Genomic DNA, 144179 nt, shown 5'->3' on the forward strand with positions numbered 1-144179 from the left:
AGGGCTGGGGATTAACATACAGGACTCAAAAGACAACAGATGATATTGAAACATAGGAAACTGTGTTCTCCAAGGGAATGAATGATAAGATGCAAAAAAAAAAAAAAAAAAAAGACGGTGATCAAAGAGTCAGTTTTATTAATAAAATAATTTCAATAGCAAATGTAGATCTTTTGTACAGCCAAATAATGTCTTCCCTTCTAAGGCACCTCTGGATTTAATTTATCCTTCTCTCAGTGACTGAACCTACCTTGCATAGCATTTGCTTTAGTGTACCAAGTCCCTAACATTGCTTATTAATGGTTCTATGGGTGATTAGAACAGTATTTCCCAAACATATTCATAAAATGGTACACTTAGAAATAATTACAATTTATGTATTTATCTTAAATAAACACAAAGTTGGGTGCCTGGGTGGCTCAGTCAGTTAAGAGTCTGCCTTTGGCTCAGGTCATGATCCCAGGGTCTCTCTTTCTCTCAAATGAATAAATAAAATCTTAAAAAAATTAACAAATAAACACAAAGTTGATCTCAGGTTTAATCAACCAGTTATGCAGTCCATGCTACAGCTTTGGCTACTCTAAAAGGTAAAAGTATACGCAAATATGAATCATGGAACATTGCATCAAAAACTGGGGATGTACTCTATGGTGACTAATATAACAAAATAAAAATTATTAAAAAAATAAAAGATAAAAGTATCAATATATTATACATGCTTTACTTCTAATTAAAGCTAATCGGCATGCCTGGATGCCTCAAAGTATCATTTAAGAAATGTCCGTATATATGGCTTTTAGACATTACCCTGGGCAAAACATCCCACCCTACTAAAAATATTAGTTTTACAGTCATTATATTTTAAATTTACCATATAAAAATTGCCATTGGCACTTACTCATCTATGATATTTATTTAAAAACGTCCATTGTCAAAAGCAGATTATTTAACCATTAGCAAAAACCACACACATCATTTGGCCATTCAAATAACATTCATTACATAACTAATGGGAATCAATACACCTGCTTTAATAAAGGCTATTGATCCCAGGCTGACTGACCTTAAATGGAACATATTGATACTGTAATCTAAAGCATGTTGCAGATATGGTCATCAGGTTTGGTCTTCTGCTAACAAATTAGGACATCCCTACTCTTCTGCTGGCTTATTTTGCTAACACTGATCTTTCAGACAATTATGAAAGTCTAACTGTAATGTGTGCATATCATTGACCTCCCAATTGGACTCTGAATCCCTTGACGATGAGTATTTTACTTCCCCGTTCTTCACTTCACCCTTATCCACTCTGTGCCCTGAATCCAATGTGCATGTTAATCATATATAACAAATATGTTTTAAATAAAACATTATATCTTTGTGGTGGGTATGTAAATGGATGTTAGAGTTTGAAAGCAGGCATGATTTGTTACAATATTCACTAAATTACGATATTTACTCTTAAACTAAAATCTTTAGAATTTTCTGAATCTGCTTTTTATGTGACAAACTATCCTGAAGATGATGGAGATACTGTAATACATTTTGAATGTTAAACTGTGAGATGAGCTACAATCAGCAATATAAAATGGTGACTCTCCAACTACTTATGTCTTTCACAATTTTTGTCTATAAGGATCCTGGCAGTCTATGTGGATATATGTAACTTAGTCCATGAAATATTTGGGGGATATCCCAGTTTAAACAGTTGCCCTTATCTATCTGATTGTTATTGATATAAACATGATTGTGATTACGGATATTTTTATTTTTGGGAATTTGAAAAAGTGTTACAGAGGTAATAAATGTCTCCCTATGTCCAAGGGCTTTTATGTCATTGGAAGTAAGCCAGATATTTACAGTAGAGCACAGTGCTTTCAAAAAGCTTTATTTTTACTGGTTTGCCCCAACATGCTTTTTTCTTCCCTGAAGTTATAAAGGCAGTGTGGTTCCTGTGGTATTCACCAACAGTGGCCTGTTCTTTGCATTCAAGAAATCCACAGTAGCAAAATATTTACATCTTATAGAAAGATCATTAAACTATTGACCACAAAACAGGAACATGGCTCCTAAGGGGAAAATGGCTGCAGATTTTGGAACAGGATCAAAAAATTGTTTACGGGAACATTTGATTCTGATCACTTAGCTTGGCAAAAAAGTCTTTGGAAGATAGGCTGGAGTACAATGATCTAACATTTTAATGGGAAGAAGAGAAAAGATCTATTGTAGAACTGCCTATTCCAACAGAATAAAAAACTATTGCAAATGAAAGCACACAGAAGTTCATACAGTGAAATCTGAATTTTCCTTTCAGCCTACTGGAGGGAAGAAAAACAAGCTTCAGAATGTAGGCCTTGGGGGCGCCTGGGTGGCTCAGTCCTTAAGCGTCTGCCTTCGCGGCTCAGGGCGTGATGCCGGCGTTATGGGATCGAGCCCCACATCAGGCTCCTCTGCTGGGAGCCTGCTTCTTTCTCTCCCACCCCCCCGCTTGTGTTCCCTCTCTCGCTGGCTGTCTCTCTGTCAAATAAATAAATAAAACCTTTAAAAAAAAAAACAAAAAACAAAGAATGTAGGCCTTATGCTACAGAGTAGATAACTGATGCCAGTACTCTTGGTCTCTCTTATTACCAAAGCGGACTTGAGCATGGTGGTCTAATATTTGAAACAGCATGGAAAAATTCTAATAGAAGTTCATGATAAAATCTCCAAACTAAGGCTGTGTACCAGCTCGGCTTATAAAAAGAGTTTTTGGCATTAAAATATTGAAAATGTAGGTATCCCTAAAGAATGCTGTATTATTGCTCGTTGGGAATAGGCCCCTCAGAATATTATGCATATGGAGTAGGTTTGATTGACAAGGTATCCCTATAGGTTAGACAATTGCATTATCTAGTGGATGGAAATATCACCATACATCACATAAAAATCCTATTTGGGTTCAGAGCTGATTACTGATGTTATTCTGTCTGTGGCTTAATTGGCTGTTAGATACTAGGGGAAATTCTCTATTACTTTCTTCCTTTCTCTTTTTTACTCTGGAGCTTACATTTTTCGTTTTCCGTTTTTTTTTTTTTTTAATTATTATTATTAAGACTTAAGATTCAACAAAACAGATTTGTGGACCTTAAATAAAAGCCTGTTCAAGCTACTAATATATTGAATAGACCCATCAAGTTAAGGGATATAAGCACATGACATTTACAATGAAGGTAAAGAGATTAACTTTGGAGTCAAGCAATGATTGGCTCATTCTCTGCTTTTTTTTTTTTTTTTGCAATAAGGAATAGTATATTAATATATTGGAATATGTAAAAAATGATTGCATTTTGTGAGTATTTCACATGCTCTTGAAAAGATCAATTCTGCTGTTTTGGGTGGGGTAGAATGTTCTAAAAATGTTGATAAAATCCAGTTGATTGATGGGAGTTCATTTCTTCTATATCCTTATTAATATTCTGATTAATAGTTCAATGTGTTATTGACAGACAAATACTGAAGTTTCTATCTATAACTGTAGATTTGTCTAAATCTCCTTTCAGTTTTGTTGGTACTTGAAACTCTGTTTTTAGGCATATAAATATTTAGAATTGTGTCTTCTTGATGAATATGCAAGGTCCTCCTTATCCCTGGTAATGTCCTTTGCTCTTATTCTACTTTGATAGTAATATAGCCACTTCTGTTTTGGTAGCGTTTGCATGGAATATCTTAATTCTTTTATTTTTAAAGACCAATATCATTATTTTAAATAAGTTTCTTATATACAACATAGAGTTTGGTCATTGTTCATCTATTTTGACAATATCTTTTTAGGGATGTGCTTAGATCATTTACATTTATATCCATTGTATATAATGCATTATTGAAATGTTTGGAATTATTTTTATAATTTTCTTACTTACTTTTTGTTTCTTTCCTCAGTTAATACCGTTCCCCCTTTATCCACTTACTTTTGTGTCATTTGAATTTTTTTTAGCAAAACACTTTAATGTAACGTGATTTTGACTTTATCCCTATAGCTCCTTCCTCAGTAGCTCTTTAGAGATTACAACATACATACTCAAAATCACAGCTTACTTATGAGCAACATTTTACCATTTCAAGAGAAATACAGAAAACTTAGCATGACCCCATACATTAGAGTTTTCTATTTTTTAAATTATGTTAATTTAGTCAGTGTATAGTACATCATTAGTTGTGGATGTAGTGTTCAACAATTCATTAGTTGCATGCGGTTTTCTTATATATTACAACTACATGCATTGAAAACCAAATCAATCAGTGCTCTAATTTTTATTTTTTATATCAAATAAATTATTTAAAAACTCAGAAGTAAATAATTATATGTATCTGAATATTTACCATTTCCATTGTTCTTCCTTCATCACCAGGGTTGTAAGTTTCTATCTGGCACTATTTCCCTTCAGTCTGAAAAAATTTTAGTAGCAATCTTTTTAAAGCAGATTTGTTAGTAATTAATTCTCTTAAATTTTCTCAGAAAATGTCTATTTTACCTTCATTCTTAAAAAAAAAAAAAGATTTTATTTATTTATTTGACAGAGAGAGCAAGAGAGCACAGGCAGGGGGAAGAGGGAGAGGGAGAAGCAGGCTGCCCGCTGAGCAGGGAGCCCGCGGGGCTGAAACCCAGGGTGCTGGGATCATGACCCGAGCCAAAGGTAGTTGCTTATAACCAACTGAGACACCCAGGCCCCCCCCCGTTTTGCCTTCACTCTTGAAGCGTATTTCTATTAGAGGTTTAATTTTTTCTCAACACTTTAAAAACATTGTTTCATTTTCTTCTGCCTTCCATGGTTTCTAATTAGAAACATACAATGATTCAAATTGTTGTTTCCTTTCAGGCTGTGTTATTTTACTCTGGGAACGGTCAGGAATTTTTTTTTTTTTTTTTTTTTTTTTTTTTTTGGTCTTAGTCTTCAGCAGATTTGTTATTCTGTATCGGATCATGGCATTCTTTGGTTCTATCTTGTTTGAGAAACTCTGAGCTTCTTGAATCTGTTACTATGTCTTTTGGTAGGTAAACTTAGGACATTTTTAGCCATTAATTTTGTAAATATTTTGTACGCACCACCTTCTTTCCTCTTTCATACTGAAATTCATATTACATGAATATTTAGTCTTTTGCTAATTACTATAGATCACTGAGAATATTTTCTTTCCTCTGTCATTTCCCTGCTGCCACGGAGTCTATGTGTCTTTCATTTCATTTGTTGTATATTTTATATGTAATTTTCCACTTGATTCTCCTCTGTATGTTTCATTTATTTGCTGAGATAGTTTTGTTTTGTTTTTTCCATTCAATTCAAGAGCAGGCCCAGGAATTCATAGACAACTTTAAGGGACACTTTTCCAAACACTTCCCTCTCTGCGTTAATAATTTCAGGTTCTGGGGCGCCTGGGTGGCACAGCAGTTAAGCGTCTGCCTTCGGCTCAGGGCGTGATCCCGGCGTTGTGGGATCGAGCCCCACATCAGGCTCCTCCTCTATGAGCCTGCTTCTTCCTCTCCCACTCCCCCTGCTTGTGTTCCCTCTCTCGCTGGCTGTCTCTATCTCTATCGAATAAAAAAATAATAATAATTTCAGGTTCTGTGGGGTTCCTTCCCTCCCCTTCTTTTTGTCTAAAAGTCTGGACTTTAGTTATTTGATTCTCTGGCACACTTTAGTGACTATACCCAAATTCATGGCTGAGTGCTAGAATTAGAAAGAAAGCAAAAAGCAACAATGGTTTGTCCCAACCTTGTAGACCATGGCTTCACCAAATCAGAAAGGAAACTTATCCTTCCTCAGAGTTATGGCCCATGTGGTCTCTTGTGGCCTCTGTGATTTTGCTCACCCTCTGGTTTTAATTATTTATTTAGTTAGTTTTTATTTAAACTGGAAAAACAGTGGACACAGAAATGGTAACTAACCATTGGTTCAGTGTTGTCTGGAATTCTTCTCCAATCAGTCTACTACAATTTATGTTTCTATGTTCTCAAATAGCTAGCAAATCCATTCATGGTGGGTTTTAGACATTTTTTCCATGAGAGAGATGAAGTCAAATATGCTTACTCCATCCATCTGGAGCCAGAACACAAAACTGCTTGTGGTTTGAGCAGAATATGTATATTCTTGCATGTTCCTTTGAGGGAAAACAGATGATAAAATATTTTTGTTACGACATCATTGAATATCACCATTTCTCCAACTCCAAATGTTAAAATAGATAATTTTATTTGCTAATTTGTGTATTTTATCATGTGGCTTGTGCAATTTCATGGAGCTAATACATGACTGTATCGGTAAGTCATAAAAGAATACGCTAGTCAAACCCAATAATATAATAGCTAACCTTTTAACTTGGGTTAACTCCCACATTCCACTATTCCTCTATTTTAAATATCCCACCTTGGGGTGCCTAGGTGGGGCAGTCAGTTAAGGAGCCAACTCTTGGTTTTGGCTCAGGTTATGGTCTCGGGTGGTGATATCAAGCTGCATGTGGGGCTCCTCGCTCAGTGTGGACTCTGCTTGGGATTCTTTCCCTCTTCCTCTCCCTTCCCCTCTGCACCTCCTCCAGCTTGCGCCAGCACTTGCTCTCGCTCTCTAAAAATAAATAAATAAATAAATAATACATTTACAAAGAATATCATGCCTTTATCATTATTGTTTTATAAGAGTATACCTATTCCTAAAATCTGGAGTCATTTATGCAAACCTTCCAAGCCTCTTTGAATAATTAAGAAAATTTCTCATCAGTTTAATGCTTGATTTAAAATAGAATGTTTAATGAAAACATACAATAATGCACCTCTGCCTTTTACAGATTTAAAATTTATTCCTATAGGAGGGGAAAATATGGGCTTTCTCTTCAATCAACTTCAAAACTTTTAGTAATATATTCCCCATGCGTACAAATATAGAAGAAATAATTGACATTGTCTCTTTCTATAATAAACACCCTACCCCAGGCCCAAGGCCATGCAAACACCACCAATAGAACCACAACTAAATGTTTACTAAATAAATTTCTAGTAAAATACATGAAAGCTGGTATTCGAAAATTTCTAGTAATTGTGGGGCTCTAAAAACATACATTCATAGTAAAATGTCCTATTATACATGTAGATTTTAAGCAGAAATAGCCAAGACTACTTATGTTTTGTATTTTTTTAAAAAATAAGTATATTTTGGCTATGAAAGTTTTCCTATAATTTACAAAGTAATGTATGTGTTTTAGGTGAAAATAAGTTCTTCCATGTATCTACTAACAAAATTGTGTTTGAAAGAACATTCCAGTTTTATATTGACAATATTAATATAATTTTAACAAATTACTTCTATTTTGTCATATTCTTTGTGATATATTTCATTTAAGAGATTTTCATATCATTACAGTTATTTACAATCAATCTCAGTCTTTCTTCATTTGATCAAATCTAACAATTTTGAGTATAAACCAACTCCCCTGGGGTACACAGTATGATGAGCAGCTCAATTTTAGAATCATGATGAGCAAATTCCCACTGAACTATTTTTGTATAATTCTATAAATTTGCTCTTAATTAACATCTCCCTGATATTAAAACTCTATTACTTTGGAATTTATAAAATGAGTTTGCTATAAAACACTGAAGGCTGTATTTAGGAGTGTTATTTTTCTGACATCAGAATGAGCCTGATGATCTATTAGGACTTTTCTATGCTTCTTTTTTAAAATGTTGCTTGGGGCCAGTGAGATGACTTTAAATTCATCCCGCTGAGAAGCTAAGCAGAAAGGATTAATATAGGATATGTTCTTGCATTTATAAAGGCTAAACTAGGTTGTTTAGAATCAGAACACAGAAAGTGTGAAGGTAGATATAGCAATGACTTTAACAGGTTATTACCCAATTTTAAGAAGGCGGAGAAAAAATATGTCCTCCAGCAATCTTATCCATTCAAATGTAATTGGAATGCAATGAAATATATCCATAAGCAGACTTCACATCAGTAATTATTTAGTTTCTCTATTTTCAGAATAATTGATGGGAGGGAGCTGTTGTTGTTATATTGTCTGTATCACCTAAACATAATAAAATTTTCTTCCATTAAAATTTGATCCTTTGTGGGAGCTGCTGTGATAAAAAAATAAAACAAACGGGGCTCTCCCTCAGGTTCATTGGCCTTATTCCACGTTTGTAAATGAGAACTACTTAAAGGTACAAAAGAATCACAATTTCCTGTAGGATGATTCTAGTTTTAGCTATAGCAGCAGAATTGTCTTTTTAAAGTTTATCCTTTGTTTCCCTGAGTGAGCTTTATTATTCCCCCTTATAAATGCCTTGATCTTAAAAATATGGAGATATAAATTAGAGGCTGACCAAAAAGTGACCAAAGCATTTAAAATGCCTTCACTTACTGAGTTTTAAATTCTACTTAAATTGTAATTATCAAAAACATTTTATAACTCTTGTTAATTTTTATTTAGCTGTAAGTTTGATTAATTTGAATAAAAAGATGAAATTAAATCTAATCTGTGTTCCAGAGATTCCCATTTCTTTATCTTTAGAACAATGACAAAACTGAATTTCTTATAATAGAATATTCACAGTTTGGTGGCATTCAAAATAAGACATTGTCATAAATATTTATTTATTTCAAATTGCTGAAATGCTTTTGGAATACTTTTTGTAGAGATTTAAATAATACACAATTGAATATCAAGTAATATTTTTGCTTAAGGTGTCCAATATATGTGGATAAGCCTTGTAGTTCTCTTCTGGGTTTCTCTTAGTTGTTGAAGCTTTGAAGCGATGCCCAAATATTGAACTTACTAATACTACTTGATCCATTGACGATATGGAAAAGAAATCTTTACATGATTGATTTTTTAAAAGGAATCAAAATATTTGATGAAATGAAATTAAGTAAAAGTTTCCCCTCTTAAGTTCAAAGAGATGTTGAGATAGTGAGCTTACCTAGTGCAAATAGTCAGAAAGAGTGGAAATCAAATAGCACTAAAACACCTGAAGTAAAGTTGGTTGATCAAAAGTCGTGACTTCCTTTGTTTTTGAAATGTGTTTGAATATTTTAAAAATAATGTATTGAATATGCCTCAGGACATCTTAGGTCAGAATTGGGGGTAAGCAGGTAAATGTGACAAAAAAGGGAAATTTTGTCTCAATATTAGAAAGTACTTTCTAACAACTAATCATTTCCCTTCATATGTGGAGTGCATCACTATTCATGACATTACATAAGGGTTTCAGCATTGGGAGAAAATCACATTAAAATGATCTCTGAGGACATCTAAAATCCTATTATCATCTATGAGTTGAATATGTCCATTCCATATTTAATTAGCTTCAGCACATTTTTTAAATTGATTTCATTCTGTTCTTAGTTCAAAGAAGATAAAGGAGAAAAAAAGAGTACAACTATATGTCATTGTTTCATTTGGGAAGAATAAGATTCTAATTAGTAATGAAAAAGTTAAGTCAAAAGTTTAAAAGGTATGAACATCATTTTTCTATGAAAATTATTCATGCAAATTATTGTGCTTATAAATCAGAGAGCAGTCCCTCATAAATATTACTTTATGTGGACAGTCATTAGCAAACCCAAGCAATTGTGTTTAATTAGTATTCCAAATGTTTTTCTAGATTTGAATTCTGTTGGAATGCTACTTTTTAAATATGTTCATTGATTACATTATATTATTAATGATTGTGATTTATCATATTTTATTATCTGAAAGAAAGAGAAAATGAAATATTTCTTTGTAGTTGTGAAATATACAAGGTTTCAGCAAGGTTTCTAGTATTGACAATAAATTATATTTATACAAACAATAGTACTATGTGATCTCTAAAGATACACTAGCTAATTTAAAACTCATAATAGCCATGTAACGTTAGCTACATATAACATTCCTATCTTTCAGATGCAGAAATAGACACATAAAGATGTAATATAACTTGTCCAGAATTATAAATTTAATAAGTAGATAGATGAAGATTTACAGCAAAGAAAAAGTTTATATTAATTCCCAATTCTTGGCTCTTGATATCCACATAAAACTGTCTCTGAGTGATTGAAGCATATTCATTCAACAATGAGATACTGTGCACCAGTTAATAGAGGTTTTGAGTAGAATGCTTAAAACTGATCAAAGCAATTTGTTAACAATATGTTATATCCCAGGGGCACCTGGATAACAGTTGGTTGAGCGGCCAACCTTGATTTCAGCTCAGGTCATGATCTCAGGGTCCTGGGACAGAGCCCTGCATAGGACTCTGTGCTCAGCAGGGAGTTTGCTTGAGGATTCTCTCTCTCCCTCTTCCTCTGCACCTCCCCCAACTCCTGTGCTTGCTCTCTTTCTCTAAAATAAATAAGTTAATATTTAAAAATATATTTTATATCCTAGGTATAAATTTAAGCATCTCCAATGTATTAAGTTAAATAATCCTCTAAACATTGTCCCTTATAATTAGGCAATATTTGTCTTTATATTCACAGGTAAGGAAACTGAGACACAGAAAGGTGAATAAACTTGCAAAAGTTCACTCAGGTAGTTAGAGGAGATAGGCTTAAATCTAAGCACTTCTGGTAGTTCAAAACTGTCGGTGACAAATTATTTCAACTTTTATTTTTGCCTGAAATTACCGTATTTCACATTAATTTTGCAGGTAAATATAGATTAAGTATAGATTTTTAATATCTGTAGTAGCAGGCTTTTGAAATCATTTTACTCTTCAAATTTTCTGACTCACTGAGTCTGTCAAAGTTTTTCCTGTTAAGTCTGCTGTTCTTTGAAGGTAACATGTCTTTCCCCCCCTCAAGGTGTTTTGAAAAATTGCTTTTCCTTTTTCATTTCAGAGGTTTGATTGTGATATATTCCATTTGCCTTTCCTTGTATTTCTCCCACTTTGAGTCCACTTAGCTTCTTAAATCTGTATGTTGCCCCTTTAAAAATTCTAATTTATTTTCTTTCCTGCTACATTTCCTCTTTCTCCTTTCTGGAACTCTATTTACACCTATTTTAGACTTTAACTATGTTCTCTATGTGGAATAGACTGCTCTCTTTTTTTCCCCTATATTTTTTCTCTCTGCTTGCAGTTTGAGCATTTTACATTGACCTGATTGCTAGTTAACTAGCTATATTTTACAGTGCCCACTTTGTTATTAAACCTATCCAAATGTTTTTTTTTTTTTTTAAAGACTTTATTTATTTATTTGAGAGGGAGAGAGAGAGAGTAAGCAAGAGTGCAAGAGCAGGGATTGGGAGAAGCAGACTCCGCATTGAGCAGGGAGCCGGATGCAGGACTCTATTCCAGGACCCCAGGATCATGACCTGAGCTGAAGGCAGACAACCCACTAAGCCACCCAGGTGCCCCTCAAAGGGTTTTTAATTACGGCTATTTGGTTTTGTATTTGTACCATGTATAGGTGATTCATTTAATTGATGATAATTCTCTCCATCGTTTCATCTATTTGTCCAATATTTTTGCTATTTTGTATTCATTTGTATTGTTTCAGTTATTTAAAAATCTTTAATTCCAATGTCTAGACTCCCTGTGGGTCTCATTCTAATGTTTGTTTTCTTTCTGTTTATTGAGAGTCATATTATTTTCTCTTTTAAAATGTGTAATCCTTTTTATATTATTCTAGATGAGATACAGAAAGAAATAGAAAAAGCTCCAATGATCTTTCGACAAGATCATTCCCACTTTCTACTGTTAGGCAGACAGGGTAAATTATGGATCACCTCAATTCATCAGAGATCAATTTGGTCAGGACAAGTTTGCAATTTTAGTAAGAACTGTCTCTTTGCTTGTTTTTTTGTTTTTTCCTGTTGCGCGTTTGACTTAGTCCGTTCAGGCTGCTATAACACAGTCCCATATACTGGGTGGCTTATAAACAGCAGAAACTTATTTCCATATTCTGGAGTCTGAGAAGTCCAAGATCAAGGCACTGGCAGATTCAGCACTTGGTGAAGGGCTGCCTCCTGGTTCACAGATGATTAGCTTTCCTCTGTGTCCTCATGTGGTGGAAGAGCAAGGGACCATTACAACCCCATTCCTGAGGGCTCTACTCACAGGACTTAGCAGTCTCTCAAAGGCCTCACTCCAAATACCATCACACTGGGAGTTAGGGTTCAACATGTGAATTTTGGGGAGATGCACAATTCAGTCTTAGCAATCTTCCTAACAGATTTTTATTTGAGACTCTGGTTGTGTCTGTCTCCCTTGATGCTCAACTGAAGGACTATGTGGGTCTGTTATTTGGAGGTTTTAGGCTTTGTCATTTTTTTCCTTTTGCACCCTACTTCAATCAGAGCAAATGTCTTGAGTAGAAAAAAAGTGTGTGTTTGACATGGATGGCACTGGAGGAGATAATGCTAAGTGAAATAAGTCAAGCAGAGAAAGACAACTATCATATGATTTCTCTCATCTATGGAACATAAGAACTAGGATGATCAGTAGGGGAAGAAAGGGATAAAGAAAGGGGGGGTAATCAGAAGGGGGAATGAAACATGAGAGACTATGGACTATGAGAAACAAACTGAGGGCCTCAGAGGGGAGGGGGGTGGGGGAATGGGATAGGCTGGTGACGGGTAGTAAGGAGGGCACATATTGCATGGTGCACTGGGTGTTATACACAACTAATGAATCATCGAGCCTTACATCGGAAACCGGGGATGTACTGTATGGTGACCAACATAATATAATAAAAAATCATTAAAAAAAAAAAAAAAGAAAAAGAAAAAAAGTGTGTGTTTGAGAGAGATCCCATTCCTTAGGAGTAAATATTTCTTCTAAATATTGTAAGACAATAGAATATTCATTTTCCCTTACAGAAACTGTTAACATGCCGCTTAGCAAAAGAGTTCAGTGAATGGGACATGGGGTAAATCCAATCATGCATTTAGGTTCCTGGATGTTCAATACTGTTATCCTAGAACTGTACAAATATCCAAACCTTTGCTTCATTCTCTTTCCCCAGGAAAGTACCTCTGTATGGGTCATACCCAATCATCATCCATGTTCAGAGTTAACAAATACTTCCTTTGAAGAAAATATTCAATGATCAACTGTCACCATATAAAGGCTGTCCCTCTGGAATTTCAGATTATTCAATTTTATTTTCTTCCAGAGCTATTATATTTCTTTTAAAAAATGTATTTTTCCATTTATCCAGTTTTTTCCCCTCTTTTTTTTCCCTTTTTAATTATGGAAAGGGAAACACAGCCAACTGTGGTTGACTATATCCTTCTTAGAAGTAAGTGTTGTTATTATTTATTTTCTATGATTATGTTCTTAATTTCTAGAAATATTACCTTCTCTTTTTAATAATCTGCTTGCTTATTATTCAAATTTTACAAACATCTCTAGATATTTTTATACATTATATTTTTCAACAAAAACTTTGTAAGAATAATTATTTTTATATTATATCCAACATCATATTACAAGCAAACCAGTTTTCCCCTGGATTTTCTGCTGATCATCACAAATCATGCCTTGTTCCCTTTTGTGCCTATTGATTTTTTTGTCTTTCCTCCTGCACCCTACTTTCTTTCTTTGAGCTGTTCATGTTTCTCTGAAACTATTTATGAGTTTCCTCTGAGGACTAGGGTAAAACTGTATTCCTCTAAAAAAATATTTTTTACTATTCTAGGGTCACTTTAAATATTTTTATTGGCCAGTGTTTTTGAATATCCATGGTAATGTCAATTACCTATGAATGCCAGCTTTGGTTTGAAACTTCTCTGGGTCATCTCCATACATCATGACGCCAAAGCAACTTTTGTTGCAGTCCTTTGAGATGGGGATGGAGCCGTTGGGATTCCAACTTTATGGGCAAGAGTTTTAATTAGACTTCTCCTATGCACTGGCCTAAAGCTTTGTCTACCCGTCCATGAAAACTAAGTCTACAAAAAACAATGTTTGTCTTTTTTGCTCAACGCCACAGTGGAAAATGAGTTTTTACTTTATGGATTTAGCAAAATAAATGTTTATATGTTTCGGAAACTTAGAAATGGATCTGGTTTGGGTAACACTTTAAAGCTTTATCCATATTCTCCTCCTCAGTCAGGTTATACAAAATTGTAGCATTAAGTAGCATCCATCTCGATAAGTTTTGGCATTTTATCTTGAGCCCTAACCTCTTTATTGTACTTAAGACTTTGCTGGATGTTAGAATACCTACATAAAGCCCATTCATTTAAAACACATATCAAAAAACTTTGTGTTCCATGTACTCAGGATGTGGGATTAAACAGAATAGGCAAATTCACTGGCCACATGAAGTTTTCATTCTAATAGGGGAGATATAACATAGTAAGATAATTACATAAAATGACAGTTGATGATAAGTGACAAGGAGAGAAATAAAGCTCAAAGGTCATAGAAAGTGTGATGTTTACATTTACAATTGGATTTCTAAAGAGGTACTCTGAATGGATATGCCCAAGTTATCAATAGATTTTTATTATACTAAACTAGTTCCTTCCCAAGTAAATTTCAGTAACATAAGCAGCACCCCCAAAACTACTTGAGCCAAGAAGTGAAAATCATTTTCTCATTTTCTTCTCCCCACATATCTAATCTACCAATAAGTTATTAAAGGTCTAAATTCAAAAATATTCTTTTTATCATTTTTTTTGCCCACATTAACAAAGTCTTTCTCAAAGTCAAATTCAGTAGTCACCTAATTTATAACCTCCTCTTAACATTTGTCTGAGAATAATTAATATTCTATGATACAGTCAGAAGGATCTTTTCTCAATTTGAATTGGGTATTGCCACACTCAGCTTAACAAATTTCAGTGACTTTATATTTTACTTAAAATAAAGAGAAAACCTTTTACCACAGGCAATTAGATTTCATATCATGGCTCCTATCTATCTCTCTAGAATTATTTCCTCCTAATGACCACTCTCTCACTTCCCTGTATTATTCTCTCCTTCTGAAGTACTCAGAGTTCTTGCCTGAAAATGCTGTTTCTGTCCATCGAAAACCTTTCTTTTGGATACATGCACTGATTGGCTCCTTCCCATCCTTCCAGTCTCAGCTGAAATGTCACATCCTCAGTGAGACCTTCGTTGATTATACCATCTAAATTAAATTACCCTAGTTCCCACAGCTATGCGCTACCACACCATTTTATTTCCTTCAAATTTCTTACCATTTTGTACAATCATTTTGTTTCATATTTTATTTACTTGTTTTTTTTTTTAAGTTTTTTTTTTTTTTGAAGATTTTATTTATTTATGTGACAGAGAGACAGCCAGCGAGAGAGGGAACACAAGCAGGGGGAGTGGGAGAGGAAGAGCAGGCTCCCAGCTGAGGAGCCTGATGTGGGGCTCGATCCCGGAAAGCCGGGATCACGCCCTGAGCCGAAGGCAGACACTCAACGACTGCGCTACCCAGGCGCCCCTATTTACTTGTTTGTATTAGTTTTCCTTCACCAAACTTTAAGTTCCTTGAAAGCCATGATACTTTTTACCTTCTTTAAAATTATATGCTTAGCACTAGAACAGTGTTTGGTAAACTGCTGTTGAATGATTAAGTGTTGTTGGATGAAAGGGAGAAACAAGTTTCCCATATAGCTTCTCATTTAACCCTCAAAACACCTCCGTAAAACAGGCAAAATTTGTTGGCCCGACTACTTAAAATTCAAGATGAAAATAGACTTATCATTCTCTTCCATTCCTCACATACCAAAATGAACATCACAATGTAGTTGCTCTAATAAAACTAGTAGTTTCTATACCTTAATCAGGACATAGAAATATAAAATAGGAGTACCTTTGTTCTTAAGAATGGGGATATCAGATTTGGAAAGAACCTAAGTGGTCTTTAGGTGGTATCCTCAGCTAATGTTCTTGTGTATTTGCATATAAACTATGTTCATATTTGATACATGTACCTTCTAGGTTTGGAATTGACCCAGGTTAGGCTTTTTGTACTCTTACTATTTCATGCAATGTCTGCCCATCTACTGTACTTAGGTAAAGAGGACAAGCAGAAACTGCAGCTCATTAATCTATCTGGTCATGAAAGTGGATAAAATTGGCTAAAGAACATTGATAGTTTTTGCATTGCTTCTGAATTTGGGATGCATGTTACTGAATGTATATTTTTAATATTTTGAATCATATTTCTAAAGGAAGTATAGCATACAAATGATAAGTGTACACCTCGTTTATTTAGCAAAAAGTAAACGTACTCACTTAACCACATTTCTAATCCAGAATGATGGCATTACCACTATGCCAAATACCCAGCTTATTTCCTTTCACAGAACTACCCCAGCTTCTTGCAATCAACTCCAAGCCTCCAGCATTGACCTTTAACTCATCTATGACAGGCTACCTCTGTTGTCTGACTATAGTGTTTTAAAGTGCCTTTCTGATTGAATGGGTACTGCTCTAAACAGCTGACCTAAATTTCTACTTCTTCATTTCCTCTCCACTTCCCATGGATGATATGGTGTGAAAGAATGTGGCACATACAGCCACACACACCCCCCCCCACGCACCCCTACTTTCCCCATTTTTCTTCCCCCTTCTCTTTCTCCTGCTAATGCAGATCCTTAGGGTTCCCAAAACATGTGAATACAAACTTTTCCCTTCATCTCTTCTGTATTCTCACCCTTTGCTTTTTTCTCCCCTTCTGCTCTCAGTGCAAATCAGTACAAGTTCACTTCACTTTACATAATTTATCTAATTGGAACAAAATAAAATGGAAATAATAATATAAAATATAAATAAAACATCTATAAAATAAATATTATGTAGATAGATAGATTACTAAAATATATATTACTAAAAATGACAGAGCACACATCCTTGAATTTGCTGTCTAAGCTTCCATATACCAAAAATGTCTGCTAATAATAATTTTATAAAGGAGATCGCTTTAAGGACTATCAGACTAGAACCCTGACCTTTTTTTTTTTTTAAGGATTTATTTATTTGAGAGAGAGAGAGAGAGCACTCAAGAGAGAGAGCATAGTGGGGGGAGGGGCATGGGGAGAGGGAGAAGCCGACTTCCCACTGAGCAGGTATCCCAAAGCAGGACTCAATCCCAGGACCCCAGGATCATGACCTGAACTGAAGGCAGACTCTTAACTGACTGACACACGCAGGCGGCCCTAGAATTTTGATTTTCAATGGGAACGATAAAAATTCGAAACACTGTGTAATATTTCGGTTTTGAAGCACATAACTACAGCAAGCCTAAATAGTTAAATCAATATGCAGATAAGGACCATTTATATGTAGAAAAGGTTTTACATAGAACCTGTGAGTCTTAGCTTTTCTCTATAACATGTTTAATCTTATGGGGAAATATGTTTCACATTTGTCTCTCCAACTTTTGCGTTTTTCATTTCTTGTTGTCTTAAAAAATATATTAATTGTTTAACCCAGTAGGAGTAGACAAATATGTGGACATTTCAGCTGTGCAAACTTCATTTACATAAATATAAAAATGAAATACTCAAATATAAGGAATGGCTTATAAAATTTGTTGTATTCAGATTAGAAAGGTTAATAAAGACATAATAGTCATAATAAAAATTTTCCCTAATTTTTTTCTGCATATCATTTTTATTTAGTTTTGAAAAATTCTGGTAAGTAAACTAAAAATGACAAAATAACATAATTAGTGAAGATCTTCGCAGGTAAAATCCCTTTTTAAGTTTGCATCACCCATTACTATCAATCTAACCTTCTCTTTTAAAGATCTAACAATTTTTTAAATCTATATTTAAAGATCCAATAGTTTATGTACAAAATCAAATATGTACCTATTAATATCATTCTTAAAACTTTTTTTTTTATTCTTCATCTGCTGATACCTTGAGTTTAGATGCTAAGAGGGAGATGATAGCACCACATTGTTGTACAAATATAAGTCCCTCAAATCCTGCAGTAGAAAAATTTATAGTTCATGGTCACTTATATCAATATAAATTAGTAAATATAAACTATTTGCTGTACTTAAAAACAGAAGTAATATAGTGATCAGACTTTTTTTTACTTCTTTCTAAACATGGCTGAGATAATTTAGTTTTCTTTATTAGCTCATTACATATTTTCTTAGTGAAAATATATAGCAAAAGAAACTCTGTGATGCTCCCTAGACAAAAAAAATTCTATGTAGACACATTCTGTCTATTTAGTTATCATACTCACAAATATACCTTGAATACATTAATATAAAATGCCACACTTCAAAAAATTTTAATTAACCTAATTCTAATGCACTATACTTTCCATAAATATCTTGGCTGTGATACCTAGGTAATTACGTGGATATTAGTGGGTCATATTCCTTTCAACATTTAGCAAGAATTTTCAGTGAAAGTTGAACAGATTTCATATGTTGGTAGTAAAATTCAATCAGCTGAAAAGAAAAATCATTGGATAAAAGCTTTGAAAAAATTAACTGACCAAAACCAGAAATAACTTCCCTATGAATACTGCATCACTGGACATTTTTAAGTGCCATGGATTCCTATCTGAGGAATTCAAGATGGAATCCCTGCATTACTAAAAAATTTACAACTGAAATTTATTCTCATCTTCAATGTTCTTTGAATTACTGCCTAGTGTGTCTTTTCCAAAACCTTGCAGAAGCCAAAAATAAAGAAGTGTTTTATTTACACTTTTTTTTCAAAATTTTTTTCAAATAAGATTTCTAATATTATTTTATAATGTACACACATATATTTAGTAAATATTTCAAGGTCTATTAATGTATCTGTACATATACATATATATATATATGTATAGAGATACAAATAATATTTAACTGAATTTTACAGTTTATTTTTACCATGACTAGTAAATCACTATATCTCAGATTTACAATTGGTATTAGTTATTAGCATTAGGTATTAACTATTTAAATGTTCTATTAATTTATATACTTACCAGGCTACTAACTGATACATTAGTTTAGCATGAAATTGGCATTTCATTCCTTTCATATTTTATATCAAATTTTTCATTATCAATTTGTAAGTATAATTTTATATTATTTTCATATTTTTCATATTTTATATTATCTTTCATATTTCAGGATGTTTGTTCAAATGAGATGGGATTCATCATACAGCTGATTCACTGTCCATTGTAACAGATCAATAATCTTTTCCAGCAGGTATATTTATATCCTTGGCATTCACACATTTTCTAGATTTTCTTCTCCATTAGAATGAATGAGTAGAAAAGTAGAGCAGATAGTCAAAGTGATGGCTCTTCTAAATTTTCTGAAGTTATAACAATAAGGATTAACACTCATGTCTAGTATAAATTCTTCAGAATATGTGTATTTATGTAACTGTGTTTTGTTATTATAGTTATGTGTATGTGTAAAATTACTATGCTACACATTAAAATCCACTGTGAGAATCTCAACCAAACTAGGAATGTTATTTACCGTATGTGTATGGTCACTTGTAAACTACTGTCTTTTTCACTTTCTTCTCTCAATTATGAAAACTTAAAAATATTCTGATAATTAATGTCAACATATAATATAAAAACGATCAGAAATGAATCATCAGAGGGAGTTAAGATGCCAATCATTGAAAGTCTTTTGATTCATATGAAGATATTTGAACTCTATCTAAAAACCAATGGGTAGAAACTGAAGTGTCTTAGTTATGATACATTAAATTTACATTTCAAAAATTCACCCTACCTGCACTTTAGAAAAGCTATCAGAAGAATACAAAATGTTTTAGAGAAAAATCATGAGGATAAGACGAGAAGACTGGTGGGAGATGATGCTACCTTAGGCCAGAATAGTGTCAACAAATTTGGAGAAAGACACACATATTTAAAATTACCAGGACATGAAACTTGAAGTGAAGAGTTGAAATAGAGGAATGATTTATTATTGCCTGTAAGGTTTCTAAAAGAAGCACTGCTTGGTCATTTACTGTGAGAGAGAACACTAGAGAGTGGCTAAATTTGGTGCGAAAATTATGAGTTCAGGTAAAGACATATTAATTTTGATGTCTCTCTTAGATATTCCAGATTTCAAGGTGACATAAGGAGATTCCACCTATTGGCATGGGTTGAAGATTAAATTTAGAAAATGCCAATGTATTTGAAATTATGTGGGTGAATAACACCTCTATAAAAGATTGTAGGATAAGAGGAAAAGACCTAGAGAGGAAGCCTTCATGACCATCAAAACATAAAGCTTAGTAGGAAAGATATAAGGAGAGAAAGTAGGTATGTATTATGTTATGGAATCATCCACGTATAAAGAAAAAGAAAAATGGCACAAAAAAGCAAATATGATAAGCATTCTTAGAAATTAAAACAATAAATTCAGCAAAATTGCAAAACCACAGACTAGCACAATCGAGAAATGAAGTAGTGTTCTGAAAGATATACTTGAGGTATCTTCTGAAGTATATAACAAAAATATGAAGAGCATGAAAATAACAGAGAAAAATATTGAGGTAGGCACAAAAGATGCATATATGTTTGTATTTATTATATATTATATATATATGTATAATTTCACTAACGTTAAAATAAGTATCAAGCTCCAGTAGAAAAAGTTTCATTCAATGCCTTATAAGAATATTAAAATAGGGGCACCTGGGTGGCTCAGTCTGTTGAGCTTCCGACTCTCGGTTTTGGCTCAGGTCATGATCTCGGGGTCCTTAGGTCGAGCTCCGTGTTGGGCTCTGTGCTCAGTGTGGAGTCTGTTTCAGATTCTCTCTCTCCCTTTCCCTCTTTCTAAAATCAATAAATAAAATCTTTAAAAAAAAGAATATTAAAATAAAGTGGGAGAGAATCAAAATGCTGGTAAAGTCAAGATTCTTCTAATTGTCAAGAATTTAAAAAAATCATGCTAAATAAATCCTTCCAAAGGTAGAAAAAAAAATTTACATGAACTGTGATTTTATTGGCATCAAACATATTATGAACAACACAGAGTATATATGAAATATATATACACATATATAATATAAATATATAGTAATATATATAGTAATATTTGTACATATAATGTGTATATATTTCTTTTTTTTTTTTTTAAAGATTTTACTTATTTATTCGACAGAGATAGAGACAGCCAGCGAGAGAGGGAACACAAGCAGGGGGAGTGGGAGAGGAAGAAGCAGGCTCACAGCAGAGGAGCCCGATGTGGGGCTCGATCCCATAATGCCGGGATCATGCCCTGAGCCGAAGGCAGACACTTAACCGCTTTGCCACCCAGGCGCCCCTGTATATATATTTCTAATAATTATAGATAAATCACACAAAAATTAAACAATTCACAGTCAACTTTAGCGGAAGTTTGTAAAGATTACTATACTAAAAAGAATCAATATATCCCCTCTGGTGAAAGGCAGATTACTTCACCTTGTACCACTTAATGTTAACAAAGATGCCTAATTATTAGTAGGACTTTTTGAATATAGTAGGACTGCTTTATACATTTGAGTAGAACATTTACTGTGCAAAGCATAACGAAGCTAGTTTTGACTGGGGAGGAGAGCAGGAGGAACGTCTGCAGTCCATCCACACTTCACCGCACTCTTGGTTGTTTTAACGCAGCAGATCTCCTTGTGCTTAAAGAATCTATCACAAAAAGGATACTGTATGAAGCATCATGCAAGTATCAATAGTGTAACCACTGCACTGACCTCTAAAGTTCTGATGTATATCCCTGCCCTCGTTTGCCAATAATTACTATCTTTTTGGGAAAAAGACCGTGGTGCTACTATAATCAGGTGAAGATGAGATGCCTAACAGTGGGATGTAAAACGTCATCCATTTAGAACTATGCATTATGAACTTGGTGTTATCTGACACAAAAAGTCACAGGGATGGGAACGTTCAGCAATAATCTAAAATCAAGTGGAAACAGTATGAAAAAGTTCACACAAAATAACTGTGTGGTTAGTGGCTGAAATTCCTCAACACACACTCCTGCAGTTTTGTCTCCTCTCCCTAAATCTACACCTATGATGCCAAGGGAAGTTTTTTAGAATCAGTTTACTGAGAAGGAAAATATCAGACCTTGTTTATAGACAATTTCACAACATAGGATGGCAGCAAACAGAAGTGGATAGCTGCATTAGAAATCTACATAGCATTGTATTATTACCAAAGGTCATTGGTGAATCTGATTGTCCACTTTGTCTGAACCTATATGTGGTCAGCAACACAGATCAACACCAGTTCATATGCAGTTGCTAATATTTTGGCTGCTTGGAAAGAACAGGATTGAAAGATTGCTAACAAGGAGATCTGGGAAAGAGATATATATCTGGGCCTCTCCAGCTGGGCGGAATATGAAGATATTTGTATCTCAAATGAATGTTCTTCAAAGGGCATCTAACGCAGAGGATGATCTCATAATGAGGTGGTTCATTAGTCAGGGTTTTTCAGAGAAATGGAACCTACAGCAATATATATATATATATATATATATATATATATATATATATATATATATATAAAGAGATTTATTATAAGGCACATGTTCATATGACTACAGAAGCCGAGAAGTCCCATGATTTGTCCTCTGCGAGCTGGAGACCTAGAAAGGCCAGTGGTGCAGTTTCAAGCCCTGTAAATCGGAACGTTAATTGCAGAAGATTGATGTTACAGCTCAATCAGTCAGGCAGAGAAAGAGCAGTCTTCCCTTCCTCCACATTTTTGTTCTATATCAGTCCTCAGTGGATTAGATGAAGCTACTCACACTGGGGAGGGCAATCTCCTTTACACAGCTGACTGATTCAAATGATAATCTCTTCCAAAACACCTTCACGGCCATACCCAGAAATATTGTTTAGTCTAATATCTGGGCGTTCTATAATCCAGTCAAATTGACACATAAAATTAACACAAAGCAGACAAGATACAATGTTATTTGATAGAAGGCTATCAGGCAGCTCCTTTTCCCAGTCAATATAATACTTGTTCAGCGTACAGAATGTTGTGATGACAGGGAAGAAGATTATCCATAGGCTCAACAACAGGGTCTTCCTCTAATGAAGGTTAATAACGTAACTGCTATGTGCCTTACCTGTCAACAGCTGATCCAATGTGTCAATATTCCTCAGAGAATTCAGGCAGCCACCTTGGGTCAGCTGGATTACATTGAGCCAATTTTATCATGCTGTAGACATTATTCGGTCCTCACTGGAGTGCACATGTATTATGGATATAAATACGCATTCCCCGATTCTAATGCTTTTTGGCACCATGATCCATAAATATACAAAATCCCTAATTTATCATCATCATATTCCACACAATAATGCTTCTGATCAAGGAACTTATCTCATAATTAAAAAAAAACAAACTGAGGCAACAGTTTCATGGTCTTGGAATTCACTTGTTTTACCACATACCCCATCAGCCAGAATTACCTGGTTAAAATACAGTGGTATGGCCTATTGAAGATTCAGGTGTAGTACCAGTTGGGAAATTATTCATTGAAACAATGGGGTTCTATCTTACAGGATGCATTTTACATGCTTTGAAACAACAAACAAATATGGTGTCACTACAACAATATCAAAAATACACGGATTTCAATCAAAGGTGGAAGTAGATATGGCTTCCTTTACTATTAAACCATTAACAACTTGCAGAATTGTTGGTTCCTATGCCACAACTTTAAGCTCTATTCTAGGTATCTTGGTTCCCCAAACAGGAACATACATGGGATATAGTTATAGTAAAAACAACAACAACAACAACAACAACAACAAACTGTTTGTTGTTGACCTGAAAATATGATCTGATTACAACAGATTTCAAACACACTGTATGACAAATATATTTAAGATCTAAGCATACATTGATTATAAGAGCTATTGGAAATATAGAGACAAAACACTGACATTGGTATTACATTAAAAATATAAATCAATAAGTAAAAGGCAACCCATTAAAAAACGCTGAGCCTAAAAGGCATTTCACAAAGAAAAAAATGCCAATAGCACATAAATACTTAAAATGTATGTCCAGCTCACTGTAATTAGGTAAATGCAAATGTAAAAATGAGAGAACAAGGAGAAAATAGGCTCTGATAGTCACATTCATGGGAATATAATGCATTGCCCACTTTTGGAAGGTCAGTTTGAAAATGAAACCACGATTTAAGGTATATCATTTGACTTCTTCATAAAGTATATAAAGGATAGCTAGGTTCCATAATATATATTTCCATTTTTAACAATAATAACAAAAAAAGGTGTGAAATACAATTTTAAGTGAGGAAATCTTAAAAACTTCTAAGAATATTCCAACTAAAATTTGGGAATAAAATGTATTCTTGCTTTAAGAAAATTATTATACCTTTTTCTTTCTTTTTTCTTTTTTTTACTTTACACCTTCAAATATTACTCTGAGAGAGTATTTGTTAAAAATACACTTGTTGGAAGTTTAAAATCCTATAAAAACATACTCATTTGATAGTTTTTATTTGTAATTTAAATCTTAGTTATGTCTAATTACAATTCCACATTTATGTATTAGATACTAAATGAACTATAGTAATTATTAATCATTAAATTTTCTAAGCAAATATTTGTCAGTGTTTAATCTAATAAGATTAGCATAATATAAAAATGGCACAATATTCTACATGTTACCCTAAATACTAAACTATATGAATTTTCAGAAAAAATTTTCTAAGCCTTTGCTAAAGCTCTTTTCTTTATTTGTTATTCAATTGTTGCCTTTCGGTAAATACAATTTTATCACAAGGTACAGTAAAAAAGAAATCACAGATTGTTTGGTTATTGTCACAGTGATAATTTTTTAAAAAGTACATTCCCTTCAATGAAATATCAAGTTATATTAAAGATTAAGTACACTTACCAGTAAATTGGTATAATCTTGTTATTCACTGAACAGTTGCTTTCTGGTAAGTTTGCATAAAACACATTATCTTTGGTAATAACATCTTTTTGAAAAATGAATCACTCAAGCAAACATAAAAAGTTTTATTTTACTTGCTTATTTCCACAGACTATAAGGTGTCTTTCAAACTATATAAATTGCAACAAAATAAAATAATTGAGAGTGAATAAAAATTTCAAAAATTCATGAAGTAAATAAAACCAAATGTAGTTAACACCAATTTATAAGGAAGACAAATATACATATTAAATACTCTTTCTGGAAGAATGGTATTTATAAACTTTCTAACATTGGTTGATTTTTTTCATGCGATAGACAGTGCTTAAGATGTTAGTTTAATCAGCTGTAAATAGCAACATTTGATTGACTGATAGATGTATATGAAAACATGCGTACATGTGAAATGCTTGGGAATATGTAGTTTTGTTGACTTATCAAATTTTACACAGTGTTCTTTCTTTCTCATATACATAGAAAGGAAAAAACAGACTCTTACCTATACAGAACAAATTGAGGGTTGCTTGAGGGAAACTGGGCAGGAGGATGGGATAAATGGGTGAGGATATTAAGGAGGGCACTTGTGTTGAGCACTGGGTGTTATATGTAAGTGATGAATCACTAAATTCTACTCCTGAGACCAATATTACACTATATGCTAACTAGAATTTAAATAAAAACTTGAAACAACAACAAAAGAGTAATGGAAAATATAATGATATTTTGGAAATAAATCTTTATTTCCAAATAATAAGCTATTATTTGCTCTATTTAGTCTTATAATTTACTGATCTTTAGTGATAGAAATCATGCTGTGTTGCACAAAACATTCCTCCCAACCCACAAGTACTACCCAGTGTCACACCTGATCATTTTCAGTGCTGCCCTTTATCAGCTCAAAGATTCTTACCCTCACTCTCCTGAAACCACACAGATTTCTGTTTCTTTTGTACTCCAATCCCAACACATCTCTTAGAACTTTTCATATTTACAGTACACTGTTCCTTGGCTTTTCATAACCTTACTCCTTTCTTATTCACCTTATATTTCATGGCTTGTTATAATTATTCCTTGCATTCACTTTTAGTAATGTTGGCATTATTTTTTCTTTCTCATTAGTTTAAATTCTAAGTCTGGTTAAATTTCTCTCACTCCATCTCTCTCTCTTTCTGCTTTTACTGCATTGAGAACTAGCACTTGAGAACACACACACAGACACACACACACCATGCTGACATGTCTCATTTTAAAGTAACGACCACAAACTCAAGAGTTGTCTTTAAGGAGTGGGTGGAAATCCTACAACAGTTCAAAATGATTCCATCCCTCATGTTACAGGAAAATTGTTCCATAGCTTCTGCTCTCTCTTGAAGTCTCTGACAGCGCCCCTCCTTCCTCTCAGCTGATGAATGACTCTACATTTTATTTTGCTGAGATTGAAAGGGCAATTATAAGAGAATGTTCTCATTATCCAATCACCAAATGTCTCCATGTATCAGCTTTCATGCATGGCACTGTACCTGGATTACCCTCCATTTGCCTATCTTGTCAGGGCATCCCAGTTTTACACTAGTCAGACTCCACACCTGCAATTGTACCTTAATTCTCTGCATCACAAGTTTCTTGTTCTAACAAGATCAGTATAAAAATGCTATAATATTTCTTCATTTAAAAACTTATAAGAAAAACAAAACAAAATCTATTTTGTCCCTACTCTTTCCATCACCTATTGCCCCTTCTCCTTTTTCCTTTGCAACAAATTAAGTAAAGGAGTCTGAACTTAACGGACACCAACTCTACACTTTCCTCTCTCCAGAACTCACTCTTAAATCCAACTCAACAATGCTTTACTTCCCAACTTGAATGAATCCCCTTCTGTTATAGTTCTCCATTACCTCACCGTAAGTAAACTGTAAGAATCATTCTTCTTACTTATTGGAGTTATTAGTTGTCTACAACCAAATTTGACCACTACCCCCTTTTAGAAACACCTTTGTTTCAATTATACCATTATTTATTATAACACACACACATGTATACACATGTGCATACACACACACACCCCCCGCATCTGCGTACTTTCACCCAGTTAAAAAATAAAATTAAATATTACTATTACTGTTAGCCCCTACTGAGTAACTCCTCAATCACATTCTCCTCCCAAGGACAGACATTATTCCAAATGTCATCTTTGTCATACTCTTGTTTATCTTTATGGTATATGAATTTATCATATATTACTTATCAAAAATATCATACGTTTTTAATACTGTGTGTTAATCTGAAAATTTCTGGCATCAGTGTTATTTTATGACATCCTTCCAGGTTATATCTTGAGAAAAACTGCTCAATTTCATGGCTATATATTGAGTCATTGCATGAATGTGCTACAACCTATTTATTCATTCACCTGTCTAATGAGAATTCGCTTTCTTCTATTTTTTTTTCTTAAATCATAGCACACGTTGGTATGAATACTCTTTCTGACGTAGCTATAAGGGAGCTTTCTTAGAATTTTTAACTAGAAGAGGAATCACTGGGTCATGATTTATAATCCATATATTTAAATTTATTATAAGAAAATTTTTGTAAAAATTACATTCTAATTTTAATCCACATATTTTATTATAATTCCAACACTTGAACTTTCCAGACTTCAAAATATCTGCCAAGTTGGTAGGTATGGAATTATTTCTTTCATGGTTTTAACTTTTTTTCCTATTTAATAATGATGCTGTTTCCAGCTGCTTATTGGCCAAGTACTTTCCTCTTTAAGTAAAATTATTTTTTCATGTCTTTGTCTATTTGTTGTTGTATTGATTGTTTTTCTCCCATTCAATTGTGTGAAAAGATTTATTTTAATCTCATTTGTGCAAAATTGGGTTTGTTATGATCCTTGTATCAGCATGCATTCTTATCATCGGTTCATTCATGTCTTTTTACACACCATGTATTAGTTAATTAGTTTATTTTAACAATATATTAAACATCATAAAACCAGTACACTAATTGAGAACTAGAATATTGATAATAACTTGAATTGCCTAAGTGTTTCTTTTCTACCCTGTTCATCCCAAGGGAATGACTATACTGATTTTGCTTTATTATTTCCTTTCTTTTATATAGATTCACACATTTGCACACACATATTTCTAAAAATTATATGGCTCAATTTTGGTACTTTAAGTTTTATTAAAAAGCATATCATTCCAAATGTTATCATGTTCTAAGATTTATTTTGACTTATCACATTGATAACATTGATCAATATTTTCTGTATAACAGAAGTTTATACACCTTTACTATTGGATAATATTCTATTGTATAAATATATTGTAAAGTATCTATTTTTTCATTGTTAGTTTGGGTTATTTCAGATTTACATTATTTTAAACAGTCCCAACTTTTGCATTTATATATAAATTTTCTGGAATACACATGCAAGAGTATCTCTCTCGAATATATCTGGGAAGGATAATGTTGGGTCATAGGATTTGTGGATGCTCACATTTTTAAGATAATTGATTTTTCAGCATCTGATACCATTTAAAATGTTTTTGACACAAATTTTCTTGGATTTCCTCTTATCTAACTGACAGCAAGCCTTACTCTGCTTTGTAAGTTCCTACCCTTCTTCTCAGCGTTTTATTTTTCTTTTCAGTATCCCCATGTCTCAGTTCATTGCTACTGCTCGCTTCTCTAATTACACGTAATCTTTGGTGATTTTACTAGTCTTACATATTTAAAAAGCATCTATACCTGATGACACTCAATTTCATCAAGGTGATTTTTTCCTTCCAGTTACTTTTGGAAAATATATTTTCTCAAAACCCTTGTTCTAATTTATTCTATTCTAACTACCTTCACAGTTTCAAAAGTCATTCAAACCACATCTATTCTGTCTTGGATTACTGGAAGCAACCTCCTAACTGATCTTCTGGCTTCTACTCTTGCTACCCGACAGTTTATTCTCAGTATGACAATCAGAAAGGTCTCTTTTAAAACAGGTCAAGTTCTGCTAAAATTCTGCAATGCTAAGCAACTTGAAATAACTCTTTTTTTTTCTGTTTTAAAAGAAAGAAGTGTGGAAGTTGCTACTCTGTCCTAAAAACAAGGAAAACAGATAAGCAGAGTGAAAAATCAATAACTTTCCATGGATCCACAAGAGAGGGAAGGACACAGAGCAATCCCTACCACCAAGACTGGCGAGATGGACAAGCAGATAAAGAGAGTCACAGTTTACCAAAGCAGACTCATGAGTGAAAACCATACCAGGGACTGGTGCAAGGGTAGGAAAATCTTAACTGTAATTGATGACTTGCTAGAGGTTCCTGCCCACTCTAGCCATCCTCTCCTACTTAAGGGGGAACAAAAATAACTGATAAACTCATGAAATTCATAGTCCAGAGGCATAACCTCACTAAAATACTGATGGCTAATTATAGGAATATCGAACACTTCCCCTCTTTACACATCACCATACATTCCTAAGTCTATTTATTAGCAGTTATTTTTACCCAGCACATCATATATGGTTATCAAGAAAAAAAAAAGTTGCAAGGTAAACCAAAGGGCAAAACCCCCACAATTTGAAGAGATAGAAGAAGCATCAGAAATAGGTATGACAATCAAACTAGGAATTTAAAACAACCATGATTAACATGCTAAGAGCTCTAACGGATGAAATAGATAATATGCAAGAACAGATGGGTAGTGTAAGCAGAGAGATAGAAATCCTAAAAAAGAACATTAAAAAAAAATGCTAGAAATAAAAAAGCCCTGTCACAGAAGTAAAGAATGCTTTTTATGGGCTTACTAATAGACTCTACATACCTGAGGAAAGACTCTCTGCATTAGAAGATGTATCAGTAGAATCTCTAAAACTGAAAAATAAAGAAAACCGAGACTGTAAAAATCAGAACAGAATATCCAAGGACGGTGGGAGAACTACAAAACACATACTGTATGCATAAGGGAAATATCAAGGGAGAGGAAAGAAAGGAAAGAGGAAATATTTGAAATAATGACTCAAATTTTTCTCAAATTATCAGACACCAAGACATATATTTAGAAAGCTCAGAAACACTAGGTGGACTAAATGCAAAAACAAACAAACAAAAAATAAAAACTCCAAAAAACAAACAAAAAAACACCCAAGCATTTCATTTTGAAACTAAAGAAAATCAAAGATAAAAAAATATCCTGAAAGAAGTCAGATTTTAAAAACATCTTACATATAGAGGAACAAAGATTAAGAATTACTCCTAACTTTTCCTCAGAAATCACGCAAGCAAGAAGACAGTGGAGTGAAATATTTAAAGTATTGAGAGAAAAGAAAATAAACCTATGAGTCCTGCATGTTCCAAAATCATCCATCAAATGTGAAGAAAAAAAAAAAAACTTTCTCAGACAAACAAAAATTGAAGGAATTTGTTGCCAGTAGACCAGCCTTGCAAGAAATGTTAAAAGAAGTTCTCTAGAGGGCAGCTGGGTGGCTCAGTTGGTTAAGAAACTGCCTTTGGGGGCGCCTGGGTGGCACAGTGGTTAAGCGTCTGCCTTCGGCTCAGGGCGTGATCCCAGCATTACAGGATCGAGTCCCACATCAGGCTCTTCCGCTATGAGCCTGCTTCTTCCTCTCCCACTCCCCCTGCTTGTGTTCCCTCTCTCACTGGCTGTCTCTCTCTGTCGAATAAATAAATAAAATCTTAAAAAAAAAAAAAAAAAGAAAGAAAAGAAAAAGAAACTGCTTTTGGCTCAGTTCATGATCCTGGGGTCCCAGGATCGAGTCCTGCATCAGGCTCCCTGGTCAGCAGGGAGTCTGCTTCTCCTCTGACCCTCCCCACTCTCTGCTCTCTCTCTCATTTTCTCTCTCTCAAATAAATAAATAAAATCTTAAGAAAAAAAAAGTTCTTTAGAGAGAAGGACAATAATATAGGTAGTTTGGACCTTCATAAACTGGACAAGAACACCAAGGAAGCAATAAATAAAGATTAAAAAAAAAAAGAACTTTATTTTTCTTTATTTTTTTATTCAAGAATAATTAATATTTAGTGTTATATTAGTTTCAGTGAACAACTAATGATTCTATACATTACTCAGTGCTTATCAAAATAAGTGTACTCAGTCCCCTTCACCTATTTCACCCATATCCCCACCCACCTCCCCTTTTATTTTCATTTGTAATTTATTTAACCAATAACAGTTTATTCAAAATAATTATACCAATAGTGTAATAAAATGTATGCATCTATATGTTTACTTAATATTTATGTATAAGTGAAATGAATGACAGAAATAACACATGGAACAGAAGGTAGGAATTAGGATTATTTTATTTGTAGGTACTCACATTAACCATAAAGTGGAATAGTGTTATTTGGAAGTAGACTTGAAACAGCTGTAATGTATATCGCAAACTGAAATCTGGAATTGTATCTATTGATGAAATTGAAAACTAAGACCTTCCTGATGGTAAGCAAAATCATGGAGCACTTATAAGAGTTTGTAAGCCCCCAATACATGGTGGATACAAATTGCGTAGGAGAATGAGAACTGGCTTATATAAAAGCTCTTTATTATATTATGTATATATTTATTATATTATTATCTATATTAAAAATATTGGTGCAATGGTCATTTTAGCAATTTTGAAGTTGCATTCATTTGTTAACTGCCTAGATAGGAAAACCTGATGAAACAGAATGTCCCAAGGCAGCAGGTAAATAGACCTTCAACCCTTCACCAGGTCGGGGAAGGCTGTGCTGAAAATCTTTTCAAGGTAGCAGAGCTACAAAACAGACTGATTTTAATACACTTTGGGCATGTCTTTATTCTCAGTTCTGCTCACTGATTCAAATGATAAATGACCATATGTTCTGTTATGAATATTTGAGTGAATCTTCTGTGAACACTGGACCACCAAATTAACCAGATGACCCTTGCAAAAGGTAAGAATCCTCCATTGCCTAGAAATCAAAGACCTCACCTAAACGGATGCTTTACATGATAATTTCCGTATCTCAAAGTCCACTGCTACTCCACCTCATCACCTCTGTATTAAGGTAAGTTCTCAGCAGACTCCAATTTAGAATCACAGTCTCTGCTACTAGAGTAAACACTTTATACATGAAAAATTCTACAGTACCTTGCTAATTGTTTTGTGCTAGTCTCAGCCTAACAAAAACCAGTGTTGTGGCTAGAATGGTTCTTATGATTCTTATTTTGATTGCAAGAGGCCCTCAGGAATAGACATCAGGAAACTTTGAAAAAGAAATGGAAATCTTACAAGCCCTTTAATTTATATAGCACACTTCGGGCCCCACAGTGAAGTTGCGGGTAGAGAGAAAGAGACAGGAGTGAGGACCTGGAGTTCTGCTTTTTTTGTGGTTGAGGGTGGGGGCCTAGAACTTCATGGACTCATGGTTCATATGTGAATTAAAAAAGGATAAGATCATGACATTTGAAACAACATGGATGGTCCCAGAGAGTATTATGCTAAGTGAAACAAGTCAGACTGAGAAAGACAAATACCATATGATTCCATCCTAAGTTAAATCTAAAACAAGCAAACAAAACAGATAAACAAAAACCAGAAGCAGAATTATAAATATGAGAACAAACTGATGGTTGTCAGAGGGGAAAGGGATGCAGGAGGGGTTGGGCAGAATGGGTGAAGCGTAGAGGGAGATACAGTCCTTCAGTTACAGAATGAATCAAGGAATAAAAAGCAGAGCAATAAGGGATACAGTCAATGATATTGTAATAGTGATGTAATGAGATGGATGGTAGCTATATTTGTGGTGAGCCTACCATAATGTATAAACTTGTCAAATAACTAAGTTGTACACCTGAAACTAATGTAACACTGTGTGTCAACTATACTAAAAAAAATGAATGAAAAAAATAACAAAAACATATGAGCAGAAATTTAAAGCACAGGACCAGTGTGGGGGCGGGGTGGGCAGGGAACAAGAGGCTCAAATGGTCATTTATTGAAATCAACCAAGATCTCTAAAACAAAGGAGTCTAGGCTGGTGGGCTGGGGGGAAGGTATACATGAGTCCTGTAGCTGGCAAGGTGTTTATTCAAGACAGCCATCTTGAAAGTGAACGCCTCAGCAATCAAAACTTCAGTCAGGCACTTGCATTACAAAGAGAAAAGCCAACTGTCAGGGTTTATACAACCTATATACTGACCCAGACCAGGAAAACCTGTGGATGTATTTGAGGAGGCCAGACTAAGGAGGACATAAAATTAGACTTAAAAGGGAAGCATTTGATGATATGGGGAGGAGACTTTCCTGTGACTCAAGATTCAATATTCTGACACTGGGAGCTGGTTTGATATACTCCTATAATGAATTCTTTAAAAATAGACACGACATAGCTACAGTCAATTAGGTCAACATTATTGAACTGCCTTGAATGAGTATTTAGGAGGGTTCAAAAGGTTTAGAGAGATGGGCATTTTAAAGCAGGTATAGTGCCAGAGACCAAAGAAACAACCAGGTGATTATGTTCCCTGGAAGGTGCAGATGGCCTCATAAAGGACATAAAAGTGAGTAGTGGTTCAACAGGATTACATGTGGCAATAAAATATGAAGCAATAGGTAATGGGACATTGGTGTTCCTGGTGGAGAAGATAGATGTATAGCCAATAATGACATACGGCCAAGAAAGATCAAACTTAAAACCTGAAGGCTGATGCCAGAAGCTCTAATGGAAAAATAATTTTTCACCCAGATTCCAAATCTGAAGCAGTTTCCAGACCTAGAGTTTGTCACTTGTAAGGGAAGCTGGGTTCTTTTGAGAACAGACTCTGTTAATACTATAAAAACTATATGCAATAAACATTCTTCTAAACAATGAGGTGATGGTGCCAGTTTATATATGCTTTCAAAAGATTATGAGCATCTTCCCCACCTCCATGTTCAATATTGTCATGTTGGTATCTTAAAATCAGCCATGGTGGGTGTATCTACACCATGGAATTGAACAAAAAATGCTACAGAATAAGGTTGTTGGGTTTTATCTCCCCATGGAAGCTATCAGCACTTCACTGCTTCCCCCATTTTGTCAGCATAACTGAATACAATTGAAAGGGAAAAAACACCTCTTTGAAGACCTGTTGAGATAGGCTTTGAATTGGCTTCCATATACCAATTTTGTTCCACAGAAAACTGATCCTGTGTTCATTTCTTCAGTCCCTGGGTATGTAATTGAAATGCATTATTGACGGCCGACAGGATCCTCACATCCTTTGCAAGAAAAATACTAGGAACCATTATGATGAAATTAACCAGAAGAAGCCCATGCAACTTCCTTGTTTATCATAAGTAATAAATTATAAGTAATGATATTTATTTATATATTATATATTTACTAAACCAGAATAAACACCACATCTGAGGTGAAATTAAGTGACATTATCAAAGTGTTAAATAATTGAGTGGTGGTCATCTCTATTATATTCCTAGTCAATTAATGAGTTTAGGTTCTAAAACATTTAAATAAATAAAACCAAAAAAGAAACAGATGGTAAATGGTGAATGATAGCGTTTGACTGTCAACTTACTCAATTTATAGCTTGAATATCAGCTTTTGTGCAAGATGTTTTATCTTTACTTTCAAAGATTAATAGATTAATAGCCTCTGGCACCTAGTATGCAGATCTGTTGAAGAAATTTCTTAAATCTTGAGGCTGACAATTGTTCAAATTAACATGGAAAGGAGAGTATGACACACACACTGAGTTGTCCCACGGATATTTTATTCTCCTACTTTCAGCAAGGAGAAATCTGCAGGACATCACAGTGATCCATTGTATTGGTAGCAGAAAGGGGATATCTTCCCACTTGTTCTAGTCATCTATAGCTGCATAACAAATCAACCCAAGATTTAGTGTCATAAAACAATAACTCATGATCTTGTGCACCTCAACTATGACATCTATCTGTGAAAGACGCGATATGACCAGGAACCCATGAAACTAAGTGATTTTCAAAACCAAGGTCACAGACATGTGGCCCCAGTCAAAACATCCTCACCAGTCTTCAGCTGCTCAAGCCTACTGGTAGGGAGTAAAGAAGTAAATAAGGGGGGGAGGGGAAAGGATGTTTCCTTTTGAGCTGATTCCAATGTGAGCAACTGAATGGTAATTCTTACGGGGCACTTTCAGGAGCAAAATTGCTAATGCCTCAAATTCATCACATTAACCAAGGGATTAATTCCATCAGGCATTGGTTAAAACTTTTCCAAAGGATTGCTTACCTCCTTGGTACATTTCTTGGCATATGCACTTGGGTTGGGAGTCCTGTGGCCAGAGAAAGTGCTTGAAGTTGGAAACCAAACATTTGACTTAAAGAAGCATGGCACTATCTCCGATTCTTCCTCAGCTAAAATTTACACAAGTGAAAGTGGAAAGATATTTCAGAAGGTCTTGAAATCAGGTTTTAGACTGACATCAATATACCAGGAGAGTTGAAATATCATCACGAATGCCTCCTTAGACCCACTGCATTTGGAAGCCAGAAAAATAAGGTGGGGGGGGGGTTGATGTCCTTCAAACTATGGAGTCCTAGGTGACAGGAGCAGACAAGCGAAGGTCTCTGCTAAGCCTGCTTCATCTTAGTGACGATCTTACTGTACAATAGCTACTGCAAATACTGTACGATAGTACTGCAGGGTAATCAGTACATTTTTAGTACCCATAAAAATATATCCATCCACTTCCCTCCAAACAAAATCAACAAGGAATGTTTACTTTTTTGAAATCATGGATCTATTCCTTTTTTAAATTTGTGATTCTGGTTTTCACAAATGTTGAGACTAGTTAAGTCTTCTTACTAGATATGAACATTTCTGGCCCCACACAATTTAGAACATAGCATGAAACCATAATCATGGTAGCTGAGCAATAGAAACGGGCTCTGAAAAAATTAAGCATAAATATTAACATCCAAGTGTCAAGGGATACTTTAGTTGGATACGTAAGGTTAAATGATATTGTTGTCAGTAATAACACTCTGACACCTGTTTATGAGAAAATATTAAAAAATCGACTCAGAGCTTCAGACTCACTTCCTGCCTCCACTCAACCACGGTGCTTTGGGCATCACACAGCCCCAGGAAATCCAATGCCAAAGCACCAAGTTTCCTCTGAGAACACACTGATCTCTCTTGTCTTCCTCACATCTCTGCCATTCCCTTAACCTATGTCTCCCAGCCTCCATCACACTGATAAATATGAGAAAAAAATTCAGCTTTAAAGTCCTGCTGCTTTGACTCAAGTAAATTTATTTCTCCCAGGGATGAATTTTAAATAGGTGTGTGCTATAGCTGATATGACAATATTTTCTGGTCCCAATATCCTGTAACATAATTCGCATTTTTATTAAGGTGTCATTTATATACCCCAAAATATACCCATTTTAAATGTACACTTTGATGAGTTTGATAAGTGACTATGCCCACGTTACCATCCCACCAATCAAAACATAGAACATTTCTCTCATCCCAGAAGGTTCCTTTGTGACTTTTTCTAGTCAATCCATGCTCTGCTTCACCACCCTCAAAACTCCAAAGGAATCCTTTTCTTTATATCTATCACCATGATTACTTTTATTAACTTCATAAAAATGTGGTAATACATGGTTTCTTTTCTGTTTGCCTTCTTCTGTACAACATAATGGTTTTGAGATGCATACGTGACATTTTGTGTACCACAAGTGTGTTTTTATTGTTGAGTAATATTTCATTGAATTAATGTACCACACTGTGTGTTTATCATTCTTCTGTCGTTGAACATTGGGGTTGTGTGTAGGTTTTGGCTACTACAGATAGTTGTTATGAACTGTTGTATATGAGTGTTTTCATGTCATGTTTTCTTACGCCCACAAAATAACAATGAGTAGAATGGCTGGATCATCAAGCAGATATATTTCACCCTTAAAAAAAATTAAACCCTTTTTCAGAGCAGTTCTGCTGTTACATGATAGCACCAGCAATGTGTTGGCATTCCAATTTTTTCAATTCCTTGCCAACACTTGGTATTATCATATTTTTTAATTGTTTTTCATTCTTATGGCTAAGTGATATCTCATGGTAGTTTAAGTCAAAGTTATCTGAAGAATAATTAAGTTGTTCATCTTTTTAAACTTGCTGGCAAATCGTATATCGTGTGTGTGCATGTGTGTGTGCATGTGTATATGTGTGAAGTATCTTTAAATCATTACTCATTTTTAATTGAATTGTTTAGTATTTATTTTTAGGATTAATTATGTATTCTAATACAAGTACTTTGTTGGATAAATCTATTAGAAATATTTTCTCTCAGTCTGGTTCTTGCCATTTTTCTAAATGGAGTCTTTGATGAAATATGTTTTTATTCTGATGAAATTTGATTTATCATTGTTTTCTTTTCTGGTTATTAGTTTGGCCCTAAGAAATATTTACCTACTTGAAACTTGTAAAACTGTGGCTACTATATAATGGATACATTGTGTACTTGCATCCTTTATTGAAAAAAGCTTTCTGCTTCCTTCTGAAGGGTTTATTCTCTCTAATTCAGCTCCTCAAGTTTTCCTTATCTCCACTGCTCTTTGATAGCATCATAGAAGTATATGGTTTTTATTTTACCTATTTTGAAAATTTTTTCACTGGATAAAGTGTTATTTTTATGTTCCACATCTTAATCATAAGTTGAGGCTCCTATTTTTCAAATTTTAATGACCATCCTTTGCATACATCACTGTCCAGTACAAAATAATGGATGTTTATAATTGTGTATTAGGCTACTTAGAGAACAGGAGAGCTGTGTTTTAAGAGGCACAAGATATTCAGAGCATTTGGTAAGAAACCTAACATCATGATTAATCATAGCAGGCATTTACACTTAGTAAACAAGATTTCAACTGCATATAAATTACAGCATTTGTGAAAGCTCACTGTTTGATACTATAGGACAAAGTGATTTTATTCTATTGAGAATATATAACTTTTGATAAAAAGTTAAGCAATACATTCTAGTTAAATTTTGAAATTTAGAAAACAAAATCTATGCCTAACATGGTGTTCACCATATAGTGTGACTAAATAAATACTTTTTAGTCAAGGACTGGTTCTACAAGGTAGGATTAGGATTTTTAAATAGTGACAGTTTTAATTTTTAGAGAGGGATTTCATCCACATTTCATGCTTAATGAAATGAACCTAATTAGCCCCTTGCATTTTGTATTTGTGGTTAGATCATCTGAGACCAATTTTACCATTTGCATTCGTTTCTAGTATTAACCATGCTCCAAAAAGTAAGAATATGGTAATTAGTTTCTGTCATTTGAAAACAACATTCCTGAATTTCTTTAAGTTTACTGAAATCCAGTTGTCTTTTTAGTAAGTTTTATTAGAATATAGACATTTGTAAAATCTTGCTTCTATACATTTTCCAGTGTCATTATTTCTATTACATGATTAGTACCAAAGGATTTAATCCAAAACCACAATCCCTTCTTGTTATTATGGTTTGTAATTTTGTAAATTGTTATTAAACATTAAATATTCATGAGTTTGTTTTATTTTTTAGTTGTCAGCAATGATGCAGTATGGTGCTGGGGGCTAGTCTTTCTTGTGGACATTGTTATTAATCAAGAAAAATGCATTAAAATGCTCTTTGAAGAATAAACTATATGAAATAATAGGAATGTATATTTTATATTCCATTAGTCATTCTAGGGAAAACCCATCAAATATTCCAGCAATATTTTTCATTAAAAATGAAGTCAAATTCATTAATCAATTCAGAACTAAGATAATTAATCTAGCCCTGGTGAGGCTCAACCTGGACTAAATATTTTCTAAGACTTCTGAACACTTATTCATTTAACATGTTTTAAATTCTATTCCTAAGATATATATTTTAAAATCATATTTTCATCAGAGTGCACATAGCTTAAAGATACATTTTGAGAAGACCCAGGCGGAAAAATAAAAACCCCTATGTGAATCTCTGCCCCTAAAAATATGCATTATCATAGCACATAGACAGCATTGAGAAATTACTTCAAAAATATTGTGTATGGAGGTCTATATTTGAGAAAGTAGTAAGTTATAAAGTACTTGTATACTGTACAATTATAATGATGATAATAAAAACATCAATAAATCAAAATGTAAATCAATTTAAGTATCTATGGGCCCATCATTGTGTTATATTTTTTGTAATTTCAAAATTAAATTATATACACAACTCTCCATGGTATCCTGTATTTAATTTTTAGTTTTAATGCTTGGGTGGTATCAAATTCTACTAGTAAGAAAGTAATTGTTTCCTAAGGGTAACACATCTTGATAATCCTGACATCCTTGTTCAGTGGAATGATGTCAAGTGTGAATATGTTATTAATAATCTTTCATAGATCAAACCATTCCTTTGGCCAGTTTTGATCTCAAAGTATCATCTGATGAAGCAAGTTGTAATAGGTTTCCCACAAGTAGTTATTTCTCAAAACTCTTAGAATAACTTTTGTCCCATTTAGCCATTTCTCCAGTCCCTCGGAACCTTCACATTCGATCAGAGACAAGTGTCCAATGAGCACACTCTAAGCCTACTGTGTTGAGTTGATGCAGAGAAGCAGAACTTGATTTAAATTTGTCTAACTTAGAGAAACAAATACTTTCAAGAACAGAAATCAAGATGTGTTTGGCTAGATTCAATTGATTAATTAAGAAGTGTCTCTAATTGTTTATACTGAACATATTTTAAAATAAATATATCAATCCCTGTAGTCTAAATATGAGTAAGATTTGGATCTTTCTTTTTTAAGGCAGTCTCATTGAGAAATCTTAAGAAATGTCTACAGAAAGTATTCCTCAGCATTAATGGTGACCTTTTTTGCCCCATCCTCATGTTAATAAAAATTTAGAGTTACAAATAGAGCCTTTATAACTCTCTAAGAGTTAAAATAAATAGATTATCCCAGGACATAATAAATAATCTTAAATTAATTTCCTATTCACATCTATGGAAAATGTGAAAGATAACTGAAAACAATGTGTCCTAAAATGGTGAGAGAAAGATGAAGGAAGTATTTTAATTAGACATGATGAGCCAGAAATCCATTCAACTTCTAATTTTCTCTTGTTGAAAGTGAATAGGGAGATACCAATTTTCTTTCTGAATCTTTAATTATGTTATATAAGTAATTGCACTTAACACATTCAATATAAGAAAACTGAGGGTTAGACAGGTTTCATTACTTTTTCAAGAGTACATAAATAATGAAAAGGAAAGGTTTATCTAATGTAAGACATCACTAACTCAGAGTATCAGTCAGACTAGGTTAGGCAATGCTATGGTGCAAACATGCCTAGCATCTCAAGGGTTTAATTTCAAGTAGAAGAAAAAAAAAAGTTCTTTCTAACTCATGCTACAGGTCGGTTGCAATTAGGATGGGGGCTCTGCTTTTCTTCCAAGACTGAGGCTGAAGGATTTGTTATCTGGGAATGAGACTAGTAACTTTCACATGTGAAAGACAATTCCATGAATTACATACCAGATCTTAAATGCTTCTACCTTTTTTTTTTTTTTTTAAGATTTTATTTATTTGAGAGAGAAAGGAAAGCATGAGCAGGGGAAGGATAAGGGAAAGGGGCAGAGGGAGATGCAGACTCCCCTGCCAAGCAGGGAGCCCAATGTGGGGTTGGATCCCAGGACCCTGGGATCATGACCTGAGCTGAAGGAAGACTCAACTGACTGAGTCACCGAGGCACCCCTTAAATATTTCTACTTTAAGGAACTCTTGAAGTAATACTAAGTAAATGTAAATCTATGCAACCTCTTTAGAAATCAATTTGAAAACTATCTAAGTTCAAAGTATGTGTATCGATTAATGCTAAAATTGTTTGAGAAATCTGTTTTAGGAATATTCTCATGACCACTCACAATTTATTGCCCAAAGAAGTCACATGGCTATCCCACCTACAGGGAGTATGAACTATATTTGCCTCAAAGAAGGACTGAAATCTATTTCTATCTCATTCACTATGTTTGAGAGCATATGTATATATGTGTGTTTATGTGTGAGAATATATAGATGTGAAATATTTCTTATACCCATTTCAATAAATATTTCCTATAAGTTTAATAGGGAAAAGTTGTCCTATTACTGTTAACTTACTATTACAATAAATTTATAATTTAAATACATATATGTGTGTACGAATATGTGTCTGTTCTTATATTTTATATACATGTGTTATGCATGTATTTATATGTGTGTATATATATGTGTGTATGTATATCTGTGCACGTATGTATATATGTATGTATATGTGTGTCTATGTATACATATACATACTGTGTGTGTGTATATAACAGTGTCTGTTCTTATATTTTATATATGTGTGTTGTGTGTGTGTATATATATGTATATACACATATGTGTGTGTGTATATATATATACATATATATAAAACTTTTATATATATATAAAAGCTTCTTTTTCCCTTTTAACTCCACATTTTTTTGAATTTTATGTTTCCAATTTCATTGTCCTTCCATTGTTAGTTTCTGAGATTCATTTCATTATTTGAAAGAACTTCTTCCTTTACAATGTTATCAATATAGTTGATATTGTATTTTTCCATATTGTAATGTGTCATTCAGTTTAGAACATTGATTCATCCCAATAATGGATTTAAGTAGATATCTGGCTTTATTTATTTTTCAAAATTACATCCAAAATGATTTAGTGATTATGTATTCTCTGTTATTTTGAAATACAACCTTTAGCATAAAGTTCCCATGGTTATTCAATACTTCTAACTCTGCTCTATTGCTATGATAGTTTATTCCTCAGCACCACAAATTTAAGCATCCTAATATTCAAAGGTATTTTAATTCCTATGAAGATTATATCTTCATATTACCATTCTTTTTCAAAATCTCTCTACATGTTCTCCCACATTTATTTTTCCACAAAAACTCTGGTATTATAATACTTATCTCAAAAACTTAAAAGTATCTTATATTACTTTTATTGTTTAGGTTAAAGTAGACCTATTTATTATGCATTAATATATTTACATATTGACTTTAGTACTATATGGATTAATATACCTACAGAAATCTTTATGGTCTATGTTGGGGAGCATATTAATAGCAACTAAATAATACATTTATTCAATTTCTTACAGAGTTCATCCCTGAAGCATTGTGAGTCTAGAGCAATTTGGGGGAGTATGAGCAGGGAAAGGCATTCTTTAAAACATCTCAAGTTTTCAGAATGATTTTTGTCTCCAGGTTTTCATCACCGCTATTGTCATCTTCATAAATTACATTTTTTCAGAAACACATTATTTTTCATGGTTTCCAAATATTTAATACATAATTTGGAGTAAAATACTAACATGAAATATTTAGTTTACTCCTTTCTCTGTGTGTGTTTTCACATTTTTCAATGGTATTCATGACATCTTTTTCCTTTATCAGATATATTAATGCCTTATCACATTGGTTTTTATTATGCATTTGAATTTTGACTTTTTTGACTTCATTTTTAATTTATTATTTTGTATTTTAGATATAAGCATTCTAATGTGCCTGCGCTTTCTTTGCTATGTGTTCTATTTAATATTTAAGTGTTAAAATCATTTATTTTCACTTCATCTTTGCAATATGAATATAAATAAAATAATTCAAGGCCAGAAGTTTTTTCTCTGTACATAGCTAAAAAGAATGTAACTATGGTTCTAAATATGATGCTTGTGTTAATGTTAACATTTTCCAGTGTCCATATTAGTTTTTAATATTTTTTTTATTTAAATATGTTGAGTTTTTATATTAAATTAGTTTTATTATTTTAGTGATAATTTCCTGAATGTCTAAATTCCTTTTGTATGTGGGTGAGGGGATTATACACAGCCAAGTTTTGAAAAAAGCTGCATTTTATTTTATATTGTTATTAATTTTTAATATCTTCCTTTTTATGTGTTTGCTGTAAACACTGAACAGCATATGTCCATATCTCAATCTAATCTAATCCAAAAAAAATGTTGAATAGCAAAATTTAAGAAAGAGGGATTCTATATTTTATGTGTTAAGTAGGATAAATAATAATGCATGTTGAACCCACAGAAATACCTCAAATGATTTTGCCAATAATCACCACATCAGTTTTAAATCATATAAAACAATTTCAGTATTAAGTAATCAATACACCTATTACATGACTATTAATATTTAGCATATTTATGAGTTGTTATAGTTATTTACAATATGGAACAGTATTATATGACATGGTATATGAATTACATTTTCCTTATATATTGCATGGGTCATAAAATATCATACAAATAAGCAATAAAAACCTCATAAAATAATAAATTTAATATTTAAATAGATGACCAGATTCCATCTCAAGAAGTAACTGAAAAGAACATAAAACAAAGCAAATATATAAATTGCAACAGTACACTTTGTTTTTTTTTTCAAATGTATATTTGAATTTCTTAAATGTTTAATGCTATTTCTGTTCTGTTCTTTTCTTGGGAGAAAATGATTTTTTCAAAAATCTGGATAGTCTTTGACTTTCCATGTTATAGTATCTTTTTTTCATTTCTGATATATATTTTTTTATTTTTGGATGGTATTATCCTAGTTTTGATTCAGTTGCCAGCAGTGAACTACAATTTTTAATATTTTGAATGTTGATATTATTTTCTATAATTTCTTGTTTCTTCATCTTCTATCATGATAATGTATGTTCTGAAAAACACTTGAGATTTTGCTTCAATGAGGCTTTATTTTTCTTATTTTCTTGAGTATCATGGAAACATATTTGAAATTTCTCTTTTCTTGAATGGATTTTTTTTCCAATTAAATTATTTTTATCTATCTTTGATTTTATAAAATTGAGTAACCAAATTGGGAGCTAACGTGTAGAATACATTTTTCTGCAGCCACTTCTGGAAAATAAAATCTGCCAATTTTCCATCTGACCACAAATCATATGCCTTCCACATGCAAAATATACTCATTTCTTCCCTATGACTCACAGAAGGGAGAAAGTCCAGCTTTAAGGAAAATGAACAGATAGAGACATTGGATTCAAAATATTAGACAAGAAATTGGCTGAAGACACTTCTCAGCTGCAGATATCTACTAGTTTGTACTGGGGAAAAAGAAGCCTACAAAGGCTGGACCAAAGGCCAAGAAGTAGAGCCAAGGGCCACAGTGACTCATTGCTAAGCAATAAAGCTAGAACTTAATCCAGGGATTGGCAAGATGTGCCAGTCAGATTTTATAATTGTTGTGGACCAGCAGGTCTTACTTTTTTCTGTTTTCTGCCTTTAGAATGGAAGTGTCTATTCACTGTTGGGTAGATAACTTACCTCTTATGTCTTCAGATAAAAAGAAACTGTACTCACAAAGCTATACTCAAGGAACTGCACAGCCTTTCTGAGAGCTGATGGCTGATCCAATACGGGGCTTTGAGAAATCATGGAGATCAGAGATTGGTGGACTCTCAGAGCTGTAAAAGGGTTGATGTCATCTGTAGAAGCATGATTATTTTGCTGGTTGATTGATATATAGCCAGAGGCTTGTTAATTGGAATGAGGTTGTCCAAGATTTAGTGATTTTCAAACCAAGAGTCTACCACTAATTGGTTGGTTGGTTAAAACATTTTTACTCATCCAAGTTGTGGTGATAGATTGGGTTTAGGTGGCTATCTGTTGCATGTTGCTGTGATTTTGGAACGATCTGGGTTTCCTAGGAGTGTGGAAACTCTTTTGTATTCCAATCACATATAATTCTCTCCCACAGCCCTCAGAAATTCTTTTTTCTTGTCCTTGACACATCCACATAAATACCTTTTATATAAGACTGGAATTTGTAGGAGTGTAGGGAAAAGAGATTTATATCCCATTAGAGGCCAACCTAAAAAAGTTATGAATAGTATCCATCTCATAAGCTGTTGTAAAGATTAAATGAGGGTATATATTATGGAACCTATAACCTGAATAGTATCATGCATATCTAAATGAAAATCTAAATGCAGTTTTATGGTGACTAAATTTAATTAAGGAAGCAGATCAAAGACCTGTCATTGCTTGCTTGATTCTCAGTTTTTTGAAAAAGAATAAAATCAAGAATTAATCATAAATTTTCAGCATTTCTTAAATATATACAAAAGCACACCTATCCAAAGAGTGCAATATTTCTATTTTATTTTTAAAAACAAAAGTAATTTGTATGTGTTAAACATTCCAGCATACCTATAATCTAGGCGTTCGGATTTTTAGGCAGGCAAATCTCAGGAAATATCACGAAAATATTTAAAAACAAATAAAATCTTTGGTAAGCTAGAAATTAAAGGCCATTTAATTTTCCTCTGAAGTAATATCAGTAAAAAAATCTATGATCATCCCTAAGGATAAAATATTAGCAGCATATTGAAGTACATATGCTGGGAATCCTGATTCTATGTATAGCTTAATTTTATAGACGGTGAAACTGAGGATTAGGTTGGCTAAGCTAATATGTCCAAGGATATAGACCTAGAGAGCAGCCCCAACAGGATGCAATCCAAGGCTTGATCCATAGACAGGCTCTTAACTATCTATGTACACAGTCTCCCTTAGTAACAGTGAATATGTGAAATTCATCAACTCTCTCCATCACCACAATTAAAAAGTATAAATGACATATGCTAAATATCCCATTCATGTTAACAACGATTATAAAATGTGTTGGAATATATGTAACAGTAATGTCCATCGCATATAAGTGAAACTATAAAATCCATTTGAGATATATATGAAGACCTAAATAGACAGGTAGATAATTCCCTAAATGCACAGATATAATATTGAAAGGACATTGATTCTCCCTCCAATAAACCTATACATTCAGTAAACTAACAATTAAAGTCTCAGTGGGATTTATTTTGGAGCTATCGTGAATGTAATAATTATGTTAGGAGACAAAGAGAAAGAATTTTTAAGTATGCACAACTGATTGGGGATTAATTTTCATCATTTATAAAGAATGGACAAATGAGTAAATACAATAAAAAGAATTCTGTAGAAAAATTATAAGTATAAATTATTCTACAAAATTATTTAAATGACTATTTTTTTTAAGTTTATTTATTATTTATTTGAGAAAGAGACAGACAGATATAGTGAGAGAGAGCGTGAGCAGGGAAGAGGGAGAAACAAGCTCCTTGCCAACCAGGGAGCCCTATGCGGACCTGATTCCAGGACCCTGGGATCATGACCTGAGCCAAAGGCAGACAATTAACTGACTAAGCCACTCAGGTGCCCCTATTTTAAATGACTTTAAACATATGAAGTACTGCTCAATTTCACCAAAAATCAAGAAAATGAATATTGATGCAACAATGAGATTGGCAAAAACTAAAATGATTATAATAACTAGTGCAGGGAAATTTGGGGAAACGAGAACACTCATACAATATTGATATGAATATATATTTTTAAAGGCCAATTTGGCAGTAACTATTAAATATAAAATGTGCATAACCTTTGCCTCAGCAGTTTTACTTCTAGAAGTCCTACTTGAAAATAATTCGATATAGATGCATGAACAGGATAAGATTGCTTTATTGTTTATAATAGTAAAAAGAAAAAAAAAAGAGTTTTGTTTTTGAGGGCTGCATCAGAAGCCATAAACAAAAAACTGTTTAATCATGCTATATCCAAACTAAGGATATCGCAGTAAGCAACCATTTATAATAAAACACATATACTAAAATAATTTGTTGGTATGAAAATGTATCTACAAAATATGAAGTAAGATACGTTAGTGAAATATATATAATATACTACTTATGCCCCAAATAAACATATTCACATAAATATGGAAAAAGAGTGACCTGATACACAAAAATATGCTGTTATTACTAGCAAAAACAGGAAGGATGGGAATGAAAGACAGTGGGTACTCGTTTTTTTAAAAACAATGCATTCCATGAATTATACTAGTGATGTAGTTAATAATGTAATGTTTTTTGTATTATAAGATTTTGAATTTTCATACTTTTTTCCCCAAAATACTAAAACTCAGTTGAGAGCAGTTACATTTATGGAGGTTTGTTTGGGAGAGATATAATACAACACTTCCTATGGGATATTTTTATTTTAAGTGACATTCAGGGACCACTTGCATTAGCACTACCTGGGAAGATTACTAAAAATTAGTTTCCCCTTCCCATCACACACTTGTGAAAAAAATAATTGGTGGAACTGAGTTTTGCATTGAAGAAGAAAACTCTTAATTGTTATGTACACCAAAATTTGAGAACAACTGATTTAGATCTAACGTTTGAAGGAATCCACCAGAGAAGAACGCTGCATATCTAGAAGATATTATCTTTCTATATTATTGTTCTTGGGATTATGTACTCAGAATCATCAAAGTCTCCCTACAAAAACTGCCTTAGGAAATCTGATCCTTTACTTATTCAAGGAAGCAGGTAAAGATATTTTCCTGTGAATGTATCATTGTAAATATGCATACAAAGTTTTATTTTAGACTAGTATGTTGCCTTCAAAGTTACTAAAAACTACTTAAGTAATTTATTTTTTGCATTGATTTTTATTTATCTTCCAGGAAATACAGAATTAAATGTGTGACAACACTACTAACTGTGCCCTCCCTATTCTATGTTTCATTTATTTCTATTATTTCTCTTTTATATTCTAGTTTTATTTTAATTTGGGGTATTTTTATGTACATATATGAGTATTCATATTTTCACTTTTTAAATTTAACACAGGTTAATAATCTCTAACATTACTCCACTCACATAGTAAATAATAGGTAGATGGATAGACAGGTAGATAGAGGTAGATAGACAGATGATAGATAAAAATGTAGAATAAATATATAGGTCATTTCAAGGTAGACATATTTTTTTGAAAAACAAATTCTGGATGTATATATAAATGATATATTACATTTTAAAATGTACTTCAATTGGTGCATATTTTATCAATGACTATGACATCAAATATATGAGTCATATTGCCAAGGCAATGAAACTGCATTAGAATTCACACCTAAATTATAGAAAAATCAAACAATAAATGAGTTTCAAATTTGCAAATATGACTTAAAATAATACTATATTTTAGAATGCTCATTGTAAATTACATGATGTTTTATTTTTTATATAACTTTATTGCAGCAGGTGAGAAAATGTTTTAAATACATCCCTCATTTTTGGTGTTGTTCTCTAAAAGAATACAGACTTTTGTCTCATAAGGTATGTGTTTCAGAAGCTAGTAGACATACAGATATTTCCTGAAATAAATCATTAAGAAGATTATTTTTTTAAGATGTATTTATTTATTTGAGAGAGAGAACACATGAGTGAGAGGAGGGACAGAAGGGGAGAAAGAGGGACAAGCAGACTCCTAGCTGAGTGGGGAGACTAACATTGGGCTCCATCCCAGGACCCTGAGATCATGACCTGAGCTGAAATCAAGAGTCAATGGTCAATGAACTGAGCCACCCAGGTACCCCAAGAAGATAATTTTTAAGAATTAAAAATATTTTAAAGTAAAAATATAAAGAAAGTAAAATAAAGCTAATGTAAATTAGAATTATTGAGGTATAGGAACAGGATTTGAGAAACATATTTTTAGAAGACAGAAATGCTAAAAGCCTCAGGAATTTCTTCTCTAAAATTTTGATGCTTGTAAATCGTAAAACACCAGAAATATGTTAATTATGCATGTGTAAATTTTCTTGTTAATGCCCTGTAGGAGCTGAATTTATTATGGAATATAATTATAAGTTTATTACAGAATTCAGGGGATCTGTGAACTTGGAGGGGGAAAACTACACTTTTATTTTGTAAATCTCTAGACACTTACTTAATTATGAATGTTGCAGCAAACTATAATAGCACTAGAGAGACACAGTTTTATCAACAGTAGAAATCAAAGCAATTGAAGGTTTTGTTATTAGACATATTTGATATATTAATAGACATTATTTGATGTATTAATACAGGATTTTATGTTTTTTATATTTTGATAATGATGTGTTAGATAATGTTTTTTGAAATCACATATATTTTAGTTTGTACACTTAAAAAAAAAATGCATCAACCTTACCAGACTGCCCAATGAGTCTCTAACAGACCAAAAAGTTAAGAACCATACCAAAGTACTACTTGATAAAATAGTGGAAAATATTACTATAGTATGGTTGAAATTTATTCATAAATCTTCAAGAATGTATATTTTTCTCTGAGTAATTTTTAAAGCAGGTCTAGTCCTCTCCCAAAATAAATCCATGATTATGATAATTGACTATATGATTATTGACTATATTACTTAAACACATTTTTTTGTTAATGTATCTTCTATTTACTTCATATTGTTTTAATGCCTGTTTTTTAATTTGTTTTAATCTGAACAGGATCTGGAATAACTTTGGTTTACATTCCATGATATATTATATAGGTAAATCATGCCATTTCAAATTATTCCTATATAGAGTGCATCAATCATCCTAACACTATATAAAATTTTATTGAAAAATTGCTGATTCTTGTCTCCATGCTATGTGATTTACTTTAACATATTCTACTGTCTGAATGTAAAACATTTATTAACATGTTTTTATTTACACTGTTATAAATATATTGTATATTAGCCTTTAGGTTTCAAAACATACACACAAAGGTAGATGATAAATAAATAGGTAAATAAATAAAAATAATAAATATGTAAGTTAATTTGTTTTAAGTCATATTTTCCAATTAATCATGTTCTGATTTTTCCAACATTTGTCAAATGCTAAGAAAATATTTTATGAAATATTCTATTTCATCTATTTTGATATAAAGTTAACATAAAAATATTAGACTAAACCTTTGAATGACCTTGTTTATACACTTTATTAGAACTAGATTTTTTTTTAATTCTACAAAGAAAAATGTTCCACTTCACTTCCTGATGTTTCTTAAACACATAAACACACATGAATGCATATAAAAGTTTATAATAGTTGCATTTGTACTGACACAATAACAAAATACTTCTGCAGGCACACATGCACATATTCAAGTTTATACAATTATTGAGATACCTAAATTCATGGCTTCACACATAATTCAGATACATTCATTCTCATGTATGCAAAGTTGTTCAAAACAAGGCCATCGATGGCCCATCACTATTTGTAATGACATGATGGTACGTACTTATTTATCCACCGTGAAGAGAAATCTGAGTCTATTTTATCAGTTCAGAGGATAGTCTCAGAGCACAAGTGTAAATGACTACCCATGTTGTAAATACAGTATATAAATAAAGTATATACGTAAACCAAGCCTCCAAGTGCAAATGGAATAGATGGTTGTCATGACAGAAGTGTTCTGGGAGCTTGTTACCCCACAGTTTTCTGACTGGGCAGCAAGCACCATCTGAAGTCAAAATGAAGAAGGGAGGGAGGGCAAAGGATGATCTCATTAACTGAGTTTAAAGAAGGAAGTTAAACTAAATTTATATGTTAGTTTCCTAAGAGAAGTAAAATTAACACTCAGTTTATTTTAAAACAGTCGCTTGGAGCAACAGGAAAAAAAAATCTACAAAATGGCAATTGGGGAAACACAGAACTTTTCAAAGAAATTCAGAGATATTTTTTCCTGGGGTATTTAGTGCTGGCTGAGGAGAAAGGATGGTAATTTTAAGATTTTTTTCATTCTGATATATTTTTTTCTTTTTTTGAGCAGTTTTTAAAATTACTGGTAAGTAGGCCCGAAGGGAAAGATCAGCTACTTCTTTCCTTTCTTAAAATGCACTCTGCTGTGTTGTTTTATGATCTAAACTATGGATTATTAAAAAGCATATTGTGCCTCACACATGGAAACTGTGTCTCCATGCAGCTTTCACCAATAATAAAGCTCATAGTTTTATCTTCAGCTTCTGACTCTATTGTCCCCACCACTGGTTCAGAATTCAGGAAAGAGACTTGTATTTAACCCAGCCACTAAAATTCTTCCTTAGAACATTCTTAAAGGCTTAGCCACTCTTTCTTGTGGTTATCTTCCTAGGGACAAACTCACTTCTGTACAAAAAGAATTATTCCCTAATACAAATGAACAACTAAATACGGCTGAAAAAAATCATGCAAAGGGACTAACCAGTCTTAATTTAGATTTATTATTATAAATCTCAGACAGACACTACTACCAATAGTACAGCATTTAGTTACAGTTTTGCCACTTCCTGAAATGACAATTTATAACCTTCATTTCTTTCGTGGAAATTTCCATTTTCTCTCTCTCTTCCTTGCTACCGGCAAATAATTTTGGCTTTGGCTTTGGCTTAAACTTCATTGAAAATAAGAGAGGCAAGGCAAATTTCATTTACCCCCAACCAAAATTATGAAGTAATTAATGTCTGTAGACACATGGTGCAACTCTCTTCTTCCTATATTACTAGATAAACTGAAATGGCCCCTGCCAAAGCCAACCCCTGCCCCCACACTGAATTTCATATTGTTTCTCTTCAAGGAAGTTTTTTCCAACAGTCATCCCCTTTATCTCTTGCAAGATGAATTGTTTTTCACCCTATATATACATCATTCATTTCAGCACAAATATGCTCCATTTTCTCTCATTATTTATCTACCTGCCCACTTATGAAATATCTTCCTTTAACTCATAACTTAGTCTAGCAACTGATCTGTATCTTTTCCTCTCCTTTCCCACAAGCTTCTTACAAGACTTGTATTTGCTCTTTATGCTTCTGTGTATAATCCTTTCCATTCCACTTAAATCAGGGAAACACCAAAAAATGGATCTTACTAAAGCCACTAATTATGACTTTGACAAATCCACTCATCTAGCCTCATCTTATTCACCCTCTAAGCAATGCTGAATGCACATATTAAGGATTTGCCTTTTCAAGGTATTTTATTTTATTGCCTTTCTTTACACAGTATTTTCTGATCTTTCACGTACCCTAGAAGCCATTCATATACATTTTTTTTTTTCAAGGCTGTTCCTCCAGTTAGAGACTTTATTTGGGAATTGTGAAGGGCTGTGTACTAGGCTGTCTTCTCTTGTCCATCTGAAATGTCTCCACTGATTATTTATTCTAGCCTTTGTCTTTAAATTCAACAATTCAATGCTGAACCCTTCTACCTTATATCTCCAGATCTGGTTTCAGTACTATATCCTGAATAATTTCCAGAATTAATATGTTAAAATGTAAAATCTTAATTAATTCCCTTTGAGCATTTAGCATTGGGGTGTGAGTCTTCTCTGTTCTCATATCAACGGGAGATATTACCATCTTGTCTATTCAATTCTAGCCTAATTTTCTTTATTTTCTGTAAACCTAATATCCAAGTCTAAATCTAAAAATCCTAATTCTACATTGAAAATATTAAATCAATAGTTTTTTTTTTTTAATTCACTAGTACAAACATAGTCAAAATCACCACACAGTCATTTCATCCAGCATGGGACTGACAATCAGCAACATTATCCACATTCTTCTTTTATGATTGCCTCCCAATATATAAGCTGAAATTATTGTTTTTTGTTCTACCCAGCTACATAAAGACAATCTGCTAAGAGGGTTATATTAAGCCATAAAAAAATAGTAATAAATAATGAAATGTAGAATAAGTATAAACCATCTAATAATAATACCAGAAATAAAATAAGTAAACAAAAATGCCTTGCTGGTTAGATAAGAAAAATAACAAAACAAAAACTCAACTCTTGGGTCCCAGAGAAAAATACTAAATGACACAAATAATGTGTTTTAAAACAGAAGAAAGTAAACTGAAAAACAATATATAAGAACTAATAAGATACTTTAAAACATTAATCAACATAAATCCATACCCTTAAATACATATTTAAAAATACGAAGATAATGAAAAAATTGATCAAGCATATCTTGCGGCAATGTTTTTTAACTCTGTAGGAACTAGGTGAATTTAATATCCTATGAAGAGATAATTTACCAAAGTACTTTCCAAAACAAAGAAACTGATTGTCATTACTGAATTAGAGATTTTGTAATAAGCTAATATACCTAATGAATACCTGTGGATAAGAAATATTTCATAAATACATTATATAAAATGTTTAGAGAAGAAAGTCAATATGTAATATTTAAGTGATTTCAGAGCATAGTGAAAGAATATTACCATAATTCCTGTAAGCTACCCAATATTGATAGTAAACATGAAAAAAAAGCAGTAAAATAAAAATTAGGGGTTAATAATACTTAGAAAAATATCAGTTATGAATATCTTAAAAATAGTGCATTTGGAACTAAGAAAAGTAGTTTAAAATTCATACGCAAATATAAATAAGCTGACGCAGAAATATTCTGAAAAGAAGAATAATGAGAGAGGTGAATAGAACTTCGGGGTATTTGTAAGCTATGACAAGAAACTCAGTGTCATAACAAGGGTAAGACAAACAAATTAAGACTAAAAAACAAAAAGACAAGGACTAGGCTCAATATAAAAGATGATTACAGCATAAAAATAATAGTAGATGTCAGTAGAAAGAGAGATAAAGTCGGATTCATCAACTCTTAGCAAACTAGAAGGAAAACAGTATTAATTCAATAATTAATAGCTTTCAAAAAGTCAAAGTTTATACCTAATGATCAAATACTGGTAGATTTACCTCTGAAACAGAGATTGAACCAAGGAGACCTCTACAGTCATTTCTATGCAACAATGTAGTAAGACATGAAAAAACAATTAAATGTATAAAGAACAAGGAAAAACAAAGAAACTAAGAAATAAACATTATTCTCATATTACAGAATTGTGCACTTTGAAAATCTAGAAGAATGGGTTGAAAATCAATACTTTGAATAAGTAAATTTAGCAATAATGAGTGAAATTTAGAGTTAAACCTTATCTTTTGTTCATATAAGTTCAATGTATAGAAATCTATTTTAATTCTCCATATTAGCAACAAATAGTTAGAAAATAAAATTTAAAAATTGATGAATTATATATTACATATAAGAATAATTCTAAATAAAGATATGCAAACCTACCCAATACTATATTAGTGAGAAAATTTTTCATAAAAATTAAATAAAAATAGTAGGCTACATAAAATTCATGAATAGAATGCTAGGTTAATTTAAAAATCACATTACCAACTATCAATACTTATTAACATGTATCAAGAATCAAGATATATTGGTGCAAAGATAGCCAAATCAACCCATGAGAATGCTGAGTACAGGAAAAGGTTAAACTGTATTGGACACAGTGTACAACAAAGTTGATATTCTAATGCTGTGGAAGGGAAGACGGTATTTTAAATAAATGGTGCTAGGTCAATATATACATATATGTATGGGAAGGGAGCAAAGAGAAGAGAGGAGAGAATGAGAGTTGAAGGAAGGGAGGGAAGAAAAAAGAAGGAAAAGGAAGGGTAGGAAAGAGAAAGGAAAGGCAGGGCAGGGAAGGAAAGGGAGAACCTTTACTGTATACCATATGGAAATATCATTCCATTTAGATTGTAGATCTAAATGTAAAAGCAAAACAATAAATTTCTAGAATACAGGAGATAAAAATTCATTCATGATATATACTTTATGAGAACAAGTAAATATTTCCTAATCAAAAAAACCAATGTCACTAAACTTATGGGACAGTAATGATAATAAATTCAAGTTCTAACATTATTCACAAAATATTAAAACATTCTTAAGACAGTGATAAGCCATGTCAGAGTAGGAGATATCTGCATACTTTCAGCAACAACAAAAAACTCATATTAAGTCTATGTAAAGACATGTCATTAAAAAAAATTAGAAAAATGGGTGTTTGAACAGGTACTTCATAAGTGAGGATACCCAAATGATTAATGAACATGTAAAAGATATTCAATCTCATTATTCTTTGAGAGATTTGCCAAATAAAATCACTGACATTATCCTATTACATAAACCTAAATGGCTTAAATTAAAGACTGATAATCTTAATGCTTCTGAGAACATGGGGAAAGTATTTGGTAGTATCTACTATCAGTAAATGTATACCAAAGTTATGCTCCCAGCATTCTACCCTGATGAATGCTGAAGAGAAATTTATACACATCAGAATGTGCAAACATGTACAAATGAACAAAAAGGCTACCACAAGACACATTAATAGATTATTCATATTAATTAACAACTTGAAAATAATCCAAGTGCCTGTCAGAAGTAGAATGGCTAAATATACAGTAATGTACAAACAAAGGAATAGTACACATCATAGATAATTCTTATAACACTGAGTGAAACAGTCAGTGTAAAATAAGTATATTATATATTTTTATTTATAGCAAGTACTAATCAAGGAAATTTGGTTTACAGTGTTAGAAGTCACAATAATGTTTACCTCTGTGGAAAAGGAGGGTCAATGAGTAGAACGTCATAAGGAAACATTCAGGAATGCTGGTTTATAGTTTGCATGGCAGATGGAAACATGAGTGAGTAAACTATGTAAAAAATTTACAGAATTGTGCTCTTAAAATTTGTGGGGTTTTTTGTATTCATTTTTTAATGGAATACTTTTATTTTTAAAATGTTTATTGAAATGTAATTGACATAAAGCATTATATTGGTTTTAGGTGTACAAAATAATGATTTGATATTTGTATATATTACTAAATGATCACCACAGTAAGTCCAGTCAATATCCAACAACATACGTAGTAACATATTTTGTTTCTTGTAATGAGGACTTAAAATCTACTCTCTTAGCAACTTTCAAATATGCAATACAATATTAATAACTACAGTCACCATTCTGTGTATTACAAACCCATGAATTATTTATAACTGAAAGTTTGTTTCTTTTGTCCTCCCTCAACCATTTCACCAAACCTCTACTGCCCCACCTCAGGCAACAGCCACTCTGTTCTCTTTTTCTGTTGTTGTTTTTTAATTCCACAAATAAGTGAGATCATATGGTATATGTCTTTATCTTACTTATTTTACTAACCATAATACCGTCAAGTTCTATCCTTGTTATTTCAAATGGCAAGACTGAATTCTTTTTCAAGATTGAATAGTATTTCTGTGTGTGTGTGTGTGTGTGTGTGTGTGTGTGTGTGTGTGTGTGCTTGTTTGTATGTATATCTCACATCTTCTTTATCCATTAGTCCATTGTTGGGCACTTAAGTTGTTTTGATACCTTTATATATTTCTTTTTTATTTATGTTTTTAAAGATTTATTTATTTATTTGAGAGAAAGAGAGAGGGAGCATGGACGGGAGGAGCAGAGAGTGAGGGAGAGAGAATCTCACGCAGACTGCACCAAGCATGGAGTCTGACAAGGGGCTCTATCTCACTACCAGAGATCACAACCTGAGCCAAAACCAGAAGTCAGATCCTTAATCAATTGAGCCACCTAGGAGCCCCATAACTTTATATTTTTAAAATAAAGTTTATTTTTAAAAAATTGAACCTATCTTTCAAATTATATAGTAAACTAGTTTTGGAAAGGGTATATATATATATATGGAAAGGATATATACAAAATATCATTATGGATGGACCTTATAAATATGATACAATACTCAGGAGTCATAACTGAAAGAAACTGCAAATGGTTAACTACAGAGTGAATAACTGGGTAAATGTGATGGAGGTGTGGAAGGGACACGTACTCTCCACTCTATCCACTTTGATAGAAATATGTGGATATCCACAAATTTCTTTTGAAATAAGTATCATGACTTTGAGCTGAAGACTATTACTACTAGAATTACTACTAACAATAATTTAAAATATTGATTATTCTATAATTCCCAATAAAACTGTGTAAGTTCTACAAAATAAGACAACAAAGTAAAAAACCTTGAATATCACTAGAATAATAATACCATCATGTCTTTGTTTCAAATAATTTTTTGCAAAATGTGTTTGAGCATGTAAGGTGTATCTATTAACATTTCATAAAAATATCACCCGGCAGAATACACATTTTGGTAATACTAATTAAACTTAACAATCTTAGTTGAAATAATCTAGCAATATCAAGGAATATGGAAACATAATTTTTCACAGGAAGAACAATAAGATGAATAAAGTGTCAGAGACAGAGGCAAATAAAAACATAGTTTTACTCACTCAGAAGACATTTTGTTAGTTTTATGTTTTGCTCTTTGCACGTGGAGTGAATGCTCTTTTTTGTCATACTAATCATTTACGGTTGTCAACGTTATTTATATTTGTGATGGGTAAAGCATAACATTACTATATGACAATACAAGAGCATATCGATCTCACAATAGCCGTGATCGTGTGACCACCCAGTGGTGTGGTAGAGGGATAAAAATGTAAATAAAGGGAAGAAAAACTATAGTCTTTTTATTATTGTCATTTAAGAGTTTTTTCATTTCTTTTAAATTTAATTTTAATTTTTTAATAGGCCATGCCATAAATTAAAACTTTTTATTGACTTAGAGTTCATGAATATTATTAACACTTGCATAGAATCAGGTAACTATCACCACAATCATGTTTCAGAACAGTTCTATTACCTTAAAAACATCTCCCTTGTTTTATCCCTTTGTAATCACATCCTTCCCCACGACACACACAAATGCGCAGTTAACCCATGTCATGCACTCGTAAGTTCTCTGACACTGTAATTGTGTCTTTTAGAAAATGTACTATAAATGGATCACACAGTGGTGATTATCATTATGCTGATGAAAGAATCTTTTCAGATGGCAGGTAATTGTTAGAAACTGTATTTTTCATCAGTATAATGCATCTAAGATACATCCAAACTGTCGGATGTATCAAACCTTGACAATTTTATTATTATTGAATTGTATTACATTGTATGAATACAACTGCTCTAAACACTCATGCACAAGTTTTTGTGTGAACATGGTTTTTATTTCTAAATATTGCTTTTTCATATGGTGAGTTTATGTGCAATTATATAGGAAACTTCCAAACTGTTTTCTGGAGCGGCTATATCATTTTGCACAGTCATCAAGAATGTATAGAAGTGCAAGTTGTTCCACAAACTTGTTAGCACTTGATACTGTCAGTATTTTGTTTTTAACCACTTTAAAAAGGGTATTCTACCGCATAGGGATTTTAATTTACACTTCCCTAGTAGCTAACTATGTTGAACATCTTTCCATATGCTTATTTGCCATCTTTATAACCTCCATGGTAAAATATCAATTGAGATATTTTGCCCATTTTTAGATCACTTGTTTTCTCATTATTTTATTTAGTTATTTATATAAGTACATATATGTGTATATTATATGTGTACTTTATAAATTGTTACAGTAACTTTGCTGATACATGATTTACATTAACTTTCAAAGAAGCAAAAAAAATATCAACAGCAATGAATTCAGTTTATCTTTTTTTCCCTTCTTTTATGAATCATGTGTTTTATAAGAACACTTTGATTGAGTCCAGGTCACTAAGATTTTCTTCTAGGTGTTTTATATGTTTATGTATTGCATTGATATCTACATTCTAATCATAGTTACTATTTTTGCATAAAGTATGAGGCTTAGGTTGAGTTAATCTGTCTGTACAGTTTTGTCTGTTTTTTGGTACATGAATGCCCAATTATTTCAGTGACAGTTGTTAAAAAGACTATATTTCCCACTGAAAATACTTTGCAGTATTGTTGACAATCAATTGACCATGCTTGCATTCGTCTATTTCTGGTTTCCTGATCCTGCTTCATTTATCTACTCACTTATCCCTTTATCAATATTGCATTGTCTTAATTACTATGGCACCATAACAAGTTTTAATATTGAATACAGTGAATCTTCCTATTTTATACTTCTTTATCAAAATTGTTTTAGCTATTCTAGTTTCTTTGTTCTCCTTATGCAATTTAGAACTGTGCATAACTTTAGAAAGTTAGGATCAAATCTGGAATAAATAAATCTGCACATGATTTATTAGATTGATACCTAAGCATTTCTGAGCGAGTGTAATTTTTAAAAATTTTACTTCCCAATCATCAATTACCACTATGAAGAAATATGATTGAATTTTTCATGTTGACCTTATATCCTACTAGCTTGCAAAACTCATTTTTTTGGTTTTAAATGGTGTTTGTTTGTTTTGTAGATACCTTGGAATTTTCTAAGTAGGCAAATATACCATCTGTGAATAAGGTAAGGTGTTTTTTTTGCCCCTACATTGTTTTTCTATTTTTACAGAATTGATTTTTTTTTACTCTTATACATATTTTTTCCTTCCATCTGCTTGCTTCGGGTTTATTTTTCTCTGCTTTTTCTTCTTTCCAAAGGTAGAAGCTTCAATTGCTGATTTGAACCCTTTATTCTTTTTCTAATGTAAACATTTACTGCCATAAATTTACCTCTAACGGTGTTCTAGGTAAATTCCTCAAATTTTGATATATTGTATTTTCATTTAGATTAAAATGTCTTTCTTATTTCCATTGGAACATTCCCTTTGACTCATGAATTACACAGAACTGTCTGTCATCTAATATTGAAATGTTTGGAGATTTTTCTATGAGTTTTCTGTTACTTATCATTTAATTCTTTTATTATTTGAGAACATACTTTGCATAATTTCAAAATATTTAGATTTTTTGACCCATGACATGATATCTCCTGTTGAACATTTCATGTATACTTGAAAACAATGTATATTCTTTGGTTGTTGGTGGGTACGTTATAAACAGCAATTAGTTCCAGTTGGTTGATGACGTTGTTCAGTTGTATATCTTTGCTCATTTTCTGTGTACTAGTTACCTTGGTTACTGAAAGAGGAGTGTTGAAATCTCTTGTATATTTGTGTATTTGTCTATTCCCATTTTCAGTTATTAGAGAATTCCTTCTTCAATTCTAATCTTTTCAAATTTCTCACATAGTCCCCTAAAATTATTTATCTTTGTTTTCTAGCATGTAGTCCCTGACACATATTCATCATTTATTTGAAATTTGTTGTATTTTCATAGTTTTTGACAGAAGGGTGTCCACAACCTTACACTGAGCATAATCTAGAATATTTGTTTTGTAAATCCATTTAAATAATTTGAATAAATACTAATATGAATTGAAAGGAAAACATTTAATAAATTGTGATCAACATTTTATGAGTTTGTAAAATGTCATAGTTTATTTTCAAGATATTGCTTTGTGCTATTTTCATGTACCCACATGGACTTGATATGACAGCATTGAGAAGCTTATAGCCCTAAATGAAGCAACATGAAGACAAAATATAGCATATCTTATGGGAATAAACCAGTCTGTTTGCCATAGGACATATGGAAAATAATTCTTTCCATTTGGAGTGTACATAAAAAATAATAAAATAAAAAGTTTGTGTTTCTACAGAGCTATATAGAACTATGTTTAAAAAATACAAAAGTATTCGAAGTCAAATCCCCAGGGATACATTTTTGCTGAACAATAATGATTTTCCAGACAAATATTACTAGAATTTATTTTAGCTGTAATTATAACAAATAAATTAACGTTTTCATATATCAATGAGGTTTATTCCATTATTTTCTTAATCATGAAGAACTATCAAACATTTCAAGTTCAAGAGATTTTATGGGTAAATGTGTAGATATGTCTTAACTGATGGGAATTTATTATGAGATATTAGATACACAAGTATGTATGCTCCCTTTGAAATTCTGTATGACTATTTATCAAAATAAATATAAGAAATTTGCTTTACTTCTTAGGATAAAACATTTTAATCTGGAAAAATAATATTTTATTTATTTTTATGAAATAATAAAATTGCTATCAGGTATAGAGTAGTGATAAAAATCTCATCTGTATTTAAGAAAATAACAAAAATAAATTATAAATATGGATATATTATAATTAAAGTTAGATGATAGTAAATTGAAAACATTTAAATGGTTTTTATTGCCCAAAATCTACAGTATTAGATTGCTATTAAAATGCAGATATCAAATATTTGTTCGAATAGGTTATATTACCTGTGATCCATTCTCAGTTGTTAGTTGCAACATAAAAGGTTTGCAAGAAAAGTAATATGCCTCTGTATGCCTCAAGATCAGTAACAATATTTACTGAAACAAAATGATGAAAGATAATACCCAAAACTAACACAGATTTTTTTTTACATGGTATATAAAGAATATTTTGTATTGAAATAGGGATTATTATTCTAACAGCTATACTGTGACATTTTGAGTGAACATTTAAATTCTGAAATCATAGTACACAAATTATTATTAGGAACCTTGTTTCTCTTCCAAGAAAAAGAGTATGATTATATCCATTGATGTGCAATTTTGTTACATGTAATAAATGGCATTGGAGGAATGCAAAGAGCTATCAATCCATTTGCCCTCATTAATATAGTAAGAAATATAAGGAGCTTTTACATTTTTTCAAGTCCTATATTTAATATTTATGGGACTCTTGTCTTAAGGAAGATACTTCTTAAGTTAAAATACATGTACTATATACATGTACTCATATACATGTACTATATAATAACATGCCATTTTTTTTTTAAGATCTTATTTATTTATTTGACAGAGAGAGAGACAGCCAGCAAGAGAGGGAACACAAGCAGGGGGAGTGGGAGAGAAAGAAGCAGGCTCCCAGCAGAGCAGGGAGCCCGATGTGGGGCTCGATCCCAGTACCCTGGGATCACACCCTGAGACGAAGGCAGACACTTAACGACTGAGCCACCCAGTCACCCCAACATGCCATTTTGTAAAGGTAAGCTTATGCAAATTCTTAGTTTCTCACACTGCTTTTTAAACCTAACTTTGATGTTATTTTTAGGACATTTCAGGATCTCCATCTGTTAAAGCCTTATTTTTTTAATAATTTGTAGATTCTCCTATCAGAGTGGCATGTAGGGACTTCTACTTAGATGAAGACAATGGGAATAAAGTTCAAATCTTCCAATACTTCTTCCCCCCAAAATATAGGATAATAACAAAAAATATCTAGATGGAAATCACGGTTTCAGTATAAATCAAAGACAGAGAATGCCTAAAATTCCGAATGAACTCTTATTAAGAAGCAAACCTCTAATCCCAGGAAACACCCACTCAGGTACCCATCCTGTCACAAAGTTTCATGGAAGCAGACACAAGATGATAAAAATTGTGGGATATCACAACAAACTCAAGACTGATCTCAAACCACTGTCAGTAAGAACAAGTCGACCCTAAAGCTGAAACATACTTAAAAAAAATGCCTTGTAGATCAGAAGATAGGATACAGTTTTTCTGATAACTCTGATCTCAAGTTCATAGACAAATGTACTGAGGCATTGATGAACTGCATTTCTTTTTCTGAAATTTTTATTAAGTAATCACTATGCGCCAGATAAAAGTAGGGAGTAGAAGAAAGTAAGAGATGAAATAAAATATGAAAAAGAAATGTTTCCTTCTATGGGAGAAAATTAAATATAATGACAAGCAGATAATACACAGTTAATGAAGAAATTCATAGAGTATGGCATGGGTACTCCAGATATAAACTTGATAAGCAATAAGTGATTCATCTTATTCTCTACTCTGAAGCAGAAGACGGATGTAATTTATATTATTTAGCTCTCATTTTAAAATGGGTATAAATGAATTTTTATCCTACAGTTAATCTTCCTTAAACACAATTATTCAAATTTTCTAATTAATATTTCTGTGATTAGAAATATTTTGTCAGTGTACACTTTTTATGTACTGTTGACAATTTTAATTTGTTTTTAGTCATGGATAATTTAATTGCTATCTCCTGCTGACATCATTAATGAAATAGATCATGCTGGTTAAATCCTCCCTTAATTCAAGAAATTGAAACAGTCACCTAAAAAATAGAAGTTTTCAATAGAAAAATGCATTAGTAATTCCCAGTGGATTCACATGAATGAATATAACAGGCATGTGGGACATAAAATTAAAATATCTATTTAGCTATGTGGAAGTAATAAATTAACAAGAACAAATTGCTCAAATTTGCACATTTTTACATAAATTGATATTGCACGTATTGCAGAAGTAACTTCTAAAGCACAGACATTCCAAGAACCAGCATAAGTGAAACAATTTGTGAAGGCAAATGGAGTTATGTCCTATTTTATGTTGGATAAAAAACTGCCTACATGATTTTCTTTGAGTTTTAAAGTAGACGACACAACACCCTTCTGTTCCCTTGGTACCTTGAACTTTCCTAACAGTGATAATATAAATGGAACAAAAACACATTAAAGTTTTCTCTAGTCCTTAGTACCTCGATTAACTTGAATTTCACAAATTGATTTAAAAAGTTGAAGAAAAATACACAAAAACCTTAAGTGCCAGCTTTGTGATGGTAGCAGGTGTTGGAGAAATACTGCTGTACTGGGAGGGGAAGTTTAAAATCTTTTGTCTCATTTCTATTCCCCGATGGGAGGGCTAGGTATTATCTTCACCAGTGTCTCAATTATTCCTCCATGTTAAAAGCTATCCTAAACATAGAGTTGGTAGGAACATAGAATGAAATAAGTAGCAGGAGAATATGTTAGAACATAGACTCTTACAAGTCAGTCTTTCTTGGGATGCCTGAGTGGCTCAGTTGGTTAAGAGTCTGCATTTCACTCAGGTCATGATCCCAGGATCCTGGGATCAACCTACGTTGGGCTCTCTGCTCAACGGGAGCCTGCTTCTCCCTCTCCCTGCTGCTCACTCTGCTTGTACTCTCTCTCTCTCTCTGTCAAATAAATTAATAAAATCTTAAAAAAAAAAAAAGTTCTTTCTTTCCCTTAGAACATTTCTATAATTAAGTTAAATTAAAGAACGTTTCATGGAGATTCTCACTGTTATTATATAAACTTGGAAATTCCTTTCACAATAAAATGTGTTTATTACCTCATTGCTATATTAATTTCAGCTTCATATTTCCTTTCTGCTGTATTTTACAAACATAATCTAAATGTTCATATTGATTCAATTATATTTACCAGGAATTTATTTAGAGGAGAAAATCTTTGAGTCACAGAAATTTCATAGAATTTTAGGAATAGAGAAGAAAGTCAAAGGAGAAATAATGTTTTTATTGCTAAATCTCACACAAGTAACTGTTTACTTCTTTTTTTCAAAACCTTGAAGGGATGCTAAATAAGTTACAATGTGGAAAGTCAATTTGTCTGACTCATTGTACACTATCAATGGAAAGAAATGCTTTTCTGAGTATGAAAAAGAGTGTCAAAAATGGAAAAGATTAGTGTTCATTTACCTAAGGTAGATGTATAATAAATTAGGCCCCCATGTCTTAGCAAATATAAAGTAAATTTATCTCCTCACTTGCAATGTTCAATTTATCTCTGGATTTATTTATTGTACTTTGGAAGTATTATATATTCTTCTGTCTTTATACATTTATGATTTATGATTTAACATTTTTAACAATTCCATGATTCAGAAAATATTATTCCATTTTACTGTTGAGAAAACCAAGCAAAGAAAAACAAGTTGTTTGGTCAATTTTTCATATACAGCCAACATTCTACCAACAAAATCTGACTTCAGAGCCAGTACTCTTTACCACTCACCTAGATCATTGATCATTTTTACTGATTTTTTTTTATATAAAGAAATAATAGGGGCACCTGGGTGGCTCAGTTGGTTCAGAGTCTGACTCTTCATCTCAGCTCAGGTCTTGATCTCAGGGTGGTGAGTTCAAGCCCCACTTTAATAAGGTAAAAAAAAAATATATATATGGCATACTATGTAAAAGGAATCAATAAATAATATGGCATATATAAAGTTAAAATACAGTATGTGTTTAATAATATACAATGAATTCTGATAGTAATTTAGATTCTATTTACAGACTATTGTAAGAATAATGTATAAAATGTGTATTGGAATCTTTGCTAGCTTAGTTGGGTTATTTTTCAGTGAACTTTCCTCTGGGCCAACAACAGTTTTACATATTATAAAAGTAAGAGGTAAACATATTAATAACAAAAATATTATTGATTGTATAGATATAATGAACTAAAGTTTTTAAGTGGCACTCTTTTTCAGAAAGGCCTTCCATTAATTTTCAACATCTATTAGATCAATATAGAATCTGAATAAGTTATAAACTATCATTACACATTTTTTTAAAGATTTTTATTTATTTATTTGACATAGACAGTGAGAGAGGGAACACAAGCAAGGGGAGTGTGAGAGGAAGAAGCAGGCCTCCTGCCGAGCAGGAAGCCCGATGCGGGGCTTGATCCCAGGACCCTGGGATCATGACCTGAGTAAAGCAGACGCTTAATGGCCGAGCCACCCAGGCGCCCCTATCATTACACATTTTAAATTGCTTTTTGCTTCTATCTTTATGTCTATATGCTTCTATCTCTATGTCTATAAAAAAAAAAGTGTGATAACATCTATACAAAGTGCTAAACATTAATTTTGAACAAATAAAAAATTCACAAAATCTTGACTATTGCTTTTAATACTACATGACGGCCACCTTATACATGCTGGGGTCATTATTCTATACCACAGTTCTCAATACTGGCAGTATTTTGCTACATTGTCTTTGCCAATAAACAAGATATCATTTTATTTCCTATGGGCCAGCAGGAAACTATCACACCCAACAAAGCCTGAGCCACAAAGGACTCTCTAGAACCATTCAGCTAATGGAAAATGTTTTGTTAGCTGCCTCGTTAATCAACACTCACCTCATCTTTAACTGAACTATTTCCTGAGAGGTATGTGAGATGACGTCACTGAGAAAAGGTGCAGCGTAATCAGGTGAGGATCACAGGACACTGAGCGGGAAAATAGAAATAACTGTATTTTATAATTTAAAGAAAATGTTAGAATTTTATATAAACTTCTTTTTTTTTCCAAGTAAGATTATTTTTAGTTTCTTGCAAATCGGTACAAGCTTTTTGGAGAGCATTTTGATAGTATCAGTCACTTTCATATAGTACAGACTATTTGACTCAGTAATTCCATTCCTAGGGATTTTTCATGCAAGTATACTTCCACAAGTGCACACAAATTATATTTATAATGAAGCTTATTGCAACATAATTTGTTATAGCAAAAACTGAAAATAGCCCATCAATATGTGACTGATTAAATACACCATTATAGTTTATCTACACAATGGAATGTAAAGCAGCTATTATTTTTTTAAATTTTTTATTATGTTATTCACCATACAGTACATCATTAGTTTTTGATGTAGCGTTCCATGATTCACTGTTTGCGTATAACACCCAGTGCTCCATGCAATACGTGCCCTCCTTAATACCCATCACCAGCCTATCCCAATTCCCCACCCCTTCCCCTCTGAAACCCTCAGTTTGTTTCCAAGAGTCCATTGTCTCTCGTGGTTCATTCCCCCTTCTGTTTACCCCCCCTTCATTCTTCCCTTCCTTCTCCTCCCGATCTCCCTGCTATTTCTTATGTTCCACAAATGAGTGAAACCATATGATAATTGTCTTTCTCTGCTTGACTTATTTCACTTAGCATAATCTCCTACTTCTTTTACTGATTAAAATATAACATTATAACTTTTCAGTGCCATTAACAACTCGATATTTAATATTACTATAATTTAGTTAACCAGTCTCCCCCTTCCAAGTGAGGGATAGAAATATATTTAAGGGTTTTGATACATATATTGCCAAAGGAACAATTACACTGTGTAAAAAAAAAAATAAGTGGGTGTTATACGCTACTAATGAATCATGGAACTTTACATCTAAAACCAGGGATGTACTGTATGGTGACTAACATAATATAATAAAAAATATTATTATAAAAAAATAAAAATAAAAAATAAGTAATTAAAAATATTTTCATGACTGAATTCTCACTTAAAAATTAGTATTTTAACTATCATTAAAATAATAATAATAATAATACTCTCTCATGATGTTGGGCAGTGGGCAACCGGTTGCAGCTCCAAGTCAGCCACAGGGTAATAATGATGATAAACAACCTGTACAGTTAAGCCAGACTGTCCCCATATGGCCATTCTATTTTTCACTTCAGTACAATAGTCAATAAATTTATGAGATACTCAGAACTTTATTATGAAATAGGCTTTGTGCTAGATGATTCTGCCCAACTGTAGGCTAAGGTAAGTGTTCTGAGCCCCGTAAGGTAGGCTTAGCTGAACTATGGTGTACAGTAGGTTAGGTGTATTAAATGCATTTCAACTTATGACAGGTTTATCAGGATGTAACCCCATTGTAAGTCAAGGAAGATTTGTATACATAGAGTAAACTCATAAAGGAATATACACTAAGCTTTTGATGTTGTCTGGCTTACGGGATAGGTGTACATAAAATTATTTTTCAAAGATCATTTTAGCTTAAATTATGTGAATTTTATTGTTTTAACTTGGAAGCAGAATAGGTATTAAAATTTTAAATTTTAGAATGTTTACATATTGCCCCTGCAGATTCCATCACTTGTGTTTACCTCAACAATGTATGATGTATTTAACTATGATTTCTAGTAATACATGTTTTAAATTTTTTCACTTAATTTTTAATTTTAAAGTCAACAACTTTAGAACTTAAGGGCATATGAACAAAATATATAATTTTATGTTGATCTTTAAAAAATAAAACCAGATACATTTCTGGAATAAAAAATAACAAACCAATGATTTTTAAAAGATATTTTATGTATGTTTAATTAAAACTAAAATCATTGAAAAGTTTATGAATAAATTATATCACACCATTGCCTGGTAATGAATACTGTGAAACTACTTTCTTTAAAAATATAAATCGAATGAACTTTTGTTACAATTACATATCTGAATATCTTTATTTCAACCAATAAATTTTGGATAAATCCTGTTTCTTTGGAAAGGGGATTTTTTTCAAAGCACAGTTATAACATGTATAATGTTTATGAATAAAGTATTCATTCAGGTTTTCTCAAGCAGGCAAAAAAAATAATTAAAAAATAAAAGACATGAAAAAATGGACATTATGACAGAAAATTGTAAAAAAATCGGGTTCAATTTTATGTAGTTTCAAGTTTTTATTTAAATTCCAGTTAGTTAACAGACAGTGTAATATAAGTTTCAGGAGTAGAATTTAGTGATTCATCACTTACATACAACACCCATGCTCATCACAAGTGCCCTCCTTAACGCCCATCACCCATTTAACCCATCCCTCACCCCCCACCCCCAGCATCTCTTAGTCATTCTCTGTAGTTAAGAGTCTGTTTCCTGTTTTAACTATAAAGAACAAACTGATGATTACTGAAGGGGAGGTAGGCGGGGGGGGGGGGGGGGGGGGAGGGGGTTAAATGGGTGATGGGCATTAAGGAGGGCAGTGGTTGTCATGAGCACTGGGTGTGGTATGTAAGTGATGAACCATTAAATTCTACACATGAAACTAATATTACACTGTCTATTAACTAATGGGAATTTAAATAAAAACTTGCAAAGAAAAAAAAGGAGTCTGTTTCTTGGTTTTCCTCTTTTTTAAAATAAAGTCTCTTTTCTAAAACACCTTAATATCTTTCATCTTTCACCTGTATTATTTTAACAGTTTATAATGGGGACTTTTATTTAATGAAAGGGAAACCTGATCAGGTAACACAAAATACAATATAATAACTCTGTACTATGGTGTATAAGATTTTATAATTAACTCATTCCTTGTAATGGGGGCCCCAGCCATAATCACTAACATACAGTACCTCAAACATGTCAGGGTATTATATTCCTCCATGATTTAACTTCCTCTACCTGGAAAATCCTCCTCATCTTTCAAAAATTCTCCTTTTATGAGGTTTTACTGCTTATCCACCCACCAAGGGAAGTGAAAACTTATTACCTTAGCGTCCCATACACCCTATGAATAACTCAGGCACAGCCTTCCAAACACTGTGTTGCATTATTGTTTATGTATGTTTCACAAACTGAATGAAAATGGACGTTGAAGCCTCAGTACCTCCCTCCCCAAGTTTGGTTCTTCTTCCTCATCATCAGACTCACATTGATAATCACCATAATAACTAACATTATTTGAGTTCTACAGGTTTGAGATAATATATCTTGGTGTGTTAAATAATACTGGGTATGGGTATGATGGATTGAAGTCTTCAAATTTATTGGACTTCTATATTTACAGGGCATTGTTTGATTCTTGTGAAATACAAAGCTCATAAAAAGTAAGAGCCAGAGTATTTTTCCTGCTTTCAAAAGAAAGGCAGTAATATACACAAACATGAGCGACAAAAATAAGTAATACTATATAGATGCAAATAAATTACTACAAGAGTACAATAATGGTGACTAATTTCACTTCAGAGGATTTGTGAGTGTTAATGAATGAAATATATTTGATCTGAATCTTGACGTGCACACAAAATTTTACAAGATGATAGGAATACGTCCTTTGCATCCCAACTTGGAGGAACAAATAAATAAGCCTTGGGAGATGTAAAAGCAAGTCAAAATTTTAAAATGACAAGAAATCCAATGTGCAAGAGGTGTGGGTGTTTATGGAAAATTAAAAATCAATATAAAGTTAGAAAAGTTAATAGTAGAAAAGCGATTTTTATTGGAATCCACAGGAAGGAATTGAGAACCCAGAAATGCATACTCCTGTTGGTAAATAAAGACTGTTTATATATATGAATATGTATATATACCCAATACATATATTCTATACATATATAATCAAATATTCAAATATACAGGTAGTTACACCAAATGAAAGTAAAAAAAAAAAAGCATCGTATTCAAAAAGCAAATGTTGTCATACTGGATAGTGCATGTGAAGCAGCATTTATACTGTGTTTTGATTTGCATTTCACTGAAGACCAATGATAATAAATACCATTTCATGTGTTTTCTGGCCATTTGTATTTCTTTTTTGGAGGAATGTTGATTCAAATCATTTGCCCATTTTTTATTGGTTTATTTGTCTTTCTATTATTGAATTGTAAGAGTTCTTTATAAGTTCTGGATCCAAGTCCCTTATTAGATACATGGTTTGGGAAAAAAAATTCCTGTTTTCACTTTTTTGATAGTAGCATTTATTTCTTTTTGATACCTTTTTTGTAACCTTTAGAGCACAAAATATTTTAAATTCAATGTAATCTAATTTATCCATTTTTTCTTTCATTGCTTGGCTATTTGATATCATATCCGTACTGTTGCAATAGCATCAAGTATTTGTGGGTTGCAGTATGCGGTCTGCAGCAGGATTCTGGTAAAATCTGCAAGGTACAGAGTTCAACATCAGGTGCAATGTGTCTTCACCAGACTAATTCTTTGGTGTTAGTTTGGATGGAATTCTGTCAATTAGCACCTGAGATTTTGTATTGACTGGTTTACTGGTATTTTGGTTAATTCACCAATAACATATGAAGTTATGTTCTGCTGAATTTTATCTGAGTCTTTTTATGCTGACTGCACAGTAAAAAACATAACAATAAAATAAAATAAAATTTTAAAAAACCCTGCTACAGGCACCAAGAGAATAAATGTCATTCATTAGATACCAGAGATGATAATTTGAAAGGATGTATGAAAGTGAGAAGTTATTATAGTAGTGAATTATTTCTACTAGCCCTGATATCTTTTGATAAAAATATTTAAATTTCCTCCTGGGTAGAGGATTGCTTTTCACTCTATTGTGCATACCCCAAAGGAAATTAATCAAGGTATAATTCTTTTCTTAAACAGTGGGAAGAGCTATAATAATAATAAATAAAAAAGACGATGAAAAAGGTTCTCAGAAAAGTGAGTTTGAAAATGGTTGGTGCTTATCCATTATGATGAGTTTTTCCTATAAGCTCTGATAGCTAGCTCCTGTCAAAATTACAGCTTTGCCACAGATTTAGTGAATTGCCCACTATTTTTAACAAAAGATCTTTTTCTTACAAAGTACAGCATTGTTTAAATCACTTGGAATGATCCTTTGTTTCCATTTTAATTTAAATGATATTTAAATGTATAAAATAATTCTACATTTAATTTAAATGATATTTAAATGTATAAAATAATTCTACAGAGATTAAAAGGGGAAATAGTCCTACCCTAAACTCTATGATCAGGTCTGTATCAGATTAACAAAGTAAGATTCCATAAAGGAAAATTTTCCATCCCACTGCACCAGTTCCATAAATGTTGATATATATTTTTTTAAAGTAAATACTATAGAGAACAAACTGAGGGCTACCAGCGGGGAGGTGGGCAGGGAGATGGGTGAAATAGGTGATGGGGATTAAGAGTACATTTATCTGGATGAGCACCGAGCAATGCATGGAAGTGCTGAATCACTATATTGCACACCTCAAACTAATATAATGCTGTGTGTTTAAGTAAAAACTTTTTTAAAAAAGTAAATACTAGACTGACTTTTTAAGTTATCAACTGCTTCTCTCCTAGTTTCCTCAAAGGCATTTTGTACTTGAAAGTATTTGTTGTACTGACATAATTAGGTCTGATACAAACCTGAAGGAAGATACAAACAAGGAAAGGTTACAATAAATCCACCCCTCTCCTTTTTTACCGTGCAGATGGCATCTACACAGTCAGCTCACATTTAGAAGAAAATCATAATACGTGACCTATGAACCCGCCTTGTAATGGCATGTTGCCCATAGCTATAACTCCTAATTGAGAAAATGGAGCATAAAATTACTAAAGCGGCATAGAGAACTAATATTTAAAATCACAAGAAAACTTAATTAATTGAGAGAGCAATCAACAGAAGTAAAGAGTGTTATTTAGGAAATGATTATATGAACTATGATAGAGGTGAAGATGGGGAAAAGATAAAACACAGAATGCCATTAATTTCATTACTTTTTTATGAAGTTAGGAAAATTAAATGCCATGACTTTAATAATGTTCACATGAAAGAATGACAGCTTGAATACATTGTAAAACATTAAGTTTCAGAAAAGATTGTTCGGAGCCAATTGTCTAATTATGTGCTTAGAGTTTTTTGGTATAAAAAGTGCATTTAAGGCATTTCCACAAATCTTCCTTCCATTCCCCCAGCCCCAGTACTGACATTTTTTTCCTGTCATGAGTCCCCTGTTTTGCTTTACATCATTTCAACCTAGGACTGTTTCTTCATTTTGAATTTCTCTTCCATTTAGAATCACTATTTTGTGACTGTTTAAGGCAATTATAAAGTACAGTAATGGAAATTATGCCCTTCTTTATAAAAAGCTCTTTTAAAAAGTAATGGAATTTTTCTGTTCTTCAAATTTACCATTTTAATTGCATCTTGTTTTTTCTTTTCACTTCTTGTGAGAGAGCAGAAGTGTAATATCTGTAACTGCTCTCATTTGCCTTCTCCTCTGTAATCCCAAGATCATAAGATCACCACAGGTTCATATATTATTCTTTTTTTTTTAAAGATTTTATTTATTTATGTGACAGAGATAGAGACAGCCAGCGAGAGAGGGAACACAAGCAGGGGGAGTGGGAGAGGAAGAAGCAGGCTCATAGCGGAGGAGCCCGATGTGGGACTCGATCCCAGAACGCTGGGATCATGCCCTGAGCCGAAGGCAGATGCTTAACCGCTGTGCCACCCAGGCGCCCCTCATGTATTATTCTAACACCAGTTTTTCAAGAAAGCAGTAATGATACAGGCTCATTTGATTCCCAGAGATATCTCATTCTGTAATTGCTCATCATTCTACTCATTTAATTTTCACAGAAATTCTGATAATAAAAAGAAGCCATCCCAAAATTGAAAATTTGGTAAAAGACAAATTTCCATTATGTCTATAAATAATATCATTGGTATCCATTATATATGAAATACGAAAGGTTTGCATTTCTAGAAACTGAGTATATTTTATCGCTTCTCGGCCTTTTGGCTAAGATCAAGTGTAGAAACTGAGTATATTTTAAACATAATATGTATTCCCCTCTGTAGCCAGACACTTGTAACATGTAGAAGTTGATCAGTACAAAATTTTAAGTGTGAAAAAGTATGTAACATTTTTTTAACAGCCACTATAGACTAGCACTCTTTTAAATATTTGGATGCATTTTCTTATTCAATTCACAAAATCACCCCCATGAAATCAAATTATAATTTATCCCATTTTACAGATGAGGGAACTGGGGCTGCTAGGTACTGCCCTGGGAATCGAGGATAGCATGGCAAACGACGCAAATAAGTTCTTTGGCTCCACAGTGCATCTACTCTAGTGGGGAAGATAGCCAACACCAACACGTAGGGAAACAAATAAATAAAGAATTCAAGATAAACAAAAGGTTACAAAAGTACAATATAACAGGCAGGGATGGTGCTTCAAATAACAAGGTGGAGAAAGCTTTTTTGCGGAGTTGACACTCAAAATGAAACCTGGAGGAAATTAAAGAACCACTTATGGAAAGAATTGTAATGAAATTATTTTAGTATAAAGGAATAACAAATGCAAAAGCTCCAAGTGAGAGAAACAATCCTAGCCAATAGAATAGGCAATTGACAGAAAGACAGTGTGGCTGGGAATTTGTGAGTACATATAATTTAATACAGCTAAAAGGATAACCAAGGATCATATCACTTGGGGGCCAAATCAGGCGGAACCTTGACAGCCATGTTGATGATTTGTGACTTATCTTAAACTCATTAGAGGTCACTGTGGATGGAATTCATGCATTTCCTCCCGTGCTAAGCTCTTTTCTTGTTCATGTATCCTTGTTTACACAGCATTTTTATTTTCTGTTTGTTTTTCTCTTCCACAATATTTTGAGTTGTTTAAGAACAGGGCCTCTTCTTCCTTCATTTATCCATAGACCTAGGATCATACTGATGAAGGTTTAGGGCATAATTAACTCTAAATGAATGATTTAAACTTTAGAGGATTTAATAATGGCTGTTTCCACTGACTAATGTACATGAATTATAAACAGAGATGCAGAAAATTTTAACCCAGTTTCACAATCTTGTACCAATTACCACTCTCCAAAAATAGTTTTTAGAGTAAATTGAATCTCTAATTGTATATTTTATATAGTGTATTCCGGGTTTTCTCATTAATAGGGAGGCATAACATAACAGATACCCAATCTACTTAACATGTTACAAAACATCAAACATGTATTTAAAAAGACTAACAAAGAGCTGAGATTTTATTTAACTGCACTGCTTGCATTGTTTACCATTATTTTCCTCAGATATTAAAAATGTATGTCTAAAAATTGTTACATTAATATGGACCCTTTTGTCTTATAACTCATACTAATGAAAATTCTTCAGAGAGCCTTAGCCTTAATATGACTTACTTGGTGTCTTGCTCAAAATCTATCATTTTGATCTTTTTCAATCCAGTTATTCATATTTATTCCAACTTTTTTCTTTCTCACAAAAGAAGAAACATCCAGCAAAATATCTGCTTGTTATTGTCATTTGTGCTGAGTCTGATAGATATAAAATAAGGCACAGAAATAGGGCAAATGTGACAAGATTTTTTTTTCCTTGTGATTTTTATCATCACGTATTTCATAATCTCTGTTTATCACTGTGCTCGAACTAGAAAGTCACTGTGACCCTCAGTGAAAAAGCTCCGACAAACTTTTCTAACTTTGAATGTCTTCATTGTTCATTTTGTAGTTTCTCTTTTTTTCACTAATTTCAAAACAAATTGGCCTTATTAAATTCTTCACTCAGTACCTATTTTACTGGATTTTGCACTTTAAAATTGTCATTGTCACTTTAGATCAGATTCTCATCTAGTTTTATAAATGTTCCTCCACCAGGGAAGAGAAAGACAAGACTGATTCAGCTTTGACTTGACTTTGAAGTGAGCAGATAGAGCCATGTTGAAAATCAGTCTTAGAGCAGTGAGGACATAACAGAAATCTCTCTTCCTTTTTTGAATAGACTGTGTCACACTTTACATTATACAATTTTAATAGGCCTTTCAGCTTTAAGGGAATGGGCCCCACTAGCTAAATTACATTTTTTCTATATTTGCAGTATTGTCTCAACAAATTTAAATGCAACTTGTTCAAGATAGTTTAGAAACCCAGAACTATTCTAATTCCTTGGCAAACTCATATTTCATTTACACTGATAGAGAAAGCAACTTTGTTCTACCTCCTTTAGTCCCTGTGTGTTGTCTCAGTACTTATTGAATAAAGGGTATGTTCTCAAGCATATACTTAAAACAACACTGAGATGTAAATTTTAATGTTTTTCATAACCATCTTTATTACATGGGCTTTAAAATATTTTTCTGCATAAATTATAGAATAGCTTTCACATCCTTTCCCTTACATAAGTTTGCAATATAGTAAATAGCACTCATAACATCTTCATTACGTGTGTTTTCTTCTGAATTGAGATATAACATGCATTAGCCACAAGATAGTTGTTAAATGTTGACCTGAGATTGATAGATTGTTTTTTCAAAGAGAAACAGTACAAATCAATGTGTCTGTCACAGACACGAAACGACTATGAGAAAGGCTAAGTATTATATGAAGAAACAAACTGTAGGCTACAATGAACTGTTGACTATCCAATATAACTTTTTAAGTTTGGCATAGAAAATTTAAGTTAATAAATCTAAAGAATTCATTCTCAACAACACATTCTACCTTTGTTAAGTGGCATATGTTATATTTTAACATGTTTGTCTTTATAAAAATAACATTATAATTAAGTTCAAAGTGGTATGTTATTGTCTTACTGTAACAGATACTTTTATTTAGCGCATACAGTATGCCAGACACTTGTTATTTACTTGAAGTTATCTCACTTAATCTTCAAAATTATCCTACCATGCAGCATTATGTTCATTTTACCAATTGTCATGAAAATAAATCATATGGTTTGTTTCTGTGGCTCATAAATGCTTTTATCCATAATTTTCTCATTTTAAACTCATACTGACCTATGAAACAGCTCCAACATTTTCATTTTGCAGATTAAGAAACACCGCAGCAAAGTTACTTTGCTGGGACCCAAGAAAAATTTAAGATTCTTTATTAACATTTGTTTTAAGACTCCTAACAATTGCCACTTCTCATACTTTATACTTCCTCTATATATGTCCAAAGATACTGGAGCCAATTGTATTATACAGGTCATTTTCTTTTCTATATTGGATAATAAATTGGGGTGTGCCAAAATAATTAAAAGTCTTTATTTTGAAGATTGGCAGTAAATTGAAAGACTCTTTAAATGTTGAGCTTATCCATTCTTCCATTGAACATTGATTACCATGAGAGCTGGTGATTTTAATGGCATTTTACATAATAATTTCAACTTAAATGAGATTTTGAATATTTTAATAAGCTATGTAGAATTTTCAATAGAATCTATAATTGACATCTCAAAGTAAAACTTTTCCTTTCATTTCTTTATGCTTGATCAAGTTTCTAAAGAACACATATATGAAATACATTTTAATATTTTAATTATTGATATTAATGTTTGACACCAAAAGTTGGTAAATTCAGTTTCCTAGAGTATTGCCTTCTTCAAAAGGATACTTAAAAGAATATATTGACCCAAATAAGTAGGTCAGCTTTTCAACAGAGCTTTTTAAACTCCTGTCTAATTGCTCCTATAAATGTATTATTTTGAATATTTTTAGTGTAAAGAACATTTTTCCATCAAAGCTGAAATTTATTCCCTGAAAGAGCCTAAAGCCATCATGAATTGTTAACACTATAATGAATAGCAGTTATGCTACCCAATCAGGTTTAATATCAATTGATCATTATTAATCACATCAACTGTGTTTAAAAGTCTTTACTTTCTCCAGTGCTTCCCAAAATTTGGTCTAATTTATATATTTTACCCCTGAATTGTGATTATTATAAAACATATGTCTGATTATAATGGAATAAATGATTTATAAAGCAATCATTCTCTCTACTGCTTCACTGCTTGAATTATTCATATTTGATAAAATATACTTAATTAAAATTATCAATATTTTACTTGCAAAATTAGAAAAGACAGTGTAAGGAAAATATTGACAGACTAAATTGTACGCATGCCTTGTAACACCTTAGGTGAAGTGAAATTTTAAGAAAGTGCAATATATCAAACAAATGTGGTCGGCTTCAAATCATCTTTTTTTCCATAAATAAATGTGAAAAGGGGACTTCAGAGAATGAGAATATTTATAAATTGAAGAATCTTAGAATGTCCCCATTGTGATAATGAAGAAACAGTAACGGATTCTCCAGACTACACAAGGCACATGAGACCATGTTCATGTTCCAGAGATGGTTCCAGAGATTCCTGCTGAGACTACATTCCTTGGTGTGCCCAATAGACAAGTATGCCTGGAACACAGATGTGGTCTGGGCCATTTAGCATTAACGAGTAAGACCAATACCATCACAACCATTTCTGCATCAAGAACATTCATAAACAGCAGAGACATGTCTATGAGAAGTCCTGCTTCTCTAGGACAAAAGGTTTGAAGGAAGGAAGAAAGAGAATGGGAGTAATGCTCTATGTTGACAGAACTTAATTTTTTCAACCTCATATGGCTTGGAAAGAATGCTAGAAATCAAGAACAGATGTTGTCACTGTTTTTCAGCATTAAATGCCTTTGCTGGGGAAATTTCTATAATGGTCTCGATCCTGCCAACAAATCCTGTCTCATCAGTACCATTTCTTATTTTTAAACACAAAGCTCATACCAAACCTTCCTAGTAATTCCCAAATACCTCATTCGTCTTACTTCCAGGCCTTTGCATTTGTTTTCCTCATCTGGTAGTGCCCTTCTTTCTTCACCTGGATAATGATTATGCCTCCTTCATGTCTGAGTTTCTATATCACTACTTATGGAAACAAATTTTTAGTGATTCATAAAGCCTGGGCCATCTCACCTAGTCTACCCTTTCCCTGTGTTTATTCCTACCTTAGCATTGATAGCTCTTGGCTATAAAATCTCATGTGTCAGACTTCACAAACACTGCGGAACTGTAATGAAAGATGGGACTGTGTCTGTCTTGCTGATGTTTTTCTAATGCTAAAATAATACCTAGTACATGGGAGGCAACCTAACCTGACCACTACTGTATATGAAAATTTCTGTGAAAGACATTGAGTCCCAACACAGGACACTCAAGGAAACCTCCTTTTAACTTTCTTCAGTGCCTGGTGATTTGTAGAGAAGACATGTGATTGTGAACACATGAGTGCATCTTTTAGTATTTGATCCCAAAATAATCTTAAGCTTTTCAAATACATTAGAAATTATGCAGTTTCACACTCTAAGGGGATGGAATTAAATAACACAAAAATTATATCAAAAAATCAAATCACCAGTAACTGAAAGATCTAACATCAAAAAAAAAAAAATCAGTCTCCTGAGTCCAAGTTTGGTGAATTTAACTTTCTCAGAACTACTGACCTATTTATTCCATAACAAGAACATCTGTAATGCCAAACCCTCAATTCTTGCCCAGCTGGTTGGACTGCTAGCACTCTAACCTACTTACAAGCCAATCTAGGCAGACTGGATTCAAATGTTGAATAGGAATGACACCATATTCATTTTAAAAACCTGCATAAACCAGCGCACCTGGGTAGCTCAGCCGGTTGAGCATCTGGTTCTTGGTTTCATCTCAGGCCATGATTTCATGGGTCATGTCTTTGGGCTCCATGCTCAGTGGGGAATCTGCTTGAAGAACGCCCCCCCCCCCCCCGCCGTGTATGCAAGGCACTCTTTCTCTCTCAAATAAATAAATCTTTAAACAAAACAAAACCCTACATAATTCTTTCAATTGCGTTCACCTAACACCCTTCTAATTTAGACTAGAATTACTGCCTCCCTCACCTATGAACATTATTCCCTTTGTATATGTTTTAGTTTGAGGAGGACAAAGAGCAAGTCACTATAATCTCCACAAATTACCTTGACTACAAGTATAGTTGCATGCAGATAGCTACTGCAATCACCTGTCTTACTGGCTGCTTTTCTTACTCTTAAAACTGAATCTCTTGCCTCCTACTCAATCCCCACTCTAAGTTTCCAGGGATGTCCTTTTTCAGGATCACAAATACGCCCACTCATATTCAGAGTCATACTCAGGGTTCCAACCTCTCTCACTATGTATTTTAGCTCTCAGTGGTATCTGCTACTGCTCTGTTGTCATGGGCATTTCTTATCATTTCAGCCCATGCTCTATTTGAAGCTACTTTCTCCTGTGGAATGAATCACCGTTGTGCAGATGCAGTGCTCTCCCACTAGGGATGCAAGTGTGGATAGATAGACGCAATTCTAGTCTCTACAGTCTGTAAAATGAAATGAGATAAAATGAAATAAACAAAAATAAAATGGAAATGCTATCCAGTGAACTATATCAAGCCTGGACTCCAGAACCACATCCTCTGGGTCCAGATCCTAAACCTAGAATTTTGTTATTTGTGTGATCAAGGGCAATTTAATTTAACTGTCTGTGTATCAATTTTCTCACTGGCAGAGTAGAGATTAAATTCTATTTCCCTCATAGCTTTGTTACCAGGCTTAACCCAGATAATATTTCTAAAGTTCTTAGAACAATACTTGGAATACAGTACTTCATAATATATGCTGATTTTTTTTAAATCAGCTTTAAATAACCATCTTGAAATTGCCATCGCAAAGGATGGCAAAATAATGTTCTACAAAATAACCATAGCCATATTATGACAAAATAATTCTGTACTAAAACTGATTTGGGGGACACTATATTAATAATATTAAGTATTTTTGTCTAATGATGTATTATAGATTTTACTTGAAGTTTTTATTTAAATTCCAGTTAGTTAACATACAGTGTGATATTAGTTTCAGGTGTACAATATAGTAATTCAACACGTCCATACAACACTCAGTGCTCATCACAACAAGTGCCCTCCTTACTCCCCATCACTATTTAACCTATCCCCCCACCGCCCCACCTCCTTCCCCTGGTAACCATTAGTTTGTTCTCTACAGTTAAGAGTTTGTTTCTTGGTTTGCCTCTTTCCCTCTTTTTCCCCCCCTTTGCTCATTTGTTTTGCTTCCTAAATTCCATATGAGTGAAATCATATGGTTTTTTTAATAGTAGCAAGTGAATTTTGTAAGTCATCAAGAGGGAATGATAGAATATATATTGTTTATTAGTCTGTCTGTGAAATCCTCTTTTCCACAATCATTTCATTACTATCTCTCATGATTTGTTCCCCATATACAACAGATTGGGAGATTTTGCTTTAAAAATACTGTGCTAATAAAGAATGTTTCTATATTTTATACTATCATATTCAAGATTTATAAATTATCATTAAGCAATTTTTGCTACTTAATTACACTGTCTTTTACAGTGTAGAAATTATAAAGTACTTGCAACACATAAAAAGATAGTGAAGTTTAGCAATGACATTTATTATTCTCAACATAAAAAAAATTGAACTATATTCTATTTTCTCAAAGCCAGAAATATTCAGTTGCCCAGATATACAGAATATGCCAGTGGGAATTAATTATAGTCTACAGCAATTGAGAAAGAAGGCAATACCAAATCAATTCTGCTCTTTTACACCATATTAAAAAAAACTGACTATAGCTTTTGAAATACTTTAAAAGTGAATGATTAATAAGTAATAGTTTAATAATCATTACAGGTCTGAATGATAAATAGGTAATAGCAAATTTGGGTATGAAGATTGCAAGTTATAATTTTTTCCTGACTTTGCTTAGGCAGATTGGAAACATGGATTTATATTGGCATTATTCATCAATAAGAGCTAGATCGTTGAAATTTCTACTTCTGTTCATTTACCATCAACTAATATCTTACATTATAATTATAAAGATATAATGAAATAAAATTATTTCAGTATTAAAGTAAGCACTTTATGAATTTTCAGTGAGCTATAATTTTATACTTTTATGTTTGTCATTACTGCATTTGAGAAAACAAGTTTATCTAACAAATTAACATATGTGACATAGTACCTTATATTTCCTTATTATAGTTAAATCAAATAATGCATAGAAATAATACATAAATATGTATATTTGTATATATTTTTCTGTGTGGCTGACATTACAGCTTATAGAACACTGTAAGATCTAAAATTATAGATTTGACTTTGAGGTAACATGTGTATTTCATATTTTTATTTGCAGATTTCATATTTTTAGTTGGAGCTGAACTCATCTTGTTCAAACACTCTATGAATAAATTTTTCCATCCTTTTTTTTTTGTCCTTTGGAGTTGTTTATTTGCTTGTTTGTTTGTTTGTTTTTAATGAACATGGTCCACTTCATGCTCTGCCCTTCTGGTTGAAAGGCAGTATCCACGGGGTTGATTTTTCCACCATATTGGTAAATTTGATATCTCTCTTGAGCCTTGTGCTATTTGGACATACAGCCCGGTATCTATCTTCATTATTCTATCAACTTTTATTTCTTTGATTACATTTTCCTGATTTTTCTCTCTTAACTCTATAGCAAATTTATATTCATTCTACTTTGCTGACATTTAAGCCTTTATCCATTCTGAAAATATTAGTATAATGAGTAGCTCATTTCCAGGACTTCTCTCTCTCTCTTTTTTTTTTCTTTTACTTTACATAGACTTCCTAAGAAAAAATACCCTCTTGTATGGATTTACTGCCACATAGTGGCTTATAATGCACATGTCCAGCACAAATGTCTTTCTAACCATATACCCCACAATTCACACTCATTACACATTAAATTAATTAATATTGTGTTCATTACTTGTTCATTCCAGGGTTTCTTCTCCCATCAAATGATGTACAAATTAATCTTTAAACTAAGAACCCATTTTTGATGCCATCTTATTCTTCATCTTTCCCTTTCTAATCAATCACCAAGTTGTGTCAATTAGCTCTCAGATATCTCTCTAACCCCTCTACTTTGGTTCTTTCCCTATTGTCTTCAGCAGCCTTGCTCCTCTTCAATTAACTCTTCTCTAAGTACATAAACTTGTATTTTTTTATAAAAGTTTGGATTGAATTGTGGTTCTCCTTAAAGTTATCTAATGATTTCCTTTTACATGTGGAAGAAGTGTTGAATTATTTACCATGACATGCACAAAAACTCATCAATAATTCCACCATATTTCATGTTTCAGATTCTCTGGATATCTTCCAACACATTATTCTGTCTTACCTCTAGGTTTTCACGTATATACAGAACTCTAAACCTTTTACTTTACACCTCTCTTGCCCTGCATCACTCCTACATTTATTGTGCTGTCAGGTTAAGCATGCTTCTTCTGAAAGTACATTAGGAAGAGTAAAGATAGAAGAACTGGCTTAACTGAGTTTGAAAACCATAAATTAATAAGGTTATGCTTTATACATATGTTTGAAATGTCCTTCATGAAGTATATAGCCTATAAGGGAAACAACTGCAAACAAATAGTGCTTGCATTGGCTTAGTATATGCAAAATTTTCAGGATAAATATCCAATAAAAGCTACACCAAACAGTAAAGCAATAGCTTCAGATACCATTTTCTTTAGAAAGGAATGTTATGGCATGTTACCTTTTTTAAATCAATATATCTTAATAGCTTAACAAATCCATTTTCTTGTCATTTACTGTTATCTGAAGAATGGCCTAAATAGAAGCTGATTTCTTCTGTCAAGTAAGTGGTTTTCAGTGGAACTAATTAACTAGCAAACACATATAAAATAAAAGATAAGAGTGACTACCAGATCGCTTTTTTGTTGTTGTTACTGTCACTATACAGTACCTTTTAAAAGGTGTAGTAATGAGATTTTGAATAGTAATTAGATGAAAAAACAATGCTTTTCTAAATTTTGTATTGTAATCTCAGTTGTTATACTTGCTTCTTACTTTTTTTAACATTTCAACAGGTGGTTCCAACTGAGTATTCATTTAGAATATAAAAGTAAAGTTATCTTTACCTTCCAAGAGTATTTTGTTCAACCCTCAAGCAAGTGGGTGGATAAGAGAAGTGATTCACATCATTCTGATCCTGTTGCATTGTGGTCAGAGTTTATGTTTTAATTTCAACATTAAAAAATCTCTCCTCCCCATTTTTAGTGAAATAAAATGATAGAACTGTAGGTCACCAATTCAGTTGTTCATTATCTCTGCCTAGATTTCCATATCATTGTTTAATGACATTTCAAATTGTGGATACATAGGCTTTTGGTTTATCAGAGATTCAACATCTCTTTTAGACTGATGACTCTGAAATGTTTGTCTTTAGATTCAAATCTATATCCTGGTTTTCATCTCAATTTGGATGCCTAAAAAAAACAATGTTTTTCTCAAATCAACTTCTTGCTTATGGCTTTCTTTTGAATAAATTGCCTCAGTAACCTTTTGGATCGTCAGGTTTAGAAGCACAAAGACTTTTTGAATTACTTTGCTTCTATTCCACTCATACCCTATAGATAGTCAAGTCTGTATTAGATGCTTACATTCGAAATCTTTAAGAAGCAGAAGAGGAAATACAGGTACGTCACTAAAAACAAACGTAAGCAACAATGGGAACAATATCTCCTCTCTAACTGTCCTATAGATTCTACCTTAAAAATTCTTCTCATCCTCTGCTTGATTTTTCTTGCACATTCAATTTTACTTTTTCCCACAAGAAACTAGACTTAGTCATGTTACTTTCTTTATTCAATAAACCATGAACTGAAGTGAATTTCGACACTTCTGGGCAGATCCTTGGGTGTTGTCCATTTCATTCCTAGCCCCTGCCTCTGTAATCATGGTAACATGTTTTGAGATGCAACCTGTCAGCCTGAATTTCTGATTGACCATGATAAACAGAGAGTTGTCACTGATCTGTGATAGAAATGTATGAAGAAATAATTGCGGTTGTTTTCATCCATTGAGATTAGAGTGTTCTTTGTTTCTGTCACTTATCAAATCTTCCCTGATTTACAGTTTCCATGCCAACCTCCATTCTCTACTTACTCAACATTTTCTATACACTTAATAATTTAACCATTTTTCTAAAGCTCAGCTCCTAACATGACTTCAAAATATTATATATTTCCTTACTACCTGGTAAGTTAACTACAAACTCTTTGGATCTAAATTTGAGATTATTTTTATATTCTCATCATTGCCACTTTGGCAGAAGTTGTGAAATATTTGGATACATCAAGATAAAACCAGAAAAGGAACAAATCACAACGTGGCAAGTTTTAATTCCATGACATTTGTTGAAAATAGGGAGAACACTTACCAGCATGGCAGACAAGACTAACTGAGTCAACAGAAGCATTCTCACAAAAAAAAAATCACTACTATGGGAAAAATGTCATGGTCTTAGTCTGTTTGGGTTGTTATAAAAAATACTATAAATAGACTGGCATGTAAACAAAATAAATTATTTCTCAAAGTTCCTGACGTGGGAAGTCCAAGATCAAGGCACGGGCAGCTTCAGTATCTGATGACAGCCCACTTTCCAGGTCATAGATAGCCCTCTTATTGCTGTGTCCCCACATGCTGGAAGGGATGAGAGTGCTCTCTGGAGTCTCTTTATAAAGGCATTGATCCCATTTATGAGGGTTTGGCTCTCATAACTTAATCACCTCCCAAAAATACCACCTCCAAGTACCATCAAATTGGGGGCTAGGGTTTTAACACATGCATTTGGAGGACCACAAACTTTCATTCTATGGACACATTATTCAACTCAAAGTTATTCAATGAGATATACAGAGACAAATAAATAGGAAGCTAGCTGAGACAGTGAAGTCAAGGGGACTAGTATTAATTAATTTCTAATTATGTAGTGAATGCCCAGCTGTAGAATGGATAGTTGAGGAAAGCGGAACTCAGGATAATACTAGCATTTCAGAAGATTGAAAGGCAGGTAAGTTAAGCAAAATAGGAACAATTTTGTAGAAACCTAGTTTTGGAGTGAATAAGCAAAAGAAAGTATGTCATTACATTGCAGACCTACCTCTGTTCTTTTGCTTCTGCTATTACCTCCTTCTCAAATTCCTAATGTTTTTAAAAATTGTTAAGAAATTTTCATTTCAATTTGCCTTCTCCCTATTGTAAATGTTTTGCTACTTATACATGGGGATTTATTTACTCTGTCATCAGTTCTTCCACATTCTGTTTATAGTTCTCACAGTATTTTTACATCTCCAGTCCTGTTATAACACTTACATTCGTTACATTTCTTTTATGTATTTTCTATTTTTTAAAAGTAAGGTTACCATATGCTAATCTTTTCTTTATTCAAACCCAATAACTTGCTTATTGCTAATGTTTAATAAATATCTATAAATTGATATTATTGATTGAACTGATAATTTAAATTTTAATTTAAAATGATGCTCCATGACTTTTTCCTTTTGTATCTGGGATGTATCTTTCATTCTTTTTCATTATTTCCTATGTATTAAGAGTCTGACATATATAGGTCATACTAATTACCACCCTTACTCTCTGGGCCCGAGTTTATTTGGCCAACAGGGAGCTCTGTGCTATAGACTCTATCTCCCCTAAAATGCACATGTTGAAACCTAATCCCCAGTGTAATGATATTTGGAGGTGGGGACTCTGGGAGATGATTAGGCCATGAAGGGAAAGCCTTCAAGAATGAGATTAGTGCCCTTAGAAAAATGCCCAGAGAGCTAGCTTCCTCCTCCCTCTGCCAAGCAAGAACACAGGATAAAAAGGGGTATCTGCGAAGGAGGCAGCAGCTCACCAGACAGGGAATCTGTACGTCCTTCAGTCTCAGACCTCCTAGGCTTCAGAATTGTGGGAAATGTTTCTGTTGTTTATAAGCCACAAAATCTATAGCATTTTTTTTTTTTACAGAAACCTGAACAGATTAGGACGGAAATTAGTACTAAGAAGTGGTTATACTGCTGTAACAAATACTTAAATATGCGGAAGCAGCTTTCAAACTCTTGATTGAGGCTGGAAAATTATGGAGGGGCTTCTAGAGCTGACATTGCCATGAACAGATCTTCAAACACCTTTCTGATAAATTATGCCCAGTTAGAAAAGAGGGCAGCTATAGAGAAATCCTCAGTCTCTTAGAGAATAGCTAAGTAATCCTAAACAGAATGTTGGAAGAAATACGGACAATAAAGGCCATTCTGATGTGGTCTCAGGCAGAAATGAGGAAGAGGTTATTGGATGCTGGATGAGAGGCGATCCTTGTTATAAATTGAAAAAGAACTTGGCTGAATTGTGTTCATGTTCTGACGCTTTGTGGAAAATAGAAATTGTAAGAAATGAAATTGGATATTTGGCTGAGGAAATCTTTAAGCAAAGTGTTGAACAAGTGACCTGGTTCTTCCTGACTGCTTGTAGTGAAATGTGGTAAGAGAGAAATGGCTTAAAGATGGAATTACTAATCAAAAAGGAACCAGAACGCAAAGCTGGAGGGGGTAGGGGGAGTTCTCAGCCTACTTACGTTGAAAGGAACAGGAAAGCCTTTTTGGGAAAGAACACCAAGGGTGTGGCCAAATGACCATTTGATAAGGAGATTAATCAGCCATCTCAACCAGAAGCCAGAAGCTACTGCCCCAGGTAATGGAAGAATGACCCCAGAGGCAATTCAGAGACCATTAGGGCTGTCCCTCCTATCACAGGCTCAGAGTGCAAGGTCCAACAGGCATAGTGGCTTCAAAAGAGGGGTGCTGGCACTCATGGGACCTCAGCAGGACCTGCCGGCACCTCCACTCCCTGCCTCTGGAACAACAACCTGCCACCCCAGGTGTGGCTCTGCAGGCCTCAGCATGGCACAGGAATAGGTGCTCCACTCCAGAGGGAGCAGGCAGTAAACTTTGGCGGTGTTTGTGATGCCTTTTCTGGTGGCACACAGAGTACACAAGCTTAGCTGTCCATTTCAGAGGGTAAGGCCCCTGCAGAGAGTCCTGAAGAATGGAGGGCCATTTCAGAGAGTCCAAACCAGAATAGCCACCTGTTCACCATTCCAGCCTGGAGAACTGCAGGTACCAGAAGAGCAACAGGGGGCAGAACAGTCACCTGAGGGGAATCCTAGCCACGAGACTCCAATCCCTGAGACCTAAGGAGGCGGGACCACAACCCCAGTGTGCCTGGAAAGCCTAGCATCCAGCCAATATGATCTTCTTAAGCCTGAAGGTTTAATGCTGTTTTCCCTTGGATTTTGAATTTCTCTAGGAACTGCCAGCCCTTTATTCTTTCCTATTTCTCTTTTTGGGAATGGGAATGTCTATTCTATGCCTGTTCCACAATTGTATTTCCGAAGCACCTAACATTGGGTTCACACATTCACAGCTGGAGAGGAATTTGCCTCAGAATGAATCCGTCCTTAAGTCTTGCCCGAATCTGATTTAGATGATATTTAGGGGAGACTCTGAACTTCGGACTTTTGAGTTGATGCTAGAATGAGTTAAGACTTTGGGGCTATTCTGCTGGAATTACTGTATTTTGCAGTACAAAAATTTAGAATTGTGAGCAATAAATCTCTGTTGTTTATAAACCATCCAGTCTATTACATTTTGTCAGAGTCTCCTGAATGGACTAACACACCATACAAGAATATCAAAATAAGGAAGAAATGTGGATTCAGTCATTTATTTCTGTGAGTTTCTCTTATGCAATCACCGCGGGCAAGCTGTGTCCCTGTGTGAAATTTGTTGCTTCAAGTACACCATACCTCACAGCTCCACTGTTCTGTATCTGCAATCTAGCAACCAGCCTATCCAGGAGGTGGTCAAAGCCCCATGTAACTAAACAACACTAAATTCATTTTTCTTTTGTTCCTCAATATCCCACCCACCTTTGGGGCACCTGAGTGGCTCAGCTGGTTGAGCATCTGCCTTAGGTTCAAGGTCATGATCTCAGGGTCCTGGGATGGAGCGCTGTCTCTGGCTCCCTGCTCAGCAGAGAGCCTGCTTCTCCCTCTCCCTCTGCCCTTCTCCCCATCCCTGCTTGTGCTCTCTCTTGTGCACTCTCTGTCTCTCTCAAATAAATAAATAAAATCTTTAAAACAAACAAAATACCCCACCCACTCCTTTGCAAATGACCTCTCACATTATCCTGTTAATTATCTTATTTTGGGGATATCTGTTTTATGATGGGTTGCTAACTGATATAAATATAGCTAAATAAGGTCTAGCTGCTGAACATTTGTAGTTTAACTAGGGTAATATTTTGTAAATTTTAGATACTATATTGATACTATATGGAGTAAATATGTTTTCGGGCCAGAATGCTAAAGTAAATATGAAAAAAATGCTATTGACAATTAGTATTTGACTCACTGTTATATATAAAATCTGTTTAAATATTAATAAAATAAAAACTTGGATGTCATCTGTGAATATATTTCTACTATGAAAATAGTATCAAACCCTAGAGACTGAAGGTTCTACAACACTGCTGAAAATTAGAATCTAGAATTTATTCACAATGTCATTCCATGTGTCCGTGACATATCCTATTCTTCTTTCAGTTCTAGTACATGTTTCACTTCTTTCAATAAATCTAGCCAGTAGCCAACAATGATAATTCTTTGGAGACATAAGCATTCCTTTTTTTTGTGTACTTAAACACCTGAATACAAAAATGATTGTGATTAGAATAAAACAGCCATTCCTTTGTATAAGCTGCACCATTCTGTCTAGTCATAGAGGAGGTCAGAATGTAATGAAATGCCTCTCCCCTGAAGAGAGATTAAGACTGCAGAGTGATGCACTACTTATTAGAAAATATATTCACTAAGGATCTTCAAATTTATCTTTTTTGGGCTGTCCAGGTTTGCTGAATGGCCCAGGTGGAGTTACTTCTTTTTCTACAGTAAGAGTTAAGGAGTCACATATCCAATTCTAGGTAGATATGTATATATAAAGAGAGGGAGCAAGCCTACACCTTCAAACTCATTCAAACCCTCTTTGAGGAGCCTGGGTGGCTCAGTTAGTTAAGCATCTGACTCTCTTGATTTAGGCTCAGGTCAAGATCTCAGGGTTGTGAGATTGAGATCTTCATTTCCTGCCCCCCATGGGCATGGAGCCTGCTTAAGATTCTCTCTCCCTTGCCTTCTGCCCCTCTCCCACCTAAAAAATATCTTAGCCTTATTTCTTACTTTCTACTTGCAGGTACATAGTCATTTAGCAATGGGAATTATGACATTCTTTGCATATTTATTTTCTTAACAATGTTATGGATAAGATGTGATTTTAGAACTGCAATAATTTTTAGAATACTTTCTATGTTTAGCAGGGTTGTTATCATTTACCTATTAACCAAATATTTCTATTCATGTGCAGGGGTATATGTGTTAGTGTGCAATCTTATTTATTTATTAATATTTGGTTTCCAAATAGATTATAAAGTGCTTTAAAACAATGATGTCTATTACATTTCACTTTAATTCAATATTTCATCTGTCAAAGTGTAATGAACATACAACAAAATAATGATCCATCATAACACTAATAATGATTGTAACTAATATTGATTGAATGCTCCATACACGTTAACTTTTCATAAGCAGCATACTCACATAATTTCTTTTGATCCTTATTTTAGCCCTATGAAAAATTATTTTATTTCAGGAAAAGTAGAGTGTTTTAATTAAGATAAGAATAAGAATCTCACTGAGATTCAGAAACTTGTCCAATTTCACAGTTAACAAATGTTTTCATTCTCCGTAGTCTTGGTGATGTTGACAAATATTTGATATATGATTATATATTTTATTCCATTTCCCAATAGAGTGGTAGTGGACTTTGACTTTTTTTTCCAACTTTCTCTGACAAAACTTCTTCATCATCTGCTATAGTAAACGTTTTTGATATCTAAAGGTTTGCTGCCATGATTAGGTATCTTAATAAACTGAGTACTACTATAAAGTTTATATGCTCTCTTTTATTTAAAACTTAAGAAAATGGATATTAATCAACCTCAATTGTTATATAATCACAAAATTTCAAAGGTTCCACACTGTTTCCCTAAATAATTAAAACAACATCAGTTCAGCTATAACATAAACATAATTGTTTATAATCTGTTTATAAGAATTTGTGTGTTTCTTAATTACTTTTTTCTATGAATAAAATAAAAACATAAGAATGTGAGGTTAGTATATGTCTTATTTCTTAGATATCTGTGGATCACATAAAAATAGTTTTCTAAGAATTGTGAAAGATAAGATACAGCATATCAACTATCTTTAACATGAAGTATTTTTAAATGACGTAAATTACAGCTAAAGTTGATCCTAATACTCAGTAACATAAAATAAACTTCGTATTGAAGCAATTGAGAAGTGTACAGTATTTTTCTTTTTATTTCTCAGAGCTATTAACATTCACCAATTTTATAAGCATACAGAAAATTTAAATAATTCAGTCATAATGAAAATGTAATCAACACACTCTTTTTTCACTTTAGTCTCAGTGACATTTAGTAATCCTTCAGCTGTTAAGATGAAATATATAGAAAGAAAATATAAATAGAATATGTCCAACTTCAATGTAAAATCAGCTTTCCCAAAGGGATATTTTTCTAACTCAGTTCTTCCAAACAACTGGGATAAGATGTTATGCAGATAGATCAAGAGAGGGCCAGACAGTATACATCTGTGAAAATGTGGCACACAAATTCCAAACTCCTGTTATGCATCCATAAAACTAATGACCTCTTTTAGTTTTGGGAGTTGCAAATTATTTTGTTAAAACTATCTAAACGTTTAATCAAATCAGTAATCCTCTCCATGAATTTGTGCTGTGATTAGATTCTTCTTTACTTCTCGCCTAACGTATTTTCAGATCTGATCCTCCTGCCACATTCTAAGCAATAATAATAATAATAAAAAAATAACCATAACAAAAAATACCTACTGGTATCATCAACCGTTGGCTGATGATAAAGAATTTTTGCGTGTCTGAACTCTCTATAACTCAAAGAATAAAATAAAATGATACAAATTTGTAGACATAGAAATTACTTTTGTAATGTTCCCAGTCTTTGCAGCTCATAACATCTGAGAATATTTATATTTGCATTTTTCTTCTGATTCTGATTGGAGACACAAAGATGCCACTTAGTATGGTAATTAAGTGCTCAATCATAGCATGAATTCTGACATGGATAATGCTTGACACACAATAAGTACTCAATTAGTATCTCTGCAATGCTTAAGTTAATAAGCATAAAATATGGATTCAACATTCTACACAAAATATGCTTAATATGATAGATCTTATCTGAATTCTAGTAAACACCATTGGCATACAGTATTCTTATTCGAAGTCAATGCAAAATTTTTAAAAATGTGACTTTAGGAAAAATCACAATTCTAACCCAATTTTAAGTCTTTTATAAGACAGTACTTAAAAATATATTTTAAAATATATACACTAATCCTAATCATAGTCTAACTCAGTGTTGTCTAAAAGATGACAAAGATTGCTGGGGCACCTGGGTGGCACAGCGGTTAAGCGTCTGCCTTCAGCTCAGGGCGTGATCCCAGCGTTCTGGGATTGAGTCCCACATCAGGCTCCTCCGTTATGAGCCTGCTTCTTCCTCTCCCACTCCCCCTGCTTGTGTTCCCTCTCTCACTGGCTGTCTCTATCTCTGTCAAATAAATAAATAAAATCTTTAAAAAAAATAAAAATAAAATAAAAGATGACAAAGATTGAAATTTCGATACTACCAAATTTTTGGCACGTAACAAAGATTTACCTGGGAATTGAGCAGTAATTGAAAGCTTTTCTGTAAGGTGGACAGCTAAGAAAGTATTGGAATTCTCCATGTTATATGAGAGAGACTGAAACTCAAAATGAAAGCTATGATTTGCAAGTATTTTCCATGCTTATCTTTCCAGATAATAATTCATTCATTCCTCTAGCAAATATTTTTCTATCTATAATTGGTGTTTGAAACTGTGTGAAGCACTGGAGTGTGAACAATGCTTAAATGAAGTGGCAGTTACTCGAGTGTTTTCAGAACTTAAAACTTAATTATACCTGTATTTTGGAATGATTATAGCAGAAGATATGAAGAAATGAAGTTAAGAAAGGGAGGACAGTACAGAATAGATCAATCAGGAATTTATTACAATTGTACAAAAGTCAGGAGAGAGGTCTCAAGCTAAGGCAGTGAAAAAGAGGTGATTCCAATGAATTCCCTTTTTTTAAAGGATTTTAATTAATTATTTATTTATTTAGAGAGTGATCAGGGGGAGGGGCAGAGGGAGGAGAAAGAATCTCAAGCAGACTCTGAACTATGTGTGGGGCCCCATGCCAGGCTTGATCTCACTACCCTGAGATATGTCCTGAGCCAAAATAAAGAGTCAGCTGCTTAACTGACTGAGACACCCACGCACCCCCAATGAATTCCCTTTTTGCTAATCAGTTGAAATATACAAAATCCCTGCTGCAAATAGATAAAGGATCTGGAGGAAATGTAGCTCTCATATAGTGGTGAGAATGTATGAGATTACATGTCCCCATGTAATATAATTTTGCCTGAGTATGTACCTGTATCTGACAGGGCTTAGGACTAGTTGTGATTCCAACTGAAGCTTATGAAAAAAATCTAAGCTAATAAAATTTTCATGCATCTAATTAATTTCCTAAATTATTTTCAATGCTTACTTAAATAGCTCAAAATATTAAATTTCATGACAATGAAGAAATAGTGGTATAGAACATAAAGGTTTGAATTTCAGATGGAATATTTTTTGTGCTCTTATTTGCTCTGTATGTGGTTATCTGTCTTCTATCCAGCTATATTTATTTATCAATAGCTTAGCTATTATTTATTTTTGTTGCTGATTTTCTTGAAGCCTGTAATTAAATAAATATGCCAAAATTAAATAAAAAATACGATGCAATATGGTTTGTACAAAGTGGGTACCTAGACCTAATGTAAAAAAGTTTTTATTCATGCTGATATTCCTAGTTTTGGTACACATAACTGTCTGCTGTTTGAGATCTTACAATGAAGCACTATATTAGTAATACAGAAAACATGTTAATGACACATGCAGCCTAAAAACATTACTGTAATTCCATTAATTGTAACAAATCTGTGACCTCCTTGAAGGCACCATATTTTATTCAGTTTTGTGATAGCTACATTCAGTATGCAGTAAGTAATAAATCACTGCTTCCTATTTCAATTGTATAACATATCTATTATGAAAATAACTGAATGAAATTTAGTACAGTTTTAAAATAATTGTCAAACTGTCCTACCAAATCCAACTGTTTTAGAATACTGTTTTGTATTAGAATATAGACCTATTCTTTCACCCAGTAATTCCATTCCTATGTGTACATGCCAATTTATATGTAGGTGCAGAATAAAATGTGTACAAGAATGTTTTAGAGGTATACATATTAATAGCTCAAACTGTAAACAAGCCAAATGTTGTAATACAATGCTTATAATGGTATGTCTTGTGCATAATCTATGTTATGTATTATTATATATCTATTATAAATAGAAATACCATATCAAGGTTATAATGGATAAATAGAAAATGAAATGCACAGTAGTATGTTGGTGCATGAATTTTTAAGTTGTGATATATTAATCTCAAGTACATTTTCAGAATTATAGGTATTACAATCACAATTTTGTGTGTCTATCCAGGGCAGGGAAATGCTCACACAGGCACATTTATATTTCCTCTTTTTTAAAATTCTTTCATTAGTTGGTATTCCAGGTAAATGATATCATTTGACTCTCAGTATTATAGATGAGACAATCTGTAGACAATTTCTCACTTCCTTTGTTCTTCCTCAGCTAATTTGTTTTAATTTGATCATATCTACATGGTTGGAAGACATAACATTTGCAATATTTCTGTTGCTCTAATACTCACATTTGTTTTAATATTTACTCTTCATATAAATATATTCAATTATCACTGGTAGTCCTTTTGCTATAATTTCCTAAGCTCCATTGTTTGAAGCTCATCCTCCACTAATTTCTCAAGACAGACTCAAGGGTGCAAAATGAGTTCTTTCATGTTTAAAACCATTTTTATATTGGCTTTGTACATGAAGAACTCTGAACTGATTATAAAATCCATGGATTACACTTCCCTTCTCTATCTAGTAGGAGTTGCTCAGTTGGACTGTGATATTGAATGTTGCTTTTGAGAAAATTGAAACCAGCTGATTTATTTTCCCTTATATGTAATGCTATTACAAAACAAAAAAAAGCTTGATACCTTTTATCTTTAGAGTCCAATGGCATTATCTGAATGTTATTGAGAGTTAACTGTTTTTATTTAATTTTTCTTGGCACATTGTATAACATTTCAACATGTAAAGTCTCATAGCTGTGTTCACAAAAGTATTTGAGCTTTAATGTCTAATTAGACAGAAGGAGAGGGGGGAGACAAGAGGAATTCCTTAGCAGCAAAAAATTTTCTTATCTGTTGCGTTGCTGTATTTCAGGATAGAGGGTTTATTTATTTATTTATTTATTTATTTATTTATTTATTTAAAGATTTTATTTATTTATTTGACAGAGAGAGAGAGAGAGAGACAGCCAGCGAGAGAGGGAACACAAGCAGGGGGAGTGGGAGAGGAAGAAGCAGGCTCCCATTGGAGGAGCCCGATGTGGGGCTCGATCCCAGAACGCTGGGATCATGCCCTGAGCCGAAGGCAGAGGCTTAACGACTGAGCCACCCAGGCTCCCCTCAGGATAGAGGGTTTAATATGTGATGACAGTCAGTAAAAGAGGCAAAAATGAAATGAATTCTAAAATGGAAAACCTGGAAGTGGATTCACCCTTCACCACAAACAAAATGACTTCCAAATTAATTAATTCAAGTGAAAATGAACAACCAAATTTATAGAAGGAAGTATAATTTAAAAAAATATGGAAGTATACATGTTAGAATTAATAATTTTGTAAATTGTTCTCTTTAAACCAAATACATAAAAAACAATAGTTTTCAATATACTCACTCTACCCAGTTTGGAAATATAATTTAAAATATATACTGCAACAATAATGTAGCAGGTATATCTCAAGCATAGGTGAGATTCAAGCTTGTAGGTTCACTTCAGGAAAATTTGTTGGATGCCTGGCAAAGAGTATTCCTGGAGATCAAACAACCTTTTATCTACTGCTTTGGGTCTGGACATATACTGGAGACTGATAGGATGTCCTAACAAGGGACTGGATACTCTCCTGTGAGAAGAGGGAAAACAACAATGACGACGACGACAACAACAACAACAACAACAACACAAACCTAATGATGGGTATTAAGGAGGGCATGTGTTGGGATGAGCACTGGGTGTTATACGCACTAATGAATTGTTGAATACTACAGCAAAAACTAATGATGTACTATTAAAAAAAAAAAAACAACCTTAAGACACTTAGAAATCCTTAGTCACAGAGCTGGAGACAGGGGGACAGGTAGTGAGTGGATGGGTCATTTTGTAGAAGATGGATGCCATTAAATTGCTTTTAAGTCATACAAATTGTCAGAATCCTATATGTTTTGGAGAATTAATAAGATGCCAAATGAAGAGGTGAATAACCATTTGAATCAAAAAAGAGAGAAAGGAGTACTTGTAAAATCTACAACAGTGAGGCACAAGCAAAACTGCTTCAGGACTGGTGTATTAAAAAGGGATGTTCTTCCTTTCACCTTGCAGTTCTGGCATTCCCCAGATTGCACTGCCTTGGCTGAAGTGAGGCAACATCTGCTAGTGTTCAGGTAGAACTTGACTGTCATGTAAAACCTGGGGAGATGCTTAGTTTGAGAGAGTTATTCACAGAACACTTAGCAGTGTCCAGCAGATCTATTTATAAGGGAAAATAAATCAGCTGCCCTGTATAAATATAACTGGCATAAATTCGAGACAGAAATATGTCACTAACACTGTGCGTGAGATTTAGACCTGCCTTTATTAAAAGGGCACGAAAGGAGGAAAACTAAAGTGACTCATTGCTATTAGTTGTACTTAACACCCCAGGTGGAAGAAACTGCCAAGTTTACATTAAACAACCACAAAAACCAACATAATTTTCAGATTAAATAATAAGTAATAGACAATACATGTGTGCACACACACTTATGTACTATTAAAATACATAAAAAGGAGGCAAAAATAAATATGTACTCTGTTGTCACAAGAAGATCAAATGTTGAAAGAATGCTGACTATCCTTCAGCTAATCTACAAATGCATTGGAGTATTTATTAATATACTAAATCCCAAGCAAACTAATGCAATTGGGGCATAAAATAAGAATACAAATTTAGTAATGGTGTTTGGAACATTGGTGAAAGTATTTGTGAAAAGGAAATAAAATCACTCCTCTACCTGATGTAGTAACAAAGTTAATTTCAAATGTATTAAAAATTTAAAAGCAAAATAAATTATCAAAATATAATTGACTTATTTATATACTTATAATACAGTCATGAAACATATGATCTTGAGAGTCTTTTCATTGCTTTAAAGGGTATAGTTTCTTATTTAAAGGTGGTGGAGTACAAATATGTAACAGAAGTTTACATTAAAAACAGGAGTTAAAAAAACAATAAAAAATGAACGAGAGTGATAGGTCTGTCAATGTCAAAGAAGTTACTGCCTGTGTTCTCCTCTAGGATTTTAATGGTTTCCTTTCTCATATTTAGGTATTTAATCCATTTTGAATTTATTTTTGTTTACAGTGTAAGAAAGTGCTCCAGTTTCATTCTTTTGCATGTTGCTGTTCAATTTTTCTAACACCATTTGTTGAAGAGACTGTCTTTTTTTCCATTGGATATTATTTCTTGCTCTGTCAAAGATTAATTGACCATATAGAACTACTCTACAATTAAACAATTGCACTACTAGGTATTTATTTACCCAAAGAACACAAAAATACTGATCCAAAGGGATACATGCAGCCTGATATTTATAGCAGCATTATCAACAATAGCTCAATTATGAAAAGAGCCCAAATGTTCATCGACTGATGAATGTATAAAAAAGATGTGGTGTACACACACACACACACACACACACACACACATACACACACACAGAGGAATATTATGCAGCCATCAAAAAGAATGGAATCTTGCCATTTGCAAGAACGTGGATGGAGCTAGAGAGTTAATGCTAAGCAAAATAAGTCAGTCAGTGGAAGACAAATACCATATGATTTCATTCATATGTAGAATTTAAGAAACAAAACAAACGATCATAGGAGGATAAAAGAGAGATGCAAACCTAGAAACGGACACTTAACTATAGGGAACAAACTGATGGTTATCAAAGAGGAGGTGGGTGAGGGGGATTAAGGAGGGCACTTGTGATGAGCACCAGATGTTGTATGGAAGTGTTGAATCACTAAATTGTATACCTGAAAATAATATTACACTGTATGTTAACTGGAATTTAAATAAAAACTTGAAAAAAAAAAAGACTAATAGGTCTGACTACATGAAAATTAACAAATTCCATATGTTTGTGGTACTATAAAATTAAATTACAAATTATACTTTAAGGGTTATTATCCATAATATACACGCACTTTAAAAAATATATAGGGAAAAGGAAAGTATTCAAAGAAGAAATAGATAAAAGTTATGAAGAGATCATATTTGAAACAACAGCCAATAGATACTTAAATATTATCAAACTAACCAGTAAGTAAAGAAAAAAATAAAGCATCATGATGCAAGCTTCAAGAAATTCTGTTAGTGAAACTTTTAAAAGAATGAAAATAACTACTATCGATAATGATGTATTAAATGATACTTTCTATGTAATATTGTTAGAAATGTAAATTGGTATACAAATTTTAGAACAACATTGTATGTTTATGTTACCTTATTACATCTTTTTTTTTTTTTTTTTTAAGATTTTATTTATTTATTTGACAGAGACAGCCAGCGAGAGAGGGAACACAAGCAGGGGGAGTGGGAGAGGAAGAAGCAGGCTCCCAGCAGAGGAGCCCGATGTGGGGCTCGATCCCGGAACGCCGGGATCACGCCCTGAGCCGAAGGCAGACGCTTTAACGACTGCACTACCCAAGCGCCCCGATTACATCTTTTTTTTAAATAATGAATTAAACATTTGAATTTTGGACAAAATTTAATATTAGTCAAAGATTCATTTGCAATGCTCTTTGTAGTAATATATTGAATAATGATAAGAAAATAAAATTGAAAGGAAGCCAAATGTCCAACAGTAGGTAATTGTTTTTTTTTCTTTTATTGCTAGTACTTATATGCAATGCAATAATATGGCATTATATTATTTATATAGATTTATGTTTATTGACATGAAAAGATAATCTAGATTGCTACACATAACCTATGAAGTTATGTAAGAAATTTGGGTGATAGTATACCAGTCTGTGTAATATGATCACACTTTTTGAAAAAAAAAAAAAAAAAACTAAGAAAGCACATACGCAGTTCCATAATGTTATTTAAGGAGTTAATATTTACAGTCATAATTCATGTATTTATTTTGTGATGATTTTTCCCTTTATGATTTTAATTAAAATTTGTGTTAAATTGTGGAGTTACACTTTTATCTCACTTATGAAAAACAAGAATTTATAGGTAGATTCTAGTTAATCTCACCTATTTCATGGAAGAGTAAAAATATCAACTTCTAGAAATTAGAAACTGTCTACTCAGAAGAACTCAAAGCAATTTGCTTAGTCTACCTACCATTCAGTGGTCTGTCTTCAGTTTTAAAAATTCCTGTCTGGTGGTTACCAGAGGGGAGGTAGGGTGGAGGGATGGGTGAAATTGGTGTTGGGGATTAAAGAGTACACTTATTATGATAAGCACTGAGTAATGTACAGAATTGTTGAATCACTATATCATACACCTGAAACTAATATAACTGTTATGCTAACTATATTGGATTTAAAATTTAAAACTAAACAAATTTAAGAAGAAAAATTAAAAAAATAAAAACTAATATCTAAGCTTCATAAGCAAATGATTTTTTTGTACCCTACCACAAGCTATCTGATTCTGCTCAGTTCTAACCTTGGAGAAAAAGAATACAGACTGCCAACGCATCGTGGGTAGAGAAACAGGAATCTAAGAGAGAAGCTTGATATAGACATCCCAATGGAAGTCAATTGCATCTGACTATCCATTTATATTCAGTTTTGCTCTTGTGAAAGAGCCAAACAAATACAAATGTACAATCTGTAGATGGATGATAAAAGAGAAATATAACATTTCATTGAACTGCCCAATACTTTGTTAAAATATTGAAGCATCTGTAGCTTGAAAATCTGAACAATGCTGGGAAATGTATTTAAAAGAACACTGATCATCATATTCCTTGAGACCTAGCCATTAATTTGTTCTTAATCATAATATATAATTAAAAAGCAAATTGCTCACACATTAGACATTATTGTGTGTGCATATGTGTGTGTTTGTATGTACATATTGCAAGCCATTTTTAATATTCAAATTATTTACAAATTGATTTTGAATGTTAGTGAAATCTAAGATAGTTTTTATAAAAATGGAAAGTACGTACTAATAATATCTCTATAATTTGAACTAGATATTTGCAAGTGTTTTCTAAAAATGAATTAATTTTCATGTAGCACTGCACTGTGTGCTTGTATGCTCCACATATCTGTTAGCATGCACATAAAGATTTAAGCTCTCTCATAGAAATTTATTTACACACACACTATTCATATATCTATTACTGTTGTGAAATGAAATAATTAAGAAAAATTAAAATGCAAGTCTAGGCTTGAAATGACAAATGTCTGCAGGTAAAGGAGGGAGAATGCAGATGATTTTCTGGTGCAATAGGTACCAGTTTAGGAAAAAGTGATGATACACTGCCTTCAGGCTGAAAAAGCTTTGCTCTGAGGCAATAGATTTTCTTTCTTAACTTTCCTGTCTGCAGTTTGAATGAGACAGATTCACCCTGAGGTGAGAGAGGTGAGTAGCACACACCTTACTTTCTAATCCCGCAGAGAACAAAACCATAGAGTTCCATGAACAATTAGTACAGTGAGAAACTAAATGTAATTAAATAATCATTATGCCAGGGATCCTGCAAGTGACTAAGTGAAGAAGGCAATAATTTTCAAAAATCTCATCCACACAAAAGGAAAATAAACAGGAAAGTTAATTTTCATGGAAAAGAAGAATTGGTTTATGCCTGTTTTTATTCCTGTAGGAACAGACACTTCACCAAAATGTGTGTGTGTGTGTGTGTTTCTGTGTGACAAATACCCTCCTTAAAAGAAGCTTAGTATCAACAAACTGAGGGTTGCTGGAAGGGAGGTGGGTGGGGGGAAGGGGTAATTGGGTGATGGGCATTACAGAGGGCACGTGATGTGATGAGCACTGGGTGTTATACACAACTGATGAATTACTGAACACTACACTTGAAACTAATGATGTACTATAAGTTGGCTAATTGAATTTAAATTAGAAAAAAATTTAAAAATCAACAATTAGGGAAATACAAATTCAGACCAGAATGAAATACCACTGTACTTAATAAAATGATTGATATTTTAAAGACTGATCATGCCAACTGTTGGTGAGGGTGCAGAGAAACCTGAACTCATTCACTGCTCTTGGGAATGTAAAATATGCCCACTTTGGAAAACAGTTTGGTTTTTCCTAGAAAAAAATATGCCCTCATCTACTTTATGATCCAACCATTTTAAGAGAAGTGAATGTTAACTCTAGATTCCAATCCCCTTTAATTTCGTTGGCTTGCTATCCTTGAGTATTTTCTCACATGCATGTACTGATCAGTATTCGGGTGAATAATTGTGTGAGAGCCTCTGCATATCTCCATCGTGCCCTTTGTGCTTCTCTCTTCTCTCAGCTACTCTGTTCTACAATTTCTACCTTCTTGCCCCTAGACTCATCAACTAGGTCTCTTCAACTCAGGGAGTTCACTGATTTATATCTCCCTGAGCCATGCTCTGGAAACTCTCTCAAGACAAAAAACTTACCAATCATAGGGCTCATCTTGTTTGTTTCTTGTCTCTCCAGGATCACAGTCCTTCAGTCCATAATTTCCAACATTTAAAAACTGTTGTTTTATATATTTGTTCAGTTTTTATTTTTCAGTGGTTTCAAGTAGTAGTGTAAATTTCTTCCCTTTAATTCACCTTGGTCAGAAGTGTCTTGTATTGGCTTTTACTATCTGCTTCTCCCCTAGTCTTCCATTTTCATAAAATCATAACTCCTTGTTTTTATATACTCACACTGAAGGACTTTCTGCTTCTTTCTCATACCTATATCCAGGCATCTATATCTAACCCATGAACAAATTCTATGGGATCTATTATCCAATGCATCAAGATTTGACAGCTTTACATCATATTCTCCTAATGCCGCTTTAAGTCAACATCATTACTCATACAGAATGAAAAAAATGCTTATTGGTATTTCTGCATCCACATTTGCTGCCTTTGATTTAATTATCCTCACATCAGGTTAGAGAAACATCCATAAAACATTACTCATTACATATATTTTTGCTCAAACCACCCTCCCTCCCATTGTTTCCCATCTGTGCAGAGGAAAACACAGTCTTTCCCCTACACTTTGAGCCCCTTCTAATACTGGGCTATCACTCCCTCATATTCATTTTCCTTCACTTAGCCTGGCACGTTCTTTGTCACTCAGACATAACAAGCATGTTATCAACTTTTTCTAGATGCATGTTCTTTCAATTCCTTCAGGCTAATCTCATCACAGTCTTTCCATGACCACACCTTTAAGTGCATATATCAATCAATCAGTCACTATTTCACCTTAGTATATTTTCAGTTATCATTATAATCATTAGAACAACTCAACATATTAACTATCTATTGCTTCAAACTTACTTCATTTGAATGTTGAAAACAGGGCTTCTTTGAATTTTATTCCCTGCCATAACCTCACCTCCACCCAGGATCCAGAAAAATCTCTGATGCATTTTAGGGAATAAATGTGTTACCTATATTGAACATATGAGCCCCATTAATATTTACAACACCTGTCACCTAGGATCTATTAATCTCATTTAAGAAATAATGAAACAAAGATTCAGAATATTTGAATAACCCAACCTATAAGGTGAAGAGTTAAGAAATTAATTTGGGACAAGATAAATTATTTTTTCTTATATATATAGTTGCTATGTAAAGTTAAAACATTCACCAGATACATGGGCAATTATGATTGCATGCATAAAGAAAGAGGTCAATAAATATTGGTACTATTTTTATAATTAAACATCAAATCTGTTGGGTTGTAATGTTCTACCAGTATGAAATATAGTTTATACTTGTATTCAGGACATTTGCAAAGACTATTTTGGTTCCTTTGGAATCATATCAACCATCAGTCACATCTACTTGAAAGGTTTGGGTGTGTTTTCTACATGAGAAAATCTTATTGTGCAACTATGGAAGGAAAATGAGGAATAGTATGGGTGGTTGGTGACATGCATTTCTTTCGTTCACACTATCTAGTAAAATGTCTTTTCATTTAGCTAGTGTCCAATAAAAAAGTATCCCTGTTTGTTGAATATAGTGTTCAGTGTATCCATTAGGTCAATATTTCTGAGAGGTTTTCAAATCTCTATCCTTTTAGATCGTTTATCTCCTTAATCCATAGGGATGTTTCAAACTGTAATCGTGCATAGGTGATTCAAAATATTATTCATTTAGCACTTGTTGTGATGAGCATTGGTGGTATATGTAAGTGATAAATCACTGAATTCTACTCCTGAATCCAACATTACACTGTATGTTAACTACCTAGAATTTAAATGAAAACTTGGAGAAAATACCCAAAAAAAACAAGAAAAAATACAAAAAATATCCATTTAGTTCTGTCATTTCTGCTTTACATATCTGAAGCTAAATTTTTGAAACCATATCATTGTGTAATTGCTATTTCTTTGTGGTGACAAAACACATTTTCTCATTGTGTAGCTATCCTGTTTATCACTGTGAATAACTATAGCTCTATAATATATTGTGTCTAATAAGTGCATAACCTTTAACCTTGGGTTAATATTTGTCTGGTATATATTTTTCATAATTTTGCTTTCAATATTTTGTGTCTAATTTTAAAACTACATAAGCCATAGCTGACCCTTATTTGTTAATCCAGACTGGCAATCTTTGTTTTTGTTTTACTCGTGAGTTAGCATTTGTCATGATGACTGGATACTAAGCTTTGCTTTAACTATAATTTAAATATTTTATCCCTCTATTACTTGCAATTACATGACAACAGTTACTTTTTTGCTTTCATAACATATACCTAGATATTCATCATAAATATGTTAATGAGTATTAGAATGAGTAAATAAGTGGATTACAATTTGAAGCCATCACTGAATGTGAAATTCAGAATTTTTCTCTACTTTGTTGATATCGTTAAGAAAAATTAAAGACTATGGTATTAATTTTATTTACAATATATAAAATATATTGTTGATAATAACTAGGCCAATCCCTTTATCCATTGTAAAATATCTTTTATTATTCCTGGGGGGGGGGAGGAACAAGAATTTCAATCAATCAATTATTATCAAAATAATTTTCAAGAATCTTATGGAAAAACAAAATTTTAATGAAAAATCTTCACTATTTGGAGAATACACTATTTGAGTGTATAGCTTTAATTTAATGAGACATAATGGACATTATCTTATTTATTTGAGCCAAGAAAGCTGGGATTTGAAAGGAACAGAGACAATATACAGTAACAGTCACCTTACAGGCAATACAAGGGCTCTAAATTTATATCTTTCAATAGTTACCCTGAATGTAAATGGGCTAAATGCCCCAATCAAAAGACACAGGGTATCAGATTGGATAAAAAAACAAAACCCATAGATCTGCTGCCTGCAAGAGACTCATTTTAGATGCAAGGATACCTCCAGATTTAAAACAAGGGGGTGGAAAACCATTTATCATGCTAATGGACATCAAAAGAAAGCTGGGGTAGCAATCCTTATATCAGAAAGATGAGATTTTAAACCAAAGACTGTAATAAGAGATGAGGAGGGACACTATATCATACTTAAAGGGTCTCTACAACAAGAAGATCTAATAATTGTAAATATTTATGCCCCCAACACAGGAGTAGGCAATTATAAAAGCCAATTAATAAAAAAATCAAAGAAAGTACAATAATAATAGGGAACTTTAACACCCCCATCACTGAAATGGACAGATCATCTAAGCAAAAGATCAAGGAAATAAGGGCTTTAAATGACACACTGGACCAAATGGACTTCACAGATAAATTCAGAACATTCCATCCCAAAACTACAGAATACACATTCTTCTCTAGTGCACATGGAACATTCTCCAAAGTAGATCACATCCTGGGTCACAAATCAGCTCTCAAATGGTACCAAAAGACTGGGGTCATTCCATGCATATTTTCAGACCACAATGCTTTCAACTCAAACTCAATCCCAAGAGGAAAAGTGAAAAGAACTCAAATACATGGAGGCTAAAGAGCATCCTATTAAAGAATGAATGGATCAACTAGGAAATTAAAGAAGAATTTTAAAAATTCATGAAAACAAATGGAAATGAAAACACAACTGTTTAAAATATTTGGATGCAGCAACAGAGGTCCTAAGAGGGAAGTATATAGCAATACAAGCCTTTCTCAAGAAACAAGAAAGGTCTCAACTATACAACCTAACCCTACACCTAAAGGAGCTGGAGAAAGAACAACAAATAAAGCTTAAAGAGAAATAATAAAGATCAGAGCAGAAATCAATGAAATAGAAACCAAAAGAATAGTAGAACAGATCAACAAAACTAGGAGCTGGTTCTTTGAAAGAATTAATAAGACTGATAAACCCCTGGCCAGACTTATCAAAAAGAAAAAAGAAATGACCCAAATAAATAAAATCATGAATGAAAGAGGAGAGATCACAATCAACACAGAAGAAATACAAATAACTATAAGAACATATTATGAGCAACTATATGCCAACAAATTAGACAATCTGGAAGAAATGGATGCATTCCTACAGATGTATAAACTACGAAAACTGAATCAGGAAGAAACAGAAAACCTAAACAGACCCATAACCAGCAAGGAAATTGAAGCAGTAATCAAAAATCTTCCAACAAACAAGAGCCCATGGCCAGATGGCTTCCTAAGAGAATTCTACCAAACATTTAAAGAAGAATTAATACCTATTCTTCTGAAATTGTTCCAAAAGATGGAAATGGAAGGAAAACTTCCAAACTCATTTTATGAGGCCAGCTTTACCTTGATCTCAAAACCAAAGATCCTACCAAAAAGGATAATTACAGACCAATATCCTTGATGAACATGGATGCAAAAATTCTCACCAAGATACTAGCCAATAGGATCCAACAGTATATTAAAAGGATTACTCACCACAACCAAGTGGGATTTATTCCTAGGCTGCAAGGTTGGTTCAACATCCGCAAATCAATGTGATACACTACACTAATAAAAGAAAGGACAAGAACCATATGATCCTCTCAATAGATGTAGAAAAAGCATTTGACAAAGTACAGCATCCTTTCTTGATTAAAACTCTTCACATTGTGGATAGAGGGTACATACCTCAATATCATAAAAGCCATCTATGAAAAACTCACAGAGAATATCATTCTCAATGGGGAAAAACTGAGAGCTTTTCCCCTAAGGTCAGGAACACAGAAGGAATGTCCACTATCACCACTGTTGTTCAACATAGTACTAGAAGTCCTAGCCTCAGCAATCAGACAACAAAAAGAAATAAAAGGCATACAAGTTAGCAATGAAGAAGTCAAACTCTCACTCTTTTGCAGATGATATGATACTTTATGTGGAAAACTCAAAAGACTTCACCCCAAAACTGCTAGAACTCATACAGGAATTCAGTAAAGTGTGGCAGGATATAAAATCAATGCACAGAAATCAGTTGCATTTCTATAAACCAACAATGAGACAGAAGAAAGAGAAATTAAGGAGTCGATCCCATTTACAATTGTACCAAAAAACCATGAGACACCTAGGAATAAATCTAACCAAAGAGGCAAAGGATCTGTCCTCAGTAAACTATATAATACACGTGAAGGAAATTGAGGAAGACACAAAGAAATGGAAAAAAGTTCCATGCTCATGGATTGGAAGAATAAATATTGTTAAAATGTCTATGCTACCTAGAGCAATCTACACATTCAATGCAATCCCTATCAAAATACCATCAACTTTTTTCACAGAAATGGAACAAATAATCCTAAAATTTGTATGGAACCAGAAAAGACCCTGAATAGCCAGAGGAATGCTGAAAAAGAAAAACAAAGCTGGGGACATCTTAATGCTGGACTTCAAGCTCTATTACAAAGCTGTAATCATCAAGACAGTATGGTACTGGCACAAAAACAGGCACATAGATCAATGGAACAGAATAGAGAACTCAGAAATGGACTCTCAACTCCAAGGTCAACTAATCTTTGACAAAGCAGGAAAGAATATCCATGGAAAAAGGACAGTCTTTTCAACAAATAGTGTTGGGAAAATTGGACAGCCGCATGAGGAAGAATGAAACTGGACCATTTTCTTACACCATATGCAAAAATAGACTCAAAATGGATGAAAAACCTAAATGTGAGACAGGAATCCATCAAAATCCTTGATGAGAACACAGGCAGCTTCTTCGACCTCGGCCACAGCAACTTCTTCCTGGACACATCGCCAAAGGCAAAGGAAGCAAGGGCAAAAATGAACTATTGAGACTTCATCAAGATAAAAAGCTTTTGCACAGCAAAGGAAACAGTCAACAAAACCAAAAGACAACTGGCAGAATGGGAGAAGATACTTGCAAATGAGATATCAGATAAAGGGCTAGTATCCAAAATCTACAAAGAACTTATCAAACTCCACACTCAAGGAACAAATAACCCAATCAAGAAATGGGCAGAAGACATAAACAGACATTTCTGCAAAGAAGACATCCAAATGGCCAACAGACACATGAAAAAGTGCTCAATATCACTCGGCATCAGGGAAATACAAATCAAAACCACATTGAGATACCACCTCACACAAGTCAGAATGGCTAACATTAACAAGTCAGGAAATGACAGATGTTGGTGAGGTTGCACAGAAAGGGGTATCCTCCTACACCGTTGGTGGGAATGCAAGCTGGTGCAGCCACTCTGGAAAACAGCATGGAGGCTCCTCAAAAAGTTGAAAATAGAGCTTACCCTATGACTCAGCTATTGCACCACTGGGTATTTACCCCAAAGATACAATTGTAGTAATCCGAAGGGGCACCTGTATCCCCATTCATAGCAGCAATGTCCACAATAACCAAATATGAAAAGAGCCCAGATGCCCATCGACAGATGAATGGATAAAGAAATGTGGTATAGATATACAATGGAATATTATTCAGCCATGAAAAAAATGAAATCTTACCACTTGCAATGACATGGATGGAACTAGAGGGTATTATGCTAAGCGAAATAAGCCAATCAGAGAAAGACAATTATCATATGATCTCACTGATATGTGGAATTTGAGAAACAAGGCAGAGGATCATACGAGAAGAGAGGAAAAAATGAAACAAGAAGAAACTAGAGAGGGAGACAAACCATAAGAGATTCTTAATCTCAGGAAACAAACTGAGGGTTGATAGAGTGGAGGGAGGTGGGAGGGATGGGGTAGCTGGGTGATAGACATTGGAGAGGTTATGTGCTCTGGTGAGCACTGTGTATTGTGTAAGATTGATGAATCACAGACTTGTATCCCTGAAACAAATAATATATTATATGTTAATAATTAAAAATATATATATAAATTAAAATAAATAAATAATTTTCAAGGATCTTATGGAAAAACAAATTTTAATGAAAAATCTTCACTATTTGGAGAATACATTATCTTGAGTGTATAGCTTTAATTTAATGAGATATAATAGACATTATCTTATTTACTCTAACCAAGAAAGCTGGGATTTCTCAATTTGGTTAAAGTTTTCTACTGATTAGATATCTGATTCAGTTACCTACTGATTAGATAAGTTTTGAGTAGAGTTTTCAGGGGAAAAAAACAAAAACAAAACAAGCAGAATTTCCTATTATTTTTGTCCAAAGGATCAAGTTTTCATTGCACAAACTGGAAGCAACTACTAAATAAACAAAGCCTGAAAGATAAGCAATAATAATAAGTATTACTATTATATTTAAAGTAAACTTATAACTTGTGTAGTTTAATAATGAAACTATTTGAGTAATCGAAACTATACATTTAAGTTATCAGCCCATCAGTATGAATGGGCTGATCCTGTGTCCACTATTTTCACAGTGGAAAACATTAGACTTTCCATTATAAATGAAAATTATCTTTACAGTGGAACCTATTTTAGCCAAGTGAATCAAAGTACACATGTCTAGAAGATAACCAATTTACCCATTCAATGAACTGAATGAAATCCAAACATTAATGCTAAAATAAGATTTCTTAAAAATTTTTTAACACATTTCTGCTATTAAAATATTCTGAAATCTTCAAATTTGTCTCCTCATTCATTATAAAGTTTGTTTCAAATTGTGGAAATTCAATTGCTTTAACGTTCAACATTAATAGAGATAACAAAATAGAACATGGAGCGAATTTGCAAATATACCACAAAAAGCAAAAAATTAAATATTATGGCTTAAATGCAAGTGGTTACTTTAACTTACACAAATGTAGAGAAAATAAAGAAACCTTAAAATGAGACATTCAATCAAAACATTGGGACCATTAGTTCAGACATTAAGCATTCATAGGAACTTGATCATTTTATGCCCTTTGGTTCTCTAGGTTCTTGTTCTAAACAGAATGATCAGCTCTGATCGTGATGCTCCCATAGGCCCAACTATGTCATGCTCTTGCCTTTGAAATCTCTTATTTTCTGTATCACTCCAATAGAATGCACAGTCTTATTTTTTAATTCTCTCCCAGTACAAGCCTAAAGTTGCTAACATTATTTGGAATACTGGATGGTGAACTTCAGACTCCCTGGAGAGCATCTCCATAAGTCAGTTTTCCAAGCATGATTCTCCATCCTACCTCATCTTTACCAGTTCTTTTTCTGCCCTTCACTGTGTTTACTGTCTCTTTTCAGTATTTTTCCTTTAAGAGACTCTATTACGGAATCAGGGGAAAAAGAAAAACCAATCAAAGCCACTAACTTAAGCCTTTATTAAAATGTTACAGCGTAAGAACAACTCTAAAGTGAATGTCATGGGGGACACAGAGGGATTTCAGATTTTATAGGGAAGATTGAGAAAGGTCAAGTACAGTTTTGCTCTGAGAGCTATTCACTGTTCAAACTCTTAGAAGGTATCAAAATACTTAATCATAGTACAAAGGTTGTCAAAACTGGTGTTGCAGATTAGTAGTCATTGATTGGACCAGTCTGTTTAAAAGATGGATGGAAAGAGTACTAGTGGATAAATAATTTGCAAGGGTCAAAATGAACATTGTTTGGTCTTTCTGGGATTGAAGAACTGAAAATTGAATCTTGCATCTCCCATATGCACTTTCTGATATGTGAGCAACATATTTATTCTCTTTGAGTCCTTACTTCCTTACTGTAAAATATAATAGTTATTTCATAAATATTTCAGAATTGTAAGCCAAATAATATATGTATAATACTTACCAAAGTTTCTGGCCTACAAAATACAGAGTGACAACCACTTTTATTAATAATTAGTGATTTTCTTTTGTTTTGTGGGGTTTTTGTTTTGTTTTGTTTTGTTTTGTTTTGTTTTTGGTCTCCTGTTGTCTCATTAAATTCCACCAGATTTTTGATGAAGGAAACTTAAAAAAATAAGAATTGTTCTGATTTTTCAATCTGTTGCCATACATTGTCAAGGATCCTTCCAGAACATTCTAGAGACCAATCCTCAGCAGCCCTTCTTCTTCTGTTCTTTATCTTTAATCTGTAATAATGAATTTGTAGTGGCTCAAAGCTAATTTTCTTACTGTCAGTCTCTAACTCATTTAAACAAATGTTTATGTCAATTCCAGACAAGACTGCCCTAAGATCAATTCTGTTCTGTTCAAAACCTTCAATGGCTCCTTATTTTTACGGTAAGATCTAATTCTTTAGTTCAGACTTCATGATGTTTTGTTGTTTTTATTGTCCTAAATAATTGGCCCTATTGAAGTCTAAGGATCCTCCTTTGCAATCTTTTCTATTAGTCAAATTGAGTTCAATACTTTCTACCAAATATGTCCCACAACTTCTTATATCTATTCCTCTGCTTCTTTAGTTCTCTTTATCTAGAATTTCCCTTTTTACTCTGCACAAGTTAAAATCATACATGACTTAAGCCCACCAAATAGCTGTCTTGTTGTTTACAAAGATTTCCCACACTCCCTAATATTGTGCTACATTTCTCCCTTATCTGAACCTTCATAATACCTAATCTATATCTTTCTAGTATGTAAATAATTCTATACCTATATTTCTTATTAATTCATCTCTTAGGCCAAGATCCTTGAGAGAGCAGGAGCTTTTCTTGATTCCTTTTTAGATCGTCCCAACTAGATTTAGAACATGTGTACATTTCAGTGACTGGATGGCAGAGTCCTTCTCCTGCCTCCAAGGGCTGATATCTTTCTAATATCATACCTCAGCTTCAACAAAGCAAGGACTCACCATTTTACAGGGTAACTGACTCTCATAAAAATTAAGGTTATAGTTTCCCAGCACTTTGAGATTCTTTCAAAAAGGGGTTCAGAATATTTCTCTTTAGGATACCATTTGCGGATGTAGAATAGCTCACGTATTGTGCCCATAAACACAAATGAAAAAACGGAAGGTGATAATCTGTAAATGTGCTTGTCAGTGCAGCACAGTTTGCTTTATAAATGATTTGTGTTGCTATAAGATCAAATGTTGTCAGTTCTTTTTGATCACACTTATCCAAGGGCAGTTTTGCAGTACAACAGTTTTCTCACATCTCACTCTCACCATTAGGAGAGCACAGTGGTTTACTATAAAAGCTGAGCTGCTTGGTTACATCTACCCTGCCTAGTACTAATGGAATGATGAAAGGATTGACAGGTGTTTGACATTTTAATGGAATTATTTTCCAGCTTTGGGAGTGGCTGGCTTGTAATGAAGTAGTCTACAATTCATGATGAAAAGTTTCAGTATTTTACTTTATTGATGTGATTTTTACTAATTCGAACCTGTAAGATCTGTAAAATATAGTTTCGTGATATCAGTTTACAAAAGTTTTTTAAGAGATAGCTATGTTTAAATGTTTTTCATATTTTACAAGCTGAGTAACAGGTGAACAAAAATTTGGTAATATCCCTGAAGAAGTGAGGAACATCAAAGAAAATTACAAAGACACTTGGCTAGGCTTGACATTGGAAGATTCGATTTCTTATGTCAGTTTTATAACCTAAAAACTATATGATTCTAGAGAAGTCAACTGACATTTTTTTTAAAGTTTGGTCCCATAAACTATGCAGCTGAAAAAACACATACCTGTGTTACTTTCCAGAAATTTAGTTAAGATCAATTGAAAAAACATAGGTAAACCTGTTTTAGTTTGTAAACTATAAAGTAAGGTAAATAAACTGCAATTTTACTAAATTGAATTAGAATGTAATAAAAAATGGAACATTTGGGACAATGTTGGATAGTTATTAAAGTGGATAAGTATTTTGGGTTTTTAAAAATCATTTTTATAAACAGTACTTCCTAAGAATCTATTGAATTTTCATTGACTAAATAAAGCATCCTAAATAGCAGATATCAAAAAGAATTCATGTATTAGGGCAGATCAAATACACACATATGAAATAACTTTAGGCTTCAAAGACAATGAAAAGGTTTTGAGAAAGTGGTAATAGATGTAAATTAGGAAAGAACTCCATCTGAGTCCTGATAGATCAGAGAAGACATCAGAGGTCAGGTTTATCTTGAGTTGGCCATTAAATAGTTTGTAGAACACATATTTTGCAAAAAGAGAGAGAGAGGGAGGGAGGGAATGGAGAGACAGAGAGAGAGAACTTTATAAATAGGGCAGGAGAAAAAAAATCAAGGCCTGGTTTATGAATAACGAGGAAAATAAACCAGCTGAAACTGATTAAAGAGAGTGAAGAGTGAATTAGTTGTGAAGTCCCCACAGACCACAATTTGTAGGATTTGTAGGATGCAAATCAGTTTTCTCAGTGGCCTCTGATTAAAAAAAAGAAAAGAAAAGAAAGAAAAATACAAAACAAACAAGCAAAATCCCAAAAGATAGAAACAAGCAATGAAAAAATAATTTCACGTTATTTGTATCTATCTCTTGATAGATTTCACGTTATTTGTATCTATCTCTTGATCCAATTGAAGAACAGATTGAAGCCAGAACGAAACTGTGATTTTCTCCAAGTTTCAATTTAATCTTTAGTTTCAGATTATTTCCAAATACAAATATGTGGGGATTATATGAAATCCGGTGATTGGGGGGAGGAGTTAAGATGGCGGAGGAGTAGGGGTCCCCTTTTTCAGCTGGTCCCGAGTTGAGCTGGATAGTACCAGACCATCCTGAACATCCATGGAATCAGCCTGAGACGCAGGAAGATACATCTGGATCTCTACAAATGAACATCTCCAGCACTGAGTATTGAGGTAGGAAGCGGGGAGCCATGAAGCTGCTCACAGATATAGGAAGATAAACGGATGGGGGAGGGAGCCGCTGCGTTCGGGCGCCGGGAAGCAGTAGCCACCTGCACGGGGGAGCGGGCAGACTTGTGGACCAGCACCCGTGAGAGAGCAGACTGAGACCGTGAGCCGGGGAAGCGAGCGACCAGTCTGAAAACCGGAGCTCCGGAGTGCGCGTGAACTACACTGAAACGGAACTCCGGAGCGCGCGGGGGTGGCTGTTGGTGGCTGGCGGTGTTAGAAACACGAAGGACAGAGACACACCGGCCCTGGAAGTGAGGGCTGGGATGCCGGCTGTGGGGCGCGCACATTCCGGGACACTGCAGGGCTGAGCAGCACCAACAGAAACAGAGTTAAAGTGGCCAGAAGAGCTCAATGAAGAGCAGACTGTGATCTCTCTGTTCTGAGACAGAGGCTAGGATTCAGCCACTGTGGCTCTGACTCTCAGAAGAGGCACAGCAAACCGCCAGGAAAAGCCGCCAGAGAACAAAAGCCTGGAAATACTGGCTCACAGTGTGCCCATCCCCATCCCCCCTCCCAGGGGACACGGAGACTCTACCTAAACAGGGTTGCCTGAGTATCGGTGGGGCAGGCCCCTCCCCCAGAAGGCAGACTGAAAAATCAAGAAGCCCACATCCCTAAGGTCCCTATAAAACAAGTGCACACTGCATGGGTCCTAGTCAATAATTTGGACTCTGGACAACTCCCCAACCTCTCCTCATCAGAATGACGAGAAGGAGAAATCCCCCCCAGGAAAGAAAAGACAATGAGTCTGTGGCCTCTGCCACAGAAATGATGGATATGGATATAACCAAATTATCAGAAATGGAGTTAGGAGTAACAATGGTCAAGATGATGTGTAGACTTGAAAAAAATATTAACGAAAATATTAACGAGAATATAGAATCTCTAAGGGTGGAAATGAGAGCAAATCTGGCAGAAATTTAAAATGCTATGAATCAAATGCAGTCAAAAATAGAGGCTCTGACGGCAGGGTAAATGAGGCAGAAGAATGAATCAGCGAATTGGAGGATGGGTTGGTAGAACAGAAAGCTAAAACAGAAACTTGGCTCAAAAAAATCCAATCTCAAGAATGTAGGTTACGGGAGATTACTGACTCAATGAAACGTTCCAATGTCAGAATCATCGGCATCCCTGAGGGGGTGGAGAAAAACAGAGGTCTAGAAGAGATATTTGAACAAATTGTAGATGAAAACTTCCCTAATCTAGCAAAGGAAACAAGCATTCATGTCCAAGAGGAAGAGAGGACCCCTCCCAAGCTCAACCATGACAAACCTATGCCACGCCACGTCATAGTGCATTTCCCAAATATTAGATCCAAGGATACAGTATTGAAAGTGGCCAGGGCAAAGAAATTTCTCATGTACCAAGGCAAAGTTATCAGGATTACATCAGACCTGTCTACACAGACCTGGAATAAGAGAAAGGGTTGGGGGGCATTTTTAAAGCTCTTTCAGAGAAAAACATGCAGCCAAGGATCCTTTAACCAGCAAGGCTGTCATTCAGAATTGATGGATAGATAAAGACCTTCCAGAATTGCCAGTCACTGACCAATGTCATAACAACCAGCCCTACAGGAGATATTAAGGGGGGTTCTATAAAAGTAAAAAGGCCCCAAGAGTGATACAGAACAGAAAGTCACAATCTATAGAAACAAAGACTTTACAGGCAACATGGCATCATTAAAATCATATCTTTCAATAATCAGTCTCAATGAAAATGGCCTAAATGCTCCCTTAAAGCGCCACGGGGTTGCAGATTGGATAAAAAGACATGACCCATCCATTTGCTGTCTACAAGAGACTCATTTTGAACCAAAAGATAGATCCAGACTGAAAGTAAAGGGACGGAAAACTATCTTTCATGACAATGGACCTCAAAAGAAAGCTGAGGTAGCAATTCTCTTATCAGACAGATTGGATTTTAAAGTAAAGACTATAGTTAGAGATACAGAAGGGCACTTTATTATTCTTAAAGGATGTATCCAACAAGTGGATATGACAATTATAAATATCTATGCCCCCAACAGGGGAGCAGCAAGATACACAAACCAACTCTTAACCAGAATAAAGAGACATATAGATAAAAATACATTAATAGTAGGGGACCTCAACACTCCACTATCAGCAACAGATAGATCACCTAAGCAGAAAATCAACAAAGAAACAAGAGCTTTGAATGCCATACTAGACCAGATGGACCTCATAGATATTTATAGAACACTACACCCCAGAACAATAGAACACTCATTCTATTCTAATGCAGATGGAACATTCTCCAGAACAGATCATGTTCTGGGTCACAAAACAGGTTTCAACCGATACCAAAAGACTGAAATTATTCCCTGCTTATTCTCAGACCACAACGCTCTGAAATTGGAACTCAATCACAAGGAAAAATTTGGAAGAAACTCAAACACTTGGAAACTAAGAACCATCCTGCTCAAGAATGATTTGATAAACCAGGAAATCAAAAATCAATTTACACAATTTATGGAGACCAACGAAAATGAAAATACAATGGTCCAAAACCTATGGGACAGTGCAAAGGCAGTCCAAAGGTGAAAATACACAACCATCCAAACCTCACTCAAAAGAATAGAAAAATCTAAAATGCAATTTTTATATTCTCACCTCAAGAAGCTGGACCAGCAACAGAAGAACAGGCCTAATCCATGCACGAGAAAGCAGTTGATCAAGATTAGAGATCAATGAATTAGAAACCAGGAGCACAGTAGAGCAGATCAACAGAACTAGAAGCTGGTTCTTTGAAAGAATAAATAAAATAGATAAGCCACTGGCAAGACTTATCCAAAAGAATTGAGAAAGGACCCAAATTAATAAAATTATGAATGAAAAGGGAGAGGTCACAACCAACACCAGAGAAATAGGAAGGATCATTAGAAACTTTTATCAACAGCTTTATGCCAATAAATTAAGCAACCTGGAAGAGATGGAGGCCTTCCTGGAAATCTATAAACTACCAAGACTGAAACAGGAAGAAATTGATTTTTTAAACAGACCAATTAATTATGAAGAGATTGAAGCAGTGATTAAAAACCTTCCAAAAAACAAAACTTCAGGGCCTGATGGATTCCCTGGGGAATTCTACCAAACATTCAAAGAAGAAATAATACCTATTCTCCTAAAGCTGTTTCAAAAAATAGAAACAGAAGGAAAACTACCAAACTCATTTTATGAGGCCAATATTACCTTGATCCCCAAACCAGGCAAAGACCCCATCAAAAAGGAGAATTACAGACCGATATCCCTAATGAATATGAACGCCAAATTTTCAACAAGATCCTAGCTAATAGGATCCAACAGCACATTAAAAGGATTATCCATCATGACCAAGTGGGATTCATCCCTGGGATGCAAGGGTGGTTCAACATTCGCAAAACTATCAGTTTGATAGATTATATCAACAAGAAAAAAGCCAAGAATCATATGATCCTCTCAATAGATGCAGAAAAAGCATTTTACAAAATACAGCATCATTTCCTGATTAAAACACTTCAGAGTGTGGGGATAGAGGGTACATTCCTCAATCTCATAAGAACCATCTATGAAAAGCCTACAGCAAATATCATTCTCAATGGGGAAAAGCTGAAAGCCTTTCCCTTAAGATCAGGAACACGACAAAGATGCCCACTCTCGCCACTATTATTCAACATAGTACTAGAAGTCCTTGCAACAGCAATCAGACAACAAAATGGGATAAAAGGTATCCAAATCGGCAAAGAAGAAGTCAAACTGTCTCTCTTCACAGATGACATGATACTCTATATGGAAAACCCAAAAGAATCCACCCCCAAACTACTAGAAGTTATAGAGCAATTCAGTAACGTGGCGGGATACAAAATCAATGCTCAGAAATCAGTTGCATTTCTATACACGAATAATGAGACTGAAGAAAGAGAAATTAGGGAATCCATCCCATTTACAATAGCACCAAAAATCATATGTTATCTTGGGATTAACTTAACCAGAGATGTAAAGGATCTATATTCTAGAAACTACAAATCACTCTTGAAAGACACTGAAGAAGACACAAAAAGATGGAAAAATATTCCATGTTCATGGATCTGAAGAATAAATATAGTTAAAATGTCATGCTACCCAGAGCAATCTACACTTTCAATGCTATCCCAATCAAAATACCAATGACATTTTTCAAAAAACTGGAACCAACAGCCCTTAAATTTGTGTGGAACTAGAAAAGGCCCCAAATCTCCAAAGAATTGTTGAAAAGGAAAAACAAAGCTGGGGGCATCACAATGCCGGATTTCGAGCTGTACTACAATGCTGTGATCACAAAGACAGCATGGTACTGGCACAAAAATAGACACATAGACCAATGGAACAGAATAGAGAACCCAGAAATGGACCCTTGGCTCTTTGGGCAACTAATCTTTGATAAAGCAGGAAAAAACATCCAGTGGAAAAAAGACAGTCTCTTCAATAAATGGTGCTGAGAAAATTGGACAGCTACATGCAAAAGAATGAAACTTGACCACTGGCTCACACCATACACAAAGATAATCTCCAAATGGATGAAAGACCTCAATGTGAGACAGGAATCCATCAGAATCCTAGAGGAGAGCATAGGCAGAAACCTCTATGACATCGGCCACAGCAACCTTTTTCATGACACATCTCCAAAGGCAAGAGAAACAAAAGATAAAATGAACTTGTAGGACTTCATCAAGATAAAAACTTCTGCACAGCCAAGGAAACAGTCAGAAAAACTAAGAGGCAGCCCATGGAATGGGGGAATATATTTGCAAATGACGCTACAGATAGAAGACTGGTATCCAAGATCTATAAAGAACTTCTCAAACTCAATACACAAGAAACAAATAAACAAATCATAAAATGGGCAGAAGATATGAATAGACACTTTTCCAATGATGACATACAAATGGCTAATAGACACATGAAAAAATGTTCAAAATTATTAGCCATCAGGGGAATTCAAATCAAAACCACACTGAGATACCACCTTATGCCAGTTAGAATGGCAAAAATTGACAAGGCAAGAAACAACAATTGTTGGAGAGGATGTGGAGAAAGGGAATCCCTCTTACATTGTTGCTGGGGATGCAAGTTGGTACAGCCACTCTGGAAAACAGTGTGGAGGTCCCTTAAGAAGTTAAAAATTGAGCTACTGTATGATCCAGCAATTGCACTACTGGGTGTTTCCCCCAAAGATACAGACGTAGTGAAGAGAAGGGCTATATGCACCCCAATGTTCATAGCAGCATTGTCCACAATAGCTAAATTGTGGAAGGAACTGAGATGCCCTTCAACAGATGACAGGTTTAAGAAGATGTGGTCCAATTATGCAATGGAATATTACTCAGCTATCAAAAAGAACGATTTCTCAACATTTGCTACAACATGGACGGCACTGGAGGAGATAATGCTAAGTGAAATAAGTCAAGCAGAGAAAGATAATTATCATATGGTTTCTCTCATCTATGGAACATAAGAACTAGGAAGATCGGTAGGAGGAGAAAGGGAAGAAGAAGGGGGGTAATCAGAAGGGGGAATGAAGCATGAGAGACTATGGACTCTGGGAAACAAACTGAGGGCTTCAGAGGGGAGAGGGGTGGGGGAATGGGATAGGCTGGTGATAGGTATTAAGGAGGGCACATATTGCGTGGTGCACTGGGTGTATACGCAACTAATGAATCATGGAACTTTACATCAAAAACCAGGGATGTACTGTATGGTGACTAACATAATATAATAAAAAAATATTATTATTAAAAAAAAAGAAATTCAGTGATTGTAAACAACACGCGTTATGATGTCAGCTATACTCTAAATGGTTCTGAAAAGGCTCTTAGTAGCTCTGACACTTAGTCTGGCATCAATCACAATAACAAACTTGCTTCTGGTGACTATTCCTCTTTCCCATTCCTGGTGCATATTGAGTAAAGGATTAAAATAAATCTTCACTATTTCTAGGAATGTTTTAGAGATGGCTTAACTCTCATCAGCATAAGGGGTTTGTCTCTGAGTAACTGTGCAGCCAGGCAGGAGGACAGAATGGGGGTGAGCCTGCATCATGCAGAATGGAAGAACGGAAGCTGGACATCACTTGCTGTGCATGTGTTGGGAACTTTGGGAAAATTTTCTTCACTAAGTCTCAGTTTCCACTGATGAAAACCAAGAGGTTCAAATGACTCTCAGAGGTTATTTATAAATATAAAATATTTAAAAAATTGTAAAGTACTTAGCATAAAGTCTGGTACATAGAAAATATGCAATACATGGTGACTAATTATTGACCACCAGACTCCCAACATAAACCTCATGTTTCCCAAAAGCAGTCTTATGATGAATTAGGTGATAGAAGGTAGTCAATACCTTTTTATCCTAAGAGGAACCATAGGGTTATGGGGCTCAGAACTCATATTCAAACTTGTAAATTAGGTTACAAGCTCTTCACAGTCAGGGACAAAGCCTTATTTGATTTCCTCATCCCTAGTGCCTAGCAAAGTGCCTAGTAAACAGTAGATGCAATAAATATTTGATGAATGCAGCTATTAAAACGGAAAAGGAAGATCCAAAACACACTTTCTGACCATCAATTGTGGCAAGTGGGAATACACCAATTTAGATAACTTTAGTTGTTAAATGAGAAGCAAGTCTGAAGAGCTTGACACAGCTGGCTTTGAATTGAGCTGTGATACTCTTTAGTCCATTGGGGAACTGAAATAATCATGCTGGGCTGACGAGTTCTCAGAACACTTCTACCAAAAGTAGCTATTATATATCATGGCCTAATCGCTATGCTTTTTCTGCATCTTTTCCACGATATTGTACAATGATTTTTTTTATAAAAGTAGAAGTATTCTTTCTCAATGCATATAACAAACAAAAAAACCTCATTTTAATTCTTAGCAATGAGAAAAAAAATGCACAATTTTTCATCAGAAGAAGCAGTAACTTACTAGGATCACTTATATATAATGTTGCCTAGGCAGATAAATATATTAGATGTTATAAAATTGTTTAAAGAGAGAAACATTACAACTGCTATTTTAAAATGCAAATATTTTTTTATCAGAATGTGGGGGATTAAAAAGAAATTAAAGCAAGTCTGATCAAACTACCATGCTTCAGATAAGTGTTTCTGCCTAAAGGAAATATTAAATCTTTAAGAAATGTGAGGTCAAAACTATTTTCATAAGAATACTAAGACAATATTTGCCTTGTCCATGGTGCTGACATTTACACTGATGGTGTGAAGGCAGTGATCACACCATCATCACAAATAAAATCAATACGTGTTAAATGTCCCCTGTGAAGTACTAAAATTATTAAGTTATACAAATCCTGGATCCTGAGTACACATCTTTACTTTTTTAATATTGGATGTGACAAAAATGTGTCAATACAGAATGCATTTCTCCTGCATACTGAAATATGATAAATATTTGTATTCTTAACAATATATTTCTGCACTCAGTATCTTCATGTTTTTTTGAGAATTGTTGCATCTACATTGAATGGGAATATTGATCTGTAGGTTCTTTTTTTTTCTTAATTTTTTTTTTGTTCTGTATTTTTGGGGTTCTGTTATCAGGATATTACTTATGTTCCCATTCTGTTCATAATCACAATAATTTAAATTAAGAAATAAAATTATTTTCCTTTCGGAGACTGCATCTTGGGCTGAGAAAGTATGTGACACTACTTCTGACATAATTACTAAGCCCTAGATACGCAAACCTACTTCTGCAGGATCCTGAGAAATCCTCACAGGAGCTCACCTGGAGTTTTCTGTGAAGTCCCTGGTGCTTTCTCCTTTCGTTTTTTATTTGTTTGTTTTATTTTGTTTTGTTTTCCGTTCTGTATTTGTTTCATTTTGGGAGATTTCTATTGCTCTCATTACGATTTGTTTTTTTCTCCAGTATATAATCTCCTGCTAACACCTGTATTAGTTTTCATAGGCTGTTGTATTACATTAACATAATCCAAGTGGCTTAAAACAGTGGACTTTTAATTTGCCACAGTTCTGGAGGCCAGAATCCAAAATCAAGGTGTCAGCAGGGCCATACTGCCCCTGGAGGCTCTACAGAATTATTCCCTTCCTCTTTCAATTTCAAGGAGCTGTGGGCATTCTTTGGCTTGTGACTGCATCTCTCCTTCTTCCTAACGCCACCTTCTCTTCTATGTGTTGCTTACAAGGACTCTTGTCACTGGATTTCGTACAACCTAGATGACTGCCTCAAGATCCTTAATTACAGATGTAATTGACGTTACCTTATTTTTACAAATGAGGTAACATTCACAGTGTCCAAGGACTAGGGTGTGGACACATCATTTTGGGAGCCACCATTTAGTCCACTACCATCCCATCCAGTCTATTTATCATCTCTAGAAATGTGATGATTCTTTTATTGTAATTTCTACATGCTTATTTAATATATTCCTTTTCCTTTTTGAGTATAAGGAATAGAGTTATAAGAGTTTTTAAATGCCTTTTCCTAATAATTATATCATTTATGTCATTTCTGTGTCTTTCTTTGATTTTTTTAACCTTATTATGAGTCACATTTTTCTGTTTCTCTGCATGTGCAGTAATTTTTGATTGAATGACAGTTATTTTCAATTTTAGCTTTTTGAGCACTGGATATATTGTATCCTATAAATACTCTAGAGCTTTGTTCTGGGATATGATTATGTTATTTAAATTTAATTTGATAATGTTAGGCTTACTTTTAATCCTTGTTTGTCTAGGACCGTTTTGTTTTACTAATGAGGCAATATCTCTCTGAGTATTCTATCTAATACTGTATGAATCAGGAGATTCTCTACTCTGGCTATAACAGACATGAACTATTCCTGATCCTGAATGATCCATAGTGCCTCTCAAGTTTCTGGGTGCTTCTTAGCCTGGTTGTTATGGACCGAGGTGTGTACCTCAAAATTCACGTATTGAATCTTTAACACACAATGTGACTGTTTTTGGAGACAGAGCCTTTAAACAGAAAATTAATGTTAAATGAGCTCATAAAGGTGAAGCTCTAACCCAATATGCATAGTATCTTTCTAAGAAGAGGAGGGGACACCAGAGATTTGTGTGCTCAGAGAGAAGGCCGTGTGAGGACACTGCAGGACGGCAGCTGTCTGCAAACCAAAGAAAGAGGCCTCAGGAGAAACTAAACTAGAGGATTTCCAGCCTCTAAAACTGTCAGAAATAAATTTCTGCTCTCTGAACCACCCATTCTGTGGCATTTTGTTATGGCAGACTTAGTAGATTAATTCATTGGCCTTGTCCACTTTCCACTTACAGGGAACCAACCCCTACAGACCCGGGCAGCTCTAGCTTTTTGTGGCTCTCTCTTCTCTCTGTTGCTTTTTCCTGTGAACTCTCACTGCCTTAAACTCCTTGGACTTCCAGCTCTGTTCTCTGACGGGCGGACTCAACAGTGTACACACCAAGTGGACTTAATTTAACTTCTAAATCCAATGCATTTCCAAACCTAATTCAAAAAGAGTTATTCTCAGAAATTAACAAGGCTATTTTAAAGTGCATTCTGGCAAAATAATGAAATAATAATCTTAGAATACTTAGGGAGGGCAGTAAAAGGTTGGAGCTGTTAGACCCCTGCACTTCAAAGTTCTGCGTGATCCTCTCTTGATACCTGTCACCATGGAATTTCTCCTTTTCAAGCCCAATATTATATTTTCATTATATAGTATATGTATTTTTTAACCATAAATTTATGCCATTTTTCCTGAAGAAAAACTTATGTTAGGTCAGCCTTTCACATGACTCAGTACTAATGGCAAATTTTCAGATTACATATTATATTACATTTCATATACACATATATCTATAAATGTATATATAAAAGTGAATATATATAGTTATATATGTATCCACTACCATCAGTTATAGCTTTGGCAAATCTATGCAATATCTTACTGATGCTGTGCAATTACATGTCAAGATTTAACTCAGATTTTTCTGTCTCCTCTAAATACTTCATAATGTTATTATTTGAGGGTTTCTATTAGCTGCCTTTTACCCATAAATAGTAATAGTATATGAAATTGCTTAAGATCAAAATACGAGAAAAATAACTTTTAAAATCCTGAAACTAGTCTTGTAATCACAAAAAATTATTTTTTATTCAATTATTATTGTCATCAGTATTATCTACTAATATTTATGAGAGTGTGGCATTATGCATACTCTGTGTGACAGATGTGAACTTTTTGCTCTCAGATACTTCCTATGCCCTATTATCTGTTCTGCTTAACAGCCCAGTGGGGATGACTCTAGAGGCCATGTGTCCCAGGGCATTTCCTGGTAGCCCAGGCTAACTCATTTCTGCCTGGGTTTGAAGTGCTGGTAGGATGTTAGAGCATGAAAAGATAAGAAAAGCTTGTTATTTTCTCTTCTTTGTATCTAGCAGATTCTTGTCATCACTGCCTCTTATCTGTAACTAGCAGATCTCCAAGCAGATCTTTGTAAATGAAGCTTTTGACTTTTGGATCTGTCCTCTGAGCTCCAGCAATATCACTTCCATCACATATGAAACCAATTATCTACATTAAATTCCCATTGTTTTAAATACTTAGGGTGGTTTATCTCATCCTGGATATATTGTCACTAAAATATATTATAAAATCCTCATTAGAATATTAATTTTTTTACATTTTTCCCTAAGGAACTGGGTAAACTTAAATTGATAAATTAGTATAATAGAATGGTCCATAATATCTCAATGAGTCGAGAGCTTTTACCCTCAAGAAGAATATGAAAATGGGTGATATTAACTGGTTCAATCATGTGAAATATTAAGGAAGAGGACAACAGTCAGCTGTTAATAATCTCAATACAGAGTTGAATAAGAAAAAAACATTCAAAGTGTTTCAGAATGAGCAAACAGCTACTAGCAAAATAAACCAATTTAGAAGGAATTGTAATGGAAAATCAGAATGCCTGATAGGATAGAGCTTTTATATTGTGTACAGATACATACCAGAAGAAAACCCATCTTATGGAAGTTGGAGAAATTTGTTATGAAGGCATATCAGAGCAGCTAAAGATATGGTGAAAAATACCAGTTAATAATTGGCATATAGCAAATTTAGGTGTTTATATTAACAGATCAATCAGGGGCATACAATGTAATGCTTTAAGTGATTGTGAGAACATAAAATCCAATTTGTTCACTTTATTAAAAACTTAAAAACTTTTAAAATATCAGGTGATCTGAAATCTACATTTTAATGTGCAAACTCAATCTAGAGGTCACATATTTGCCTCTTAGTCCTCTGTTTATTCAACTATTTGTCTATTTCCAAAAGGGTTATAAACAAGTCAGTTTTAATTGGCATATTGTAAAGGTTTTGTGATTATTGAAAATACACCTGAAAAACACAGTGGCTATTTATTTATTTAATTTATATAATAAATTCAATGAAAAATCCATTATACCATAAATACTGTGACTTAGTAAAATTTCTTGTCCCAATTCTCCTAAAGTTGCTGGAAGATAGTCTGTGTAAACATAAGTAAACCAATGCTACTGAACAGTATTAAATGACCATAGTAGATCATTCTGGTTTACTTGTAGAGTAAGCTAACTAGGATGGAGCTACTCCCTTTTTTTGGAGGTCAGGCACATTCTTTCACTTCTAATGGTATTAATGGCTTTCTCCTCTGTAACGAGAATGGTTGCCACTTCCCATGCACCTCAAATTCTCCAAGTCTGGGAAGCTGGATTTTTCTTGACAACTCCTAGAAATACCTCAACACTTAGTGCCCAAGAATTCTGTTAAGCTTCTGATAGACAAGGTTGCTCTCTTGCCTTCCCCATAAGAAGGGAGAACAGTGGTATGGAGAGATATTCCTTTCCAATGAATTCATGCCTCTTTGGGATGAAAAATGGATTGGAAGACCTGTAACCTCTATTACCCTGGGCCCAATAAAGCCTATTCTCTAAACAAACTGTATGATATTCAGGAAGGTATTTGACTTTACTTCCATGACCCTGATTTGAGGAATAATATAAAATAACTTACAGTAGAGGTACTATGTAAACGTATTATTACAAACATGGAATTCGGGGGCTTTGTAATGGTAACAGTTGGGAATCATTCCAGGTTGTAGGAGGGACATTTAAAGAGTGTCGATATATGCTAATGTGTTGAGTTGCTGGCTCAAAGGTGGTCAATATTGTGCCATTGAGAATTGATGGAAAAGGATCTGCCAATATTTCAGTAGCAAATACAAACTCAACCTTTCAGGAAAGTCAAAAGGGCATTAGAAAAAGAGAGGAAGACCTAAAGTTCAAGAAAAACTAGATCCTTTTGGCAAATTAGTAAGGGACTTAATATTTATACTGGAAATATTAGAAATAGGATACAGGGATGAAATTGATCATAGGAAGGAAGCAAATGGAAAATTACAACAGAATAAAGCTAAAGAGGATGTCTGTCCTAAAGCTGAGTCACCAGGTCTTTTAGTCTAAGTTGTTTAATATACCTCCCACTAGTATCACAGCTTCCTTAGTCTCTGTAATATGCCTATACTTATACAGGTAATAAAGGATATTTGGATATTTAGTATGGCTATATTGCAGAGTTAGGAATTTCGTAGGTCAAGGTTTTAAAGGGGCTAGAGTTAACTTGATGCAATTTTTTTTCCCCGAACCATGGCCACGAACCACCTGTGCCAGAATCACCTGGGGGGTGGTTATAATATCTATCATTGCACCTTTCAAATCCATTAAATTGGAAAAGAATTCTTGGAGTGGGTCATGGCAATCTGCATTCTTAGCCGGCTTCTCAGGTGACTCTTATGTCTAATAAAATTGAAGGCCCTTAGACCTGAGGAGATGTTATTAATTGGACAGTTGACTAAACACAGGGCATGTTTCTAAAGAAAGGTATGAGATATCAATCAGAGATATCTTTAAATATAGGATTTAAAACATCTGCTCCAAGTAGATAAGCATAACTGTGCCTGGAGGTGACCTTCAGTTCTGAGATCCTATATTTTTTTCTTCTAAAATAGAATTAGAATTAATCACCTCTCACTGAGTGGGTGCTAGGTCTCAGTATTTCAACTATTTTCCCCTTCCACATAATTTTGTTTATGAGTGATCAAAACTAAGCAGCTTTAAAAACACATTTCACTCATTCTAATAAATGATCCTCATGTATATACAATATCCTTGTTTGGAACCCAAGTTGCAATTCATTTATAAAACCATAATTAATACATGCCAGGTGTCTAATTATTTGATAAAAGCTCAAACAGCTCCCAGTACAGTCACAAGACTGTCTCCTATTTTTTAGATTTTATCTTTTGACCATGTTACCTGATGTGCTTCTTGTTAACTGCATATATTTCAAAAGGACTATGTATTCAGAGCTTCAAAACTTGAGAAGCATGGGCATCTCTGGCTTTCTGGTACACCTGACTGGCTTGTCTACATAAAAATAACTTTAAAATGAACCATGAGAGAATTTTTGTAGAACAAGAGAAGTTAAGAATGTTTAAAAATAGGGAAAATATATTCTAATCATGGCAGAAAATTACTAATTCTACACTGATTTTTTTTTCTTTTTTTTTTTAACGATTTTATTTATTGATTTGACAGAGAGAGACAGCCAGTAAGAGAGGGAACACAAGCAGGGGGAGTGAGAGAGGAAGAAGCAGGCTCCCAGCGGAGGAGCCTGATGTGGGGCTCGATCCCAGAATGCCGGGATCACGCCCTGAGCCAAAGGCAGACGCTTAACGACTGAGCCACCCAGGCGCCCCTCTACACTGATTTTTCATATGTATTTATATTTGTTTTTCAAACCACTCATCTTTAACATCTACTGACAAGAATAATTAAAAAAACAACCAAACAACAACAACAACAACAACACACACACACAACAAGTGGCCCTCTTCCAGGGGGAAAATTCTACAATTATTACTCAGTTTACTTTAGTACAAGGAAACTAAGTAGGACACTTATGGCTGTTTCCCGTTTCAATGATGGTAAGATCTACTCTGTTTTCAGATGAGATTAAACCAACTCAGGATCTTGGCTCATGAGTCAAACCTGTTGAGGAGGGAAATTTATTTTAATGTAATATCCTTCAGGAAAAACAGAAAAAAATTGTAGTATGACTAAAGACAACAAATGCTTTTATGGAGACTGTAAACTCTAAAAATTTTCCATTAAAAATTAGGAAACTAGATTCATATTTTGCATTGGTTCTTTGAGAAGAAGGAATAAGTTATAATTTTAAGTGAGGGGCTTTGCAAAATATTTTCATTAATATCTCCAGTGACGCTGATCCTTAGATAATGACAAAAGAATCGGCCATCACCAGAAATGACACAGAACAGCAAGCAGAGAACAGTCTCATATCAAAATATCTTCTCAAATTTTGGTTGAAATAAGACATTTTTTTTCATTAGTAAAGGCCCCTGTTTTGAAGTGCACAATGTATTGCTTGCTGATTTGGATTTGACAGTACCTTGGTCAGTTACTGAAGAAATTCAATTTCATTCCAAATCAGTGTGACATACAATTTTAAGCATTTCCTTTTCTGTCTGCGGATTTTAAGAATGTAATCTCTTATGTTGGATGTATTCAGATTTTTTATGTATTCTGGAAGAAGCTTCAATGTTGGTATGTGTGATCGATTGAATTTATGGCCATTCATGTTTTATTACATAAATTGGTATATATTACCTTTATGTTCACTTTGGGTTTTACGTTTTATGTTTTCTTAATTGGGTTTGGGACTCTCTTCTCCAATTTTACAATCACACACATACGCATACACACACAACTATATACATGTTTTATTCCTAGACTCAATATTTTTGACTTATATTTCCTTGCAGTTTTAAATTATTTGTCCATACCAGAAATTTTTCTCTATCTCTCATTCCATAGTCGACATAGAAAATATACTCTAATATTAAGATTGTTCTGAACAAAACAGTGTTATTTAGGAGGAATAATTACAGATAATAAATCATATACAAATACTGTATAAAAATTAATGAACATATGGGAAGGGAAAAATTTAAAAAAGAGAGCAATTTCTTTTCTTTTTTCTTTTTTTTTTAGAGAGAGAAAGAAAGAGAGCATGTGACTGAGCAGGGAGGAATGGGCATAGGGTGAGGGAGAGAGAGAATTCTAAGCAGGCTCCATGTCCAGCATGGAGCCCCACATGGGGCTCAATCCCATGACCCTGAGATCATGATCCGAGCCAAAATCAAGACCTGGACACTCAACTGACTGAGTCACCCAGGTGCTCCCATAAGGGATTCTTAATGATAGAGAACAAACTGAGAGTTGATGGAGGGAGGTGGGAGGGAGATGAGCTAAATGGGTGATGGTCATTAAGAAGAGCAATTTATGATGAGCCCTGGTGTTATATATAAGTGATGAATCACTAAATTCTACTCCTAAAACCAATATTACACTATATGTTAACTACCTAGAATTTAAATAAAAATTTTGGGAAAAGTAATGTAAAATTCAATATTAGATGTAACATATTTGATTTTTTAGATATATTTCATGCTTAGAAAAGTGTTTGGCTAGATTTTGGTATACGCATTATGCTATCTATAAATTTTGAGAAGCATATGATATAGATATTAAGGTTACAGCCATTGCAGAACTTTATGAATTCTGTGACTTTAGGCAATAAGCATTCATACATAGAACTTTATTCAACTGTGACATAGGGATTATCATAATAATATCTATTCTAGAAAATACAAGAAATACTTTGTATTTTATGTAACATGTCCAAAGCAGTTTCTGATGTATAATATATGTTTATGTTTTAACTGTTATTTTGGTTTTATTTTTTATTAGGTGATTAGAATACAGTGTTGTGGGTTGAATTGTATACACCAAAAACATTGCTGAAGTTCTAATTCCCAGCACCTCTAAATATGACCTTATTTGCAAATAGGGTCTTTGCAGATATAATCAGTTCAAGATGAGGTCACACTGAATTAGGGTGGATACAAATCCAATATAACTGGTGTCCTTATAAAAAGAGAAGATGGCATGCAGACACAGAAGGAGAGAATATCATGTAATGACAAAGGCAAAGATTGGGGTCATATATTTATACAAGCCAACGAACAGCAAGTTTTGCGCTAACTGCAAGAAGCTAGGAGACAGGCATGGAATGGATTCTCCCAGAAGGAGCCAAACCTCTTGATGCCTTGATTTCAAACTTCTCATCTCCAGAACACTGAGACAATACGTGATTTTGTTTTAAGACATATAGTTTGTGGTACTTTGTTAACGACAGCCATCTAGTTTGTGGTACTTTGTTACGACCTAGGAAATTAACAAACATGATATTTAAATGATAGTTTTTAGTATAGGTGATAAAATTTAAGCAATAGTATACTTAGGTTGTACAAACATGAGCAGATTTCAGTAGCTTAATTTTAAGCTCCTCTGTCTTATTTCAAAATGTAAGCAATTCTTTAGACCTTAACTTTGTGACCTTGTAGATTTTCATTGTTTTTATGACTTCAAAATAATTGGTGAAACACTGCATTTAAAAAGAAGCTAGACTTGTTATAGAGTCAGTTCTAATTATTATCTGGAACTTATTATGAAAGAAATATTCACACTGTTTCTCACAGAACTTTTCACATTGTCAACAATCTTTTACAAAAGTAAATATATCAATCAAATAAATTTAGATATGTTCTCTACACCTGTTCTTGTAAAACATGAGATTTATATTCAGGATATAGTCTTCTTTAATAATCAGCTCTTAGTAAAGAACTCTCATAGCTTTTTCATGGAGATTAGAGTTATCCTCCCATAAAAAGAGAAGGTATTCAAGAGCATGCATACTCTATCATGAGCACTAGGATTCTTTGCAGGGAGCTGTGGATAGGGATGGTGACTAATTGCCAAACAGGCAGAAAATGAAACCATTTTTCCACAACTTTAGACATTCTACCTACTCCATACAGATTTCTTTGCACAAATCAGTACATGTGACATTGATTAGGCACTTGGCCACACACTCGTTGGCAGAACCAACTACATAACTTGCAGGGCCAGCTGATACATGAAAATGCAGGGACTTTTGTTTAAAAATTATTAAGAATTTGAAGATTCTAAGAGCGGAACATTAAACCATGTGTGGGGCCCTGTGGTGCTGGATAGTTCAAATACCTGTGAAGCCAGTAGTCCTGTTTGGGGAGTTTTTGAGAACTTTGTTTGATTGGATGAATCAATGGCCACCAGAGTGGCTCCAATCTCTTATGTGGTTATCCCATTTTCACTCTCTGGCTCGTAAGAGCAGAAAAAGTATTTCTATTTTCTAATCCAGTTAATGCCAGTTCCATACCCTCCTTATAGCCTCCATTCTCCAATAGACTCAGCTGGAGAAGAAATACCAACCAATTAGCTTCCTTACAAAGACTTACTTAAGTTATTCCGTTGTTAGAGTTGAATCTTAATAAGCAGAAATAGTTGACATTTAATTAGAGCTTTATATGTGCTGGGTACTGTGCAGTGGCTTTACAGGTATTAATTCATTTAACCTTCAAAACAAATACGAATTATTTTACCCTCGGTTTTAGATGGTGACACAGGTGAAGAAGCTGAGAAGTATGCATTTCTGATTATCCATATAGTAAATGGCAGAACCTGGATGCACTCAACTCATAATGCATCCAGAATCTGCATTTTGAACTATGAGGTTATTTTATACTGACACATAATACGTTTTTCTTCATTTTGTTACATTAATTTTTTCATTGTTGTGTTGCCTATGTGTAGAAAAAAGTACATATATCACAGGTGTACCACTTGGTGAATTAGCACAAACTACCACATGAGTTCAGAGCTCAGTTCCCCCTTCGAAAGCTCTCCCAACTGCTAATCACTCCCGTTCTCCAAAGCTAATTACTATCCCCAATTCTAACACCATAAATATATTTGCCTGTTACTTAAATTTATATAAATGGAACCATGCAGTTAGGAGTGTGTATTTGGGGATCTTTCTCTCAACATTATGCTTGTGAGATTCATTCAAAGTGCTGGTGTAGTGTCATTAAATCATTTTTATTGCTAAACATTCTACCATTCAGTACTAAATTTACTTATTTAATTATTGTTAGAGACATGGGTTTTTTTCAGGTTGTTTTTCTATTATGGGTAATTCTGCAATGAACATTCTTGTACAGTTGTTTTGTTGTCCTGGGAGTAAAATTGTTGGGTGACAGGTTATGCATATGTTCAGTTTCAGTATAAACTGTCTAAATGATTTCCAAAAATTTTAAACCAATTTACACTCCCATTAGCAATCTTTATTTTTTATTTTTATTTTTATTTTTTTAAAACTCATGATCCTGAGATCAAGATCTGAGCTGAGACTGAGATGCTTAACTGACTGAGCCACCCAAGTGCCCCTAGCAGTTAATCTTTAAATTTAACTATTTTTGTAAGTGAAGAGTAATATTTCCCAGTTTTTACTTTGCATTCCCTTGATGAATAATGGGTTTGAGCATGTTTTCAAATGTTTATTGACCAGCTGGATAACAACATTTGTGATGTGCTTGTTCATGGTTTTTGTACTCTTTTTGTTGTCATCCGTCTTGCATTTACTTATATGTAAGTCTTCTTTATGAGGTAGAAATATGACACCTATGTTAGTTATAAATTTTCTAACTATCTTCCCTCACTTGGTGGTATGCTATTCATTTTCTAAATATTTCCTGTTGATACACTTCATAAGGTAAGATATATTAAGACATATTTACATAACCTAAAATTGAATTGATAATAGATAGCCATAATATCAATTACTTGAGTATTATATATTTTTTCTACTTTAACCATATCTTGAATCAAATGTGTTTATTTCTGAATATTTATTTACTGTTTGGTAATTCTCCAATGATTAATAATCAAGAACCAACTATAAATTCATCTTTGTGCTAATGTGGAAAAAAGGAGATAATACACGGAATAAAATTCATTGCGTATTTCCCTGAACAACTCCTATTCCATACCAGAAGTCAAGAGAACCATAAATCAAATAGAGGTGAACAAAATAAAGGTGTTCATTATATCAAGCAATTGTAAATTTTTGATCCTATTAAAATTTGATTCAACTCATAAGCATATGGTGAGCAGCCATTTCATGCAACGCTATATGATAGATGTGATATTGCAATTTAAAAGAAAGGTTTGTGGGTGCTAAGCAAGGATCTATTTATCAAAAGCTCAACTGAGGTGGGAAACAAGACTTCAAGTAATCTTATTATTAAGATTAAGTAATCTGAGAAGATTTCATTGAGGAAGTGAAAGTCGAGTTGGACTCAACTCATGAAAAGAATGTGGATTTCCACAAGCAGTACAAGGTGATTTCTAGTGAGCACACGGATACAGCAGATTTGATACCTGAATTAGTAAGTTTTCATGCAATGTTGGAAAATAGGAGATAAGGTTTTTATAAAGGCTCTCTTACGGTAGATTTGAAAACTGGCAATAATGATTTTAAGGCTGTGGTAAGGTATTTTTGTCACCTCACTAGATAAAGTTGCAGACTAAAATGATTGCTTTCATAAAACATCTCAGACACACATTGATTAAAATCAAAATTGTCATAGACATGCTCCTTGTTAAAATCTTGGTTCATTCTGCAGAATTCCAGCTACACATCTTTGTGAAGTTTAGTAGATTAGGCATTTCTAAATATGTGTTGGTTAGATCTTCTCAACCTTAAGATTGGTCAAACTTGGCTTTTACTTGCTATTTCTTAATGCACAAAGCTATGAACTAAATTGAAAAATTATACTTGTGTAAAAAAATCTAAAATATTCTGTTGTCTTTCTCATGTTAAAAAAATTAGTTCCATGAAGAAATACTCTTGGAGTATTATCTGAGGTCTATGTCATTCACTCATTCTTCTAGACAACCTAAAATTTTAATTTATAATTTTCTCAAATAAGATCATTAAAGAAATCTGCAGTACTATTTTCCACTTAGTAATATTTTGGTGTTATGCCCTCTACCTATTTCTTGAGGTCACAGAAAAGTAATTTCAAAAACCTAATCTATATGTACTGTAAATATGCACATATGAACATGGCATTCTCAATCACAAATATCTGCTTTAATCAGGCCTACAGAAATAATTCCCCTCATTCCTTAGTTTCATAAAAGTAACAGCTCTCTTAGCAAGAGCCTATTTTGCACTCGTCTAAATGGTGTGTCAGCTAACTAAAAGCAAATCTCTCAGTTTCAAAAATTTTCTGCTCACTTTAAAAAAGATTTATTTGCATTTTTCTTTCATCATAATCATTATTTTTATTTAAATAGAAAGTTTGGTAGTAGCCTTAAATCTGCCTCTGCTGAGTGAGTTCTTATTGCTAAAGAAGAATGGGGAAATAATTTTGTATGGTTAAGTAAAATCACCGCACTGTACTAATTTTCCTGATAATTATTAGGATTGAAGATTTAATATTAAAAAATAAAAATAATATCAAGATGGCTTTGATGATTTTATTGAAAAACTTATGTTGTCAAAAGCTTTTCTAAACAAAATTAAAAATTAAATTATGTTAAGAAAAACTGACAGATTTCACAACATAACAGCTAAATCAATTTGTATAGAAAGACTAACATTGGGCCGCCTGGGTTGTACAGTTGGTTAAGCATCGGACTCTTGATTTCAAGCTCAGGTCATGATCTCAGGGTCATGAGATCAAGCCCTGCATCAGCTCCATGCCCTGCATGGAGTCTGTTTGAGGGTCTTTTTCCCTCTCCTTCTGCCCCTCCAGCTCCTCTGCCCTTCTAGCTCATGCTCTCTCTTTCTCTCTCTAAAATGGATAAAATAAAGCATTTTTTTAAAAAAAGAAAAACTAACATTAATAAAGTAAAAAACAAAAATAAACAAATGAGTACCTGGAGAGAAATTATAATGGAATATTTCTCAGTTTAAAATAAGCTAATAACAAAAAGAACACTCCATAATATATTTATAGAAAAAATATATAAATCAGTAGTTAGAAAAATAATTAGAATAGTGCAACCTCACTAATAATAAATCAAAATATAAAAAATTACATTTTTATTTATTAGAGTTAATAGTTTAAGTTTCACATTAATTAACACTGGGTGATTTTCCTACACATATAAACCTTAAAACACAATAAATCATGATATCTACTGCTTCATAACCAAAGCTAATCTTCCTAAATAATAATGCAAATCCATGCAATATTCTACTAATTATGTCCATTGTCTTTTTTTCCAAATTTTTATTTAAAGTCTAGTTGACATATAGTGTAATATTGGTTTCAGAAGTAGAATTTAGTGATTCATCACTTATATATAACACCTAATGCTCAACACAAGTGCCCTCCTGAATACCCATCACCCATTTAGCCCATCCCTTGCCCACTTCCCCTCCATCAACCCTCAATTTGTTCTCTAGAGTTAAGATTCTCTTATGGTTTGCTTCTCTCTCTCTCTCTCTCTCTCTCTTTTTTTTACCCCCTACCACTATGTTCATCTGTTTTGCTTCTTAAATTCCATATGAGTGAGATCAAATGGTATTTGTCTTTCTCTGACTAATTTCACTTAGCATAATAAACTCTAGCTCCATCCATATCATTATAAATGGCAAGATTTCATTCTTTTTAATGACTAATATTCCATTGTATACCTATACCACACCTTCTCTATCCATTCATCAGTTGATGGACATTTGTACTCTTTCCAAATTTGGCTATTATTGCAAATGCTGCTATAAATGTCTAGGCACATCTGCCCCTTCAAATCAGTATTTTTGTATCCTTTGGGTAAGTCCCTAGTAGTGTAATTGCTGGATCATGGGGTAGTTCTATTTTTAATTTTTTGAGGAACCTCCATACTGTTTTCCAGAGTGGCTGCACCAGCCTGCATTCCCACTCAATCAATCAGTTACAAGTAAATTAACCAAAGAAACACCAAATCCACCAGGATACAAATTATGGCCAAAATGGATTTATTTTGTGATCATCTTCTTCAAAGCTCCAACTATGATCAAGAGCACACTGTCATACTGTTCAGTCTAAGTATTGACATTAACCTAGGTCAGTGCACAATTACATCTGAATTTTCTGTGCACTTCCCTTTACTCAGTGTGCAGTTAGATGGCTCCGAAAAACTAGAAGGGAGATTTACCGCATATGCTTGTGAATTTATTGCAAGGCTCTTCCTTACTTGCATGTGGCCTTTGTTTACTTTAAGGATCTGTTACTGGTTCAGAACTAGAAATTGTATAAAACATCATGATTTTCATATATCATACTGGCTTAACCATTTTTGTTTAACAGAGCCAAATTCATTTGATTACACAGATCTCATGAATCTTTAACAAACTTCCTTGGTATTTCAGTCATGGGGATACCATGAACAATTAGCTGCCATCAAAATCTCTGTAGCTAAAGCAATTCTAATTGCCAATTTGACTGTCAATTATATCTAGTGTTCCTACTTTACCTTTGAAGGTTAATTCTAGCTACTTGGATTGTCCTGCCAGGTGTCTCATCTTTCCTGCTGAAATTAGGAAATCCATTTCCATGGCAGAATCATCTCTGGTCTATGAAGGCCAGCCAAAAGTTTGTTTTTCAATGAAACTGACCTTTTTTCTCAGCAATATTCTCTTAGTGCTTTGGTGTAAAAAAGATTTTGTGGTCCCTCTCAAGGGCCATGGCTAGGGAGTGAGTAAATAAATTAATCATTTTAGTTTTCAAAGTATTTAGGATAATTCTTCTATATTATTAAAAAATATCTCTCATCTATCCTTATTTACCACAAGCCATCACTGAATATAGGTTTCAGAAGCCAGAATCTCTGAACAATGCAGCAATATTGATATGTTCATCAGTACCTAAATTTACGTTTAAGACCCTAAATATAAACTCATGATGTAGTGCCCTAAAAACATAATGTAAACATGTCTTGCTGATTTATGTCACACCCAAAATTAATTATATTTGTAAATTTTTTCTATTTCTCATTCTAAGTTGGACTTGTTAACTAGTGTTTTATTCACCTCCTTTTCATCTTTTCTCATGAGAGAGTGATTCTTGTCCCAGGTGGTGGGGATGACTGAACATGCAGCACCCAAAATTAGACAGATAGAATTGAAAGCAGTTTATTGGTCACATATACTGACAATCTGAAGGAGGAGGCCACAGTAGCACAACATGCAGGGTCATATGGAGGTTGTTTGCCAGAAGAGTGCAAACCAGGAGCTATGGGAAGCAGGCTGAGAGTGCCCCCGGTTCTCTGGGGAAAAATGTAACCGATTTATATATCCATAGGCTAAAAGGGAACTGAAACTCTACTCAAGAATAAGCAGGAACTTTGCCTAGCCCTTTCAATAAAGAGAGTTGTTGGCTAGGGGACCTTATCCATTGGAGTCAAGTGGTGATGGGAAATTGTGGTTAAACCATTTGAGGCTCTACTGATTTCACCAGATAGTAATGCAATACATAATACTGTACCTTAACTTTAGGGTTTACATCAAAATGAGGCCTCTCTGAATGCTTAGGTCTGAATAAGGAGGTTGGTAGAGATAAGAAATGAAAGCAGCTATCTTCCCATTGGAAGGCAATTTCCTCGGGCAATAGTAAAAGTCCACAAATGAGATGGAGGTATCTGCCTCTATCAAAGCAAGAGGGGGTCCTTCAGCAAGCAAGGAAGTCTCAATACAGGTTAGGAATTGGGGTGCTCTCCAAATCTCTCCCAAAAGTCTTACTGTAATTCTCACGTTTCATTTTTTCTAATCAATTCTCTAACTTTCACGTAAGGGAGCTGGGAAGGTGTTAAATTCAATTATTATAATAATTTTATAACCTGCAAAGTCTAATTATAAATTTATTTTAACTATTTTAGCTCCATGATAATGAGACAAGAGTGAGTTCATTTGGAACTCTTATTTAAATACTGATTTTCCTTAAGCTGAGAATTTTAAATTTCTGACATATGATTTACATTTTTTTAAAGCTCTCAGTATAATCAGAAGAATCAGCTCACTCTACCTTCTATTTTTTATGTCTTTTATAGTGATTCATGGCAATAGCTATGTATTTGGATAACTAAGATCTCAGTTTCAAAACAGTCTTTACTCTCAATAACTACAGGGAAATTACTTCAGTAGATGTTTTGCTACTATATACTATGGACCACCATGGTTACATCTATTCATAGGAACTATTTTTAAACTTATCCAGATGAGTTTACCAATCCATGTCTCCATTTACATCATAATCTGTTTATTTTTTTTTAAGATTTTATTTATTTATTTGAGAGAGAGAAAGGAGAGAGAGAGCATGAGTAGGGGGAGAGGCAGTGGGAGAAGCAGACTCCCTGCTGAGCAGTGAGCCCGATGCGGGGCTGGATCCCAGGACCCACAGATCATGACCTGGGCTGAAGGCATGGTTTTAACCGACTGAGCCACCCAGGTGCCCTTCTTCTGTTTCTTAAAATAATTTTATTTACAAATTCTGTGTCAAGATTCTGACTTGCAGACAATTCAAGCCATTTTGATTGATAAATAAATTGATTAATGTGTATTTGCTCACAGAATCATTCGAGCTAGAGACAAGGCCGATTGAAAACTTCAATAAATGACAATCATAATAACACCATGAACTGATTTGAAAGATAACATTGCCTTGCTGCCTACAATTTTATAATGCAACTTTCATAAAACCTCTACAACTCTCAGGAAATATGATAATGAGACAAAATACTTGTTTTCTCTCACTTGTCTATTTTCCTTTGGCAATCTCTAAAGGGAAGCTAGACAGCGTCCTCTCATTTCTTTATCATTATTCAATATAGAAATTGATTTTTTTAAAGAGTAGAGTGGAATAAAAGGCCAACATGAGGTTTATATTGTACAGGATTTACCCAGAACTAGTTACAATTTGGGCTAAACCATTATTCTATAATACAGCCATATCTGTTCTATCATGATCTCTAAATATTTATCCAAATGGGCTCAAAAGGAAGAGAAATGAAAGTCATGAATAAAAAAAAAGTCATGAATATTCTGAAATAGTCAAAATAGAAAAAAATATGGCAAACATTCCTATAAAATGTTAGTATAATCTCTATTAATGGTATGGATGGCAGACTCCTCAAAGCATCTCACTTCAGTACACAAATGCCCTGGGCAGAATCTTTACCCTTAAATAACTCCCATGTAAACCAAAGTGCAAGTGGGTCTGACTGGTAGAACTTAGGTTAGGAAGGACTTTGGAAAGTACTATTTATTAGATACTACATTTGAAAGTCAGGCATAAAAATTCAAATCTGTAAAAATACGGGATGATTTATAAGAGAGGGTAGATAGCTGTTCGTGACAAACATTCATTATAGGAACTAATTCCATTTTGATAAGGGGTCTTAATAATTGGATGTGAAGTCCTCCATGTGGAGAATTCTATTATATTTATTATATTAAAGAATATTTTTCTTTGAGACTGGTGTGTGCATATGTGGTGTGTGTGTGTGTGTGTGTGTGTGTGTGTGTGTGTAGTTGGAACTGGGGTTGTTTTGTGTATTTGTGTATACCTGTCTTTCATATTATTTACCTTCTGGACAATTGGAAGAATAAAGTAACCAGGATATACATATTTGTGGCTGTTTTATCATTTTGAAAATCTTTTTGGAGGGTCTTGAGAGAAATTCTACAACAAATAATTAAGGTAATTGTACTGTGAGGTGAAGGAATTACAGTGTCTGAGCAAAGCTGGGAGGAGGGTGGTTTCTATGTTAGGTTGGACCTTTTGAGGTAAAAAGATTTCAGAGAGCTCTCAGGCAAGCCTGAAGACAAAGTTCAAGGTCTGCAGTGGAGGCATTCGTGAGAATGATAGTTTGACCTAGATAAGTCAATTTATTTAGAATACAAAGTAAGTGATATTTAACATATAATTCCTTTTTTTACTAAATAATTTCATATTTCCTCAAACTTCAATAAAGTCTGAAGTGCCTAGTCTTCCTTTGTGTGCCATGTGGAAAATAGGAAGGAATAACAAGGGGATATAAACCAAGCCCAATATTAATTTCTCCGCTGACACCTATTTAGACGGATCAGCATTCTATCAAGGGCACTTTGTCCAATATATCCAGAAGATGAACAGCTACAGACTGAGTGAGCACCTATCCGTGTCAAAATTGGGACAGCAGTAAAAAGAACAAAACAATAGAGAGAAATTAAAAGAATGATATATGAGGATACAAAACTGACACTTAGCCCTGCCTCCATTTTGAATAAATATGTATATTACATCTCCCAGATACAAGGAAAAGAAGCATTTTGCTCACTTAGAGAAATAAAAAAAAACTTGGTCAAATGTGTATTCCTGCATCCAAAATAAATGGAATAATATAGAATCTTGAAAAAATTTTCTGACAAAATAGTACAACCATTTTGCAGGGCTGGTGTTCGAGGATATGTTACAACCTTTCCAAATATGATAATCATGGAAGAAAATTGCCATTTTTCCACCATGAATAGACAAAATAGAGGAATTCAGTAAACGTTGGGTACCTGGGTGGTTCAGTCAGTTAAGGTCTAAGTCTTGGTTTAGGCTCAGGTCATGATCTCAGGGTCCTGAGATGGAGCTGGGTCAGACTCTGCGCTCAGCAGAGTCAGCTTGAGAGTCTCTCCCTCTGCCACTCCCCTGCACATGGTCTTGTGTGAGCACTTTCTCTTTCTCTAAAATAAATAAATCTTTTTTTTAAAGCAATTCAGTAAACCTAGCAACCATTTATTTTTTATTTTATTTATTTATTTATTTACTAGTCAAACAAAGTAGAAAAATATGGCTAACATTCCTATAAAAACTAAGTCTCCATTACCCTCTCTAGGCAATAAGGCACTTAGGTATGGTTCTTGTAGATATTTCTGGACATATACAAAGTTTCTGGAGCTTCACAAGTTGGTGTTTCCCTCACTTACATGTAACCTGGATTTCAAAATTTATTTTTCTGTATATTAAGACTGAATATATACATCATATGAAATATCTCAATACAATTTAAATTGAGGTTATGATGATGTGATTAAGTAAACCCATCAAGCCAAAATAATCATTCAGCATAATCTTTCATTTTGATAATGTATACAAAAATCTAGTGATACTCAAAGTAGTAGAAATTTTCTTTTAAAATCTGAATGACCAATAATTCTTAGTATGTGTGTAATGAAGATGAGGGTTTCAAAGTAAATGAAAAAAATAACAGCAACAACAATAACAAAAACCTTTGAGACATGCATTTTCTGGTTGAAAATATCATTCGCAAAAACATTCATCAGAAAGGTAAGGTTGCAGAGATAATATTTTTCTCCGGACACCCTGACAGATATGGGGATTCTAGTCTAGTTAATCACCAAAAGAAAAATAAAATTCCTCTAGAATTAATAGCTTGGAGATAATTCTAGTTGAAGCAGGAAGCCAATATAAATCTGCCAAGATAGGACTAATATGTTGTTTCTTCACAGTGAAAGTTAAATTATGACCTAACAAGCTCTAGACATGCTGTAATTTGGAGATAGCCTTATCAAAAAACCCATAAAACTAAATAGTACAGTAATCAGTTGCTACAGTAACAGTGATGTGAAATAAATAAATGAGACCCTCAAAAAAGCAAGTTATACAAAACATGCAAAGGTATGGCATAATTCATAAGGCATTAAATTCACATAAATTTTTAAAAATCTTGTTGAAATATGAATGCTTGCACTCTTTTGAAAGTGTGGGGTGTTCAAAAGCTTAGAGGTGCATGTCAAAAATGCAAACTGAGAAAGTTTCTTGTTTGCAAGACTGAGAACTCCCATTCAAGAGTAAAACAAAAGATGACCATTGTGCTCATATGAATAATGATTTTGAAAATTAAATATTTGTAATATCATACAAGTACACAAAATTAAAAAAAAACTTCCTAAAACTATTTACTTTTTTCTTACTTTCTCTACTCTTTTTCTGTTTCCATATCTTTCTCCATATCCCTTTCTTTCTTCTTAATATTCAACATTTTCAAAATATTTATTATATGTCTGACTATAATTCAATAGGTAAAATAGTATTATTTATATTTTCAGATGAATGAACATGAGCTATAATAATATTCCAGACTGGTACAGAATTTTAGTTTCAATAAGTCTCTGTATTTTTCTTCAAAGACATGAAGATAAATCTCAGTATGTTTTCTTGGATGGTGTCAAAATATTCCAAAGAGAAGTATATAGCAGACTGACCTCATGATAGAAGAGTTAGTTTATTCAAAAATGAATAGTTAGTAATAAAATTTCAGAGACGTTGAGCACATTCAATATAAACATTCAATTCTTTTAGATAAATACCCAGAAATGAGATTGCTGGTCATAAGGTAGTTCTCTTTCAATTTTTTTTCTTTTTTTTCCCTGAGGAACCTTCATAATGTTTTCCACAGAGACTACACCAATTTTCATTCCCACCAAATGTCTGCAAGGGTTCCAATTACTCCACATCTTTGGCCATGTGTATGTCTTTTTTGGAGAAATAACTTTTCAAGTCCTTAGCCCATTTTTTAAATTGAGTTGTTATTTTTTTAGCTAGTGAGTTGCATGTGTTCCTTATACATTTTGGGGATTAACACCTCATTAGATATACAGTGTGCAAATATGTTCTACCATTCCGTTAGTTGTCTTTTCACCCCGTTGATCATTTCCTCTGTTGTACAGAAGCTTTTCAGTTTGATGTGGTCACTTATTTTTGTTTTTGTTATTCTTGTTTTTGGTGTCAAATTCATGAATCATTGCTGACTAGTGTCCAAAAGAATTGAAATCAGGATCTCAAACAGATACCAGCATTGTTCACAATAGTCAAAATGTGGAAGCAATCTAAAGGTTCATCAACAGATGAACGGACACAGAAATATAGTATATACATACAATGGGATACTATTCAACTTTTAAAGAGAAGGACATTCTGCAATATATGTATGACATGGATGAATCTTGAAGACATCATGATAAATGAAACAAGCTAGTCACAAAAGACAAATATTGTATGACTCCATTTATATGATTTATCCAAATTAGTCAAATTTATAGGATCAAATTTATAGAATGGAATGATGGTTGCCACAGGCTGGAGGGAGGAAGAAATGGAGGATTACTAATCAAAAGGCATAAAGTTTTTAAAAATCTGGTGAAAATACTTGATTGGAGTATCCCAGGTTGTCTTGGACCCAAATTTTAATGAATTCAAGTATTTCATCTTAATGTGCATCTCACTTGTGAATTATTTTCATATACTCACACTGCTTCTTGATAAAAAAAGGATCACTGTAAGGAACGTATTTATACTGACCTATGCTTATCTTGAAAACCTTTACATTGGTATGTTTAATTTACTAAAGAAAAATTTTAGATGTAAGTAAACTGAAAATATTTAAGGTCAAATCTGCTAGGCTTGAAATTACTAAAATCAAGCCTCTATAGGAACTTAAATTAGGACTTGGAATTCCCAAAAGTTGTGCAAGCCAGCTCAAGCTAAAATTTAAAAATAATCATACATTATTTTGCAAATACCAACTTTAGGTATTATTCTTATATCCTGTGGCATTTGGATACTCTTAAATGCCAGCAAGACTTTCTTTGATTTTTATGTTCCTTTGAGGGATTATTTAAGTCTGACATTAAAAATTTAAAAAAAGAAAATTTAGGGGAAAATGAAGAAATAAAAAAAGGAAGTTTTAAAAATTATTTTTTATCTTCAAACACCACACTTCTGATGCAGAAAAACAATAACCATACTCAAGGGATTCCAAAGTAGGAAAATTATCTGTAAGGTGACTTTAGAACTGAATGTGACATGGACTATATATAGCATGGTTATTCTGATGGAGTTTATACCACTGCAAGTTTTTTCTTATTATTTATAAAACCGATTACATGCTGATTCAGAAATCACATTTCACAGCTTGCCTTGTCAGATTACCACATGATTAAGACTGGCAATGATTCTTTTCTTTCCTCCTAATCAAATGGCCTAGCCATTTTCCAAGGTCAGATGAGTGTGAAAAAGTGGAGTTCACTGTCTTGACAGTCATCTGCTTCATGCTTTTGTCATATAACTCTTCTTCCACATAAGGCAACCATGACCTCCTTTCTGTTCCTTCCTGCTGATTTCTACTTTACTCCTGCCCTCACCACCTGCAAATTCTGCTGTGATGATTGCCTAACTCTTTTAGAAGCAGTCTCAGAGTATCAGGTCTAACAAAAGATGCTCTGCCAATAACTTCTACAAACATAGCATCTGTACTACTGAGATTTTCTCTGACAGAACGAAAGACTGAGATAGCTTATGTTCAAATTTTTGTTCACTCTGGCTGTGTGATCTTGGTCAAGGTCCTGCATTTCTCTGTGCTCACAAGCATTGGCTGTAAGTTGGGGATAACAACAGTGCTACCTGATAGGGCTGCTGTAAGAATTGAACTATATAATGTGCATAAAACTAAAACTAAAATTAGAACTATGGCTCTTGCATACTACTATTATTATTTTGCTAATCATAACAGTACTATAATATAATATGAGTAACAGGAAATTTTAATAATGCTAATGTCACTATTACCATGAAACAAATTCACATGAAATAAGTTCAGGCTGAAATTTAAATAGCGTAGCAGACTATGTGTTTGGCTGAAATTGCAGGGATGCAAAACAAAATATAAAGTAAATGCATGAATACAGAGCTACATACTCTCAAGAGTGGTGACACTGGCAAAGGAAAGGAAAGAACAAGAGCTTTTATTTGTATCCTCCAGGTCAATACCAGTCCTTCCTTCTGTAGAGTGGGTGATTATTAATATGTTACTCTATGATTGAGACCTTTTATTTAATTAAACTGAGGAAAATATTTCTACCTTCTGCATTGTGATCCATAAGAAATCCATAAAAAGTATATGTTATAATATTCTTATTGTAGTGCTTTGCTATTTTCATATGTACTGCCCTCTCATTGCCTTATGCATTCTTCCCCAGCCTCCTCACAATGACCAGTGGGTAAATTTTCACACTGTTTTTCTTTACTTACCATATGTATTTATCTTATATTGCAATTGATAATATTGTGAACACCTGAACACCCCTCTAGTTAATCCTTTCAAGATATTTTCCTTTTATTTTATAACATAGGAAGTATATGGTTAACTTCTTTTCATGGTATTTTAAGAACATATTTTTACTCCAATAAAACAAGAATTTTGAATATACACTTAATATGGGAGAAGGATATTAAAATGTAATGCATACATATTGATTATGTGCCAGGCATTTTAAACTCACCATCTCATTTGAATTCTTAGGCAAATTTTCACAAAGATTTTAGAACTTGGTAATACTAAAATGTAATTTCTCTCAATTCCTTTAATTAACATTCAGTTATTAAATATATTTTATCAGAGCAATTCCTTTATTAGTTTAGTATATCATGTTGTATTCTGATTTGATTATACACTTTTCAGAAGGATTGCAAGGAAGGTATGGAGGCCCGGGTATCCCTTTAAGAAAAGTGGCCTAATAAGAGAACTCAGAGAATATAAATGTAAAAGAAAATA

At 33.6% G+C, this 144179-nt stretch overlaps 1 non-coding gene across 1 annotated transcript; it reads left to right on the forward strand.

Annotated features, from left to right (window-relative positions):
- Positions 1–72734: 72734 nt before the first annotated feature.
- On the forward strand, positions 72735–72933 carry LOC123801194 (U2 spliceosomal RNA). Its single transcript, XR_006782151.2, has one exon. It is a non-coding gene; the product is annotated as a U2 spliceosomal RNA (small nuclear RNA).
- The last annotated feature ends 71246 nt before the right edge of the window (positions 72934–144179 follow it).

This window comes from Ursus americanus, chromosome 10 (assembly GCF_024610735.1).
Source record: "Ursus americanus isolate L20-20 chromosome 10, mUrsAme1.1.p, whole genome shotgun sequence".
Taxonomy (NCBI): domain Eukaryota; kingdom Metazoa; phylum Chordata; class Mammalia; order Carnivora; family Ursidae; genus Ursus; species Ursus americanus.